Source organism: Prosopis cineraria, unplaced genomic scaffold (genome assembly GCF_029017545.1).
Source record: "Prosopis cineraria cultivar Desert tree isolate PC_DT_omini unplaced genomic scaffold, ASM2901754v1 PC3, whole genome shotgun sequence".
Taxonomy (NCBI): domain Eukaryota; kingdom Viridiplantae; phylum Streptophyta; class Magnoliopsida; order Fabales; family Fabaceae; genus Prosopis; species Prosopis cineraria.
In genome coordinates, this window is record NW_026555334.1 from 43,687,399 (window position 1) to 43,831,577 (window position 144,179).

Sequence of the window (144,179 nt, forward strand, 5' to 3'; positions counted from 1 at the left end):
CCAAATATCGGAGCAGTCTTCTTCCTTCTAATTTTCAAGCTCTTATTTGCACTCGTAATTGGTTAAGTGGTTTTCAATATGATGGTAATATAAATTTAAAATATATGATTATTTTGTTATATAATTATTAAGTAAAATTTGATTTTATTCAATTATAATTGAAAAAATTTTTCATTGTTGTCTTGTTCCAGATAGTGAAGAGAAAGAAAGGATTGAGGGAGAAGAGGTAGTGGAAGAGGAAGAAGGAGAGGGAGAGGGAGGGGGGAGGGAGAGGGAGAGGAAGAGGAGGAATCACTTGAACCAAATCTAAATATGGATTTGTCTGCCATTGAGAGTGCAAATGTAGTTTTGGATGATGATGAGGAACAGGAAGAGCCACAAGATTTGGATTTAGCTTGACTTTTATTTGTATTGTTGATTATTGTTATGTTTTAACTATAATGTCATATTGAATGTGTTGTTATTTTGTTGGATTATTTATTTTGGATGTTAAACTAGTATAATGATTTTGCTCTTGCTTCGTTAGTTTAGATGGTTAAAAAAAATAGTAACAATGAATGCATGTTGAATTATTATTTTGATGCAATTAGGTGAGAAAAAAATTATCAAAATCGTACCAAAAAAATATATAAAACGGGTATTCGGGCTAGCCCGAAGCCCGAAAAAATTCAGGCCGGGCTTGTTAATTCGGGCTTATAAAAATAGGTGGTATATTCAGGTTCGGGCTTATTCGAGCCGGGCTTATGGCCCGCCCGAATTCCCGGCTCTAAATGTGAGATCTATTCATTAGATCCCTAACTCTCTCTCTCTCTCTCTCTCTCTCATTTTTTTCATTGAGCACTTGATATTTTAGATGTGCCTCACGTCAAGTTGAGAAGATTTTAATAAAACTTACTAATTTGAATTGAATCAAGTGAAGACACTACTTTTTATGAAAACTCTACCATTAATATTACTGCTTTTTCAGAACTCAAATTTGGAATAAAGTGATATTTTCTCTCTATGCTTTATCCCAACATTTCTTACATTTATGCAGGATATATATTTTTATTCAAAAGAATCTACATCAGAAAGAGTAAGTAGGACCCGTTTAATGCTACATCCTCTTCCTCTGCTTCTCTCATTAAATTTATCCGTTACGTTTGATCGGACTCGATTGAGTCAGAACTCAGATGGATGCACGTACGGACGCTGCCTCAATCATGAAAAAATGAGGCCTCCGTAATGAACCATCTTATTAGTTCTCTCCCCCTCATATCTTGCTTGCGTTTCAATTTTCACCCATGTCCATCACGTGACCATATGCATCCACTTTCAGAAAATAATCATCGAAATTTTAAATCCAATTTCTATTATGAACGCACAGCACGCATTGTTAATATATTATAAGGTGGTGTTCCTGAAACAGCAAGCACATGTGTAGGAATAGCGGTGACTGTATCAATCATCAACCAACTCCGTCACTCTTCAGCAAAGAAAATTTCCAGACGAATACTGAAATGTTTCGATATGCTAAATCCTCATCCTATTAATACAAGAGTCATCAATATCCGGGCAGCATAAACTAATAGACATTGTACAGAATCTCAAAGGTTTCAGTTGCTGTACTTGTATACATATGGATATTCCTTGATCAATGGAGTTAAGTCTGATTTACAACTATTAATACACGAAAACAAATAAAAAGATGAAAATCAGGACCCCGGCCTCCCCAGATGGTAATAACGACAAAAAAAGCTAATCCCACATAACTCTTCGCATATGAGTTACTAATTCAACGTTATGTGCAATCAATCAACCATTGTGCGCGTATAAAAGGAAGAGCATAATTCTTCTGCCCTCTTGTGACCAAATGTTTTGGTTCGGTATAGCACCACGAGACTGAAATATGAATAAAATGGGGGAGTCGAGCTGCTAATTCCATGTGGATTGTCTTCCACACAGCTCTTCTTCTCTGATCGCTCCACGTGATCCTACTCTCTCCCAAAACCGTTCAAAGCCTTCACTGTTTCTGGTTTTATTACTAACTATGATTGTTGTGAAATAAAAGCACCACCACTTCCTTTTTCACTTTTTATCTCATATCACATGCGTCTCAGATCTGTGAGCTCGCTTTTAAGTTTTAACTATATTTCGCCATAACTGAAATCTCATCCGACTCGATCCCCATCCAAACACGCCCTCCCAAGTTACTGCTGTCACAAACTGTCATTTATTAGATTCATAGGGGCAGCACCAGAAAAGTATAATATATATGTACGATTATGCATGAGAGGTCCCCATCGTCCTCAATTTCCCATGTCAATTGGTTATACGAATTCGGCAAGAGAGCTCAGATCCCAAATGCTGAGGCTCTCAATCTCATCTTGAATTGTCTCTCATCCACCGCGTCTTTCCACTTCACACATTCCTCTAATCTCCGAGCCATCTGCTTTCACCCTTTCGCTCAAAATCCTCTCCATTCCCAACTTTACATTAAAAGATAGCTTTGGCATTAAATGACTTGCAAGAGAATGCCAACTTGTGGCTTAGATACCTCAAATCTCAAGTCAGTAATGTTTTCACAAAGATACTGTTAATCCATTACAGGGAAGAGGAAATAATGCAGATAAGTGCTGGGTTCGCATGATAATTCCAAGGGAAGTGTGCAAATCCAAAAAGATACCCATATGACGGGTGGGCAGAGTCTTTTCTAGGTATATTAATATAATTGCAGAAATGAGGTGATCGGCAGAATTGGATGTGGCAATTCTGAATCAGTCATGAAGGGGAAATAGGATTCTGATTCCTCTATCTGTTCTGTGTTTCAGTAATCACTTGTTGGGCTTGGACCACTTTCTTGAAGACTATGCCATATTCCTATCCCCATTCACATGCACTTTTATTTAGTTTGTTTCTTTTATATATAAATACACCCCGTTCCTAAAAATTGTACTGTTTTATTACATTCCTTGTAATTATTTATCTATGGTATCTTTTTATGCCCCTCCTATCACCATTTCCTTTTTCATTTTTGATTGATATTAAATTGGCTATGTTGCCAAATCATGACTTAGTTCTTTTAAATCAGGAATCAATTATTACAACCATACTAAAATCTCTTGTTACCTAATTAATGTTGCAGAAAACCGCCAATGGGGAATCATTCATGCACCAATACTTCATGTAATTAATCTTGCTCATTCAAGACTCAACTACATATAAGTTTTACTTTTCGGTAGCTGTATCAGAGTCAAAGTCAAAAGAAGAGAATGTGCCACATGACAAGGATATGGCTATATGTAAAAGGGAATTAATCATATGCAAGCCACGTTCTTGTGGATGAAGTAATCATGAATATAGAATTGCTAGAGTTCTTCATGTGAATGTGTGCTTGGCATCTTTTGTCCTATTCTGGGGAAGGTTAGTCCCTTCTTTTAGTCTCTGTAATTTCAATTTGCTATCACATTATTGTCGATCCCTCCCAGATAGTTTTATAAGATGTGTAGTTTAATGAAGCACAACTAAATCCGAAAAGAGAGGCTGATTTGGGATTATCCAGAAAAATAAAGGGTAGGATCCCATCAATCACATGCGTTTGCATCTCTTTTGCCTCTCTCTGTCATGAAAGAGAGAAATAAAAGAACGAGAGATGATGATAACTGATAAGAAAAAAGAAGAAAAGATAAACCTATGCACATGATATGCGGGGTAGGTGACGATAAATCAGTATGTTTTTTGCTCTAGATCTTTTTGTTCCTACATCAGCTGTACAACTAGATTACCATAAATAAGCAACTTGAGGTAATAATCATATTTGACAAACATCACTGCTCACATTTAATGCATGTTCGCAAATTGTAGCTTAATCCATAATTTCAATTTCTCAGGCGCTGTTACCCAAACACACCAGGTAGAGCGACTGATTACAGGAGCAATCTCTTCCAAATTACTCAGGATTACAATAAATAAATAAAAAGGCTATAGAAACAGCTGATGGGCAATTTAAAGATACGAATAGAAGGTCAGTTTTCAGCTGGGTGACGGTGGGGTTGTGATGTGAATGAATTTCTAGGTTCAAATTGACCTAATGAATGACCTATACGTAAATAATCTAATTATAAACAACATGATTTGACTAATTAATAATTATAATATTGCAGCTACGTTTAGCATAATGAATTTAAAATAAGGTGGAAGAATGGGCTTGATTAGTCTAGTAGCATAGAGCAAAGCATAGGCACACAAATCATTCGTGTAGAAACAGAGAAGAAAGACGATGAATGTGGCAGATAAGAGGGTGAATGTGTGCCACAACATCATTATAGGGCAAGGTTAGGGCTAGGTTTAACCCAAAACAGAGATGGAACGACATCAAGTCTAATTAATTATTGCAAACATATCGTGGCAGGTGTTGTTTTCCTTCAACGGAAGGCAATTAATTAGCCAATTGCAATAAACATGTCTATTCCATTAATGCTAGCTGTAGCTGGAGCTTGTTATACTCGTTCGGCTCCTTCTTCAATGCAGATGAAGGATTAAAAAACATCATAGAACCCTAAATTTGGATTATGTTATTATGCGGCAGAGGTGAGAGGAGGACAAAGTTAAGTGAAAGTAAGGGGAAAGTAATAGAAAACGATGCATATGGGTGATTGGAGAGAGGGATGTTCCAATTTAATAATTTACTTGAGACGCGTACCCGTGGTGGCCAAAAGGCAAAAGCGAAAGCCTTTCTCTTCGATAATAACCAGTCTCACATGCTTTCCTTCAAACTGGTCTGTGCCTAGTTATTGGGGGATTTCGTCGGAGGCTGCGAACAACATGGCTTCATCCTTCGTACCCAGACACAGACTAACTGCTATGATCATGTGTTGGTGTTCCCCATGATTTTTTATGGGATTATTTATTCATTGATAAGGCTGATTTTGTAACTTTAATGATGCTGACGGTGACGATGCAACGGTCTTCGTTTTCTTTCGGTCAACTTGTGGTAAAATGAGATATTCTGATTTTTTTTTCCTTTTCGCTTTTTTTTTTCCATTTTCTTATTGTGAATGAAGAGAGGGAACGGCGACCGTTTCCCCTGTTGTCATATTCAAGCTTTGACTGGTGTTCTTTGTCCTGATGGGCATGCCCTACAATTTATTATTGCCGAGCAGGTTGGTCTTCATAGTTCAGTAATTTCATCAATCGTCCATTTTAAGGTTAGAGGCTAATTGCTGAAAAAGACACAAGAAAATCTGCAACCCTTTTATCAGAGCCCACTTCCTTTCCCGTGTCTAAAGGGTTGCTTTAAAATTAGAATTCAAGTTGTAACGAAAACGTTACGGTTTTATTTTCACTTTGAGTCTACACATTTCATAAACATGATCAGGTACTCAATTTGTTAACTGGTTAAAAAGAAGAGTTCAGATGTCGTTATTATTATTTTTTTTTGAATAAGACATGTCAATAAATTTTTACAACCGGATTAAGCGCCCCCGAAATTACATAAGATCAAATGCCGAGAAAGGGATATCTCCCTTCCCAGTTCGCAACAGAGGGCTAGCAATATTTACAACCTGCAAGATTTATCACCCTCTTGGTTTCATTTACCTTTTCTAATAACTTTTTACTCGAGGTCATTCCAGTTTAATGATTACTTGGTCTGAGCAACCAATAACTTTTCCTAATGCCACCTTTTAAAGCTTGAAGGCTGTCAAAATATGCAATCTCCACGCTGAATCTTGCCTGCACATGCGTGCATTCTTAGTTGGCTTCAGGATGAGCACAGAGTGATACTTCTAATCATTTGATTTCAGTTAATGAATGTGATTTACAAAACCAGTATTTGAAGCAGCATCTCCTGTAATAAATAAAGAGTCCATTAAAGATTTTTTTTTTTTTTTCACATGGCATTACATGTCATGGAGCACCAAGCCACAGTGTCTATGTTACGCAGTCAGATGACGCATCCTACTGCCACACGAGTCAAATGATGGGCTGCTTCCTGTCAAAGTATCCAACATCTACATGATTGGGGATCCTGAGGCCCTTCAAACCATCTATCCCACAAAAGGTTCACAGGTCCATGAATTCTGTTTTCGGGGCAAAAAGAAAAAGAAATAAATGATGATTATGCAGGGTAACACAACATATAATACGAAGTGATGATGTAGGATATAGAAGTTACTCTGGGAGTAGTGGATCTGACCTACTTTCCACGTTCTGGAGCAACCTGCAACATGTCAAGAGGAACTATATCAGCCTTGCAATAATATCGCATCCTAAATCATTATCATGCTAAACTCAGATTTATACCATGATTGGGCAAAGCTAACAAGGATTTTTTTCTAGTTAGACAATTAATCTATCTACTAAGAAATATTCAGAGATGTCTTATTCCTACTTTCAGAGAGAACAGTCTTTGGAACTTACTCCTTGCATATGGTTGACACATTTTCGGTTTTTTCAAGCACTTCCAGTTCTTCCTGGAAGGAATACAAGAAAAACACAACAAATCAGGAATGCAGTAAATGATGTACGAGTGGGAAGAAGCCTTTTTGCAGAAGCTAAGTGGAGGCATATAGTAAAAGAAAACAATCAACCTAGTAAAATGCCTTGACATGAAATTAAGCAACCGGAAAAGCGCAGCAATATGGCCCATAGTTATTAATAGATTTTTATAAAGATAACCCATTACTAACATTAATGAGAAGTTATTATTTATGGAACTAAAAAAATCAGAGAATTACATATTTCTGGGAAGTCATATGGCACAGATACTTTACAGATAATTTTTTATCCTCTAATCCATTTTCATTTCAAAAAGGAATTCATCGAAATATCTTAGCATAAAAAAATTATGTAGACATTTTTCAATAAGTTTTTTTGTGTCAATTTCTGCATGCATGCATTATGCACAAAATCTGGGTTCTCCTACACCTCAATAAGTGGTACATGCAATCAGTGCATCGTGTAAATAGCATTAAGTCTTCATATCATCAGGGCATGCCATGCCAAGTAGGAAAAAGACCCTTCTTGAAAAGATCCGAAACTATTAAGCTATGATGCTTGTTTGATATGGTCTTCAGGCACAATATTTCTTATAAAATTTATAGCCATCAACATAGAGGATCAAACTGTGAATCATCATTAACTCTTTCTCTGTACCCTTTCTGACAAAATGCAAGATTATGAGTATCTAATAGTAAAAATATTAAGAACGGCAATTTTACATTTCAATCACCAAAGACAGTTATCAAATAATAAGAGTTCTCCGCGGTACATTATGAAGAACGTGAAACCTGACAGAAGCAACAGGAATGATAATCCCTAGGCATTTCAATATGTATCTTCTGAAATAAATAGGATTCCTAAGAACCCTATAGCTGTCATGCTGATGACACCGGTAATTTAAAATTTCAAAACAAACAAGTGGGGTTTTGTTATAACTAACAAACTAGACGCAATAAAAGTTTCAACTTTCAACTAGTTCGACCATGATATGAACATTAATATGTTTAGCGCAAGAAATGCACATTATCCATAACCAGGTCCGTGTTAGATATGTCTCCTTCCTAATCCTGTGAAGAAAGAGGAGGAAGGACTTGGGGAGTTAAGATATGCTTTACTAAAGCTCAGCCTAATAAGGCAAATCAGAAACCTGATCAGAATGGACAGCCAACAATAGCCTGAAACTTCATAATTACGCGCCAATAACCAATAAATTCCGTTCAACAATTCATCTTCATCCAAATCCCAGAAAATTTCACACCCTTTTGTATACCGTGTACAATGACGGCGTAATCTAAGCAGGGAATTCCTGTAGTTCCACCTTTATTTAAGAAGCAAAATCTAGAAACTCTTGCACACAACTTTATCCCGTTCCCTTCCAAGAACCCTGCTAATCTAAAGACTTATCCACCTAAATGCTCGCACAATGAACTAGAAATACTTTGGCTTCAAGCATAAGAATCGCCAAAAATTGTCAAGCTCTTAGCTTGGCAACAAAAGGAATCTATTCCGTCGAAACTCGTGATATTCTGGAAAAGTGACTTCCAACAGACCCAAGAACAATTCAGTATGTAGTATAACGACGCATCATATGTAGCAAGACAAGTTTCATTACACAAGCAGGTTGATAAATACAAACATGTAAACATATAAACTAAATTAGGGGGAATAAGAAGTAACTGAGGAAGAAAGATCACCTCGAGATATAGGGTATCTTGCTCGAGACGCTTCACTTCCGCAAGAATCCGATGCTTACCTCTTTTATCAGGCCCTGCTACTGCTACGGGAGTGGCTACTGAAGCAACGGCTTCTCCATCGGTGGGCCACAACGCCGTTTCAGACGCCATCACCGGGACTGCAACAAATGACCCCAAGTAGGCTCATCCAGTAACATCTCCCTCTGTTTTCACCAATAGATCCAAATTCAAACACAAACACTCGGCACTCGATACATATTTCCACAATATGAAATCTCCCTCGAATGCTCTTCCGCTCTCACACCTACACAGCTGGAAAAGAGGGGAAAGCAAAAGCAAAATAAAGCGTATTTACTACAAACCTTACTTTCTGTTCTTCCAAAGCCGTTTTTCATTATATGAAAACGCGAGCCTTGGATCTTTTTTTATGATTTTTTTTTTGGCATTATTGGGATTCAGTTATTTTCTTTGGAAAATGCTCTCCGTAATCATTCTGCTAACTAATTCCGCATTTATCATCAATATCATTATAAAATGTTAAATTTATATTAGATCATACTATTTCTGGTCAAAAAAAGATTATACTTACTATTTATAATTAATAATTAATAAATATTAATATGGCTTTTAATACGAGCCATTTTTGGATAATATATATCTTTAGTAACTAAGTACTATTGATAATATTGCATGTAAAATTATAATTTCCTTTACTGAAGGAGTGACTCTAAACGGAAATATGTTTTCGTGGCAAAAAAAAAAATTAAAGTATTTATTTGTTATAACTGAAATTCAAAGGTTTTTCTTTGGCCAAAAAAGAAAGAAAGAAATTCAAGGGTTTTCCCAGTGGCGGCAGCGTAAAGGCGCCGTTTGGCTTGAGATCGAGTGGCTCAGCGTAATTGGGAGGACCGAGGATGCATAATTTTACAAAACCGAAACTCGGATTTTTTCCCCCCCGCTAATTGTAGGTTAATTGCCTTTAATTCATTTAAAAATAAAAAATAATTATTGTAAAGAAGAAAGAAAAATAATACTCTCTTCATTTTAAATTATAAAATATTTTTAAATAAAATTTTATATATGAATAAATTTTATTAAATACATACTAACAATCTTATCTTTTTCAAATCAAAACATAAACTGTCAAAAATATTTATAATTTAATATATTAAAAGGAGAAGAAATAAAAATTAATTATAAAAAAATGATAATATTAAAATTGATGCATTTAATAAAATTTTAATTTTTTTAAAATGTCTTATAATTTAAAATAAAAAGAATACTTTTTTTCTTTGAAGACTCAGGCAAAAATAGCATGTATATATTTTTATTAGGAGAATAACATTAGTGCTTGTAGAGAAAAATATGAAGGAAAGGAAATGAAAGGGAAAAAAACTGAAGAGGAGAAAAAAAAAAGTAAAGAGATGCAATTTTATTTTATTGTACTTGATTAAATAAGAGAAAATAAAGAGAAGAGAAAAATTGTTAATTTTATATGAATAATAATAAATTTATTATTTATAAAAATATTTATATAATAAAATTTAATATTTTTAAATATTATATATATAATAATTTTTATCATATATTATTGACTGAATAAAAACATAATTAAAAATTATTTTATCTAATACTGACAAAAAATATTTTTGTCTAATTTAAAATTTTATTTATTAAACTATTAAATATAAAATAATTTTAAAATTTAAAACTACAACTAAATATAAGGTACTTATCTAAAAATTAACTTGAAAATTTAAAATCAGCATTGTCTAATGAATCTAAAAATTAAATGTGTTGCTTGTTTAATAAAAAATCATAATCAAAATGTAATTACACCAAAATTGTCATGATGAAGTAGAAGAAAGCAAGAGACAATAAAAAAATTAGTGGATAAATTTAAAAATGAAATCTTCTCACTAAAGTCTCCCAATATTTGGAAAAAAAAAGTAAAAAAAAAATATGAGTTTTACATGTTATCTTCCTTCCACTTTTTTCTCCCCTTCACCTTTTTTTTTTTTTTTTGTAGTCAAGCAGGCATTTTTTTCCTACTTTTCTTTCTTACCAAAGATAGCATAAAGTTCCAAAACAATTTATTTTTTACAGTTAAACCCTGAACAAAATTTTTGGTAAAATTAATTATAAATATTAATTTAGACAATTGTCAATTAAAAGTTTTAAGTGTAAACAGAATATTTAAATTTTAAATATAGCCCTCAACTTTTAATCATGGATGGTAATAGTTTGAATTAATATTTACAACTTATTTTTTAAGAAATTTTTGTCAAAAATCTAACTATTATAATTTTTTATTGTAAGCTTTTATTGTCATTCTTTTTTTTTTTTTTCACAGGATTCTTGGAACATGACATGGAATAGTTTGTGTGATGCAGCTTTCATGATGGACCCAGTCCAGCACCGGCACTATTTGAGGTGGCCCATCTATCACTTCATTTTAGCCCGAATTGGAGTCTGGGAAGACTTTTCGCGGGAGTATTATTGTATGACGTTTCAATCATAGCACTTTTAATTTATTTTATGCATCGTAAAATAAGCGTATGCGTGTCTCCATCAAGCACCTAGACTATTGTTGGTAAAGCTGAGGTGGAAAGTTCCTGCTTTTCAACCTTCTTGGCGTGCGCCACAACTGAGACTGGGACTGGGATCTTGTTTATTCTACAACTTACATAAGAGGATGGGGACGCCATGTATGGTGCCTTGTTAGTGAAAATGACGATTGGGCTTCGATTCTCTGGGCTTCTAGGATGGCCCCAAACATGTTGCCAGTGAAACAGGCATGTTGTCACAAAGCGAAGAGATCAAAACCATAACGTGATTCAATTCAAAGCAGAGGCTGGAATTGCAATTTAAATTTACACATGTGAGGAAGCTTCATGGTATGCGTCACTCCAATTTACACTCGAAGATCAATTTGTTCCCCGAGAACAACAATCGGAGAGGTTGATGGAGAACTTGTCCCTTAAAGTCTAAAGTGATTTCATAGCGATTGAGAAACATTTCATCGTATCCCACAAGCATAGTTGATATTTTAGCTGATGGTCTCTAAAATTAGCAGCATACTTTCGAGTTTCGAATACAAATAAGTGTAGCCTGATCAATCACTTCACTCATTATTCTGTCGCGCATCACGTTTCTTAAATTAATGGAATATGCCCGCAAAGAGTTTAGAAAGCAATAGTGTGGTGTCATTTTGGGTCAATCCAACCCAATCATTTGGCTGCGCTGTCCCAAAAATGGCTCGGGTGAGTGCTGCGAGCTGACTATATCAGAGTTATAGAAAAAAGAAATAACTGATTGTTGCAGAATGAAGGTGGCGTTGCTCGTAGGCTTTCATTTGACCAATAATTCGATGACGTCTGTAGTGGCGACAGACAATTTCAAAGTCAATTTCTTTGGTGCTAAACTCAAATAAACTTGATCGACCAAATACATACGCACATGCACATAACATGATATGAAGCTCTATATCTGCAGCCAACATTGGTTAGAAGTTAGAACAGTCAAGACTTTGACACTTCCAAATTCAGAATGTGAAATCGGAGAAACTTCTTGCTTATTTTCAGCGCCCATGGCATCAAAATATATGATGGTTATTATAAAGAAAAGCAATAATGAGTAGCATCGGCATGTGTGAGATTTTTTATATTAAATATACTTTTTTTATATTTTAAAATTTTTTATACTACTTTTTTTTTCTTATTTTATTTTTTTTTGTTTGAGCTTGTATTTTTTTTTTAATTTCAGGTATCAGATATATTCAATTTCTTTTTCCTTTTCTTCTCCTTCTCTCTTTCCTTTTTTTAAATGTCTTGTTGTATTTTTTTTTCTCTTTCAGTTTTTTTCTTTCTCTTTTTTTTCCTCCCAATTGAATGATTTTAATATCATGTTAGATTTTTTATATTAAATATACTTGATGATAGTATACTCTATCAAAATAGCTTAAATCATTGAGTTGGATACTTCCTAAGTTTATATATTCATAATCCATCTTTTAATATTTAAATGTGTAACTTTTTTTATATTTTAATAGTGTGCGCATTGCATGTAAAATCAATGCGTAATATTTTCCAAATATTATTTTCTTGGTTTCTTCTCCACGACTAAAAAATGCAAAATACAAGAATTAAGTGGAACGTTTGGTAGTTTAACGACCCCACACAACATAAATCTAAGTTAGTCTTGTATAATACGGCATCTTTCCAGGAAAGTAAAATCTCTAGTCAAAGCTTGATGCTGTCATCTAAAAACATTCAACACGCTTAGCCTCGTGGCTTTGAGGTTGTAACTACATGTTCATACTATCATTCATGAGTCTATACACTTGTTAATTTAAGAGTACCATGGTAATAAGGTAAGCATATGCAATTTCTTGGAGTTGGAGGCGCAGCCGGTGATCGATTACATTGCACGTGGAGGGTGGTGAAGCTGAAAGTCACAGTTCCATTGATTTTTGACAATAAATGGCGGGGCCAGACCAAAATGTCGGATTGAAGTTTTCCTTGTTCAATAGCTAATCGGTGACGCTTTGTGGTTGTGGAAAAGTTCCTGCTTTTGAATTGGAATAATTTCTGCCTCCTGCTTCTCTTGACTACCTTGAAATACAAGTTTTGCCCCGCTTGTGTGCCTATATAAGAAAGCCAACGAGCCAAGCTCCACAAGACTATACACCAAATTTCTCCTCCTTCCTCTTCTTTCTTTCTGTCCGAGCAAGAAGCCAAGTAGCAAGTTATTAATTTTCTGTTTCCTCCGCGCCAGAATAAATGATGATGACAGATCCACTCACAGAGGATCAGGTTGCTGATTTCCGGGAAGCCTTTAGCCTCATTGACAGGGACTCAGATGGTGTGTTCTTTTCCCCTTTTCTTCTAACGGCTTGAAAGAACACAACTTGTTTTGCTGATTTGAATTTGTTGGTGATGTCTAGGATTTATTACAGTGGATGAGCTGGCCACCATTGTGCAATCACTAGATGGAAATCCCACTAAAGAAGAAATTCGAGAAATGATCAGCGAAGTGGATATTGATGGCAATGGGAGCATAGATTTTGAGGAGTTCTTGACAATTATGAGCAGGAAAATGAAGGTAAGGTCTACAACTAGCTATTTGCTTGCACTTAAGAAGGTTGACTGGCTGAGGCTGATGAGGTTGTTGTGAGTTCCAACAGGAAAATCTGTCTGAGGAACTAAAAGAAGCCTTTAAAGTATTTGACAGAGATGGAGATGGATATATTTCTGTTACCGAGGTAAGCACGGCTTAACAGTTGCTCGTTTAATCATCTCCATGTGTAACACTAAGGACTAAATTAAAGGGAGTTAATTTCTGGATGTTTCACAGCTGAGAAACGTAATGATGAATTTGGGAGAGAGGTTGACGGATGAAGAGGCAGAACAGATGATTAAAGAGGCAGATTTGGATGGGGATGGTCAGGTTAGCTATGAAGAATTTGCAAGCATGATGATGGCCAACTGATCTCAATCATTGTGCATTACCCAAAATAAACTTATGTTGGCTGGGAAAAAAAAGCCCCATCAACATATTATGTAAATACTTCATTTTACTGTTACGTGACTTGATATTATTAATTTGTTAATTTCTAACGTTCCTAAATCGTTAAATATTTTTTTCAATCCAAAAGCCTTGCTCATATGGATTACCCCAACCCTGACTTACGGGCCTAAATACTATATTGTACTCTATTAATGATCAGATATCATCAATCACTTATTTAATTTGAGTTTTTTTTTTAAATTCTAATCAAATTTTCAAGTTGAGAAGTTTATATTTTAAAAATCATGCATTATAAATGTCGTATAATTATCTAACTTAACTTATTATTTTTCATCCCAATTTACATCTCAGCATCACCTCGGGTGTTCTCACGTGCCCAGGAGGTGGTTCCTAGTCCCACGCCTTGATTTAGAAACATTGAGGTGGCTAAGCGGCGGCCATAGCGTAATAGCACTTGGCACGACCAAGCATCAAGAGATCTGAATTATCGCTAAACTTTGAATTTGAAAGTTTCTTTTCGACACAATCTTATTTGAGAACCTACTGTCATTTTATTTTCTTGATTGACATCATATCGTTTTATCCAATCCCTAAAATTCCCAAATGCTCGGAATTGATACACCCGCAAACTGATAATCTAGACGACCACTCTTGTTCATCAACTGTGATAAACTTCGACAGGTCGATCCCCTTGTTACGAGGATCGTTACTGACCAGTTCATCCAATGACCCACCGCCCCGATCCCTTTTTACTAGCATTTGGAGACTCGCAAGCTTGGATTTCTTCATATAGAGCTTGCGAGCATAAAATCATCCTGCAATGTTAAGAGGGTGCCAAGATTAGGTGTGCTATCAGCACTTCCAACAAGTGCAAGCCTCCGCTGTTGAAGGCCGTGACGGGTGCCAAACCTACTGATTTAAAGGAATGAAAGCAATGCAAAGAGCATGAAATGGAAAGCTGATTTGTCATTGCGAAGGAGAAGTGTTTTAGGTTTGCCAGGGACAAGCTTTTATCTCCCTTTAGGGATGCACGGATTGTAGTTAGGGAAAGAAGGTTGAATTCAAAGGGAAACTTTGAAATTGGTTTACTTATTAGTGTCATTGCCTGAAGGTTGTTTGCAGAATATGAGTCAAATGTGCTCTATATTCTTGTCTCATAGTACAAAATTACAGGTGACAAATTACAGTTCAAGTGAACGGTTTGGCTCAGATTATAATATGCATTGCATCTTGGGTGAGCTGCAACATGAGACCAAACAACTGTACCTTATTTGAACATGGGGGCACAACCAGCGTAATTTTGTCATGCTGCTTGTAAGGGTCCGTCTTCGGTAAGGTGCTCCGCAAGTTGCTGAGCACTGAGGTGCTAATCTATATATAAAAAAAAATCTGGGTCATCTAGATTTAATTTGGATGGCCCAGATTTTGTTAATTTTTAATTTAAAATTAAAATTAAATTTATTAAAATAAAAATTTAAATTTTTTTCATAAATAGGTTTATCATCAATCTGAATAATACTGATATAATTTAGATAATCTAATTTAATATTATAATCTTTTAAATTGACTATCTATATGTATTCTAGATAATCCCATATTCGATGTTAAATGTTTATATGTAAGATCCAAATTTTAAGTTTTTATTTTTTATTTTGATGAATACAAAATTAAAAAATAAAATGTATAATATTTTAATTATAACTCTTTAAATTTTTTTAAATTCTGAGTTAAAAATTTAATACAGCTAAATAATTAATATATAAAAATATAAAACTTTTAATATTAAATTAGACCTTTCAAATTGAATATGGATTAGATTAGTCAAAAAATATTTATTAGAACTTTTTATAATTTTTATTTTTAAAAAATATAAAATAAAAATATTCAATTATTTCTTTAAATCTAGACCACCCAGATAAAAATCTAGATGATCCAAATTGCATCACCTTATAATGATTGAGGCATCACTTCCTACGCCTCTACATCAAATCTTATTTATAAATTATTTTTTATGAAAGATAGAAAATAATGATGGAGTATTATTTTTTTAAATTTGTTATACAGAGACATATTTAAAATTTTATATACTTATTTTTTATATTAATATTAATAAAGTTTATAAAAATAATTTGTAGAGAAGATCCAAAGAGTCCTTGCTAACTTGGCTAGAGTTCATTGTTATGCTATGCGTGTGGAATCTAAACATAGAGCTCATTGATTGATGCTCAAAGGAGTCAAGAAATTTTCAATTGTGTTTGAACAGGAACATTGTGCAGGTAGCATTTTCCTTTTGCTATTATTTTGACGTAGGCATTGATTTACAATTTCGTCTCTCCTGACCCTTTTTTTTTGTATGAAACTGTAATTGGTTCAAAGCGTTCAATTTTCTCTGGTCGCTGCTGCATAAACATTATTTCACGTTCACCCTTCCCTGCTTTATTATGCTTTGAAAAGTTAACACTTGCATGCTAACACCTGTTTCGGTTGCTGTAGATGTTCGAAGAGTAACATGCTCTCGAAACTGATAAGGTACACGGGTACTTCTTCACTGCAAGGTCTTCGACTATTTTCTGACAACTAACTAACTCATTTTATTAAAACATGGTCACGAAACTGCATTCTTTTGAGGTGGCTGCGTTAGTTGAATAGTGGCGAGGTATTTCACTTGCTATAACTTATATACTCTTTTTATTTAAAAATATAAAATATTTTTAATTAATTTTTATTTTTTAATAAAATAATTATTTACTTTTTAATTAATTTTATTTTTTATATTTATTTCTATTAAATACCCTACAATAAATATAAAATTATTATTAATAGGAATAATTTTAAAAAAAATAATGATTACTTTTCAAAATATTAAAAATATCTTATATTTTTAAACATTTAAATCCTCACAAAATACTTTATATTTTTGAATAGAGGTAGTAACTTTCAGGTGATTTTTTTATGATTAATAAATAAGTTTTGAAAATAATCTGATACAATTACAATTTTAAATATGTAAACTGTAAAAATTAAATAAGAAATCATAATTTCTTACATAAATTTTTTTATTATTAAAATTTGAATTCTGAAATAATCAATAATAATTTTTGTTTAAACAATCACAACTTTTTTCATGTTAATTGTAAGGACTAAACAAGAAATCACAATTTTTCATATAAAATTTTTCTTATAGTTGGAGTCTAAATTTTAAAAATAATTAGTTGTAATTTTTATTTAAACGATCACAATTTTTATTTTATAAATTTTAAAAAATAAATAAAAAATCACAGTTTATTATGTGAACTTGTTTTTTTTATTGTAGATAAAGGATAATTTAATTATTTAATATAAAATTATTAACGTAAAAGAGGTATTTAAAAACTTTAAAAAAATTATAACATAACAAAGTAGTCGTTTATGTATTTAGATAATATTTTATTTTCATCATCCCTGATCTAAACTTTTTGATTCCACTCCTCAAAATTTAACAATAGCACACGTCATGCTGGATGTAAATGTTGTCCAAATTTAGAAACGAAGGAATAGCCTCAACGTCAAAGGCATGTCGTACTGGTGCGGTGGGGAACTGGACATTGTAAAGGACGCTGCATCTCAGCCCCACACGGCTTTATATTGCTGGGGTTGTGTTCACCTTTTGCAGCCATTAAATCAATATTAATATATGAACGAAATTACTAGATAGATTCCGTTCATCAATTGGGAGCCTCAAAAATTTTTGCAAGGCACGATTTCTGAATGACGAGATCGATGGGTAATTTCATTGATGAACGTCATTAAAAGGGTTTTAGAGTGAAATGAGGTAAATATCATTCCAGTCCGTTATAGTTAGATGTTGCTTGATCGAAGACAACCAAAGAGGGGAAAAAAAAAAAACACGATCATCTCTAGATTATGGTCTATAGATTTACCCTGTTCACACGTTACATTAGTCGTTGTATGTGTTGAAATAAAACGTGGTTGAAACTTTAAAGCCATAGCGCGGCATCAAAAGTCCTTCATTTTTGTTCTTGTCATTTGGGGGTAGAGGGTTTCAAACTGCTGAGCCCAGGATTCACTTCCAGGGCTAATATTCCTTCCAGTTTTAGATACAGGTTAGCTTCCAGAAGAAATTAATGGCTGTAAATATAAGCAATTTTGTTTGAGTTTTTGGATTATTTAATTAATGTTTTTTCCCCATTAAAAAATGCCCTTTATTAAAGAGGATATGAAGGAAAAATTTGAAATTGATGGTGTTAAAAGATGAAGATTTATTTAATTTAAAAATTAATTTAACAAGGACAACTAACTAACTTTCTTTGTTCTGGTAATGTAATTTAGAGTGACTTGTATGTTACAAGACCCAATGAAGTATAAACTACAAAGTTACAGAAAGTGCAAACTTGCAATACGGACTCAAGTTCTCTTTGCAAACGAAAAAAAAATTTGTCACTTTTAATCAGGCCCCATTACTGCCTGCCCGATCGTTCTTCAAGAGAGAAGAGACAGAGAAAGAAAGGCTAGAGAGACAAAGTCGTGTTTTTGACCTTAAACAAACAGTTAGACGTGCCGTAATGGATACTTTTGCGAGTAGTGCTGAACGTTTTACTGGTAATCACAGAGGTTAGAATCACTATTTGGAAGGCAGGGTGGTTCAGGAAGCATGTGGGCGGTGGAACGTACGCGACAGAAGAGAACAAATGAAGATTGAATCTGGTTGGTATTACCTATTTGTTTGTGAGTATATATATGGTGGAGCACACCCAACAAGCCAACGGATAAAGCATTGCCTTCTTGGCGTCTGAGCATTTCATGTGTTTCCGAACAAGAAGGCAAACCATAGCTTCAGCTTCACTGTTGGCTCAGTCTCAGACATCCATTTCCGGTAAACAAAATAGAAGGGCCTCAGAACCAAAGCAAAGAAGAAGCAGCTCTTCAGTCTCGAGTCTTGACTGCCTTAAAAAAACTTTTACATGTAGATTCTCTTCCGGCCATTTAGTTATGTAAATTCATAAATTCAACACCTAATATTATTTTGAAAGAGAGCGGGGGACGGAATTGAATGGGAAAGAAGAGAAGAGGAAAGAGAGGGCATGTGCCAACTGGATAATTAAATGGATTGTCCATATATTACAGGCCTAGGAACCTATACCCCAGGAGCCTGAATCACAGTCGCCAGAAGATAGCTGTCACAGAGATCGCCATCCTCTTCTCTCACAACGCATGCACCCAAAAAGAAGCTCTCCCATCGATAATGACCCTTTTCGATCCCATCTGAATTCTTCAAAAAAGCACGAACCAGAATGTGACTCCTAAATAAACTCGTTAAAATAAAGTAACGGATGGGATGGGACGGGACTAGGGGCGGGCTGGGTTGACCATCAGCAAAGGAAAAGGCCGATTCAAAAATTCGGAGTGCAGCGAGGCAGGAGAAGGACTAGGCACAGTGAAGGAACAATTGAATTTAGAAAAGCAAAAGAGGATGTGGTGGTGTGGGAACTGTGGTGTGTGTGTGGCGTGGTGAGGTCTGGGCTCTTTCTCGATGGCTGGGAAATGACATTAAAGTCACCCCAAACATGAATTGACAAGTGAAGTGAGTGTGTGATGCACTGTTAAGCCAAATGTTGCATGGAAATTCTCACCCGACGCCTTCCCTCCCCTTTCTTTCTTTTGTTGGGACCCCAATTATTGCAGGCTCTCTGCTGTGAGTCCACAGTGTATTTCAATCGTTCCCACGTCCACAGTACTTTTTTCGTCTGTTAATTTTTATGAACTTCACATTTATTTCTGCAAATTCATCCCTCTATCTTGTCCATTGTCACGACCGACATTATGCCTGGTTCACCGTTGGGTTTTTATATGGACGAGATTTTTATGTTGTACTCTCTCGATTTTAAATATAAAACTTAATTAACTAATTCTTAAAAATAAAAGCAATTAAAATTTTTCTTTGGATGCCCATCTTCTAATGACGATATTAAATGTAAGAGACAAAAAATAGGATCAGCAAAATCATAAACAAGTGAGGATAATATAAAAAATAAATAAAACTAGAAAGATTGTAATCCTATGTTTTACCATAAACGAAGGAGCCTCCCATTTAAAAATATAAGTATTTCCTCTCATCAAATTTTAGTTTTAAATATGAACAATTTAGTATATATAAATTTTTTTATTTTTATATTTTATTTATTAACTTAAATATTTGTACAAATATATCTCTCATTCATCATAAAATAAAGTATTTTGATATTGAATTAAAAATAAAAAATTAAGTACTTTATTTCATGAAAAATGAAAACTTTATTAATATATAAATATTTTTTAAAAATTACTTACAATATTTTAAATCGAATAGGGTAAATTAACTTCCACTCATTGATTAATATTAATTATTCACTAATAATAATGAAAGGTAGATGCGTGAGTTGATGAGAGACTGGAATTGGAGCCCCATTTAGTTAGAGAGAAAAGGCGAAGGGATCCTCCCGCACTGTCACTGCCATGCCGCCCTATGACTCTATCTTCTCTGAGCCTAAGACGACTCCATCATGCCCCTCTATCTCTCTCTCTCACTTTTAGCTTTTTTAGCTCTTCTTTTATTTCCCTCTCCCTTCACTTCACTCTCCTGTGCTTCTCTCTTGATTAATTAATTACTTCACTGCTTCACAAGGTGCTTCTGTCTTTTTTTAATAACCTAATCTCCCTTGCATCTCTTTTGTGGTCTCCCGCTCTCCCATTCTCTCTATATATATTATCTACTCCCCATCTTTGTCTGTCCCTCTTTGCTCGACTTTCTCGCAAGTCTTGTTGAAGCGTGTCTGTAGTTGTTGTGAGAATTGCTTGTAGTTTCTTTTCACCCACTGTGGGAAGAAATGCTTGGTGTCGATGTTGTTGCGAAGAAGAGTAGTTCGCAAAGGAAAAAGTGAAGCTGCCAGCATGATCTAGCTTTGGTTAGTGAGAAAGATGAAGCAATGCTAATCCTGACTAGGTCATGCTGTGACAGCCTCACTCCTTCCTCTTTGGGGACCCGGTTCTTTCCTTTCCCCTCCAAACACTCGAAACTTTAAAATAAAAGGCAAGTATAAGAAACCACTGTTCGTATAGTAGTATATTCCTTTTCTGGTTCTCTAGTTCTAATATGGCAGGCGAGCGATGCGCCCCTTTTCACCTTCCCATGTTTTATTCCTTTCTTCGCTGCTTTTATTCTTTTCCCATAGTTTTCATGCTTATCTTAATTTCAACGGTCCTCTGTTGACCTAGATATGTGGATTCAAAGGCTCCTACGCATGGATACCTAGGGTTACATGATCCATTGGCCTCTATAACTGTGAAAGTGCTTCAGTTGTAATGGTATCCCAAGCTGTTCCTTTTCGTGGATTATATGTCAAACTGCTTGAGAATGGATCTTACCATGCTTGTCTCTTGGATCGGTAATATGCAACTTGTTTCCTGGCTGAAAATCTCTGATCTTCTAATGATCTTAAGAAATCAGTAAATAAATGCGGAGTTTTCGGCAAAGAATAGTTACATGAATGGCATATTTTACAGTATATCTGTGATTTTTGTCACTTCATAGGTTTGCTAAACCATGTGACTTGATTTTGCGTATGTTTCAACTCTTGGGAACTGGGCGTTAAGTTCACGGCACAACGTTAAATTGTGCAGTCCTTGTTTTAACAGGTGATAGTAATTTATTCTTGAGGTGTTTCTGACCGATATTAGACCAGTCTGTATCGCAGAACGGTGGACAAATGGATCGTTCCGGCTGGCTTATGTACTCTATGGCAAGAACTTGTATGAAACTACTGGGAGTGATTTTTGCTTGTACTGTAATTTCAATCGTAGGTAAGTTGATCGATGTTCGTCCGTTGGTAACAACGGACGAACTGAGACGTATCAGGAATCTATTTTTTGGCCAAAGATGGGTCAGGTGTTATCCTTGTATTACGAATTCTCTTGTATGGAGGTGAGCAGTAAATTGAGACTGTATTATGTATATTCCGTGGATTGTTATGTCGAAAATTCATGATTGCTGTCTGGATCAATCCTTCTCTGTTCTGAGAGTTCTCCAAAAAATGTTGCCGGGTGGATTCAAACGTTTTTATGTTGCTTAACATCGCAATATTCCGTATGGGGATTGTTATAATGTAACATTGCTCTGATAAAACGTACGTTATCCAAGGTCCCTCGCGACGATGATAAAAACGTACGCTTGTTTGCCATGAAAATGGAATTGGTTGAATTCGGTGTGCTGCCATCGTTTAGGCTTGGGCCGAAGGAACTTCCGTTTCCCTGTAGCGTGTAGTTTCGAATCAAGAACACCTGGATTTTTTTGAAATGGAATTGAAAATTAGAATTTAACTTCGTAAAAGAAAAGATGGAAGTAATTTTTTCTCAAACATCTTGATTTTTTTCAAAGTGATTGAATCCTGTAAAATATTGGTAGTACTCTATTGAAATAATGTTAGGGTCTACCGGCTCAGGCCTTGTTGATTGGCAAATCTTAATCCGGGCGAAGGAATGCGATTTGGTAGGGGATGGGTCTTTCGGCCTGTTTGTTTACAAACCTCTTTCTTGATCTCAAGTCAAATTTTGTTTAAAATTTTAAGAATGCTATTCAAACGGGTATTTGAAAAAAATTGATGCTGCATCTTTATCCCTCCTACAAAATAACTGGCCGACAATGGTTCATAGAAACAAAGTTTAAGTAGGCAGTGGGGAGCAGATAGTTTTACTCCCTGTTTAGTTATGATCACTTAACACTGGAGCTTCTTCAAGTGTTAGTAGGGTTTCAAAGTTGGAGTATGTTAGCATTGAACTATAGGTACCTGTTCAAGTTTTAAAAAATAGGCTTGGACTTTAACTATCCATTTGATATTGTATTTATTTCAATAATAAAGAAATTAGAATATTTTATACCTTTGAATTTATATTTAAACTTAAATGTGTTGGGACCTTGAAATTAAGATTTATATTATGTTTTAAGTAGATATTTTAAGTGTCAGGAAAATTATAGTTGAAAAAAGCATCATTTTAAAAGTAATCGCAGGTATTGGTGAAGGGGAGTAGAAATTGATCATAAATTGGGAAGACATGATTGTGATAAGGAGGGATGATGTGACTTGGATGGGGAATGTAGGACTAATTTGGGCCTTACAAGAAATCAGTTATGGCCAGCTTGTCATTTTTCAGTCCTAAAGCAAAAGTAAACTGCCTAACATGACCTCGTGAAGGTTGAGCTCCACCCTCACTTTAAGTAATAATCAAATTATCTTTGTTAGTATTAAATGTTGCTTTCACGATCGCTTTTGATTTAATCATGTTTTCACCCAAAAGCTGGGTGAAAACCTCCGGCAAACAATTGTTTTACCACCGCATGTGGTTATGAATGATTGATCCGAATTATGGAACATGGAATGGCTTTCGGTTACTTCACGCAATGTCACAAAAGGATTTATCTTTTTGCCTCATTAATTTAATACTTTCTCCTTTTATTCGTTTGCCGGACAATTTTTTTCGGGTGACTGTCTTTTATCCTTTTTAACTCCGCGACCCAAAGATTGCAGCGCGTTTCCGACATTTTTCCTTCTCTTTTTCTTTTTTTCTTTTTAATTTAAATTCATTGATCCGATTCTAGAATACAGTGCTTTTTGCTCTTAAGTCACGACACTCTCGACTAAGGCTAAGGGGAATTGAGTTTTACCGAAGGAGTTAATTTTGCACAATGTGGCGAACAGAAGTTGAAATTTTTGTTGAGAGAGATTCTTACATTTAATAATCAATAGCTTTCAACAAAAGGAAGGGCAAAAAAAATATATAATTTATGTTACTTGGTAACCAAAAAATAAAATTGCAATGCTCGCATAATTTATATTAGCCTCTCAATACAAATACTGGAGGATTTATATTGGCAAATTATTTTTTTTAAAAAAAATACTTCAACAAGTAATATGTTACTCCTTTAATTTTTTGGGTATTATAACATTTTTTTAAAAAAATATAATTTTAAAAAATATAAGGTGTTTTGATTTTTTTAAGTTGTAATTAATTATGTATTTCTTAAAACATCCTTAATTATATCATATTAAATAAAGATAAATATAAAAAATATATAATTTTTAAAAAAATTAATTAACTTATAAAGAATATAATTTAATAAAAAGTACCCTATAATACTACTGAACGGAGAAGGTGTGTATATTAAAATATCCTTCCTCGAAAACTACCCTTATTGTTTTGCAATCAGTAGGTGGGTTTTTTTTTTGGGGGGGGAGGGTTGGAGACAAAAGACATCGGGGTCTTATATTTGAGATCAAAGTAAATCTCTTACCTAGCTCTTACATTTAAGATAGAGATAATGATATTTAGAGCCCCCTCAAGAGATTTTATCTCAACAAAGGCTTATTAATTTTATATTGGATATCATCTTACAGATATATGTATATGTTGTTAAAGGCTGAATATTAACTTGTTAAAATTTTAAGAAAATCCTAACAAAAAATGCAAGCTGAAATTCATCCTTTTTTTTTTCTTCTAGCTTTCCAATGTATCCTTACAGCCAACAATCATGAAAGTTGTCTTTCATAAAATTCGAGTACCGTTAAAGGGATCATTCTCTGTCAAACAATGCTCTTCATACATACTTTCAAAAATCAAAATCTAAAATGATGCTTAAGAGGCTCAGGTTGCTGGCATTTGTGTTACATCCACTCAATTAAAAGGTTTAGCTTGCAAAAGTATGTACATATTTTTACAGGATAAAATTGGATTCAAAACTTATAGGTTGTCGTTGTAGTAAATTTTTTCGAGAGAACTTAAATGTCTTTCCCCCTTTTAAGATAAGAGGGGATGACATAAAAGAGCGAGTGATTTCGCTCTTTTTGTTCATGCGTCGGTAACAATTTTCCACAAAGATGATGTGCCATATCTGATGTAATGACGATGAACTTTTAATCGATATACATCTTTGATTGTATTCAATAGAGAGAGAAACTGAGTTGAGAAGAAGCAACGGTGAGTTAACAGCTAATTAATTGGATGTTATTGGACCCGGCCGAAAGCAGTATTCTAATTGTTTTGCTTTGTATGTAACTGCATGTATAGGAGTACAAGATATAAACGGACCCGAGAACAAGAATCTTATACATTGTGATACTGTTCTTAAGAATGATCTGACCCAGCGCGCGTGTCAATTGGTTCCTTTCTATCTACCCGAGACCTACTAAAGAGAACAAGAGATGCGAACCAGTCGAAGATAAATCAGACGTCAAAATCATAACCACTTTTATCAGAGTATATGTTGCCTCCATGTTCTTCCTTTCCTTTTTTATTTGTATTTTTGGCCCTCTTTTTCCTGTTACCTGGATCCCTCCCATCGATGGTTCAATGTTGTGAGGACACCCAAGAGTGACTTTTAATGCGCCACTGATCATCACTCCAGTTAGCAGGGTTAGATCAAGTCTCTGACAATCAGCATCTTTGGATTAATTAAAGTTGATGAAAATAAAGCCATCCTCTCTCTCTTTCTCTCTAAAAGAACAAAAGATAATGTAGTATAAGGAATGAGGAATGATGGGAGGGCGCGAAAGAGAGTCACATGACACTCTTTTGTTGCTGCATTTAGAGGAAGCCATGCATTCATGGTCCCCCATATGCCTTGTGCTTTGTGACTTTTTCTCCGTTGGTTGATGGATATATGCATATACAGACGTGCCTTTGGTGATTTGGTGGAAGCATATAATTAATTAATTAACGTAATATTCAAATCTCCTGCTGTGGACCACTGCCACCTGTTCTCTTCTGCTATTCTTCTCATTTATTTTATTATATTCTTACTTTCAGTCATGCTTGGAGGCTGCTTACTCCGCTCTATAAATATATATAACCCCTTCTTTCTATCTCTAAAGTATCTCCCTCCCTCCCTCTATCTCTCTCTCTCTCTGAAGTTTGAATGAATTCAGTGGTTATCGTCAACCAGTAACAGTTGAAGCTGCCAGCATGATCTAAACTTTCCTGCGACTGAAGGATGGATCGGATCATATGGCAGCTTCACCTGTTGATGGGATCACGATCAGCAAATATATATATATATATATATATCATTGTTCCCTCATATTCGCACGTACGTTCATCATCACTCGATCAGCTCAGCACACAGATATAGTCATATAGATGTATATAGTACGTAGCAAGCTCGCCCTCAATTCAGTTCATATCTGGGTTTGTGATCTGCCTTCGAGTTTTACCCTGTGGGTAATTTTCAATGCCTGTCTTAGTCATCCACGTATTTTACATGAACAAATGATAATTATGTGTCTTTTTTATTTGAAAATCCTTGCTCGCCCTAGAAAGTAGTATTTGTTCTGGTTGTATTCATTGCATCTGTACTTGGTTAAATTGTTGTCAAAAGTGAAGTTCACTTTAGCTAAGGCATTGTCAGAATAAAATATTTGGTTTTATTAATGCGATGATGATAATGAGGAGTTGAGACTTGGTTCTGGTGATGCCGAGGAATATTCTTGACAGCAGGGAGAGAGATACAATGGTTACAGATTTGAATGACAGAATCCCTCGCGTCCAAATACGGTTGGTGCTTCTGAGAATCCAGATCTTTCCTCGTGTTGCCTCCACTCCCTGCGTGAACTCTCCTGGTTTAATTCACATGGATCTCTGTTTAGATAGTTTTAATGCAAAAATCGCTTATTTTTTAAAGCAAATATTTTTAAGATAAAATTAATTGTGATTGTTTAATTTTTTAAAAAATAATTGAAATCTGAAGAAAAATATTTCTCCTTATTTTGACAAACTCTTCTAAATTGTTTTTAAGTGTGTACAGGTAATTCCTTATTAAACGCAATCATGTTATAAGCATGATAAAATATTAAATGTGGGCATTTGTGTTAACTGAAACTTGAACCTTGATTCCCAATGTCATGAGAAACTAATCCTTTTCGCTAAGTCTAATCCTATATTAATTTTTTAAAAATAATTTAATACAGTAAATGAAATATATAAAATATTATAAAATACAAAAAAAATCATTTAGAATTTTAAAATACCTAAATAATAAATCATTTCTATGAACAAAGATCAATGAGGTTATCATAAAAATCTGAAACACAATTTTAACTATCAAATTAATTTAATGCAAAAAGCATGTTGACAACTTACATCGTATATGTAACTGATGAAAACAAATTAACTCTTGTATTAGTTTAATTTTTATCAACTTGATCCCATATGTTGTTTTGTCCCCCCACCAAAATTTGAGTTTGTTCTTCCTTCTATCTGAGTAATTAGATTTATTTTTATTAATTTATATGGTTATTATTAATATTTTATTGTCTATGTTTAACATATTTTAATAGCTGTTACATTTCTCTTTAAATAATAAAAATTAAATTAATAATTAAGATACACTTAAAAGAAATGGCACTTATAGTTTTATTATCACGAAAACTTTACCTCTGCTTCATAAATTCTACTTATATGAACCTATATTCCTTTCGTTTTCATATATAAAATATTTTAATTAAATAATATAAATTAAAAAAAATTGCTACTTAATTAAAAGAACAGTGACATTTTAATTTTACCTTTAATTGTTATAAATAAAAAATAATTTTTTAAATAAATTAATAAAAGTATTTATTTTTTTAATTTAGTAAGAATATAATAATTTATTTATTAAAATATATATTAATAATATATTATATTCAGAGATAAAAAATTTTGAAGAATCTTTTTATATAGAGCGACGGTGGGGGATCATCGTTTTTATTTTTGTCTGGCTACTATTAAATTGAGGGAGTGCTTTACCCACAATGATCGAAGGCGAACCCTGCTGTAATGATGGGACATGCTTAAACATATGACACGCGAGATGTCATGATGAGTACTTTGACTTTTTTTTTCCTCGTTTTTAACCTCAATTATACTTTTTTTTTTTTTTAATACACAGAACCCCAATTATATTTTCTCAACTCTGCCTAGAAATGACGGTCAAAAAAACTGTGGCTAGAAACTACTTTTTTCATTTCTATATATATATGTATATAAAATTATATCACATAACTTAAAAAAAATTAATTAATTATAATAATTATATTTAAAAATAAAAAATTAAATTAAAATATCCTGTATTAATAAATATAAATATTCATTAATTATTTTTTAATGTGAATTATGAAGGGTGATTAAAAAATATATAATAAATATTTATTAAAATATATAATTTTATTTATATAAAAATAAATAGATAATGATAATTTTTTTATAAATAAAAACGAGGGGAGTAAATCAGAGGAAGGAGGTAAAAACATGGGCTGCTCTATCATTTTTTTTAATAAATAAAAACGAGCGGAGTAAATTAGAGGAAGGAGTTAAAAACATGGGCTGCTCCATCGAAATGAAAAGATATTTGCCGCCATGTGTTGCTTAATTAATTATTGCATGCGATAATGTCCAGGAAGAATTTCAGTTCAGAATCATCGTAGAAATTTAATTTTAAGTGAGTTTAAAAAAAATTAAAAATTTAATTCAATTTAAAAAAAATTAACAAAATATTAACGATTAAAAAAATTAAAATGCCCTTCATTTATTATGTAAAATCATTAATTGTTAACTTTTTTATTGTATTTATTAATTTATAAATATCACTTATAAATTACATTCGTTTGTTAGATAATCAGTAGCATAAGTTGTTAATTTGCTAATTTTTTTATTAATTTATTAACATCAGTTGTAAATTACTGATAGATATTATAATTTACTAATATCAATTATAAATCACTATCAGTAGTTTACAATTAATGTTAGTAAATTATAAAATCTATCAATAATTTACAACTAATGTTAAAAAATTAATAAGTAAAGTTAGGAATTTAATAATTAATATTATTGTTTATGATTGAACAACTAATATAAACAATTATATAATTATTGACATGTCAAATCTTGTAATTTGCAACCTATATTCATAAATTAACAAGTGAAATAAAAAAAATTAATTACTAGTAATTTTGCACAACAAGTTAAGGGTATTTTAGTCTTTTTACTATTAAAATTCTTTTAATTTTTTTTTCGCTAAACTGAATTAAAATTTTAAATTTTTTTTGAACCTATCAAAAATTAAATTTCTTCTGTGATCCTTAATTAAAATTTCCTTATTGTTTATAATCAATTGGACAATTCAGTTGGCCAAAAAAAAAAAAAAGGGACGGTATTGTACATGAATCACTTCTAACTAACTCACAAGAAAAAATGCAAGTTAATTAGGATAATAAATTGTCTTCAAGTTAAATTACTTTTCATTTTAGAATGACGGTACTTTTAAAGTTGTACATAAAAAAAATTCATAAAACAAAAAGGAAAAGAACTTGCGTAAAATTGTTTTGCTATTGAAAACAAACTTGTTCAAATCATGATCAAGTTTCAAATGTAATCATCTCTTTTAATAAAGATTCAAGTCTTAGATTCATTTAACTAACTCTAACCCCATTATCAGTAGCGATGCATCACGTTTAGTAATATGCTACTTTTTTCTTTCATTGAAGTAAGTATTTTGTTCATCTCTCTTTTGTGGACACTAAAATAACTCTATCATGTTAATACATAGACTCCCTTCAGTTTAAAATACAAGTAATTTTCAGAAAAAATTTACATAACAATAAAAATTTTCTCTTACAAAAATATATATTATCTTTCTTGTTTATCTTTAGTTTCAATTACTAACACACTTTATAACGAATGAGATATAAATTTATACAATAATCTAGGTCAATGAACGTAAAGGTAAATGAAATTTTTTTTGGATGTACTTAATTGTTTATATTTTGAATCCAGATTACACGGAAGAAAATACTTATATTTTAGAGAAGAAGTAGTAACTTACAAGCACAAGTGCGTCGGTCAATTAATATTTTCCCACTTAATATAACCAAGCAGTGTTTTTGTTGGACTCGATAATGGTTGACTGTCATGTTGGTGTTGAGGATAATGATCCTCGCACATGTGAAGTATTCGAACCACCGACATTAAGGGAAGAGCATTTGTGTTGGACCCGAATACAAAAGCCCAGGAGAAAATACCAAAAAGACATCAAACAAAAGCGTGAGAGTTGAAGAAAGAAACAGCCTCTGGATTGGATCCTAACTAAATCAGACAATTCCATTTTGAGGCCCTATTTGGTACAATTAAATGATTTTCCATGAAATAGAAATACGAATGGGAATAGAGATGAAAATGAGGTATAAAATCATGTTTAGAATGTCAAACGGATGGCAGGATAATTTTTATTTTTTTACATGTAATTAGAATGGCAAATTACTACAATGCCCTTCTTCTTATCAATTGATTAAAAAAAATAAAATAAACAAAGAAAGAAAACCCTAGCTGCCAACCGCCACCACCATCACGGTGCAGAGCAAACCCAACATCGTCGGCAAGAGCAGTACCAGTGACCTTAGAGACGCAGAGCAAAGCGATCCTTGAGGAGGAGCGAGCATGAATCTCTACAGTAATGCCCAGTTGAATGCTTAAAACTCCTCCCTTCTCCTATTACCGAGCACCACCGCCATCGACGTTCCTCTTCTTTCAGCGCTGTACAATTCTTTCACCGTCGATTCTCTTCCTCAGAAAACTTCCATCAAATATGACAGCGGCCTTTCCTACAATCTCCCCGTCGTATCCAAAAAGCGGTCCAGACGTTTTCTGCCTGAGCTTGTAAACCTTGATCCTCGCCATTGCATTGGGCGTCGTCGAGCGTTGTAGCAGCAATGACGGCTTTTCATTCCAAAATGAAAGTCCTTCATTTCATCTTTCTCTGAACCGTGTTACACCCACGTTTTTATGAATTTTTATTTGTTTTTATTATAAAAAATTTTTAATTAAAAAATTTATAATCTCTCTATTAAAAAATATAAGTATTTTTAATTAAATATTATTTTTTAATAAAATAATTATTTATTTTTAAATTAATTATATTTTATTTATTTATTTCTATTAAATATCCTACAATAAATATAAAATTATTATTAATAAAAATATTTTAAAAAATTAATTATTTAATTTAAAAAAATTAATAATATCTTTATTTTTTAATATTAAATTGTTTTAAAAATATTTTATATTTTTAAATAAAAAAATATTAACTTATTATTTTATCAAAATTTATTTATTAAAATATTTTAATAAATATTTATCAAAACTAATGAAACTAAATTTTTTAACAAATTTTAATTAATAATTTAACAAGTAACTATTATAAAATAATAAATCTCGTTACTAATTTTAAATTTTTAATAATTTTATAAATAAATTTTAATAAAATAATAAGTTGATATAAATTTTAACATGTAAATTTTTAATAATAAAAATAAATTAAGTAAATATTTTTAAAAATTAATATATATTAAATTTTTTAACAATTTTTATTAATAATTTAATAAATAATTATTTATAAAATAATAAATAACTATTAAATTTTGATAAGTATTCGCTTAAAATGTAAATACAAAGTTTATAGTATATATAAAAATTTATGCTATATAATTGAGAGGCATTGTTAGCTCTGTGGCCAGTAATATTTTTGGTTGGCCAAGAGGCTAAAGGTTTAAAACCCAAACCCGTTAGTGCGTGCGTGCGTATAAATTTGGCACCTTTGCCAGACCGGTGACTGGTTCAGCGGCCGGCGATTGGTCCTGTGATGGCAGTCTGATGCCTGGTGCCAGGGCTTTGGAAACCGGTCAAGTGGCAGATGATAATTGGGGAATGTAAAATAAAAAAAATAAAAAATAATTTTATCTTTTTACATTAAATTTTAATTATATTTTAATCTTTTAATTTTACAAAGTGATTACTGAATCTTTTAACCCTTTCATGCGGCGAGTAAAGCGCTCCAAGGTCTTGGTTGTGATTTTTCCTATTTATTACACTAATCAACTTCCTCCTTTCCCACTATATATATTTCAAGTTTTCAACCTTTCTATACAAATCTAGTCATCCTTTTAGTCCAAACGGGAAAATAACACAAGGGTGGCAAAACAGAAAGAGTGAGTTGGAGGGACTAGAGCGACCCAGAATGGAGATGGGAAGCTGCGAGCTTGATGTTGACGGAGAAAGAGAGGGACGACGCCGAGCACGCCAGCCTCAGCATCGAGCACCAACGGCTGACGACACCAACAACGACAATGACGACGACGACGGAGGATAATGGCATTGAAAAAGATAAAAGATTATATCGTAACGAAAGAAAGGGGATTGATTCACAATTACCAAATAAAACCACCAACCTAAAAGAACGGCATTGAAAAAGGAAACATGAACCTGTTTATTCAAAAGGGAAATTAAATCCTTGTTTGCGTGCCTTCAATGTTAGCAATAGAGAAGCAATTAGGGAATAGTCAACGACATGAACTGATGTCACAAGAATTATGAAGTGAAATGAAAAAAATGCTTTTTATTGCATTCTTATTTGGAGTTTAAGGATAAGAAATAATTTTAAAAATCAGAATAGCTTGTGTTAATTTTTAATTTTATCCTCACCAAAAAATTACCAAATTTTTAATTTTGAATGTATCGTATTACATAGGGGTGTTCACGGGATGAGACAGGATCGAGAAAAAGATCGGGACTGAATTTTGATCCCGTGTCCCGTCCCGTCCGAAAGTCGTCCCGTCCCGTTAAGAGTCGGGACGGGATCGGAATAAGATCGGGATGTCCCGCCGTCCCGATAAATGGAATAATATCGAAAAAAGATCTGGATAATAACATTTATTAAAATTTTAAATCATATAATTTATTAAGTTTAAAATCAAAACAACACAAGTACATAAATAACAATAATTTAAAATCAATTATTGAATTATATTAATCATAACTACACATTATACTAATAAATACAAATGATCTTTATACTATAAGATTAGTAACAACAGACAAGTCAAACATAACATCAAATCATTGTTCTTCTACTTTAGTGATGATGTACTAAGCTAATTATTCTTCTAAAAATAAGCAAAAAATACGTTGTAAATAAAAGTTATTAAATAGATATATATAAGAATAAATTATATTAATATAATTAATATACTATAAAGAAAGATATCACCATGTTTACTCCATGCCATTAAAATTATCAATATAAAAAAACTTTAGTTTTAAATAAGAATTGTAAGTATTAAAATTATAATTGATATAATTAATATAAGTATAAATTATATTACTATAATTAATATATTTAAAATAAAAAATAATATATATAATATTCGGGACGGGACGGGACGTCCCGATGGTAATCCCGTATCCCGTCCCGTCCCGAACCTCTTTCCTGTCCCGTCTCGTAAAGTCCCGTCCTGATTATTATCGGGTCGGGACAAGACCCGTCCCGATATGATCGGGACGATACCGGACCAATCGGGACGGGTCCAGACTGAACACCCCTAATATTACTATTACATGTCAATTTTCTTTTTTAAATTAAGTCAGTTCACCTTATCTATGTGGGCGGTTAGTATCCATGTTTTTGCTGAAATAGTCGCAAGACTAGTCCTTCTTTTATATATACATATAACACAAATTATGAAATTAGCATGAAATGGCCCCAAACAGAGTGGCCTTCACTATGCACGCAAAAAGAGATTCCGACAAAGGATTACACACTCGTCGTCCCTTTGACGGTCCCAAAATCTAATACACATCCCAAACCTCTCGTTCAAATCACATTCCATTTCACAGCGCGTCGTTTTCTTTTCTTTTCTCTGGGGCCTGAATTTCATGGCACGCCTTTCACTATACAACTTAATTACACACTAAACAGTAAACAGTCTAACACTATATGTACATCAAAGGAGTCCAGCGGACTTCAATGGCAAAATCAAATATCCTCCGTCTTCCCGAAAACATGACATCCGTCAAAAATTTTCTTTATCCTCTCTCCTCCATCAAATAAAATCCAGCGGGCTTTTCCGGCGAAATCTAGTTCTTGACTCTTGATCAGATGCTTCACCCACCAAGTTAATACATGGTACTTCGGAATGTAGATTCTCAACACTCATGTCCATAGAAGTCTTGTTCTCTAGACAACCTTGCTCGCCTTGTTTCGATGCAACAAGCAACGCCAGCCTTTTTTCTTTTAACCATTTTCATGAACAATCAACACGAACCAGAACTCAAGATTTAAAGGCTGGCCAAGAGCCGCAGTCATCAGAATCAGAGATCATTTACCAGTTTTCACCCGTGATTGGATGAACCTTGAATACTCTCATCAGGTAGTGTCCAGGAAAGCAAATGCCCACCTGAATCCCCGCTCAGTAACTGCTTCAGGTCACTTGTGAGATAAAGGGCAGTAACTGGATACTTATGGAACTTCAAAACCTTGTGCAGGACCAACCTGTATTCTGGTTCTCTTGCACCAACATTTAACCCGCTCATTCTGCAAGAAGCTGATTTACTAAGGGAGCTATTTTGGTCAGAGCTGTGAACCATTTGCCAAATCTTGACAGCTCCACTCTGATGACCCGTCACGTACCAGTTTGTGTCCAGCCAATCAGAAAATGTACTACTTGTCACTGAGAGAATAGAATCAGAAGGCAGTTGTGATGTCTTGATCATTGCAAGGCAATCCCCATTAATGCTCCAAACTGCCAGAAGAATTCCAGCGGCTGTAACAATCTCCCCAGTCAAGTCATTGACAAAAATTGCTGAAACTGGTGCAGGAAATTTTGGGAGCTGCCGGACGAAGACCATGGAGCTGAGATCCCATATTATAACTGTGCAATCATCCGATCCACTCACAATAAGCATGTACGGCTGGCTAACTTGAAGGCATGTAACTTTGGCTGTGTGTCCACAAAGTGGCTTCTCCAACTGTAAATGCCGTAAGGCACGGTTCCCAAACCTACAAACTCTCCACACATTAACCAGCCCATCATCAGCCCCAGTAACCAAAATATGACCATCATGGCTAACACCAGCACACCGAAGTTGGTTACCCCCGTGTAAATTTTCATGTGTTGAAATGAGTCTGTCTTGATCATAACTCATGAATCTTAAGCTATGATCAGGGAAACCCCATGCTACATACGTTGTATATGTTCTTGGTTTAAGCAACTTGTGAGTGCCCGCAACAAGAATTTTATCATTCAAAGTAACAATTTGTGTGATAGGTGAAAAATTCTTGCGAATCTCGTGTGGTATAAGATGAGTGGAATGTTTGAGAGGATGAGGAGGAAGTTTTCTGTCAATTCTCCTTTTCACATGGGGTTTAAGAAAGAGCTGCTTGGGCGTTTGTCCAAAATGATTAATTTGAGCTAAAATGGAAGCTTTCAATGCTGGATCTGTAACTGAGTCTATGTTCACACTCCCTTCATATGTGTAATGATAGAACACATTGACAGATTCTTCAGCAGCCTTTCAGTTGCACAAGAAAAGAAAAGATATTAGGAACAGAAGAAAAGATATATTTCTGGATTAATATATGGATGACAATCAAATACATAGGCTATGGCCAAGGAAAAAGATTAAAAGAAAGGGAAACAAATAAGGGGGAAAAAAAAAACAAAACACATAGGTTGAGAACATAGAAATTAACCTGGTCAAATTCACATAACTTTGCATATTTCTATGTGGGTCCATTTCACTTGTTCCTACCTACCAATAAATTATTAACAACAAAAAGCCTTATCCCACTAGGTGGGGTAGACTACTTGGATTGCATGATTCCATTGTATTCTATCAACAACTTAGCCTTTGAACATAGGGTAAAGGCGCATTTTTGTCCCTAAAGTATTTTTCAAGTAGTACCCAATATGCTAACATTTTTGTTGGAGTAATTTTACCCTTAAAGTTATTAAAATGGAGCATTTTTACCCTTTTCGTGAAATTTTCTAACAGTCAACATTTGAGGTCCATGTTAAAATTTTAACGGAAAGAGCAAAAATATTTTATTTTAATAACTTTAAGGATAGAATTGCTCCAACAAAAATGTTAGGGTGTTGGATACTCATTGAGAAATACTTTAAGGGCAAAAATGCACCATAACCCTTGAACATATTGCAAGCTTCAGGGATTCAGAGTACATGAAGACAACCAACAGAATGGATGCAAATGGATGATTGTTAATTTACAGAAGATTGAGTAGAGCTAAACATGAAGATTATTTCCCCCTATTTGGAAAATAATAGGACGCACAAAAAGGACAACTTTAATCATGGTCCTGTCCCAGGAATAACCAGATAAGAATCTTTCAAGCACACAAGTACACACAAGGGGATAGTGAATGAGACGTTATCCTGTATAAATTAAATAATAATGACAATACAATTTACCACAACACCCACCTTCCCTCTCTGCTTATATCCAAAAATAAGGTCGATCCAGTGATGCAAATTTTCAGAGACATAATCAGATTCAAGAGCTTCTCTATGCTTCCTGATAAACTCTCTAGCGCTACCTTTAGCCCATGTAGGAAGAATAACATCCCCAACCTGAAAGAACAGCGTAATCGTTAAATTTCCTACTGCATAATGGCTTTTGGAAGATCATACATTTTAGCAAGAGATTGGCACTGGGATAACCTTCTCCCCAGACTGTTTCTCTCCCAAATCAAGATTGAACTGATTCTCCAAGAACTCTGGCATGTAGAAAAATTCCGGAATTAGTTCCTTCACATCAGATGTGTTTCCCTTCCCAGCTGCACTCAGCCAAGTATCCTTTACACTATTGAAAAGACGATCAGCATGGTCAAACTGGCCACCCTGAAGCTTTAGATTCTCTGCACTGAAAGGGGGAAGGCGGAGAAGATAGAAGAGGACAATTCCAGCACTAGAATAATGTGATCCATAATGGAACTTTGGAACCTCTGGGTCATCCCAGCTCTCATACCTAATGAATAAAGTTAAAGGAGTATGGTACATCAGACGAGGGGCAAGTACCTCCAAAGATCAAATTTCATAGATACTTGCTTGTCTTTTCATTTTATATTTGTGATATCTTAAGAACATGTCTGAATATTATAATTGCAAATGCAAAGCCCCAATATAATGTTCTTGTGCCTCCTCTGAGACACCTTAATTTCGACCCTATTCTAGTGATGAAACGGTTTGGATTGAACTTGACAGTCCAAAGTAAAACAGTCTATGACGAAAGGGAGAAATATTAAATTAGTGATATGAGAAGAAATTAAGAACTCTCAAGAGCCAACCTTTTTCTAAATTCATCTTCCCCTTCAGGTGTCTGGCAGCCCATTGGTTTATCAAGCCGGCGAAATGTTTTTGGATTGGACAGATCCAGATTTTCACTCTCATAATCTGCAAGGACCCAAGGAAAGACTGGATACTGGGTGAGGTCACTATATCCACGCCCTGCTAAGGTATTTAGGTGCATGAGGTACTGGAAATTGCTTATCTCTCCATTCTGCCACCTTTTTGAAAAGGATTTTGTGATCATTTTAAAGAGACGGCTGCTGCCTTCATTGCTTTCTTGCTTCGATGATCCTGAAATAGTTGTGTCCAACCTGATACAATGAAGACAATTAATTCAGAAATAGAAAAAGATAATTTAGCTTCACTAGCAGCAAGATCAGAAAATCCAGTCTGCAAAAATTGAACCAGAATCATACAAAGCAGTTACCAGATACATTACAAAGAAAATTGACAAGAAAATGTATAAGCATAAAGCAAAACATTAAAAAAGAAAGTCTTACATGCTATTTCGGGGAAGATTCATGGCAACTAGGTTTCTGAAAACCTCTTCCCTCTCCTTTTTGTGGAAAACCAAGAGATCATTACATCCATCCATGCTAAATATTTCAATAGCAACAGGACGGAGCTGATAATCACGCTTCAAAATCTCATGAACACTATTAAGTTTCCACATGCGCCAGAGGTGAGGTAAATTCCCACTGCTATGCACTTTCTCCTTTCCCCATGCACCGCCACTATAGGCCCAAGCCTTTCCCCCAACAGAGGACTTGACTATTGTGCTCCATGATGAATTTGATTTTGGTAGGAAATCTACACTATTGCTAACATTATTCTTCACACCCAAAGCCTGATCAATAACTGAAAGTTCGTGTTCACTTTCCTTCTCACAGAAGCAACCAGAATCATCAATATAGAAATTTTCAATCACATACAAACACAATTCACCAATCAGGAATATACCATCATGCTTGTCGAGACCAACAACCCGTTCACAATTATATTTAAATCGTATTTTCTCATATGGTTCCAAAAAAGGCCTGATCAAGAATTCACCATTATCATGCAGTTCTTTATCATATTTACCATCTGCAATCTTAACATCATCATCTTTGGCAGATGGCCTTGGAGATCCTAGATCAGATCTTTCTTGTGCCGCTGTTGGGACCGACACTGCACTAGACTTGGCACCAATCTCAAGTGCAGAATACAGGCTGGCTTCATTTATACTGCTACCTTTGTCATCATTGCACTCATTTCGATCAGGAACTGCATTTCTTACACTATCCAACTTATTGAAGAGGGCATCATAAAGCCCAACATCAAGATTATTCTGTTTACCATTGTCAGTCAAACCATGAAAACAACTTTCAGAATCTGGTTCAGGTGCATCAGGACCATTGTCATATTTTCGATCACAATATGCAGATTCCTTCAATTCAAACTGATCATCATGAATATTTTTTATGGTATCAATTTTAAGTTTGCTGTGTTCCAGTTTTTTGCGCATTCGGTATGGACCTTCAATTGGACAAAGCTGCCATTCTGGCTCTTCTGAGACATAGGATTTACAAAGTGGAAATATCCCTCTTTCATGCACAAGTTGCTGAAGATGACTTTGCCACTCACTCTCTGCATGAAGAACCCATCCATACTTATCTTGCCGAACAATTCTCAACACAGTAGACATTTCATCACGAACTAATTCCAGGGCATATCTTCGCTCATTTACCTGTTCCCAATGTCTTGCATCCAATTTTGCAGCTTCTCGGGATTTTCTTCCCACTTCCCGCTTACGACGGCCTTCCATGCCTTTGATTCTCACTCCAGGAAACTTTGCTGATCCATCAATATACTGCAGCCACATAATGCTAGCACATTGCTCCAGTAGTTTGTTTACAATCTCTTCAGTGTTCCAGTACCATTCAAAAAACTCAGATGAACTTTTAGTCAATAATTTGTCAAAACCCCTATGAAGCACGTCATGCTGCTGCCCTTGGCTAGGTTTACAAACAAGCAAGTCTTCTATTGCAGCCCTCCGATGTACAAGAAGATACTTAATGACATCAACTGCCATATTCTGTACATTCTGCCTTTCATCACAGAGAAGGGATATAAGATTCATGCATAGACAGTAATTAAGATCAGTATCAGTATTGCTGGGACAAAATATAATTCTTTTATGAGCAACCAGCAATTGCAAGACTGTGGAAATGTCAATCCCTGAATCCTCTTGAGAAGTTGAAGATGACCTCCTTTTAGGTTCACTGACCAGACCCAAGCGTGAAAGGAGATCTTCTTCCCCTATGCTGATTAAAAATGATGGAAGAAAGCAAAATAATATCATTCGATTAGTGTTTTTAAGAATTGAATGTATATAAGCTTCAAGTTGCCTACTTCCTCTTGTGATTGATAAGAACCCCTTTCCACCAAGAGCTGCTCCTTCAATTCGGCCATCTTTATTTGCTAATTGCAACATTGATAATAAGAATTCGAGAGTTTTTAGTACTGCAGAAGGTTGAGGGAAAGCACCCATGTATACTCGATCCACTATCATCCAGCACAACGCTTCCAAGTTTGATGACCAGCGACTTTTATCCAATTTTTTCTCATCTTCTTCATCATCACGCAGCAATCGTCTTTCAAGGAAATTCATAAATCTAGTAAGGCACAGACCCTGGAAAACTAACATAGATTCGGAATCAACATCTAGAGGAACACTTTCCAAGATGTTCTCTATGGCCAGTGATGCTTTCAGCTGCTCTATCATTAAGTCAGAAAGAACTTCTGCAATAAAATCTAAAACAGCAATTGCCCCAGCAGAACATGGACCGCCACCATACCCAGAATCATTTATATCTAAAAGTAGCTTCGAGGTGATGGCAAAGTCAGCATTTGGGGCAGATGGACCTTGAGAACTAGACTTCAACTCTGAAGATGGATCCAACTCCACAGCAAATATGGACAAATCTGAAGGAGTGGCTGCTAGAGGAGATTTTGCTTCATTGCAGATTGAGCTTCCCAACCAGGATGCCACCGGAATAACTGGCATTGAAGATGCAAGAGTAACTCTAGAGTTGGACTTCTCTGACAAAATGGGAGAATCCGGTAAGGTAAAAGATGCAGAACTCTGGGAATCTGTTGGCTGGAGAGTGTCCAAAGGGTCATTAATCCTGCAGTTGAATTCATTCGCACTGGAGGAGCCAGACACCTGATCAGTATTGAAATCATCCAAGCTCTGAACAGTTTCAACATCTTGGCAACCAGGATTATTTGACTCCAGTTGGGGTGTACTAGAATAATTCTCTGATCTCTCACCAGCCACAGCATTTACAGGTGCAGCCATGTCCTCAGAACTTGTACTTACCAATCCCTGAGGAAAGCTTCCAACGCTAATGGAGGTTTTGATTGACTGTTCCTGCTCATTAGGCAAGCTAGAAAATGTATTTTGTGAACTGCACGTCTCATCACAATCATTCAAGGATTTCTCTTCTGTCCCTGCAGAAAGCTCTTTCGCCCTTTTAACAGCATGCGCAGCCCTGTAAGGCACCAAACATTTAGCTCAACAGAAAAGGACAAATTTCGGGCAGAAAGATCATATGTAACAGAAAACTTGCACAAGAAGTCAGCTAAAGTTAATAGGTAGAAAATCAAGCAAAAACAAGCGAAGTAGCCACCATAAAACAGACCTCACACAAGAAAAATATAGGTCAATGCAGCTTTCAAGAAATTCTGAACGTCTACAAACAGCAGTGAAAGGGGGACACATCTTAGCCAAATCAACCATAAATCTGAGAACTGAAGTTGCAGCAGCAGGGGCCAATGCCTCTCCACCCATAAGGCGAGCAGCATATGTCTTATGCATCAGGGCTTCCCCCTGAAGTTCGCCAGCCATGTCTGAATTTCCCTCCACAAGCTCAGCCACAAGGCTTGCACCAACCTGGGAAAGATTACCAGTTTGGTGGATATGCATAGACTGCATGATCAGTCTATCAAAAGTAGATTTCACCATAGCAATCACAGAGTCCAACAATTCAACAAACTTGAGTTCGACATGACTCCCATCATTAGGCATTAGCGCATGAAAGTCCAGCATGCGGACCTCAGGTAACCTAGGATAAACTGGTTTGCCAAATATCAAACAAAACAAAATATAATAAATGTCTGGGGAGTCATAGAAACTTGGAAGCACCTGAGCCAGACCTTGATAACCTCCACTTGTACGAAATTTAAGAGCAAATGTTGGAGAAGAAGTAAGACACACACCAAGGAGAGTCATGACCCATCTCATGCTTGTGGGATGAACTGCTTCATCAAGAAAATATGTTATTAATTTGGAAGAAACAACTTTATGCCATTGCTCAAGCAATTCCTCAGATTTTATCGTCATTTGTAGATCAATAAGCATCTCCAGTAACATATTTCTCACAATTACATGTTTCCCCATTGACTCTCTCATAATTAGGTGTTGTGGAACCAACCCAGGAGGATCAAAAGTCATAATCACAAATCTAACAACAGTTTCAAGCTCAGTAGATAGAAACCCATCTTCCAAGATGACTCCAAGCAATATAACCAGTTTTTCTAGGACAGGAACTTCAACGTCACCCCTCTGCAAAGTCACTAATAAATGTTGAACAAGGTTAATCTGCCGCAGAATAGTAAGATTATGATTTCTGTACCAATGCATGGACACTAAATGTTCAAGAAACCCTAGCAATGAAATTTGAATCGACACAGGGGCTGTCACCCATAATGTCCAATCTAACAAGACATGTTCAACCATGTCAGCATTTGACAAGACAATGCAATTTGATGTTTCAGCCCTAATATCTGGGTTTTCCAGCTCTGAAATGTGACTAAACGAGTCTTTCTGTACGGAAAAATCATCCCTATCCCCATCAGATCCAAGTGAAGAATTTTCATCATGGAACCTTGACAAATAATGATCATCTAGACTGGTTTCTGGCAAAGATGCAGCAGGTGACAAAGTAGTCTGAGTAGTTTCCAACTTTTTTGGTTCAGAAAATGAAGCTTCACAAGCAGCAATCTGAAAGAAGATCTCCAGTGACTGCATGTCAAATAATGACATTCTACGACGCAAGAAGAGAGCAAGCAGATGGTAGCCCCTATATGTCTGCATGTCCTTCACATTTTGATGATTTTGGTGAAGTGAACAAGCAAGTAATGTAAGAGCCATATGGAGCATATCTTTTGTCTCAGCTGCTTCAACAAGGGCGAGAATGACTTCCATCCCACCAATAGGACGAATGGTCTCCCCAATCATGCATGGCTTGCAGATATAAGTATCTCCATAGAGACGTCCAAAACGTGGAATACCTGCAACCACCAGTACAACAATGAAACTGAAATCAAATTGGTAAACAAAGGAAAGCTGAAATCTGTAGATCGTTACACACCTCCAATAGGAGAAGCAGCTGCTGACACAGGATCAACCAGATTGAGCATTGAAAAGCACCCAGTCGATTGAATGAATTCAGTAGAGGTTCCATCAAATGCAAATATAAGTTTCTTTCCTGAAAGCTGTAAAGAGAGGTTTCCTAATCTCTCCAAATCCCAGACAATTACACTACCATCTACCTTCTGATCTCCCTGCTTGCCATTAGCATCAAGCCTCTGACCATTAGTAGACAAACTAGAATCAGCATCTAAAGAATCCAAGATGGCCAAACTGCCACCACCACAGGCCTGGTTTGGTACAAATTGTAGAAGATCCGTGTCCTGGAAGAGCCCTCTATATCCTCTACCAAGTGCGTACATAAAACAAATACTTCCTGGAGTAAGCACTTCCTCAAAAAGATAGCTAGAACGTAGTTTCCATGTCAAGTCACTAACTTTCGCATTAGCAGCTGAAGTCCCAATAATAACCTGCAATGGTTTCCCTGGCGGGGATGGTGAATATCCTAGTTTTCCACTGTGTCTTAGCTTTCCATTAAGATACACATAAGCAACACTAGCCTGGAACAACCCAGCAAGAGCATTTGGCTTGCTGTGAACAACTGCAAGGTGATGCCACCTTCCTTCTTGAAGTTCTAACCCAGAAAATGATAAAAAGGAGTTGTTGCTGGTTGCAAGAGTCAAAAGTCCATCATCCTGCAGATAAAGTTCAGCATAGGTTGTGCTATCATTATCAGCTGCCACAACTGAGAAAAGCCTTAAGAAATACCGCACATGCTGCTTTCCATTTGGGCCAGACCGCTTCTTATAGGCAACAGCTTTGGAAAGATCTGGCTCTTTTGACTGTGAGTTTAAGAAATTTTGAAACTGGAACCAACAAACGAAAGAATAACCAGCTGCTGGGGGCCATGATCTTTCACCCAGGGAAACCTGAATGGCAGCGTGCCCAATCTTGCTCATGTCCATCTCCACAAAGGGTGCCAGAGGAATATTTTCGGAGACTGTATCTTCCTTGAGAATCAATTTCTCCATCATTTCAATAATTAAACGGCCTGAATCTTTTTGCCTCAGTTGCAGAATATATTTCACAAGTTTGCGGAGTTCAGATGTGAATAGCCTAATTAGCAGAAACTCGGTTGTTAAATATAAATAAGGGATTAGATTAAATGGGTAAAACAAACATCAGCCAACAGATAAACACAACAAGTTCTACCTGTAGGAACCAAGAACTTCCACAATTTTCAATGCATATGAAAGTAATGGAGATGTACCCAAAAGAAAAGGGTGGATTGTCTCCAGCAACAGCTCTACACAGCCTAAAGACATCATGAAAACAAAAAAAATTAAAATGAAGACTAGAATATTCAAAGGGAATTGTGTAAAAGCAAACCACGCCATACATACCAACAGAGGTAAGCTTTTCCTGATTAAAGGAGCCAGCATGAGCAAGCTTTTCAATTAAATCTAAAAGTTCTAACTGCATCTTGGGAGTAAAATGCATTAATGAACTGATCAGAACTCTGAAAACTCCAGCATTGTAAACTCGTGCTTTACTAGGATTAACTGGACCCGATGAGGTTAATAAAAGATTGTGAGATGATTTATCAACAGCCTGGCCATCTTGTTTTGAGGAAGGGGGGATCACAATTTCAAGAGCAAGTTCCAACATCAACTGGATTACTTGTTTTTCATGCTCCGTACAAAGCAAGCCAGAATCGAAGAGAAGATCAAGGAAAGTTTGTGAAGATATAATTTCATGCAACTTCACCCTATTAACAGCATTATCAGACACTCCAACAGTTACAACACGCAACAAATATGTAAAAACCTTAATACAGACATTAAGTGAAGGTTGATCTACATCCCCTCCCTCACTTTGGAACCCATGTAGTGTAGTGAGCAAAAGAGAAAAACCAGTGGCTTCACCAAAAACCTTCTGGGCAGAGCGGTTAGTTCCCAGGATCCGCAGCAGAGCTCCCATAATGTCACATTTTGCATCAACAGAAAGTCGGTACTGAGACCCAGAAGCATCTATTATGATTCCACTTTTCAAAATTTCAATGAATGCACCCAATTCCTCAGGATGAGCCTGGTAAATTTCAGATTAGATAATTATCTTGATGAGTCTGAATGAACAATAAAGCAACATAAACAAAAATTAATTCAGATGCAGGATGCACAAAGATATTTTCAAAAAATAAAAATTTATCTTCTGTTCAATAATAAACTTCATCACAAATCAATATATGTAAAGCCAACCAACATCGAGAGCTCAGAAAATTTGGTGAAAATTACTGGTAGCTCAACTAGCTGAGATTGAAATGAAGTAGCCAATGCCAACAAACCTGTGAAACATCTTCAATTATAAGACATGACAGTATCCTGAGAATGCCAGAACGGTGCTCGTCAGACAGCAGAAAAGGCAGTACAGCAGTCACACCATTAGCTGATCGAAATGAAGCTTGATTCACCTCAGATTTCTTAACTAAAGAAACCAAGCAATCCCATGCAATAGGAATCGTAGCTTCCAAATCAAAAATGGGAAATGTCCCGGAACCAGATTGTATAAGCTTGGATGAAGTAATGATAACATCCTTCTTGTCCAAATGTCTCTTGAAGTTGCTTGAGCTGGATTTCCTCTCCAACTGATTTGAGATTACATTCTGTTGGTCTGGGCCCAAAATCCTGTGTTGCTTCTTCAGATCATCTAACAGAACTTCCAACACACCAACTTCACGCAAAACTTTCTTATACTGTTGATCAAAAGATAAGAGTTTTACAAAGAAAGAAAGTATTGTCCTCTTCAACTCTGACGTAATTGGTTGTTGTAATAAGCAGCAAAGTGAAAGCAATTCTTGCTCAGGAACGCAATTTACAACTGTCACAGCATACTCAAGAATTTTCAAGATTATCTCTTGCAAAGATGAAGGAAAGCCGGCCATATTTAGGATGAAAAGTGGAACAGTACGTAATTTCTGACACAAATTGTAGTTATCTATGTGACTCGAAAAAATTTTAAACATCCTATTTAATACTTCAGCCTGCAATTCCCGACTGGTAGCTTTGAGGAAAATATCTTGTAACATCCGGACTGCTTCAAGGTCCTTAATTTTACCGTTGTCCTTCTCCCATGCTTCACCTAGCAGGTCAAAAGATGAAGTACGACTTCGGTTATAACCACTAGGCTTGTTTTGGGAAGATTTAAAACCCTTGATTCCATAAGACTGTAAAGACTCATTTGATCCAGTTTGAGCTAGACAGACAAGAACATCAAGCAACCTAGATAATGTGGGTGAAAGACATTGCAAGGTAGCATTCTCCTGTACACCAGAATTTTGTCCTCCATCATCAAATGTTTGGGACCCATCAGAAGCAACATTCTGGTCAGCAAATGAATTGGATAGAAAAGACTGGAAGCCTTGACTTGTCGCCATGCTGGATAGAGTTAGAGCAAACTGAACAAGGAATTGATATCCATGGGCATTATGTATATCCTCCTTCAGTCTGACACTACCAGCATCTACATTTTAAACTTCTGAGAAATCAGCACTACCCAAGGGGGGGGGTCCAGAAAGAAAAATCTTTAGAATTTAACTAGAGGGACCTTATTTATTGCTCCTCTAGCTTTGTTTATAATATGTAAAGTATCCATTGCTCTTATATAATAACTAAACAAGAAAAAAAAATGACTAGTAAATTACCACTCACCAGGTCTATTTGACAATTCCACGCACTCAAGTAACAAGTCAACAATGCCCATGGTATAGGCAGAATCACCAGAATCAGGGTCAAAATCTTTCACAGCCAATAAAAGAACTTTAATCTGCATGAAAAAAAGGCATGACAATAAGAGAACAGTGAGAATAAATAATGAATATAAAAAAGGGATGCTATGAACTTCATAAATCCTAATCAGTATAGCACCAATATATTACAATGGTACAAGTAAAACTATAAACATAATTTGCATGGGTAATATTGCAGTAGCCGCTGACATGGCTTGTGGACAAGGGATACTTTTAAAGAATAAGAATTGTTTAACACAATATTGATTTTATGGTGGAACGATTTCAGCAGAGGTGCATGAGTGTATGTCGGTTTAAAACAACTTCAAAAATAAAACATCAATTTTCTGAACTCTCTTTAATTAAGCAAAACAAAATGTATATACCCATATTTGTATGACTTTTAAAATGATTAAATTAAGATTCCATGCACAATTTCAGAAAATGGTCTTATCTTTTGCTTGAGAAATGTCCAAATTGATCAAGAAAAGTCAGATCAATCCAAAACAATTTTGGATTGTTCTTAAATGGCAATTCTTTTTTTTTTTTCAAGAAGAGACTCTCCTTTTAATTTTACACAGCTTGCGATTTGTCATTTGTTCATAGCTAGGCTGATCTGTCCTTATAGACAGTTTATATTAAGAGAGGGGAAAACTGCATTTATTACAAAACTACATCTCACAAATGTGTTGTTGCATAAGATGCAAGGAGAATAATGTTACAGGAATCCTTGTTATTTTTTTATATTTTCATTTGATATTAGATGACAAATGGCAGTGAACCAAATGGGGATCCATTTGTCACAATATTCAAAATCCAAGATCTTCACCAACCCAACCCCTGAGGAAAAGCCTGGTAAAACAATCCTGTTGGGGAAAATGAAAACTGCAACATTTTAAAAATAACATCCTGTGCAGTTCATTGCAGTGGTTAAGTTGAACACAAACTAACTGAAGATTACAATAGTGAGAGAAGTTATTTAACACAAATCAGATTGAAAAGCAAATCACAAACCAGATTATGCTTGCGGATGTAGCTGGCTGTCCTTCCATTGTCATTGACCAAAAGAAGTCGAAGTATCTAAAAAAATTTAAGGAGCAGCAATATGAATATTCAACATCAGAATTAAAATGCCAATTCAAACAAGTTGTCATAAGATAGCATATATATGTGATGTTTTCACTGCATCCATATGCACCACAATTTACCTGCATAGCATGCCTATGAAGTTGTATGCAGTGCAATGGAATAAGTCCTTCCTTGCATCGAGAGAAAACTATCAAAGATCCCTTTGAAACCATTTCAAAGAGTAATTGAAGTGATTCATCCTCTATCAAACTCTGTGTTGCTGATGGATGGCTCGCAAGTGCTTTCATGATATGCACAATACTTCCTTCTACCTGAATACAAATGATTTGACTGCAAATAAATAAAGTACAAATAGGGCCTTGAAAGACCCCAGTAATATCCAAATTATGAAATAAAGGAAAGCGCGGATTTCAAGATTTTATGCTTTATGGAAGAGTTTAAAGTTTTCACTAATGCTGTATAAAGAATATACGATGAAAACAATTAGGATTCAGGTCTCCAATAAGATTTTAATACATACAACTTCCTTCCTGACAAACAGTTAAGTAACTTACTAAAATTGCGCGTGCGCATACCCAAACCATTGCATTTACAATGGAATCAGAACTTATGTAGCCAGAATGCAGGTTTTAAACAAATTGATTAAATGATGGAGAGAAAGGGGGGAAAACCTCGAGCTGGCGAACTTTTCCAACATTGCCATCATGATCTGTTTGTGATAACTCTGGTTCTTCATGATTGATAGCAGCACTTGGCCTTTGAAAGTTTACATCAGGATCTAAAATGGCATTGAGAATATGAATGAGACAGCTAAACATCCCAGAGTCAAGCAGAGATTGTTTGTCCATAGGCTGCAAAAAAATATACACACAAGAACTACTGCTTGATGCTCATGAGTAAAAAATAAAAATACAACAAAATGGAATTATAAAAGCATAATAAGTTTCAAAGTAAAGTCGATTAGGCAACCCCAAGTACTACCACAACACAGAATAAACCTAAACCATCAATTTTCGTTTGTCACTAACACATTACTTGCAAGCAGGAATTGTTTGTCGTTTTTTTGAGCGGTGAAGAAAAAGAAAGGAAGGAAGGAAGAACTAATATATGAAGTAAGGCAAATCTCACCAAGGACTTTACTTGGATACACATCCAGAATCAATACTAGGTCCAAAACCATGGTTTTGGAAAATCTTATCCAAACACCCCCGATTTTCCCAAATTCCATTTGTCTTCTGAAACTCCATTAAGCTTTTTTTTTTTTTTCATTCTTAGCATTTGAGCATTTTCCATTTCCCCTATCTTTATAATTAGTTCTAAAAAATTATCCAAACATCTTCAATTATCAAAATCAATTTCAGAAATTATTATACAAACATTATCACATTTTGTTAATCAATTTTTTCTACAATCATTTTTTACTAATTGAAATCCAAACACATTCCAAATCGCCAATATTAAAAAATAAGATTTCCATCAACACAAAACAGAAGTCAATCACATATAACAACTTAGCTCAAAAGGCTTTGAAAGTTTACCCCAGATACAAGGATCTCGACTGCAGTTAACAAATTTGATCCAACAGTGATCCCATCCTGCACAAAGTGTATCACAGTAAATTCCAAAAAAAAGGCAGATAACTAGCAAAGCAATGGCAAGATCCAAGAAGAAAAATCTTAGACAAACCTTTGTGACTTCAGAAAAAAACTCAAAAACTTGACCTACATCCAGAGATTTTGTTTTTCTGCTGGTTTTTAACTTCTCTACATCTGTCACAAACGCTCTTCCAACAACGAAGGAGAATAGATGTGTTTCAACTAACCTGCAAATCATCAACTTTCCTCAGTCAGTCAAAGAAACTTCAACAAGGCATGTCTACGAAGTTGCATAGAAAGCAATCAATTTCATATTTTACAAGCAGAAATGAATAAATGAAATGCAAAATACCAAAGCAAGAGAAGGGATCCGGAACTTGTTTTGATAATGATTATTCTCAAAAGGCAAGAGTAGAAACAGAGCATATAATCAATTACAAATGGCCATAAATGTCGCTTAAGAATCATACAGCATGCTTCATAACAAAGGAGCCGTATCAAAGAATGGACAGTCTAGGATTTGACTGGTCAATTAGCGTCCCATGAATCCTTAATAATCCTCTCCACATAATATTCATTACTCGACAGTGTAGTTAACCCCAAAATATAAAGATAGAGATGGTAATGGCAAAGTAGAAGTGCGAACATGCTTATCATTATTTCAATTCCTTTAGAAATACAAACATTTTAAGTAGGAAAGGTCTAGTCATATAACCTTTATTGAAAACATCAGGACAAGAAGAGCCCATGCACAAGATCTGTAGTTCATTTTACGATGCTGCACCTCAAAACTCATTAAAGACAGAGAGCAGCAATTTCCTCTTTTCTGATAAAAGTAATACTGGTGCCTATATTTTCATAAAACAATTGGGATGCGTATAGCAATGCGTCCATAAAAATGTGATGTTTCAAACAATTGGATGCATATAGCAATGCAAAGATAAGAAAAATCATTTTCTTTACATGGTAAATAACTGAGCTACGTTAATTTGCTGCTTCGCTAATCTGCAAAATGCATCTACAGTCTGGTCCAGGGCCGCTTCTTTTTCCTGCAAGTTAATTAGAAATCATTAACAAGTAGCATTTTGTAGTTTGTAGTATTGACCATTCAATTGATAAACAAAAGTACTAGATCAATCAAGCAAGAATGCAAGCAAGAACCTTCTCAGAGTTGGATGACCTAAACTCTTCCCAAAATCTCTTGAAGTCCAATTCCAGTTCATGTCTGTCCCTGATTTCAAGCTTCAAATAGTCATACTCAAATGTGGCATCATAAGAATAATATGTCATAACATATCTAGGAGGAAAAAGTCCAAAAAAAAAAATGCAACAAGAAAATAGCATCGCTTATTAGCTTACTCTATACAACAACAACAAGCTTTATTCCACTGGGTGGAGTCAGCTACATGGATTGTATAATACCATTATACTCTATTATTTATCAAACTTTTAAAAATGTTATTAACTGAGGGGTCTAAGTCAACAACTTTCATGAGTGTTTTATTGGCCTTTTTCTACCTCTCTTAATAAGGCTTAAAATTATCTATTTCACTCTTTTCACCAATGCCTCTTGCGGTCTTCTTTGTCCATGTCCAAACAATCTCAAACGATTTTCTGCCATTTTTCCCTCGATAGATACTACACCCACTTTTCATTGTATACGCTCATTTTGAGTTTTACCTTTACTTTATAACAAAATGAATTTGTTAGATTATCAATTGGTGTAATTTCATTAACTCGGATTATTCAATCATTTCTATCTATAAATAAATAGTTATGAGCCTAATGAAGTTATAGAAAAGTAGATAAGCCAACTGCCACGTAAAAGACATGTTATGTGTAACCGCTAACTTGCTCTCACACCCTCTAGAAACAGAAATGTAACTAGTATTTGTTAGATTACTGACAAGGAAATGAGGCCATTAATACATTCCCTTCAACGATATTAAGGTAAGAAATCAAAGGCCCAGGTATAAGTCAGTGGACATGACGCACATCTGATATACAATCACATTCAGGACCACAATAACACGGCACATTACTGGATGCAAAAAATTGTAAAAAGTAAATAAACAAATAAAGCACAGTGCACTAAAGACTTCATAAGATTCAACAATAAGTAGCTTTCTCCCCACAACATATCCATTTCATTAGCTGAACTAAACTTTTGTCATCTGAAAGAAATAGGAGTTAAAAAACTTTAACAGGGAGACAATCAGGGGATTTAATGAAGTTTATTTCATGTACTTTCTAACTGCTGGCAGAAAGAAGTGGAGACGGGTGGTTGCAGTATCAAGTATCGACAGAGGAGCAGAGGAAGAAAGGAAATTCCATTCATCCCAGCCAAAAAACCAAGTAAAGACGGGATTGACGGGGAGTAATGCCACGTAGCCTTTCTCTCTTTTCTTTATTTATTATAGCAAATAATATACAATGCCATGCTCAAAAGATCTCACTCGAACAATAGGAAAACCATTTTCAATTGCTGAACTTGATCAGATAACTTAACGTTAGGGGAAAAATAGAAAAATGCTAATCGATTTAAAATAAATGAAACAAAGAAAATATTGAACCTGGCAGACGATGAGCCCAAGTTTTGCGAATCTGAAAAGGCATTGTTATCCCGAGAAGATAAGGCTGAAGAGAGTGAAGAGGCAGAGGCAGTAGGGGCAGACGGAGATGATTGACTGAAACCAACCCTCTCTTTAAAGTCCTTGATCAATGTTACCCATTTCATTGTTTCCCCTCTCGATCCTTCAAACACATGCAGAGCTCTCTCATCCAATCACCGCTCACCGGATCCAGCCCCTCCCACAACAGTCGACAATAACCTCCGGCCTCCGGCGAATCTCTCAGCTCCCGATATCCCCCCGCCTAGAGAGGGGGAAAGGGATTTGAAGTATGAGAAATAGTTTAATATAAGCTGTAATTATAGCTGCAAATGTAAGAAAGTGGGCAGATCGAAACTGGCCTTGAATTTCGAAAGCGGCAAGATCTGCCCAATTCTAATTCATCTTTTTTAAAAATTTCTCCAATTTATTTTGATTGGTTAATGCGTGTCAGAGATGTGAGTTGCGGGTCCTGCGTCTCGTGATTCTCTGTTATCCCCTTCTCCTAAATTTGATCTCTCTCTTCTTCTTTTTTCAAAAAGTTCGGAGTTCTCTGAATTCTCGGAAGATGCTTCGGCGTTGGCAGCCCTAAAAAGCAGGGGAGAGCTAACAAATCGACACGACTAGCTTACTGGAGTTATGGAAGTTATTGAAAGAATGCCAAATAAGATTGAGAAAAAGGGGGAGAAAAAATAAAAAAGATTGAAAGAAGACGAAAATCTCTGTGTTTCTACTCAGGTTCAGACGGCTCTCCGCTGAATATACTTGCGGCTTCCCTGCCCGGTCTTTCCAGCTTCTCTATATGTACTCTCTTTTGCGCACCAGGACCACGTCAGCGAGGAATCCACATGGAGCACCGTCGTTCGAGCACTATCTGTGAATCTGAATTCTGAGAAGAGTCAAGGCCTCGAGGGGTTTTCTTTTTCTTTTCTTTTCTTTTCTTAATTTCTATTTTGGCCCTTCGGGTCCGCAAAATGGTGTTAATTGAGGTCGTTTAGGGGATTCTCTTGTCTTTGCGAGATTACCAGTTCGTTGAGACGTGTAGAGTGTAGACTGATTTTTCCCGGCTTTTTTTTTTTACCTGGTTTTTTTTTCCCTCCCGGTTTTAGCTTTATCAATTATCACCTTCTTTTATTTGAATTTGATTTGATGCCTCTCTGGATTCCTTCATTTAATCGCCGATTTTTTCAGAGGGTGAGGCTATGATATACAGCACGTGATATGATACTGGTAAAATATAACTCACTCTATAATATAACATATTGTTTAAAAAATTAAATATTTAAAAATATAAAATATTTTTAATATTTTGAGATATAATCATTATTTTTTTTAAATATCTTTATTAATAAATAATTTTATATTTATTATAGAGTATTTAATAGAAATAAATATAAAAGAAAAGGATAGTTAAAAATAAATAATTATTTTATTAAAAATTAATAGATAATTATTTTATTAAAAATTGAGGTCCCATTAAAAATATTGTATATTTTTTAACAAATAAAGTACTTGTTTTTTCTGTCTTAACTAACAGAAGGGTTCATGAACGAAATAAAATTTCTTGTTATAAGCTAACCTGAGTAGTTAATTAACGCCTAGTCAGCAAAAAAAAAAAAAGGATAATTAACGCGTTTATCAATTTTCTTGTAAGCAGGGAAACATTTATGGCCTTGGCAAAGTATCTTCATTAATTACATCCGTTGCTTCGTGGGAGCAAATAATATTACTTGCACCAGATTTAAATATAAAGTGTTTTAAATTAAGAGTATCGAAATCAACCTAAACTAATCACATCAAATCAAATCAAATTAAACTAAGCCGTATGAATCGATCAAAAAAAATTATAAATGAGATTTTGTTTTGTTTTTATTTTGACAAAACTAATTAGTTAAATTTGATTCAAGTTTTTGCTTCTGAAAATTCAAACTAACTCAGACGAAATTTTATTATATTTATTATATATATTTTTATAAATTTTTTAAAGCTTTTCTCTATTTTTAAGTTTAGTTATTTGTAAATTGTTAATAAAAATAAGTTACATTTAGCTAAATGTTATTTATAACTGTTTAAAATAGTTTTTAATGTTATAATCAAGTGTTTTAAAGATAATATATTGATTTTTAATAATTGAATGTTCTAATTAATTGTTTTTTACCAACATGCTAATTGATTGTTAAAAAATATTTTTTGTGCTCGAAAGATTTTTATTGCAAAGAATGATTAATGGTTTATAATTATCAATAAACATGAATATATATTAGTGACTATGAATAATGTATCATTATAAAAGTTTAAACTTGATCCAGACCTAAATCAAACTAACTGAAGGAAAAAATAAGTCCTAAATTACAGTAATTGATTGGTTTGATTCGCTCTGGCTTTTTCTCAAACCAAATTGAATTTGTGAACACTTTTATTTCAAACAATCTTGCATGCATGTTTTTTTTTTTTAAATCCAATGAATATTTACAACTCAAACTTGTGAACACTCTTATTTTCAAAATCAAACAAAACCAAATTTGTGAATACCCTTATTATAAACAACCTTGCATGTTTGAAAAAAAAAAAAATCCATGTGCATGTTTATATTGTTAAATTTAAATATTTAAAAAGTTAACGTCCCGTTTGTTATCCTAGCTAGTTAGAGGAATATGAATCGGGAAATTGACGGTTTGACCACAAAATTTAATCAATGACGATTTTCTAACCAATGTACTGAAAAAATTTATCGAAAAAATTATAAATTTTAAAATTTCAATTACAAACCAAGGAGGTTTTTTCTACAGTCATGTTTCTATCTCTATTCATTTACCTTGTTCCATTTTTTTTATTCTAATAATTTATGTTGTGTCATGTTTCTAATTCAATCATTTGATTTGGCCACTTTTTTAAATACATGTTGTCCCAATGTGTTAGTAATACATAAAACTTGACTTTTGTAAAGAAAACAATAATTATATTGTCTTTCACTAAGAGGAATGCCTATTAATTGTACTGTGGTTATATTAACATCGTCAATGAAGGATAAAAATTGGCTAGCAACAAAACACGAACATGATTGAAAACAGTGGCGAAGCCACGTTGTATTGAGGCTGGATAAATATATCCTTGACTTTGTGAATTATGTAAATTTGACAATTTTGCACTCATACATTTGATATTTTGCACTGTCTAGATGAAATAAAAAATATATAGGTTCAAAAACTTGTTAGATATGTAATGTTTTAATAATAAAAAAGATTTGAAAATCATATTTACATGTATAAAAGATTGCGTTGACATATTCAATACAATTTTTCAAAGAAGAAGATTAATGTAGTTATATTATTATAAATTTAATCACATTGTAATTATTTTTTTTAAATAGTGGTTTTTAAATTAAATTAACCCGCACCCCTAAGTTTCGAGTCCTGACTAATCCACTTATTGGAGAGCAAAAGATCGTAACAATTAACAGATGGGAAGATGAGAGCTGCCTATTAGGTTGTGCAAATTTATGATGCACAGAATAGAGCTTTCATTATTTTCATGATAGAAAGCTCGAGCTAATTAAGATGGTCTCGCACTTCTCTCTCGCACGAAATTAATAATCATGCTTATAAGAATATCTTATTTATTTATCCACCCACACCTTCTGCATCTCACGAATGTAATAGGAAAAAAAAAAGAGTCTATAAGCTTAAAAAGAACAAAACAAAACAATCCCCATTTTATTATCTTATCCGGCTTCCCCAATTCAGCAAACGTGCCTTGCACACCCTTTCCGCAAAGATTCCAATGACACGTATTCTGTAATCGATTAATTATACCAAGAGTTGACCAGAAATTATGGGTGTGTTTGAAATTTGGAGTGGGTATAATTGATTATGAAAAAATTTAATTAATATGATTGATTTTGAATATAATTGATTATATTATGAGGTACATAATTAATTTATAAGATTGATTTTAATTAGAATTGAAAATAAAGTAAAACAATGACTTTGTGAAAATATATCCAAACATTTTTATTACATGTCAAAATTAATTATGAATCTAAAATTATATTAGTCAAAAAATATTAAACGCCCATTATACATGCTAGAATAAAATAAATCATGAATTCAAAACTATAATTTTTTTTTAAATATCCAAACACTCCATACATATCAAAATTAATTATGAACCCAAAATTACAATTATCTCATAAGCTAATATTACTTGATTTTCAATTCATATTCTCAATCATGTTTTCTAAAAATTTATCCAAAAATTATATAAATTATTTACAAATCATATTTTTGGGTTTATAATTAATTTTGACATATATAGATGCATTTGGATATTACAAAAAAAAAACATAGTTTTGGGTCTAAAATTAATTTTGACATGTGTAATGGGTGTTTTGATATTTTTAGGAAAGATGGTTTGGATACATTTTTTTTTTAACATGTAATGGAGTGTTTTGATATATTTTTATAAAATCATGATTTGAACTTCTAAAATTGATTAAAAAGAATGTCCAAGCAGTCACTATATCGTGAAACGATGCATCTTCTGGTGATTGCCGTAGCTTTAATTAAATACTATCACATCGTTTTATTTATACGGCTTCACGTATTTATTTCTGTTAACGAAGTTGAGTTTATATATATGTGTGTGTGTGTGTATATATATATGATGAAGATGAAATTGAATTTAAAATCGCAGCCAATGTCACTCAGTACCTTCTTTTTTTCTTTTTTCTTTTGCCAGCCAATTTTGTACTTCAAATGATCAAACTCTGCAATAAAAAATTATTCAATATTCATCAGGGTGTAAGCGTCGTTAATGCAATTGATTTTTCACTAGATTCAAAGTTCAATCAATTTTAATATTTTACTTCATAATGTGAACATGCGGTGTAGAGCAATGAATTTGCGTGATGTGTACGGTCGATCGAATCAACTCGCCTAAGGTCGTTTTGACAGCAAGTTTAATTCTCGATTCGAGCATCTGCGCGGGCATCGGCAGGTTCGCATAAAGTATTACCAACAGCTTAGTCAGAGAGGGGAAAACTAGTGTAGACTAATAGGAAGGAAAACCCAATGCTTTAAGAAGAGGTAGGTAACGGATGAGAAGGTAAGACTAAAAAGTTGGCCAGAGGCTAATTAATGAGAGGCCTAATCAGAGTCGAATAGAGAAAGAAGTGACCATTTTGCGTTGTCAAATTGGGCGTGATGCTACGAGTGAACAGAGACTTTGTCAAACACGATGCAATTGGTATTGCCCTACGGCGAAGCAATCGATCAAATACAAATGTAAGGAGAGGGATTAGGTAAGAATGAGACCCGTGTTTTGGTTGAAGAAGCCAAACATGCATGCTTATAGAAGAAGGCCATAGCTTTGAACTCAATCTGGCTCGCCAAGTCTCAATTGTGGGGTTGTTGTTGGAGTGATGTGATCATGAGAAGGATGCATCTTGAATGTCCTATGTTTTGTTTGATCGTTCGATTCCATGTTGAGAATTTTATATTCGCATGGGAACATCACGGAACAGAATTCTCACTGCTAACTTCTAAGCATTCCACGTAACAGAGACGTGAAACCTGAAGATTGGAGCTAGCATCAGTTTCGGTTTTATGATGTTTCAACTTTCAATATTACGCCCTCTCTTAACTTGGTATTGCTCCAATTTTACGGATATCCTGACTCGATACTGCCAGCTAACGTCCTGCATTGGCAAGCAAAAGCTAAAAAGTTGCTTCATTTTTTTTTTCAATAGTACAAGAAGAGTAGGCTATGTAAAATAAATACATACCATTATCTCTATCCCAAATTATGAGGCAGTTTTGAAAGTTTTTAGTTGTCCCAAAATATCAAATAATTTGACAAAAATAAAATTTTATCAATGATGTTCTTTTAATATTATTTTTAAATGAAAGAGAATTGAAATGTTTGTAGTGTAATTATTAGACATATAAATATAAAGTTATATTAAATGGATGACATTTTTAAAAATTTATATTTTTATTTTTTTAAAAAAGTAAAGTTGTGAAGTGTCCTTACTAAACTTGATTTATATGCATTTAATTATTTATCGCTTATTGATGTGATTGTCATATTATTTTTTATCAATATTTTAAAAAAACGAATCCTTGCACAGGTGAAGGTAGCTCAGTTATCCCTAGTTAAAAAAAAACACAATTGTAGTTAGTTTAATTAAGTGTTTAACGCAAAAGATTCACGAAGTTGTTTTCAATAAGAATTATACCATCCATCGTGATTTTTTTAATAGATATGTATATATATATTGAGATATATCATGCCCTATTGAACTGAGAACATTATAGCCAAAAAGAAAAAAGAACAAGATGCACGCTGTCATGATATCATTTGTTAATTTAATTTTTTTACAATCAGATTTCCCTTTTTCCGCGAGCCAACGGCTTTAAAAAGATTTATGGGTCAAGCTTTTATTTTTCGTTTTTTTTTATAGAGAAATTTTTAGAAAGACCACCTATCCATCTCACAATTCATCTAATAAAAATATAATATTTAAATGATAATAAATATAAATTAATTTTAATATTAATGATAATGAAGAGAAAAACATAAAAAATTAAATAACATTTTATTGTGAAAATAAATTTATTAAAAATAATGACATATCAATTTTTATTTAATTTAATTATTATAATTTTATTGAATAGGTTGTGGATAATATTATGTATCATGTCTATATCAAAATTTGTCTTTTTGATGAATCCGAACACAAGACTCAAGCTATTATTTTTAACAATGGAAATCGATGTCCATGTTGGTCTTCGTTATGGCTTTGTTGAAAATTCATATTTAAATTTATGAACTTAATAAATTTAATTAGTAAAATTTAAATTTAAAAATAAATTAAATGTGTCAATAACGAGGGTTAATAAAAGACCAGAAGTACAAGTGATGCTTAAAAAACTGGAACCATGTGCTCATTAGGGGTGCTTATCCGGGCGATGGATTCAATCTATATAGTCCGGATTTGAAAAACTAATTTAATATTTTTTAAAAATAAGAATTATGAAAACTATAAAAAAATTTAATAAATATTTTTTTGACTATCCAGATATATTCTGTATAGTTCATATTTAAAATTTTTAACTTATAATTTTTTAAAACATTATTATTTTAAATTTATAATTAAAAGATTATATATTTTATTTTTAATAGTGTATTCATCAAAATAAAAAAATATAAAATTTAAATTTGGACCTTGCAAAAAAAATTTTAATATTGAATTTTGATTGTTCAAAGTAAATGTAAATAGTCAATTTAAAAAATTATAATATTAAATTAGACCACTCAAATTAAATCAGTACCATAAAGATTCATGATGAACATATTTATAAACAAACTATAAATTTTTATTTTAATAAATATAAAATTAAAATTAAAATTAAATTAAAAACTAAAATAATTTATGCCATCCAGATTAATTGATGGATGAGCACCTCCGAAGACGGACCCTAAAAAGCTAAGTGCTCTAACCAGATCATAAATAATATTTTAATTGTGCAAAATAAGTATCTGATTTTCGTATTATAATTAAATTCATTCTCGTGCCTGCTGTGGGGATTTAAATTCAGTTTTGTGTTCGTGAAAGGGTAAAAGGGCACTTTGACTCCTCAATTATAGTTTCAGCAGTGTTTAAAACTTTAAATTCATTTTTTTACAGTGTTCCCCCTGATTTTTTAAAATGGTGGCATATAACCCCTGATAAAAATTAATATTGATGGTAAGTTGATAAAAAATGATAGAAAATTATCTTAAAATTACAGAAAAATATTAAAAAATCTTTCTTGGTCTCTATTATAATTTTTTGAATAAATGTTTGTAAATTTTTAGACATTTTCTCCAATTTACTTTGTCCTTTTTTTTACAATTTTTTGTATTTTCTAGTTTGTTAATAGTCAAAATTAACTATTTTTAACTATGCAAGTGACATTATACCGTTTCTGATTTGCTAATAAAATTAGAGCTTCAAGCATTCCATAGCCTAGAGTTGAGGTGTCAAATTGCTATTTTACCCTTTGTGTAGACTCAATTTCTTATACTGAAATGGATAATTAATCATTAATATTAACATCATGATTTATTAAGATGTTATTGTAATTAGAATGAGTAAGATGAATTTGACTCTCGTTCTTCTTGACTTAGAGATTCAAACAAGGTCATATCCAAATACTTGACAAAAGAAAAACTTATTCACAAAACAAGGATCACAATATAATAAATTATTATTAAAATGAGAATATTGAACAGAACTTGTTATTAGTTATTGTTTGTGAATATGATTCTCCCATTTAAATATTACATATGAAAAAATTCATGTCAAAAATAGCTCCTTTTAATTAGATTCATCAATAGATGCAGGGATTTTGGACGTGAAAATAAGTGTATGGAAAACATTACTATGGCAGTGAAGGGATGATAAAAGGATAGTGTGATGCTTTTTAAAAAAATCCCCTCCTCCTTAAGATGATATAAATCTAAAAAAAATTTCTTGTCCCAATTACTATTGTTGAAATTCAAGTCATTAAATGTGAAATTGATCTATGTATAAATCACTTAAGTGGAATGACATAGATTTACTCGAATTCACTAAATGTCATAAATCTCATTTATAGATGAGTTGCTCATGATCATCCTTTTTATGATGAGATTTTAGTAACATAAGGCTTCTTGTAGACTCATTAAGATATTAGACTCTTTTGTATGCCTCGTGAGACAAATTGTTGTGCAGATTGTAACGTCCTCAAATTTACAAACCGATTTTTCGCAAATTATTAATTCAACAAATTATTTTCTTTTCATTGAACCCTTATCATACCCTTATCATGGTAGAAAAATTTCTACCATGATACATCCAAGACAATATACCACAGGTCTTAAAATATCTCGAAAAAGCAATTAGAACCATGAGGGACAATCAGGATCCTCATGGCATGATATTTAAATTAGGTCATGAATCAAAAGGGACAGACATAATCCTCTTGGACATATAAATGCATTTAATAAAAAGGATTAGAGTTTACATGCTCCACAGACAAGATATGTCCTAAGTTGGCACAAGATACATTGTATAATCCAAAATAAGAGGCAACGTAAAAGATGGTGTCTCATACACCATAATTACACCTCTGGTGCTTTCTCGGCCGGATTCGCTCCTATAAAAATATTAACCACGGGGAATGAGACTTAAAAGTCCCAGTAACCAAAAATTAATATGTAATGATGCATGCGGATGTAACTAATCATGCGATTGCTAAGTGGGCACACAAAACATTTAACCAAACAATATTTTCAAACAAACCGAACAAGTATTTAATTGCATGACTGCACCTTATCTCCTCATTTCACCATGCTCGGACGCCAAATCACCCGGCCAAAGGTGAGTTGGACCAAGCGACACGCCACTCATTGGGTCCAATGAGGGCTTACCACGTGGTAATAATTAACCGAACAGAAATTCCCATTAACACCATACATTAAAATACCCTGACAAGTCATGCATCATTCAAATATCCAAACAGGAATATATCCGAACAATAATATCTCATCATGATAAATAAAAAATAAATTTTTAACCCACTTGGCAATAATTTCAAACAAGTATATACAGTATTTATTTTCAATAATTCATAATTTTTCCAAACAACAAAACAACACATAACCATTCACAAACACCTCGTCACAACACATTAATAATGGTTACCTTGTGTCTTGAATAACAAGTTCCCCTTCACAACTCCTTTTTCACCACTATCTTTGTCAATATAATCTACATAATTATTTCACAATACTATATATTAATTTTACATTAAAATAAATAACTCTAATTTAAAGAGTTAGAAAGTCTTAAATCTATAGTCCATATTAACACTAATTTAAGATTTATGCCTCATTTAACTTCCCAAATTCTTTTCTAAAATTCTCGTACCCTAATGAACTATTTTTTTTATCCTCAATTCACTTCTAGTATCACAATTTCATCCTTCTACATTCTAAAAATTCATCCAAAAATAAATTAAAAATTTTAGAATTATCCTGAAGCCTCAAATTACCTTTCTATAACCTCAAAAATACCTATTCATACTTAAATAAATATTTAATAATCATAGGTTTATCCCTACGTCTCAGATTCCACATAAATTCAACCATATAGATCTAGATTTTAACTCAAAAATTCTTAAACATGAGTTTCAACCTAAAGAAAATATTCTATAATATTTATTATATCCCTAAGAATTTTAACCTATATTTTTAATCCATCATATCATCAGATTAACTATCCTATAGAAAAATCCTAATCAAAATATTTACTCTATCCTATAAAATAATCATATCACTCAAAAGCTAATATTATTTAGAAAATAACTATAAAATTAATTTTGTAATTAAATAAATTTTTAAATGCTAATCTAAACAGGAAAGTTAGAACATACCTGAAGAAAAAGAAAATAATCCCCCCTTGCGAGAAAACGCCAAGCAACGTGAGAGGAAGAGAGAAAAATAATATAAAAATGAGATTGTGAGTCCCAAAATTATATTAAAAAAAACTATAGGTTTGAATTTAATTATTCAAACCTTTGGGCCAAAAGTTGCAATTTTCTCTAAATTGCATCTTAGCCTCTCATGCTTCTTAATGCACACACCCCCTCCTTTTTATACATGAAGGCACCTCTTCTCTTCCCTCATCTAACCAATGTGGGACTTAGAAACAACAACCTTCCACTCCTTTTTTTTTGTTCCTTCTACCTTCTCTTTTTTTTTCAACACATACATAAAAAAAATTATTTATGTATTATATCTTAACTAAATATTACTTATGTGGTTTTAAATTTAAATTTTTAAATTCATAATTAAATACCTAACCATAATATCATTTCTAAATAACCTCAAATAATATAAATTCCTATTATTATCTTTTTTTTTTCCTCAAAACCTAAATTCTGCAATTTCTTTATTATATAAAAATCAGGATGTTATAAATCTGGCTAAGATGGCACACTCATGCCTAAGCACTCTCAAATTATTTTACACAGCTCCTAAAGGATGTGAACCTCTTCTTTTATACCACAGTAGTGGGAACAAGCCTCACTTGAACTAATTTCTTATTTGCTTTTTTCTTCCTAACTTACAGCTAGCTGTTTACTATCAGTTCAAACAAAAAAAAAAAAAATTCTCCATAGAGGACAAAGTTAGATCATTTATTTTTATTAACAAATTTATCCCTTATACATTTATCATAGATTAAATTATAAATAGTAATTTATTATTAATTATAAAGAAGAAAAAAATTTGAAAAAAGTGACATAATTTTTCAAGACTTTTAAAAATATAATTATTATTTTTTAATAAATGTAAAATTGACTAAGCTAACTTTCTATTAAGAACACAGTGTGGATGATGAAAAGCCTTGTTTTTTTTTTAGGGTAAAATATTATGATTTCTCCTCTTTTTTGTCTTAACTACAAACAGCTCGTTTTTATTTTTAAAACCTAAACAAACCTTTTCTATTATAAATAATTATAAAATGTAAACATTCTCTTTATTTTTAAAACTTTCATTATTTCTGTCTATCTAATTGTTAGTCTATCATTAAGTTACATAAGTGCTGGACAAAAATACTTCTTTTTTAGATATAAATGTTACCTAAAAATAATTCAAATTGCCAAAAACAATTAATGCATATTTTTTTATGTTTTATTTGTATTTTAAATTCTTTAACAACATAAACCTATTTATTCAGTAACTTTTCTAAAATTTAAATATATAAATAGGCGAAAATAATATTCCAAACAGAACGTTAAAAGGTTAAATTTTTTTTAAATTACTCAATGAAGGGTAACAAGCCAGGAAAAGAGGTGAGAATTGAAATTAAAATGCATTTGAAAATATCTGGGAAGGCGGTGGGGAAGATATGCATCGGGAGGGCTTGATATTTTACGCTTCTAAACTGACGGCTTCGAAGATGAAAGCAGCCCCCTCAACAAGCCTCAGCCTTTTCCATGAATTAAAAAATAAAAAGCCATTAGCGGAAATGAATTGGGTTGGTGGGGAAAGCGGAAGCGCGTTTATGTGGGCCCCCATGGCCCATCGGGTGATGGTGATGGATGTTCAAACTTCAAAGTGGGAAATCGCGGGAGTTGCGGAGGCCCCACCTCTTCGCTTTTTCCGTTTCTCTTCCCTTCTTCCCTCTTGCTTTCGGATCCGCCCAACTGCTATCTGCAACCTTTTCAACTCATCGCCGATTTTTCTCCTAAGCTTATAATTTGCGTCTCCTCTTTTTGAGTTTCTTCTCCTTTTTCGCCATGAAAATTATCAACTCATTAATTAATATGAAATGTGAAAATGTTACGACAATTAGACATTTTTAATGCAAAATATCATAAACTCTGATTCATTTGTGACTTGCATAGATTTTTATATCTTCCTTTTCTTTTTATGAACATGATCCGAGTTAGCCTCCACTGAACAGTGGGCAGTACTAAAGAGCATTCATCCTCTCTTTTTCAATGACATTAGCCAGTTCCATAAAGGTGCCTGGTGCATCTCATGAAAGCCCTCCATGTAGCAGAAAGTCTCATCTTCGATGCAAGATCCGCAGCTTGATTCTTCCAGCGAGGAATGTGTTGGAATTGAATTTCCAGCTTCGACAGCCTCATAATTCTTCCATCTGCCGGCACTTGTATTCAACATGTACGTACCATTTATCTTAATATCGGTATTTACACTTGTCCATTTGAGACATTGTGAATTTATGTCCAAAACCTTTTTTTTAGAAGGTATATTAATATTACTTCTGAGTGAATTGGTAGCCACTGTACCTGCACCTGTATTTGTACTAGTATTAAATTTGCCTCTTCAAATTCATAATATTTTTAGTAATCAGGCATGTATTTCTGTCATTTTTTTTTTCTATCTTTACATGTAAAATCTTTTAAAGTTTACATGCCGGTATTTATTTTATTGCAATGAATTGTATTTTATTAGATTTTATTAATAATACAGCTTATTTCTCACAAGTCGTGCAACACATAAAAAGCACATGTCTAATTAAAAACAATTCATATAATTTGATTTTTTTTTGACGTGGAGTAAGTTGAAGGTTTCAAACTATTATTTTAAACTTGATTATGTTGCATGGCTACCGCGCGCGAGAAGGGAGGTGATAACTGGAGCCAGTTGAGCTGCAAGCTGCTTAAAATATTTGAGTTTACGTAACAGGATCATTGACAAGGGCAACTTATCAAAGTAACGGTATATTAGACTGTTTTTCAAATACAATTTGCTGTTTATTTATTTTTTTAAAAAGACTCCTTCCAATTTTAACACCCATAGAATTACAAACAATTCGACACAAATACTTTTCATCTTTTGCCCCCTTTGACGCTGGAAAGCCAGGCTTTGAATATCATGCAATGGTTTTTTTTTTTTTTTTGGTTGGCGGGAGGTGTATTAATTAAATAAGAACTATCCAGTGTACCTGCACTGTTATTGAAACCTTCAACTACAATGAAGGCTTCGACATGGTCTCTGTTCTTGACCACAATTAGCTATCAACTGATTTCGTCTTGAATGGAACGCTATTAGCATTAACAATTGTCTGATCTCTGATCTCTTTCTGCTAAATCTGATTCACTGATTCGTATTTAATTTTACCCAACTTCCGTTTACCAAATACCGAGAACGACGCCGTGCCCAATTTTTTCCCCAGCCAACAAGAAGTGATACGAACCCCCCCCCCCCCGCCCAAAATTCTGAGATTGTGATATTAATTAATGTTCTTACTAGAATCAGAAGACAATGAGGCATACATGAATTAAACTCTCAAGGTTTGCCTAAGGGGAAAAAAAAAAGAAAGTAAAGATTCCTAATCTACTACAAAAATGATGGGCCCAAAAAAAATAAAAAGTACAACATAAATAACAGTGAATAGGCATAAAATGACTTATATATTGGTTTAATCGATAGTGGGTAAGGATTTAGCCTACAAACAACACGATTATGAGTTTAAATTGGTAGGCTAAGTATTTTTGTAAATATTTTTTAAACTTTGAAACATCTGACTTTAGTGAACTTCTAGAACTTAATTCATCTAAATTCTTTATTATTAAAAAAAAAGTATAAAATGGCCCCCATGTGTGCAGGAGCCATTGACATATTCTCACGAATGAGTGTGTCGTTTCATTTATACGGGATCCTAGAGGCAGAGGATGTGTTGTGATGAACCAGCTTAATATCAATGCGGGCTTTTGACTATATGGAGAGGGCACCAGTGGCCTGGCGACCTTGGGCTCAGGAGAAGGGATGGCTAATGAAGAAGCGAAGATGTCTAGATGGATAAAATGCTCATACCATAGGTGTGGATGAGCTGTGAAAAGTTTCTTTTTTTTGAATACTCAAAAGAAGCTATGAAAAGTTTCTCCATATAGCATTTCATTCTCTCTTTGCCTCGGCCACAGTTCTTGAGACTGCAGTTTCTTTCTCTGTTTCTTCGTGGTTGAACTTTCTCTGAGTGTTTCTCCTGTAATGTACTGAGATTTCCAGCAATAATATAATTCTACATTGACCACAAAATGTGATGTTGGAATTGAAATTACAGGGATAACTGAGCAAGTTTCCAATTACAAGCAATAGCAGAAGAGATGGAGAACAAAAGATACAAGGAGAAGTAGAAATTGCAGAAGGAACAGGGAAGAATATCAGAGAGAAGAGAAGCACAGAGGGAGACGATTTCATCAAAATAATCCTCTCCTCTACAATGCTTGTATTCTTGTTATATACCTCAAACCTCAAACTCCTTCAGCATAGCCCCAAGCCCAATATTACAAGCTCTTCGCTGAATAGTTGTCAACCGGTCCATCATGTACTAAGCCCGTCCATAACATCTCCTTCTTTCCCTCTGTGGCCTCTTCTTTTCTGTTATTCTATATTCCACTCTCTCCTTGAGGACTCTTTTATTACGTGAAGTTCGTGACTGTTTGAGACGTTTTCTCTCTAGGAGCTGCTAAAGTAATAACAGCCCCTAAGATCATTCCGTAACTCCGAGGGGAAAAATTGAATCAGAAGATCACTCCATGATTCTTTCATGCTCATCATTGTAGCGATTTTCCTCATTCGGGAGCATCAAATGCATTAATTCATGTGTAAAATATAAGAATACATGCATATACATCCACATTCCTCTTGAATTAAATATGAAAAATGTAAATTAGAAGGGATGGGAATATGATTGAATTACAATCGGTTCTACTGTAACCATGCTACATTTCCGTGGGTCAAAATACTTGACCCAAAAGTTCAATGCGACATCATATTTAAAAAGTAAAAGAAAGAGCGCGAGAGTGCAAAAAGGCAGAACGCGAAGTATCATTGATAATGAAGAGAAGGCTATACACGGTGGTAAGCATACGACTTGCTGAAAAGGCGACGAATGTATATCACTTGCAGGGTGCTCGTTGAAGCAAATAAAACATACTCCGTAATTGTGTAGAACACAACACGCCTTCTGGTGCTTTCATTTGCTGTATTTTCAAATTAGTCGAATCAGAAAATTTACAGCAAAATGATTCGAAGAGCAGTATTAGTTTGGGAGAACAGAAGCAACTCACTGTGTCGATGCCTAGCCTCACGTGCTTTCAAATACCTTTGCTCTGCTATGATAGACTCCAACGCCTCTCTCAACTCGGCAATCTTCACCTGAACAGGGTCTAAATGCTCTGAATTCACAACCACAAATTGATGAGTCACACGGTCATAATAAAGACAATGCAAATGACGGTATATGATAAAATAAATTTGTAATATATAACTGAGAGAGGAAGAGGAAGTGACCATGTTTGGCGAGATCGGACTCGTTAGGGATGTGGCCAACGTGAATGTAGAAGGATACAGTCTCGGGGGTTGAAGAGGGATTCTTGAAACAGAAGTTGTATATTCCACTTTCTCGGGCTTTAAACTCGAACTTGTCCCCCGACGTGCCCTTCAAAGCATACAGCAAATGACCATTGGGAGATGTGGCCTACGTACAATTCAACCACAAGCATTATAGTGGTCACTTATATCAACAATACCGATCCGCAATCATTTTTGAATGATTCATATGGAGAAAGGGGATTACAGTGAATTCAATTCCAGGATGGTCAGAGCTCCAGAAGATGTCATGGTCCATCACTACGAAATTCCCAGAAACGGTGTCGCCGTCGTGTAAAACATTCTCCGATACGCATTCCATTTCCATCAGACTGATCGAGAGGGCGGATCCATGGCCGGTTATGGTCCCCAGGAACACCAGTGCGAGCGCGTAGGTCGTCGAATACCAGGACGTTTTCCTGCAATCCATTTCAGAGTCACTTGTTCCCTGGATCTGTACGGAAAATGCATAGGCTGAATCATCGAGTGCGAAAATATGACGGCTCAAATTCTGGAATTGAGCGGTTTAAACAGGTCCTTCCTTCGCTCTATGACTATAAACTCGCGTTACTCTTCCTTAAAATAAAACTCAGATCGAGCATGCACGAAAAATAAACCGTACACTACGATCAGAGGGCTTGTTATAAATTTTAGTGGTCGGCTTGATACAAAAATTTTAAAGGTGTTCGAAATTTTGAGCATTAATATGTGTTTTTTTGGCCCAATTATTAACAAAGACGTACAAAAGTTTGAGCCCATGAATTTTGAAGAGTTTGGACTAGAATCGGCCCATTGAACATTGGGCAACAGAAGTGCACTTAGTAGACAAGGTTCCCAACCTTAAAGGGTTAGTCCATTGTAAATTAAAAAAAAAAAGGCGATCTTTTCTTCAAATTAGTTCAATATATATTTTTAGGTATATAGTGTGCATGTTTTTTAAATACAAAGGACAGTGAAGTTACAGTCCGTTCATCAAATAACTGGGCGTCAAAAAGAGGTTGAAATTTATGCGGGTCAGTATTATCTTGAGGCAATAAATTTTTTTTTTTTTTTGCCGAGGGCAATAATTATATTATATTCTATTCAGCTTTGATACGAATCTCATGTTTCTTCTACTATATTTTGACCCCGTGCTTTGAGCATCGCAGTGTCTATTCGCATCACACACGCCATGATATGCATGACAATTTTCACGCGCGCATTATGATCACTGTTACAAACACATTTTACATTCCCAATTTATATCAGTTTTGTTTATTTTTCCTTTATTATGTTTAATTTTTTCAATTATTTCTCTAGGGTTTCCCCATGCTTCAACATACAAAAGATAGCCATAATTCATTAAAGATGGCAACACATGCCTCTAGTCCCTCAATAAATGATAAAGCTCCTAGGTTTGTTTATTTGGATGAACCCAATAATTAGCTATTGTTGCAGCTTAAGTGTACATACTCAGGGAAACAATCCATTTTATGAAGATTTTGAATGACTAGGTTAAGGTAATGATTAACGTTGTTTTTGAGAATGTGACAAATCAATTCTCTATTAATGAGGTTGTAAAATTAAGCTAAGCACCAGATCACTTCATTCTATGACCTAAAAGATTTTTTGACAATTTTGACGGTAAAAAACACCTCATTATTCTTTAATTTTTTTATTTTAATTAACTTATATAACTTGTTTTCATTTGATGTGTCATCAAGATCTTGAGGAAGCAGAAGACTACCCTCATCTGTTATAATTATATGAATTTTTTAAGGCAATGGCAAAGCCAATTGAGCTAACCATACCTAAGGGAATTGTGGGTATAGATAAGTCATATACCTCTGCACTTGATAAGAAAGACATTCTGGAATTCCTATTGATAAGGGAGCTCGATGTAACATCCTAAATTATTAATTAAGGGTAAATTAGTGTATTAATTAATTTAATTATGATTTTGGGTGATGAATTGATATTTGAGGTTGTTGGACAATTGTATGATTAGGATTAAGTGGAAGAGTTTTGATTCGAAGAGGAGTGTGTGGGCTAAAGTGAGAAAACTCTCATCATGCCACGCATCGCAGCATTTGTGCAATGCGTGGTGGCGCATAGATCACAATTTTAATTTTTAAGTGTGTGATTAGCTCGTGAAACACAAGGAGAAGAAGGAAGCTCTATTAGGGCAAGAAATTATGGCCACATAGGAGATCGTTCAGACATGTTATTTTACCAGGTAAGCTTTATATCTTCCTACTCTCCTATTATACCCTAATTTCTTTTAGTTTGAAATATAGTGAAATTGGATTATGAGGTTTTGAAGGGTTGTTTTCTAGCTCGGTAGTTAAGGAAGGATTCTTTGAAGATAAACTAAAAATTTATGACTAATTTGGTGATTAATGGTTAAGTTTGGACGTTAAAGGCTTAATTTAATCTTAATTGTTGGGGTCAAAAGTGTGAAAAGTACTATATGAATAGTAGGAAAGCTAATGAAAGTTGTAAAAAGTTTATGAAAGGTAAATAGGACTTAAGGTTACTAAATGACAGTGATTAGATGTTTAATTAAGTTAGTTTAATTGTACAAATAATTTAAGATTACTAAATAGAAGTGATTAGATGTTTAATTAAATTAGTTTAATTGTACAAACGAGTACACATGTTCGGTGTTAAAATTGACATACAATGCTTAATTATGTAGATTAATGTGGCTCACGAGTTATTTTGAGCAATTGTTATAAAAGAAAGAAAAAGTATCACAAGAAACCTTTTTAGTGCAAAAGGATTGAAGTAACCGAATAATTCATCCTGTCTATTAGCTAGTTTAATTGTTTACAAGTAATATTATGTGAGATAATTACTTTGACATGATTGAACACTTATATGATTTCAAAATTGGAAAGGGTTTTCATTTATAACATGTTTTTAATAAATGAAGATTATTTTGAAAGCTAAATAAGAGACATAATCATGATAGAAGGTGAGAGTTCATCATAAGTGGAGTAATCTAAAAATCCATATGGTGGAGCCAACACCATTGGACATTCAGGTAATTATTACACGATATAAGCTTTTTAATATCTAAAAAGGTGTGGTGTTGGAGTATATGATACTCTAATTACATGTGTCATAGGGAGAATTCATAATTCAAAAGTTGGATATAACATCTTTAGCTAGGAGTTCTCCTATGAAAGGTGAGCTTAGATCAGTTATATAGTATTAATCTAATATGTAGCTTACGAATTTAGTTGGAGGTAAATATGAAGGTTTAGTTAGATAATATGATCATGCATGTGATATGATATTTATGATGTGGTTATATATTTATATATTAACTTTTCAATGAATGATGTTTTATTTACTTATTTATGATCATACTTGCCAATAAATAGTTTTGGATTATTTTGGCTACTAGGACTCTGTCTCACCTCATGGTTACTATTTTATAAGTTTAGATATTGGTAGTAGTTAAGGGAAGCCTTGGAGCAGGAGTAGTGGAATTACTACATTTTCCTTTTAAGTTTGTGTAATGAATTTGTATTGTTATAGATAATAACGTTTATAAGTTGTTATAGAAATGCATACATATTTTTAGATTGCATTTGTGTGATTGTGTGTATATCTTAGTTCTGAGATGTGAAAATGTTTGAAATAGAACAGTGAGGGTTGAGATACCATTACAAGTACAAGATTGTATGTTTGAAATATTGGTAATGTGTGAAATTTGGGCAAGAAAGTGAATATGTATGTGTGTATATATATATATGTGTGTGTGAAATGGACTATTTTTGATGTAAATAATGGTATTTGGACGATCAAAATGTATTATGATTGAATGAATGTTGTTATAATTGCTCAATTAGGTTAATAATATCCCATTGGATGCGATCAAGGCCTTAGTAGTGGCTAATGATATAAGATTGTGATCCAAGACATTTGAAGGTGGAAAAGTGACATTAAGTTGTCATTTTGCATTTGTGTGTCCAATTTTTAAAAGAAATGTTAGATTGAGGTAAAACTTGTGTTATTAGTTAGAATATGAAAAATTTTTGCATGGGTGCTTACCGATCGAAAGTCATATGTGAAAATGACGTGTGTTTAAAGTTCATGCAAAAAACCTATCATAGTAACATTTTTACTATTATAAGCACATGCACTGTAACGCATGATGAGTATGCCATGGTGCATGATACATAGACATAAAATTTCTCTATATGCCACATGCCATGGCATATAGTTCTCTTTAGGTAAAAATGACTATTTTACCTTTGTTTTTAATATATAGTGTTTATGCATTCTTAAATACTTCCATTGTTCATAAATACTTATATTTTGAAGATTTAACATGTTTTTAAAGATTTTTGAGATTCCGACTATTTTTAAAAAATTATTTTCTATATTTTTAATACTTATGAATAGAGGTGGGTTTAAGGACTCCTAATTTCTTTTATACGTTCTAAGTATGGGTACAATTTGATAATGTCAAGGCGAATGTTACGCTGGACATATCCTGGGTCATGTTATCAATCTTGTAAATTTATTTTATATATATATATATATATATATTGTCTCATTTTGCATTCATTTTGATTTATACATGTGCATTAATTTTTATTTCATTCTACTAATAGGTTTTTCAATTATTTTTATATTGGACCCAAAGAAGATCTTGAATTTTTGTGTCTAACTTATATGACATCGTCTCACAATGATGTCTATGATAGGATGAGATACGTGTGCAAAACTATTGTAGAAAAAATTTGTCATGTTATTTGGCCTTAGTACTTAAAGGGCAAGTTGTTTATATTTATGTATTTATATTTAGTTTGATAATATTTTTTATATTTTCATATATTGATTATAATTCTTATATGTTGCAATTACCACTAGTCTTTTTATGTTGTCTGCCCATATTTGCCCAAGATCTACTGGCCTTGTTCCATGGACAAGCAACCAACTGCTAAAATTAAAGATGTATTTAACACAAAGTTAAGGTTATTTTTATAAATTTTAGTTTTTTCAAATATTAACATTATTTTAACATCTTAGTTTTTATTTAAATTTCATTATAGATCACTAAAAATATATCAAATAATAGGGGAAAAGTGCCACGCACAAAAAAATAAAACTAAAAAAAGGCCCACTGACTTAGATATTCCAAAAGGTGAGTAATTTGAATTAAACATTTTTCATCCACAATCATTCTATATAAGTTTTTGTTTATCCATATCATTTTATTTTGATTTTTTTAGTGCCATTGACAAAAAAGGAGTATAGAATGTGAATAATATATTATTCATTATATGTACGAGATTATTCAATCCAGTATGAATGAAAATTTAGATTCGATAGGTTGTTATGTAATCTTAATACTATATTAGCTTTGTGAGGCCTTGGAATTTGACAGATCTAATGATATCTTATGACCATTTATGGCTTTTTGATAATGAGTACCCTTATACTAGTGAAGAGATAAATGTCATTCGAAATAGTTGGGCATGTCAACTTCTTCAAGAACTATTTATTTAGATAGACCAAGATTTTACAGCTTGTTCGTCAAAATTAAGATTTTAACTAGATTTATTGTAATAAACCCAAAATTTTTAATAAAATTAAAATATATAATACTACATTTTAAATGTATTTTTATTAACTTTGGAACAAATTTAATAAGAGGAAGAGTTGGTTTGGTGGGAATTGTACAACCATCTAATTAAGAGGTCTTCAGTTTGAATCTTCAGGAGGACAAGGTTGAGATTTTCATATTTTAGCTTTAGCTTTGTTCGAAGTTATTATTATGCCCTTCTATATTATTATTATTTTTTAAAAAAATTGAGTTCAGAAAACATTTGCATGCTCTAATCTTCTCCATTCTCCATTCTTCAAGAACCATCGAGAGTGAGGGGGGAGAGGGAAGCTTAGACCGAAATCCTTAGCCATCTCTGTTTCTTCCCCTTCCTTCTCCATCATTGCGTTGTCATTGGCGTAGGTCTCAACTTCATTGTGAGTTCACTACCTCAAGGAGTCTGCTCTAGGTTGGCCTACTTCCTCCTTATATCTGCTTCACTGTAGATCTCTTCATCTTTCTTCATTTCAGAGTTGTTGAACCTCCTTCCTCCTCTCTCTTTTCATCTATCTATGGGCTATGAAACATAACATGGCTCAGTTGCCATTTTTTTAGAGTTTTAACTATGAGTTTTCCCTTGTTTCGCATTGCAAATCACTCACCATTACTAATCATGGTTCAGCTTATTTGTTCTCTATTCATCTACCTCGCCAGCTATGTTCTTCCTTATTGCTTTGTGTGCGACAATTCTTCCCTCTTTTAGCTTCACACAGTCAGCCTCTTCTCCTTACTCCTTCTCTTTTCTGTTGTGCTAGGTTGAGGAGAGGAGTTTTGAACCATCTTTTAATTAGCTTTGCATGCATATGAGTGTGTGTGATATAACATTGTCAGAATTGATTTTTCCCTTAAATTCTTGCTATTGTCTGTGGCTGTTGAGGGAAGGGGAAAAAGTTAAATTGAAATTTATGTATTGATAGCATGATTATAATAAGTATGGGTTAGAGTTTTTGGGTTAAAGTAATTTTTTTGGAGTGGTTGATGTTGAAGAATTGGTTAAGATAAAATCGCAAGAGAAGAGCGTAGATATGAAACTTGAAAATTGGAGATTGGACCAAGAAATTATTAATATGCGATTATTTGAATTCTTAGAGATGAATATTTTGTTGATAAAAGATTGAATGCTAAAAAGCTTGTGTGATTGGGTTGGAAATGATGTATAATTGGTATTTTAACAAAATACTAATAAGGACTTTGTTGAAGTGTAAAGCCTTGATTTTTTTGAAGTTTCAAATGCATTATAATTTAATATTGGTGGTTATAAAGTTGAAAAGGAACCATTATAATGGTTGAATATTTAATAAAAATTTATTATAATTCTATAGGGATTTGGAGGAAGAAAAATTCAATTGAAGTGGTAGGAGGAAAACTTTAAATTTTGGGAACACTTTAGGTAAGTGGATAACATCCAAATCAATTTATATATTAGAAAATTATCTTTTATCAAAATATCATTTTCAACAATTTATAGATATTTATATGTATTTCTTTTGTATTATCTATTTTTGTTAATTAAATTATTTTATTTCTTGGAGTCATGACTTAAACTTTTCAGATTGATGAAAATATTTTTATAAATTGTAGTAGTCCTTTATTTGATAGTGCCAACTGATTTTTAAATCAAATTTTTTTTACTAAAATATTATATTTTTCTATAATCATTTTAATGGCAATAATATGATTATTAGACATTTTGTTGATTAAAATTACTTTATTATGTGAAATTAGCTTTATCAGATTTAAAATGTTAGTTAATCAATAAATTCAAGTTTGGACTTTGATTATGAGTTTCATTCTATCAAATATTAGATTGATACAGAAAATAATTCATGCGAGTTTGATACTGAAAAGAAAAATTTATATTTTGAAAAGCAATTATTTTCTTACATGTTTGAAAGTAAATTTAAAAAAGGACTTTATATAGGAACATCAGTTCCATTAGCCCTTGGTGTGCTATGGTTTATGACCATCTGGTTTGATTTTTGTGAGTTCTGTTTTCACGTTTGTTATTCGTGAGTTTCGTACCTATATCTAATTCATGGTTTCAACCACATTTGGTTAGTTATCATTGTGAACTATATGTTCACGTCCATTTTGTGGTTTTGACCACGTCTGGTTAATTATCTTTGTGGACTATATGTCCACTTCTGTTTCATGGCTTCAGCCACATTTGGTTAATTATCCCATGAATTGTATGTCCATATCTGTAATTTGTTATGTAAAGTCCTCGTAAACAAATTAATTTTATTGGATTTGTGAAAAATAAACTTTGTTGTTTTTTTAATTAGTAAATGTTTCTATTCCTATTTAATTATTTAATTTACTTGATTTCTTAAAACCAGGTGATATATTGTTTATTTATTTAAAAATTTAATGATTCAGCATTTGTGGAGTTGTGAAGATATTTAAATCCTCCAATTTAGTGGCTCTTTTTAATTTGTTATAACTATCTGAAAATATTAATCTATTTCCTTATGACTTTATTATTGTGATGTTATGCATTGAAAATAATTTTAGTCTCAGATAGTGTAGCTAACGATGAACTTCCTAGTGAATATTAAAGGGTTATTACTGACCAAAATTGGAGGAACTAAGGAAGAAGTTTTCTTTTAATGTAAAGTTTGAATAATGAAATTTTATATTGTAAATTTATTTTTAAGTGCTCCACATAGTTTATAGCTAGATTCTTTAATCTGTTACATATTTTGTTTGCTGGTTGAAAGAAGCTAAACTCCTAATTGAAATGATCTTTTGTGCAAAACATTGTATTGTAAGTTTTCAGGAGATCATATTTATAAGGAAGGTTTTGCCAAAATTTTTACTAAAAAAAATAAAAATAAAATACTGAGACTTTTATTATAGGTGAACATTATTAAATGCGTTAAATTTTTTTAATATAAATATAATTATTTTTAGAAATAAATATTAAATATTAGATTAAAGTTTCCTTAACCACAACTTAAATAATTTTTGGGAGGTGACATTTATACGAAAGTTAGATGGATATAAATTATACTTTGTGTATTGTGGTAGTTTGTTGGACTTTGATTGTAAATATTGAACAACACTTAAATAAGTGATAATGGTTTGTGTTTCATTGATATACTTGTGCTGCTGCTATTGTTTGTTGGACATTTTAGTTGTATATGTTAGGCTATTACTATTGTGATAATTTGGCAAGTTCAATTTAATCATGAAAAAAAATATTGAATATCTACTTAAAAAACATAAACATACAACATTACTTTTATAAAATAGAATGTATTTTAGGTAAACCATATTACTTTTATATTTAAAAATAACTTAGTTTTTTGCGTGATTTCTCGAAAAACCACATCACATTTACCACATTTTTTTTATGAAAAAGTGATGTGATTTATTTTACCTATATTTTTTTAAAAAATAACGTGGATAATATAACTTTTTAAAATTGTCCAAATCTATGTCTCCCAAACAGTGACATAAAATGCCTTTAAAAGTCACCTGAGAAGCTTTATTTATTTATTTATTTTTTTATAGCAGGGAATCAGCTGACCAAACCATACCCGCTTTTGATTTCTTGGCATCAAGTAATCCGGAGAATTTTTGACTTTAATGTTTAACTTTTTCTTCTCCCACGTCCCCCCTCCGAGATCATAGTCAGGCTACTTACACTGACTTTAATGATGACATCTTTCTCCTTTCAATTTTCTGCATCATTATATTATTGTCATTTGTGCATGAGTTTCTACCCTTACCATTCGTCCTTTGCGTTAATCAAGACCTTTAGTTTGCCTTTCTTATATATAAGATGAGAGACAATATGTGTGTGTGTGTGTGTTTGCGCGCGCGCGAAGGTGGTTCGTGGGATTTTTCTTTTCTTTTCTTTTTTTTCAAGTTTTTAAACAAGTAAATGATGCACTCAGATCACGTTACACCGTGAAATCACCGTAAAATAAAGCCAATAATTATTCAAGATATCGAATTTCTAGGGAGGACACTACAGTTAAATATGGCATCGATAAATTAAATATCAGTGGAAGTAAACTGGATAACTTCTGCTTCTAGGGAAGCTTTTTTATTCTTTTCCAAATGTTCTTTACCTTTATCCGTAAGCCTGGATAACGTTTAATGCAACTGATGCTTTAGCCACACACAAAAAACTGAGATAAGCAAAAAAAGTGAAGTTGAGAACCGGTCATTGGTGATTAATCACAGGTCAAGTTGTGAAGATGACGACACAGGCAAGCATGCTGAAAAGAGGGAAGACAACAGAGGCTTTTGGTTTGTCTATGAGTGCAATGCATCGAGGAATAGAAATATATGAAAAAGCAGCAGTCTTTTTTAAGCAGGCAAATGGGATGTATATATTGTACCTTGGCGCGGGTAACTAGTTATAAATTTTAAATTATAAATTATAAAAGTCCTTTTAAAAGCATGGATCTCCTTTCTTTTGTTAATCCCTAGGTTCTTTCTCTATTTTTCTCCCTTATTCTCCCAAGGGAAATATGCTAAAAGTTTTTACAGTGACTATACACTTTCTCCATTCTTCGACAGGCAAAGATGCTGAGCCTGAGATGAGAGTTCAACTTTACTATATTCTAACAGTGTATACAAACATTCCTTCTGGTTTTTGTTGCCCACACTTTCATCTCTTCATCGCAGTACCAAAATCAAGTGCCAACATATGCATAGCATATAATAAGCAGTTACGTGAGATGAGAGAGTAGTCTGAATTAATAATAACTATATAACTATATAGTGACAAACAAGTTAAATGATAAAAAGAAAAGCGTTTAATTATGGAACCAAAACGATAATAAGGCTACGATGTGGGGTGTGCACAGAATTTAATAAAGAATACATTCACACACATGCACGCTGGATTATTGCTGTGAGGAACGTAATTCATTGATTTCAAGTTTCATTGAGTTTCTTTATATGACCGTACGCGTTGACAATTCTTTCATTTTGGCATATGTTTGTGGGTGATGGACCACCTTCACACTCGGCACAATTACGCATGAACCACAAGACCTTTTCATTCACGCTTATAGCAGGTTTGAATTGCACAGCTTCCTCTCGCTCCTCTTTAGAAAAAGGCTCCATTATATTTACTTTTTGTCTGAGCCCCCTAAAAAAAGTGATAGGGGGGAAAAGAATTTCAGGAAACTTGAATGTATAATGCTTTGCGGAGCATATAAATTATAAAGTATATCCACTATTTCCCAGAGTTTCTAGCTAAACCATGTTCGTTGGGGACTTTGCAGAGAGTCAGTGGTTCAAAGAGGAATTAGTAATAAAAGATATACGCAATAAAAAAATTGATTAACCCTAGTGTAGAAGCTATCATGGCACTGTGTTCCATCCCTTTTCAACCCCTATCTGGTTTAAGGGGACCCACACACACTGATAAGGATCCAAATCAGCTTAGGAGACCACTAATAACTTATCATCGTAGAAAGAAGAGGAAGATAGTTGAAACTGATGCTGTCACGCATGTTTTAAGGGATTTACCTGATTTAAATTAATTATTGCTGTTATTTTATTTGTTATTTGAATTGTTATTTTGTTAGTTGCTAAATAATAGGACCTAAAGGCTGTTAGGGAGGTTCCTGCGAGTAGTTCTTAATTTTTAGGCTAGTATCTTGCATTATTTGAATTATTCAGTTGTACTCTCTTATTTTAAATATCCTAGCTCCCATACACAGCAGGATATGAATGAAGAGATGATTCCATTATTCCTTTGGAGATTCTCCTACTTGGCTGTTAAGTTATTTAGAGTGAGATCTTTGCTCTAGCTAACTTAATAGATTACTTTTCCTAATCCCTACTCTTCTAAGTCCCTATCAATTTGGTATCAGAGCTTGGTTCGATCAGCATGGTGACCACACGTTCAGGCAACGCAACTATAGATCCAAATGCCACTTCCTCCAATAATCCCCCTGTAAACCCATTTTCAGATGACCCGTTAACAGTAATTGCTTCCAAATTAGAGACACTTAAATTGTTGAAAGAAAAGGTTGAAGCACTTGAAGCTTCTACAAATGGGAGAGGTAGGCGAACCATGGATGGTCATTATAGGCGCTCTCATTGGGAGGAAGACAGTGAAGATGACTTTGACAGAAGAGGCCCACGACCACCATATACAAAAATGGATTTTCCAAAATTTAGTAGAGGGGACCCACGAGGTTGGATTTTGAAGGCTAAGAAATTTTTCTAGTATTATCAAACACCAGAAGACTTGAAGGTAGATGTTGCTTCCATAAATTTAGAGGGAGATGCATTGGATTTATTCTCTTGGATTAATTCAGCACGCACCTTACTTTACTGGGATGAACTCGTGAGAGTTTTGCAAAAGCACTATGGACGGCTTGAATTTCAGAATCCTGATGAGCACCTTTGTTCCATCAAGCAAACCAGATCTGTGCAGGAATATAGACAGGAATTTGCTAAGCGTGTAGCCCGAGTTTCTCACTGGCCAGAACACTGCCTCCTTGGAGTTTTTTTAAGTGGCTTAAAGGAAGAATTGAGAGCTGATGTGCGAATTCAAAAGCCACGTTTTATGTTTAAGGCACTAAGTCTTGCCCTAGAATATGAGAAAAAGTCTCAACTCCAACGTGGGCCCAAACCCATAGCTTCTTATGGTCAAAACCGGTCCAATCCTTATTTCAGCAAGCAAAATAATATTACACGTGATTCACAGGGGACAGCTTCAGCATTTTCACCGAACACACCTAGGAGCTCCAACGCGTCATCTTCAAACTTCCGTCCGGTAAGCATGACGCTACTTAAACCAGCTCTCTCGGACTCCGAACAGCAACGCCGCAGGGATAAAGGTCTTTGTTTCTGTTGTGGAGATGTTTTTCAGCCTGGGCATCGCTGCAAAACTTCTTCTTTCTTTCTTATGGAGATCGACGAGGATGGCCAGCCACTATCTGAGCACAACGAAGCTGTTACAGAAGCTGAAGATGAGATTCTAGAGACTGCAGAGATTTCGTTTAATGCGTACTGGGCAATAACACTGCAACAACGATGAAACTCAGTGGGTTAGTGCATAACCATGACGTCTTGCTCCTTGTGGATAATGGATCCACACATAACTTCATTTTTGATTTATTGGTGCAAGAACTGGGCCTGCCGACTTGCCCTATGTCTTTTTTTAGAGTTCAAATTGGAGATGGCAGAATTGTTCACTGCAACAAGGTATGTAAAGAAGTGGAAGTAAAGCTTCCAGGTTTAACTCTTAAGCAAGACTTCTACCCCTTCTCTCTTGCTGGAACGAATTTAGTCCTGGGCATTAAGTGGTTAGCCTCATTGAACACAATCAAGCCAACTGGAATGAAATGTTTTTAATTTTTTGGGTTGATGGTAAGAGGTATAAGCTTCAAGGAGTGCCTCCATCCACCAACCAAAAAGCAAGCTTGCACTCAATGTTTTCTTCTGAGCTTAAATTGGGGTCACCAGATGCTAAGTCAATAGATGTGGACGAGCTCATGGTGGAGTTTGATAGTTTGTTTAATGAACCCACTAACTTGTCCCCTTTTAGAGATCATTATCATGCCATCCATCTGCTATCGGGGGCTCAACCTCCTAACTTATGTCCTTATCGCTATCCTTACTTCCAAAAGACTGAGATTGAAAGATAGGTAGATGAGCTGTTATAGAAAGGTTTCATATAGCCAAGCTCAAGCCCTTTTGCCAGTCCAGTCTTGTTAGTAAACAAAAAGGATGACTCTTGGAGATTTTGCGTAGACTATAAGGCTTTGAACCAGATCACGGTCCCGAATAAATACCTGATTCCCAACATTAATGAGCTTTTAAATGAGTTACATGGCGCCACTTATTTTTCTAAGATCGACCTTCGTTCTGGGTACCACCAGATTCGGGTCCTAACAGTTGATATTCGCAAGACAACATTCAGAACACATAGTGGATACTATGAATTTGTTGTCATGCCTTTCGGACTAACAAATGCCCCTGCTACTTTTCAAGCAACTATGAATGATCTTTTTCGCCCTTATCTTTGAAAGTTGGTACTAGTTTTCTTTGATAACATCCTAGTCTATAGCTCCACTTTAGAACGGCATGAAGAGCACCTCCGATTAGTATTTATTACCTTGCAGCAGCAACATTACTATGCCAACTTTAAGAAGTGTGAATTTGGGCAGACTCGTGTTTCCTTCTTGGGGCATAAAGTTTCAGCACAAGGAGTGGAAACCGACTTTGAAAAGATCAGCACTGTGAGTGAGTGGCCAGAACCTACCAATGTGATCGAGCTTCGTGGCTTCCTGGGACTTACCGGCTATTACCGACAGTTTGTCAAGAACTATGGTATTATTGCTCGTCCCCTTACTGAATTAACTAAAAAGAATGCTTTTTGCTGGTCACCTGAAGCACAGAGAGCTTTTGAGAGGCCTAAATGTCATCTTATTACTGCTCCTGTTTTAAAACTTCCTGATTTTACTGTTGAGTTTGTTGTAGAATGTGATGCCTTCATGGATGGTGTTAGGGCAATTCTTATGCAGAATGACCATCCCATTACTTTTTATAGTAAAGGGCTATCTTTCTCTAATAGGTTTCAGTCTGCTTATGATCGAGAGCTATTGGCATTAGTATTGGCACTACAAAAATGGCGTCATTACTTATTGGGGAGGCATTTCACAGTGAGGACCGATCATAGCAGTTTAAAGAATTTGCTACAGCAAAGAATTTTGACAAATACCCAATAATGCCTTATCCTTAAACTCCTTCCTTTTGATTTTAGTATTGTGTATAAGGCTGGAAAAGAAAACATTGGAGCTGATTCTCTTTCCAAGAGGCCACAACATGCTGATTTTCTTACTATGGTGATACCTGTGCCGTTGGACTGTCTAGAATTACAAGAGGCTTTGCTTGTTGACTCATTTACAGCTGATATCATTGCTGCTTTAAAAGAAAATCCAAGCTCTCGCCCTGGGTACAGCTTGGTTGAGCAAAAATGATATTTTAATAGGCACCTGGTCATTCCCCAATGCTCCTCTCTTCGCCCCAAGCTGCTACAAGAGGCACATGTGACACCTTCTGAGGGTCATGAGGGCTTCTTGAAAACTTTAAAGCGTCTATCAGGTACGGTCTACTGGCCCAAAATGAAACATGATGTGAAAGCAATAGTGCAACAATGCTTTACTTGTCAAAAGAATAAGTATGAAACTTTATCTCCTGCTAGTCTGTTGTAGCCGTTACCTATTCCTACCCATATTTGGGAAGATATTTCCCTTGATTTTATTATGGGATTACCCAAATCTGGTGGCTTTGACACTATATTGGTAGTAGTTGATAGGCTGAGTAAATACTGCCATTTTATTCCCCTATCACATCCTTATACTGCTAAATCTGTGGCCACTCGTTTTTGTGAAGAAATTGTTCGTTTGCATGGCATACCTCGTTCTATTGTTTCAGATAGGGACCCACTTTTCTTAAGTGCCTTTTGGCAGGAATTGTTTAAATTAAGTCAAACTCGCCTTCAGATGAGTACCGCCTACCACCCACAGAGTGATGGGCAAACTGAAGTGGTCAACCGTTGTCTTGAGACTTACCTAAGGTGTTTTACACATGAACAGCCACGCTCCTGGAATAAGTTGTTATGTTAGGCTGAATTTTCATTCAACACTAGTTTTCATGTTTCTGCCAACACTACTCCCTTCAAGATGGTGTATGGAAGGGACCCACCTCCCCTTCATCCTTTCATTAAAAGTGAAACTCATATTGATGACCTTGCTGTACAATTGGAAACTAGAGACCAAATGCTGCAACTGCTTAAGGATAATTTGACCAAAGCTTAACACCGAATGAAGAGGTATGCTGACCATCATCGGTGTGAGCTCTCTTTTGAGGTAGGAGATGCAGTTTTCTTAAGAATTCAGCCTTTCAGGCAACGCTCATTGTCACACAAGAAGTATGACAAGCTCTCACCTAAGTTTTTTGGGCCTTATACCATAGTTCGCAAGGTGGGACCAGTGGCTTATGAACTGAAGCTCCCTTCAACAGCTAAAGTTCACCCAATTTTTCATGTCTCATTATTGCGAGCAGCTTGGGGACTACCTCCTCTGGACCCTCCAGCTGAATTGCCACTCTCAGCAGATTTTAAACTCATTTTGGCACCTGAAACCATACTATCTCATCGTTGGAAGGGGCCTCATTTGGAGCTATTGATCCAGTGGGAATCCCAACCAAAGAAAGATGCAAGTTGGGAAGATTATGATCTCTTTGCACGGCAATTTCCAACTTTTTGCCTTGAGGACAAGTCGTTTTTCTAGGGGGGAAGTAATGATAAGGATCCAAATCAGCTTATGAGACTACTAATAACTTATCATCATAGAAAGAAGAGGAAGATAGTTGAAACTGATGCTGTCATGCATGTTTTAAGGGATTTATCTGATTTAAATTAATTGTTGCTGTTATTTTATTTGTTATTTGAATTGTTATTCTGTTAGTTGCTAAATAATAGGACCTTAAGGCTGTTAGGGAGGTTCCTGCGAGTAGTTCCTAATTTTTAGGCTAGTATCTTGTATTATTTGAATTATTCATTTGTACTCTCTTATTTTAAATATCCTAGCTCCCATACACAGCAGGATATGAATGAAGAGATGATTCCATTATTCCTTTGGAGATTCTTCTACTTGGCTGTTAAGTTATTTAGAGTGAGATCCTTGCTCTAGCTAACTTAATAGATTACTTTTCCTAATCCCTACTCTTCTAAGTCCCTATCACACACACACACAGAGACAGGTTGTACGGTTTAAATGTGTTGGTGGTGGGCGCCATTATAAGTTGTGGCCTCACGGACTAAGATTCGGAATTCGCACAGGAGCTATGTATGGTTCGAATTGCCACCCTGGCATCTAGATTCTAGCTCCAAAGATGATTAAACTTTTCAAATGAAATGGAAAGGAGCAAATAAAAACCAAAACTGTAATGAAGAGAGGGCAGATCAGCGGTGACAACCAAAGGATGAATCCATCATCATAATATTGCATGTGACATTTCATCTGTTAAAAGCAATACTGACAAGAAATGAAAGGCCCCGCAATCTACTAACCCTCTCTCCATGCAACCCCTACACATGCACACAGTGTCTCCTGCTGCCTTTGCCCCTGCTTCCCATTGAAGTGACAGATTCATTCTATACATGCCATGATCTATACAACATATATTGCGCAACGCTGGATTATTAAATCTTTAATATAGTATATCATCTATTCGCAGCTCCCTTTCTCTCTCTTTCCGTCAATACATACATACATACGCTCGCGCGCGCGCGCATATATATATATATATATATATTAAAGAGGAACCTGATCATCACTAATAATGCATTACACTTCCTTAACAAAAAATAATCACTAATATCCAAATGTAAACAGCACATCCAGCAAACGAAGACCGACAAGTTTAGAGAAAACCCAGAATCTCGGCTGGCCATTTTACCCTCCGTGTTTTGGAAGTATTTTCTTGTTGGTCTCAAGAGTTCTCAAGAGTTCCCCATGTCTCTGGGGCAGTGACAGTCCCAAAGAATCCAGAATCTTGTTGGCACTTGAAGAGTGAGGAGTGCTGATGGTGATCGTATGGAAGATACTCACACTCTACTCCCCCCGTGAAGATCAGCATGTCCCTCGCGCTCAGGCCAACGTCAACGGAGTCACCATTGCTTCCGCCGTTTACATCGGCGGTCAGGCCGAGGAAGTCTCTGGTCAGACGTTCGCTCTGATTCCAGGTCATGAGCCCTCCAATGCAGTCGTGACCCCCCGAGTCGATCTGCTGAGTTGCAAGTCCATACTCGCCCATGCTTGGCTGAGTCACGTGACCCATTGTCGACTGAGGCCCACAGCCATCAGCTGCAGCGGCAGCGCCTGGAACTGCGATAGAAGTGGGACCCACATTTGCAGCCTTTTGGAGGAGCGCAGTGGCTGACAGGTGGGCCGAGGTGGCGGCGTTTGAGGGCACATGGAGAGTTCCTGAGAATGGGTTTATCACGTTCTTCTGATTCTCCTGCTGCACTTGAAGAAATTGTGAAGAAAAGGGTGTTGGGACCTGAAAACACTGAGCTTCGGTCTTGATATGGATGGTATCAATGTTACTAGGGTTAGGGTTTTCTCCAGATGCATCCCAGGAATTCACCAAGATCTGATTTTGGAAAGGGAAGAGAGATTGAAATAACACTGGGTTTGTGGAAGTTAGTTGATTGGCTGTGAATCTTGCACTTTCTTCGGCCAATACGTCACAAAACGCCCTATGAGTTATGAAGCTGTCCTTCCTGCAGTTTTTACACACAATCAAAGTTTTAGAACCTGCTTGAGTTACTTCAAAAGTTATAAAATGTACTTCTACCAAATCTAATAAATAGTTGAATCCCTTAAATGCATTTTTAATCAATGTAAACTAAAATCTAAACTTGCACTTAAGCAAACTAATCATTTAGATAACACAATAGTAATGTTATAACGACGTATTATTTCATCTCATTTGTTAGGGGAAACCTTGCACGGGGATTCAGGTGTGTCGCGCGAAATGCTGAAACAATGGCCGTATAATAGATAATTTATGTTGGAGGGTCAAAATCAAAGTAGGAGAGAGAGAAGAAGGGCCATTGATGGATGCTTGCTTTATGCTTGGCTCCATTCCAATATTGATAGATTATTGGGAAAATTGCCATGATGACGAAAATGTCCTTCGAAATAAGAGCTCATGCATGTCACGAAGATATGTAATTGAAAAATTGAACAAACCCATACGTATCCCTATTCTCTATTGATGAAGCAACAAAGAAAGCAACCGGCATGTCAGAAATTTTTGCAGATTTATCAGAAATCACAATGATGATCAGCTCGGAGGCAATTTTCAAACAAAAAATGCCGTTCTTTTGATAGTAAAATATAAAAAGAGAAACACAACTCTCCAGAATCTTTCAAGTATTACACAAACGTCTACTTTTTGGTTAACAACATAGCTAAAGAAACTTGACGAGCAAGAGATGCTATAATTTTGTGTTTTTTATTTTGCCCAAGTGAAATTACATAATTGAACACAATCTGAACCTCGAAAAATTTCAGTGCGGTTTACAACATTAAATTGGTTATGTTTTACATGGATATGGGCATGCAAACATTGCCCAGACCCAGAATTGTATGGTCAGGTTAAAAGAAAAAAACAAGAAAATTACCAATGAGCGACGACTCACGGGCGAAACAGTAAAGCAAATAAATGTAGGCATGTCGATTGTACTTTTTGTGGTTGCCGAACATTCATTTGGCAGTTTCAGGATTCAGGGACAGATGAATGTTCAGTTTTTTCTTTAGTATAATTATATATAGCGCACTAATTAACCCTACCAGCAGCAACAGACACTCGTATATTAGCTGTCTCCACTTTCATGCAACCTGCTGTATATTGCATCAGAGCAGCAGAGATATATTCCAGAAGTAGATCTTACCATTCTTGTGTGAAACCACTTGAAAACAAATATTAAAGAGGCCCTCTTTTGATATATGAATATGACTGTGCGGTGAAATCAAAAGTAAGCCCTTGATTAGCTCACACTCAGAACCACCAGTAAATCCATCAAAGGTCAAACTAGTTAAGAAGAGAGTAGAAAGCTGAGATAACTTTTAATCAGTTAAGTTAGTGAGAAATTACCTGGAGAAAAGGGTTCCGCAATCACATCTGTATTCTCTAGTTCCACAAGTTTTGGAGTGAGCTTTCCAATCTGACTGAACAGCGTAGATTTTGGAGCATCTGTGGCATTTCCACTTCTTCTCCCCATGTTTTCTGCAATAGTGTTTCTTGATACCCGTGAGATCACCCAGAGCTCTCGAGGGATTGTTATGAACACACGAAGGCTCGGGGCAAACATAGACTTTCTTTTTCACTTCTTTGCTGTTCCGTTGTTTGAGCTTCCATGGAAGGTTATGCCCTCTCCTGTGTAGCTGGAGATTCTGATCTCGCTGAAAACCCTTGTTGCAGATTTCACACACGTATCTATTGGTAGCCAGAAGGGTCTTTGGGGATAACGCAATCACCTCAGCATCTGGGTCTGAAATAACAAAATTAAAAAAAAAAAACTAAGATACACAGCTGATAATAGATATTTGACAAAAAAAGCTGAAGAACAAATTAATTACCAGGATTTCCAGGGAGGCTTCTTTTTCTCTTTATCTTTTGGGGCTGCTGAGGCTGAATGGTTGAAACGACATGATCCGATGCAGTGAAGTTCTGGACTCTAGTACCAGAAGAAACAGTGGCTTCTTCAGACAAAGAAGCAGAATTGGACATGGCTGTAGAAAACTCCAAAGCACAAAAAGAGAAAAGAGAAGGGTAAAAAAAAGTAAGAGATGAGATATATTCTTAATATATATTTGCCGGACTAGAATCGTGTGGGCTACTTTTGCACCTCGGAACAAAACTAAGAAGACGACCCCTAGAAACGAAGAAAAGTCCTAGCCTTGCCCACAAATTAAACTAATTACAGGTAGTGAACAGGTGGCAGCAGAGAGAAAGGAATCATTCACTGAGGATGCCAGAAAGTAAAACTAGTCTCGTGAAGGGATGATGATGGATTATTCTCCGAGTCGCTTTCTTTCTAGGACATGGATTGCTTATCTGAGCTACTCTGCAATATCATTCCAGAAGAATATATATCCTTTTTCACTACAATTCATCAAGACTCTACGGAATCCACCATGCAATCAAACACGGGGGGAAACAGGTATTGACGAGATTTTTCTTCAACGCAATTATGGTACCCGTTAACCTCCCCCCAACTTTTTTTGCCCTTTCTCTCTTCTTATAGTAATCAAGATTAATGGTTTTGGAGAGAAATGGCAGGGAAGAGGATAGAAGTGCATATATAAAAAATCAAGGGCCTGGTATTTTAAATATAGCGTAGGTGAGAGGGGGGGATGACGATGACGATGATGTGTAGCAGAATATGGAGGAAGAGGCGGCAAATTGTAAAACGCATTGGAAGAGACAAAGAAAGTTATAGAGAGAGAAAGATTAAGCTGATCGATGAGGAGCAAGGTCCAGGAAGCATCCTATATCTCACTTGGTTTTATGATTTAGCTGACTTCCTTTTTTTTCTTTTTCCTTTTCGCCCTTATTATTTCTTTGCATTGGCACTTTGCTTTTTTTTTTTTTGGTTGCCGTAAATAAAACACCAAAATCCCAAACGCCTTTATGAATATAATTATTTTTTAAAAAAAGATCTATAGTTCGTGATATGGCTTAAAAGAGAATGACAAGGTTCTCTGATAGAGTAAAATTTTCAAAGAGACGAGAAGCTGGAAAAAATAGTGTGGCCAAATAAGGGCAGATTGGTGGAGAAAGACAGCCCTATGACGTGATCGACTTTCAGCTCATAGATTCGTGATCCGGTCCACGCATGGTTCCCTTTAATCTGGTACTTAAGATTAGTGAAGGGCTTGTTAATTACCCGTAAATAAGTTTGCTGATCATAGTGAACTAGCTAGATCTCAATTTAATGTCAAGCTGTAATTTTATTCATTCAATGATTCAATCGTTTCAATTGTGACACCTTATATCATCGATTCGCTAAAATTCAAGTCACCAAATGTTAAAGTCAAAAGTACTTCACCACCATATCAATGGCTATCATTTAATTTACATCACGGCGTTAAATCTTTTTTTAACAAAATAAATAATTGTTTTTCACGCGATGTTGATTTTCAACTAAATCAACTATATACGAGGAGGACAATTTTTCAAAGGGAAAATTGCACTAAGAGTCCTTAAAAAAACATTATTGCACTTTTGGCCTAAAAAAATATGATATTGCACTGCAGGCCTTGATTCTTGTTGCAATTTTTTTTTGAATCAAAAATACAATTTTGCCCTTATTGATTTAGTCTCAACTTCGCATTTTCTTCCCTCTCTTCTTTTTCCTCAGACTTTCTTCTTTCCCTTCTTTTTCCATACTAATTTCCTATTGTTTTCTAAATGATTTTCCAGTAAAGATGGTGCTTAGGGCAATGGATGGGAGGGCAAATATGATGTCCTGCATTCTTTCACTAATACAACCATGAATCATGGGTAGCTGCTACTGTGGGTAGCTAATGGCAAATTTGCCGCTGCCACAAGTCATTGTATAAGAATGGATCGTGTCTTAGTCTACACTATTAGAATTCCCACCAATATAATGCATTTGATTGTCATCATACTTCTGAGTACCATCACACTAAATTCTTTGAAGAACAATATATTGTCATCTCCTTACACTTCTTAGACCATGCTTCTTTCCCTTCATTTTATTTTGTTGTAAAATATTTCATTGACCAAAGATTATGTATCTAAGTGGACATTCTGTTGTTAATGAATGAATTTCAATTATTATTTATGAACCTTTTGTTGTAAATTTCAAACGGGTTACTTGTAAATTTCATCTGGAAAATTTCAAGTAGGACATTGTTGTTGATTTAATGAAAACAAGTTATTATTTATGAACTTTTTGTTGTTTTTAATATAGATTTTTCTATAGCAGATATACATGTTCTGATGTAAATATTATTTATGAAATTTATGTTGTTATTTATAAAGTTTACATTGTGCAAACTTTGTAATTAACTTGTGCATATATTTATGTATATCATATAAATAGACCTTGTGTGATAAATATATGGGTATTTTGATGTTATTTATGGATGTTCTGCTGTAAATTAGTTAATTATAGCTCTCGATGAATTAGATTATAGGAAGGATAGCTTTTACATCTCACTATGCAGTAGCAATTTCCAGCTGGACCTTCAACTTTTGATAGTAAAAAAATTGAATTATGTGTTGTAAAAACATGAACATTATCTTGTTAATATTGGATATTCAATTGTAGATTATCTAAACATGATGTATTTGTTCTTAAAAACTCAATGAAAACATATTGTTGATATATAAGGACCTTGTACATATGTTCATGTGTGCCATATAAAAGGAACTTGTGTTGTTGATATGTAGAACCTATCATGTTATTTGAAAACCTTCAATTTAACCAAACGGACCATGTGAAATATATAGATATTATATTGTTAATAAATAGACCTTGTCATATTATATATAGACTTTTAATTGTTTATAAACCTAAAAAACTTTTGCAAATGCTCAACTTAACAACATGGATCGTATAAAATAGATGGACATTATGTTGTTAACAAATGGATATTTTCATGTTATATATGAACTTTTTATTATTCATAAACTTGATAAACCTTTTCAAATGTTCAACTTAGTCACACAAAACATATGAAATATATGGACATTGTGTTGTTAACAAATAAATACTTTCATGTTATATACGAACTTTTTATTGTTCATAAACTTGAGAAACTTTTTCAAATGTTCAACTTAATCACACAAATTATGTGAAATAGATGGATATTATATTGTTAATAAATGAATCTTATTATGTTATATATAGACTTTCTGTTGTTCATAAACTTGAAAAACTTTTTGTTGAGCCTAGCCAACTGATAAACTGAACATGCATAAAATTTCAATTAAGAATATATGAATAGTGTATTGTGCATAGTGGATATTGTATTATATATTGTCTGCCTGACAAGTACATTTTGTTAGGCCTAGCCTACTAATCAACTGGACGTGCATGAACTTTTAATTGAAAATATATAAACACTGTATTGTGTACAATAGATATTGTGTTGTACATTGTCTATCTAACATATATTTTGTTAAGCCTAGCCAACTGATCAACTAAACATGCATAGATTTTCATATATAAATATTATATTGCGCATAGTAAATACTGTGTTGTGCATTATTTGCATAACTTATACATTGTATTAAGCTTATTGAGAAATTGGATATGCATGAACTTTCAATTAAAAATATGTGAATATTGTATTGTGTACAATGAATATTGTGTTGTATATTATTGCATAGGTTATATTTTGAAATCATAAAAGGAAAATTGTACTTTTTATCTAAAAAAAATTGCAACAATGACCATTGGGCTTATAGTGCAAAATGCAATAATATACCTTTTCAAGGCTGATCTCCCTTTTTCAAAAACTACAAGTGGACCGTACTGTTTGTGCATTATTTGGTTCACAGTACATTATTATTCAATCTCGTCTAATGAACCATACTTCACATAGCGTGACTCATTATAATTTTTCTTCCCGGTAAGTTACTAAGGATTTTATATGATTAATCGATTATTGATTGCGGATGTTTTGAATATCTCCAAATACGTACTCTGACGAGTGACGACTCTTTTCTACGCCAAACCTATATCATTTATCAACTCGGGCCCATTTAGTCCAGGGGTCTACACACCAAACCTTTTGGAGGCTTTCGTTAATTATTTTTCTTTTTACGGGTCAACAGACCTCATGTGGTTTCCATATTTTCCAGAATGAAATGAAATAAAAAAAAATTGCAGAATGTTATATACTTCTCTGTATAAAAATTAATAATAAAAGAAAACTTTCACGTATTGTTTCTGTGCGATGTTAATTTTTTCGGGTTACATACTTACGTCAATGAAGTTTAAATTCCTCACCTCTAGCTGGTCCCCAAAAAAAAAAAAAAAAATGCTGATTCACTGTCACTCGTTAATTTTGGGTCGTGCAACGTTAGTTTATTAAACCAATTGGAGTCTTTCCTGGTCCTGATAAATTTTCACACTCAGTTTACTTAAATTTTGTTCACCAGATTTTTTTTTTTTTTAAGCAGCCTTTATATATGCATGCGTGATTGAGACTTTTTGCTCTGGTTTTCGTCTAGGGCGTGAACACCGAAGAATGCCTCTCAGCCACTGGTTTTATAAACACTCAGTCATGTAATCTAATCTGACACGTTAATTTTTTTTTTTTAAATCTTTCAGAAAACCTGGCAGGAAATTGATAATTAATTAATTAACGAGGTACAAAAAGTGTAGTCAGTCTTGATGCGCTAGTTCTAAAATATAGATCTCTTGACTAATCAACAAATTAATGTTATATGATTAGTTAAACAAGGGCGCCTAACTTTCATGACCAAGAAATTTCAGGACATCACTGTAATATATAGTGTAATCAAGGAATGTTACTGAGACATATAATAAAGGATCCAAATTCAGCAAGTGCCTCTAATCATCTCATTCAGTTAGAGTATCACATCTGTGGCACTATAGAGACTGTTAATTCTCAATCAAATGGTTAGCAAATATGTTAATTACACGAGACACGGAGAGAATACCAAATAACAATCCTATCTTTTTAAGCCCTATATGTTAATTCAATGGTTTATGTGATTGTCTTTTTAAAATACATTCTTATGAAACTATCATTTAACTCACCCGTTTCATTTATTTTTGGTCAAACATGAATTTTTAAGCATTAATAAAATTGTGTGATTACAATAAGAGGACAGTCATTAAGTAAGGGAATTAATTGAGACATTTATAGAATCTAGGGTCAAGAGTCATTTTTGTCCTGGAACTATACATAAAAGTTCATGAATGACCCAAGACTTAACCATTGGTCAATTTATGTCATATATATGTGTTGTGTTGTATGAATGTGATCAAGTTGCCGACACCATCTCCAAGTTCATCATCTCTGGTCGTGATATAGTGAAGAGGAAGAGGCATTTCGCAATTGTGGGGAACCTAATAAGCCAGTTGATAGTGATTGAGAACCTGGTGTGAGCGCAGGCAGTGGCACGTGTGGGGTGGAGGAAGAGTGTGGTGCAATTCATGATGTTGTACGAACATCCATGTTGCGAGGAATAAGGCTTAAAGAGAAGAGAGAAGGAGATAAATGGGAAGGAGAGCATGGAGAAGATACATGAAGAGGAAGGGAAGCAAAGGGATATTGGACATACGAGAAGGAGAGCAAGAAGAAGAAGAATGTGTGTGTGAGAGAGAGAGAGAGAGAGGAGAGGTGGACGAGGGAAGGGTAAGGTGTGAAAAAATAATAAAAAATGGAGTGGGCCTTGCTAATAAATAATTCACGCCATTTAAGGTTAAAGGATAAAATTAACCCTTAGTTGAATTTAAGATCATTTATAAACTTTCACATACAATTCATGCATAAAACACTACTACAAAAAAAACACTACTACAAAATACATGTTCTAAAGTAAGTTTTTAGAAGCGCTTTTAAATAATGGTTTGAAAAATTGAGGCAAAACGTACCTTTAGAGTGCTCCACAATACTTTTTGGAGTGCTCTACAGAAGAGCATTCTAGAAGGGTTGCAAGTCAATAGCCTTTCAACGTACTCGAGACAGAGTGCTCTTGAATGAGCCTTCCAAAGCGCCCCAAAAGGCCTATTTTATCATAACCACACACCTGCTAAATTAGTTTTTCTCTTTGATAAGTTACTTTTCCAACTCTCTCTCGCTGCATCTTAGGTTTCATATCCAAATCAGTTTGTCATGTCGTTGGAAGCTTCAAAATCTGAATTAGTCTGTCTAATTTGTCGGTCGCACTGCCATCGTACTATTTGAAGCTTTGATCCATCATTATCTGTCATGTCGTTCGTGCCACCGTCATTTGTTCGTGCCCCTTAGTCTTGTTCAAAATCAGTGTCACTATAATGGGTCTAAATCTACATTTTCAATTATGATTTTGCATCACCATCATCCATAGCTGTGAAGCTCGCCGTTTGTTGCTGTGATCCCACTGTCTGTCCCTGTGAAGTAGTTCGTTCTTGATAATGTAAGCCAAGTATTTTAAAAATTAAATTGTATATTGATTACTTATATAGTGTTAATTACTTATATATGTTGCTTTTTTTTCTCATGCAGTATTTTGTGGGAGCAAAATCCTTGCATTTTACCTTAGAGCAAATAAAAGATGTAATTGAGGAGTAGTCAGAATATATAATTAATTGTTTGTGATAGGTAACTAGCTTTTAATGTTAACAAAATATCAATAATTTCATTTTTTAGACTAGCTAGAGATTAGACTACTTAATAAATTGAAGCAGTTGTTTTATTTTTAAGTTCTTTCATTGTATATAAATTTTTATGTTCAATAATATTATTTTTAGATTGAAATTGATTTTTGATATTGAAATTTCCATTTGTAAAGATATTGGGTAACATTTTAAAAAATTTAAATAAAAAACGAAAACAATACATGAGAGTGGTCTAACATAAAGCACTCTTATAAGCACACATACAAGAGCGCTCCTATAAGTATTATACGGGAGTGTTCATATGTAAGGACATGTAGGAGTGCTCTCATATGCTCACATGTTCACATCTATTGGAGCAAAGCGCTCCCATAGTCTACTCTCATAGGAGTGCTTTATATAGGAGTGTTTTTAAAACACTTTCATGATAAGCCAAAAATAAATGTTTCGTAAGGTTATTTTATGGTTGTAAAAATGACCCTTAATTTTAAAATCTAGTTAAGATAATAAAACACAAGAAATGTTATATAATTTTAATATTTCCTTTGCAGATGTGCCTGGAAGATTAAGACATGCATGGAACTAAAAAGAGATAAAAATGCTTAAAATTTGGATCACGCTTAAAAAAAAAAAAAAGCGAGAAACTGGTAATTACTTTATGAAGACGTCCCTGATTCAAGCCATTGCTAGCTAGCTAGCTAAGCTAGCTCGCAATAACAAGGCTTTCTCTGACGATAAATAAGAGCACCTATATACTCAAGATAAAAAATAAATTAATTATTGTCCAACGGTGAATACAATTACTTCTAACAAAAGAATACTACATGAGAAAAAAGTTGATTAGGAGACATATTATATATATATTGGGTTGTGCCTACCTTGGAGCTACATGATTGAAGCACAAATATAATGGGATTAGGTTACGATGGATGACATATTGACATGACAATCTCAAATTAATTAAAATAACATTTATTTATAATCGTGTAACTAATAAATATTTCAGGTAGCTTCGTCACAGAGCGACTCATTTGCAGGTCAGTAGATACTAGATGCATTCTTTTTTCTCTTCTTACACACACCCGAGCGCGTTTTAGTTTTGATTATTTGTGCTTTGTGGACGGTGCATGAGCAAAATATACAGAGAAGGCGAAAATTGGAATATATTACAATGGCCATCAGGAGTGAACAGAAGAGGGAGGTATATATAAAGGAATAAGAATATATATATATATATATATATATAGTGGTGTGGGTCTGGATGCATGGGGGCCATATATAAATATAACGGGGCATATTGTTGCTCAGTGATCACGGGGCTATGATCTGTTTCCAGATTCTCGCTCATCAGCTATGTATCTCGTGCTAATATTATATGTTAATTTTCCCTCTTACCTGCCTTCCTGTGCTTTTCATTCTTAACGCCTATATTCGTTCTTCTTTCAGCCACGCACACACTTGCGTAGCAATTAGTTTAATACCGGTTCCATGATAGACACACATGTATGTATTTGTATATGTGGTATGTATGTGAAACTAATTGGAGTTTAACTTCTTGTTACATTGTCATTTGATAGTTTTGATTAGGACTGCATAAAGAATTGACCTGATAGGATTTTGGCTTAACTCAAAGTCTGGTTCTTTTCATGAAAAATAATTGAGTTAAATGATCTGTGATCTGACCTATTCCTAGCATAACTTAAAATTGAACAGGATCAAATTAGTCTAGTAAAACTAGGAACTGGTCTTGGTCTTGCCCAGCGTCTCACTTTATTTTTTTCCTTTTTTATTTATGAGAGGTTGCAATTTATTTTAACATAATAAACTCAATTAACATAATAAAATTACTTATAGTCATAAAATTTATCACAACAACAATAATTATAAATTCACAACAATCTCCAACAAAAAAAACATATTTCAATTACAACATAAATGATTCAAATTAAACAACCTTCAACATGTCTAAAGTTTATTATACTAAGTTAACTATAAATTTCACCAATAAAAGGAGAAGGCTGAGATTGGTCAATGCTAAAATTTTGCTCAATATTAATGACTTCACAAGTATAAAACACAAAAAATTACTAATTATTATTATAAATTAACTTATTGTAATAATAATTAATAAATTAATTATAATTATATTAGATAAATTTATAAGACCGGATTAAGTAGTTTAAATGCTCAGTCTTTTCTCCAATCCAACTTTTATCCAGATCAAATAGGACCGGATTTGTTTCAAGTTAGATTGAACCGAATTAAACTGGAGAACTTTTGCACAGCCCTAATTTTGATCTATCAAGCACTGTTTTTATTAGTGGCATTCTAAACCCAGGGATTACCTCGCCTGGCGCGATAGAGTTAACTTTACAACAGTTGTTAATTGGAATATTGACGGTCTCTACAGGATGGGCTGCCTCGCTTATATTTCAACGGAATTGGGGAAGATGACTACGTTAAGGAACAGACCAGCGAGTACGTTTTATTCTCTGCGTCTGAACAAACGGCGAAACACCACGCCAAGAAAATTCACCCTTCACATCTTTTTTCACACAAACAAACAAATGAAAAATACAGAGGCACAATAAGCCTAGAAATTATGCATAGAGAAGTCACGGGCCATCAAAGCTCTACACTGGCTTGGATGTGTGCGCGATGCTGGAACCGATTATATGCAGTGAAAATGGTGCCGTGGTGCAAGTGGGAATTCTCACCAACACCATGCATTCTATCCAGTGAGTGGAAAGAGAAAGATACATAAAAAGGCTTATCATATGCAAAACACTCAACTATTATTTATAAAAATATTTTTTTAATGAATTTATCTTATCACTAATTTGGACAATCTAAATTTTAATATTAATTTTTTTATAATTTTTAAATTTATTATCTATACTTACTCTAAACAATTCATATTAAATTTTTTTTGCAATTTTTTTAAAATATTTTTGTGACGTCATTTTTTAAAATATTGTATGTATCAAAACAAAAATTATGAAAAATTTTAATATTAAATCTGGATTGTCCATAATTCATCTGGATAATTAATTTATCAAAAATAAAAAATATTTAATATTTAATTAGATCATTCAAATTAAATATGTATTTTTTATATTGATAATTAGCTGATTTATTAAAAATTTACTTTTATAATTTACATAATTTTTTTATAAATTATAATAAAATTAAAAAACCTGATTGTATACTTTGCATATGATAAATCATTTTATGCACCGCTCCTTTCCAGTTTTCCTGAGTACTAGATAGAATGCACTGAAGATTGACCCCTCCCTTGCACCACTCTTATATTGTTCCGTCATAATGCACGTCTCGGCATTCATATCACGGGCTTGACGAGACGTGACAGATCACAGAACTGTTAACACTGACCGTTACCGTCAAACCGTAAACGTTTTTTCAGGTGTATCTTTCCACCCAACAATCCTCATGAATTCAAGTTTGAAGGATTCTTCTGCTTTTACGAGTCTCCAAATTCATAAATCACTGCATTATTCATCAATTTGCTTGGGTTACGTTGGATCATTTCAGAAATAAAATTCAATCCACGAGCATCTCACCCCCTCGGAGCAAAATTCTCTCGTGACCAATGCAAGCGGTATAAATTAAACGAGCAAATTCTTTATACAGTTATAAAATTAAATGTCTATTCACTATATTTGTTCAAATTAAAGTGATCGTTATGAAGTATTTATGACTAATTCATGATTCTAAAAGACATTAGGTAGAGTTTTAATCTCTTAATTTTTTTTACATATTTCTAATTATGTTCTTATTAAATACTTCCTTTAATCCTATTTAAAAGTCACTTGCAACATGTTTTACCATAACCAATGAAAACCTAAATTTCATTAATTTTGTCTGAAATTTTAATAAGTTTTCATCCTTACCCCAATAAATATTCTTAAATCTCATTACTGATATTTATTTAAAATATTTGATAAGGGTAAAAAATATAAAAAGAAGCATTGAAAATTAATAAGTGTCTTATAAATAAAAATAATCTTTTTCTCTTTCTGCCATATAAATAGAACCAGAGGAGTATCTCATATGATTTTTTAATAATAACAATTAAAATTTTAATGTATCATTTTTAAAAAATAATAAATAAAATAGATATATAGTTAAAAAATAAATGAAAATTAATTAATATCTTATGATTTGGACTAAGTAAAGTTTTTTTAAAAAAAATTGATAATAAGCAGCTAGCTACAAGCTAGGGAATAAAAACACACAGAAAACAATCAATTCAAGTGGGTATGCCCCCACTTCTATCATACCCAAAAAAAAAAAAAAAAGGTTTGCAGCCTTCAGGTGGTGTATGAAGTATCCTGAGATAATTTGGGCATGAATGCGCCGTGTTGGCCAAGTAGTCTGCACAACGGTTTGCCTCCCGGGGAGCAAAGATGAGTTTGAGATCCTGATGAGTCTGCAAAGAGTGTTTGTGTTTCCAAAATCTCGTGCTTCGGATAACAAATGTGTGAATATAAAGAGATCTTTTTTCTTTCACGGAGTTGGTGATGTCTTCTGTTGGGAATGAGCCAGATCCCATCAATTTGGAATCGTGCTATGCTTGTAGACCACCTAGTGAATTACGTACAAGTTTCATTGATATAAGCAGTGCACCGTTAAATCTAATTGACCGATGGAGGAAATCGTAACTAAGAAACACTTATTATTAGCTGTAGCAATTATAAACTGCCTCTTTGATTCTAGACATGAGGACAGGCTAAGTTCTCATCAGACAACCTAAAACCTAACCGAATTGGGGGTTGGTTTGGCCAAGCCTCTTTATAAATAAGTTAGGCATAAGGTTTTTAGAGGCATATATATATTTAAATAAGTGAAGTCTGAATTTTTAAAGTTTGACATGTGAATCTGACCTATTTAGTTATATTTATATATTTCAAATACTTATATATTATATTATATTATATTTAAATTGATGCATTTTATGTATTTATATATTATACTGTATTTAAATTTTATCTTGTAATTACTTTTTTAGCTTAAGGTAATTAGTTTCATTTTCTTCTCCTACCCTAAAATTTAATTTTTGTAATTTATGACATACATGCCGTAACTCTTTTAAAATATGTTTTATGTAAATTTATTATAGTTCTTATTTATTTTAGTTATATGCAAGCTTTGGTAAAAAATTTGTGTCATAAATTTAGAAGTCTTTTTAAATACCTACACGTAAAAAAGCTTTTGATGGGCCATACCTACCCCAGGCTTAAGCTTAAGCTGATAATAAGGTCTAAACTTAGGTTTGACATCTATGTGACATTATCGAATCTGTTTGGATCATTCCTACTCTTATTTCATTCCAAGGAAAAAAAAGGACGGGAAAAAAAACCAATGATACTGTAAACAAACACGTGGTCAGTGGAATTTATGGGAACCAGAAATTAAATATAGGTCTAGTATACCTATAGGGCCTATAATAACGGACAAAAACAGAAGTCATGGTATACGTGGCGGAATATTCTTTGTGTGGGTAGACATGGTTGCCAAATTGGCATTGTCACCAAACTCGCCATTTATTTTTTCTTTTGAAAGAAACCCCACGTCTCCACCATTTAATTGATGTTAAGAGCCACAATCACTCCCTCAAATCTTCTCGTCCCTGTACCCGCGCGCGTGTTGTGATTTAAGTAAAATTTAATTCGTTTAACAGTAATTAAAAAAATATATTATCCTGGTTTCATTAATTGCCGTTCAGAGGTTAATGAGCTAGAATATTTTTCGCGGTCCACAAAAGAAAAACCAGTGGTAGTGGTATGGGTCGAGGACGAGGTCTTTAGCTCATCATAGAGGAGTTCGTGTTTGATTTGTACCGACGGTGCATTGTGTTGACCAGAATGGCGCCTCCCACAAAAAATGACCAACCTTGCCGAACGAGCCATCCTGGGACAGCATCACATTCTTGACTTTGACTTTTATTTACAAGTTTCGTGATAACGTCATGGAATCGTATTTGATTGGGATTAAATGAAGTTTCTAAGGGGATTGAAACCGAGGGGGTCTCGTATCCTGCCGAGCATCAATGTCATGCGCTCCTTTTTCTCATCAACGAGTCCAAGGGCTGCCCTGCCCTGCAGGTTCGAGTCAACTTCACCATGCTACTTTGACTTTAGTGCTTCTCAGTGTCTTCCAATTACCAAATTCAGATATTTTCATCCATCTGTCGGTCTGTGATGACTTCATTTTCATTTATCTCTCACGGGATGGGAGGAGGGGGAGAGAGATTCTAAACAGTCGATTCCCTTCTTTTTTTAAAAAAAAAAAAGTGGGAAAATAGGGTTGAAATATTTTCATTAATTTCTCTTATTCTTTTAATTTTCCTTCTCTATTTATTAAAATCTTATAACTCCACTTATTCATTTTTTATAAAATTAAGTTCATTACAATATTCTCCTGCAACTAAACAAGGTCAGTTTACGAGAGGGACTGTGCTAGTAAATTTAACATCATGCCTTGATCCAAGACTTCAAATCTATGTCATATAATTTCATTTTACTATTCTATGCGTCTCGCATTTTCTGATTTGAAGAGACTGCAGCTTTTTGTGGCATTCTCTTCCTAAATTTTTGTACGTGTGTCATATATTTATATAAATTGTTTTTTGAAAAACGAAAGAGGGGACGAGTTTTTCCCCCCGGACAATGGGATAAATCCTGGCCGCCCCTCCTCTTCAGCTTCTTGAAAATTAACCTGATAAAAGTTGCTCCTTGAATATAATTCTCCTAGTTTTTAAAAGAAAATATTATATATATATATTATGGAATAAATTTATCTATAAATAAGTCTTGTAAAATTTAAAATTACAACCAAATTTCTTAAAATTTAAATATAATTTAAAATTAAAATATAAAAATATAAAAACAATAATATCCCTATTAAAAATACATTACATCAATTAAATAATTTGAACAATTACTTCATCAATAGTTTATAATTATTACTTTAACTTTTTATAATTGTAACTTCAATTTTTTACATTAAATATTCAAACTTTTTAATTATTGGACATATAAAGTTATAGTTGTAAAAAAATAAAATGATAGTTGTCAATTAGTGAGAAAGTAGTTGTAAATAATTAGTGTTAAATTTTATTAATAATAGAAAGTCAATTTTAACTATTAAATATGTAAAATTATATTTATAAAAAGTTAAAGTGATAGTTATAAATTATTAATAAATTAATTATAAATAATTAATGTTAAAATTTTTAATAATATAAAACTATTTAATAATTAAATATGTGAAGTTGTTGCAGGAAAAGTTGACTAATAATTGTAAATTATTGATAAAATAGTTGTAAATTATTTGATTGATATTATGTATTCCCTCCTCCCAAATTACCAAACATCTTTAAACAAAATCTCATAAACCAATAACCACATTAAATGTACTTAACAAATTTATCTTTTCAAAATAAAAATATAAATTTTTAAAAATACTCATAATTTAATATATTAAAAAGAGAAAAGATAGAAATTAATTATAGAGAGAAAAAGGATAACATTAAAATTGATGCATTTAATGAAACCTTAATATATCCAAAGTGTCTTATATTTTGAAACGAATTTTTTTTTTCAAAAATACCCTATAGTTTAAGAAGGAAGGAATATTTTTGATAGAGGCATTATTGTCTTTTCAATTCAATTTTAAATTACACTTAAATTTTAAGAAATTTAATTATAAGTTTTGAATTTTATAAAATTTATTTATAAATAAGTCTGTTCTACAAGGCTAATACATAATTTTTCTTTTTCTAAAACGTGAATCAACATAAAGTTCATCCCCCCCTCCCCCCTCTTCCTTCCCCATCTCAGCTTTAGTGTTGTCATCACGGGGTATCCGGTTTTCCACTCGATTGAGATAAAATTATATATGAATGAAATGTTTTTATCTCAGCTTAAAAACGTTCCAGACTGTCATCTTGCCCATGTTGCTGCGACAGCCACCGCTCCTTCACCAACTCAGCTGTTGGTTTCTGGTTTGCGTGGATTGGCATGCAACATTAGCCCGGAAAATTACTAATTATTGTTTTAATAATTTCGCACACATCTTTTTATTCAACTATAATATTCTCCTATGTACAGTGGGGGGTTTAATTTTTATTTGTCAAAATTTACAGGAGTACATGAACAGTAAAATCTAAGTCTGGTATATGTAAAAATGATAACGATTATTCAACAATATCAAGTGTCTGAAGCTGGAATAGTAAGATGAGATATATGGGACTTTCATGCACAGGAAGCACTCAACCCTTTTCCTCCGTCCGAACTCCCAACTTTCTCTGCAAGAATGCCATAGCTGAGAAGACAACCAACTTAAGCAGCGAAGTAGCATCAACTTGGAATTTGACAATAGAAGCTTACAGTTGGAAGATGTGAATTCAGTGGCCACGAACTCACAGTGTATTTTGGCATAAGTTGTGTACGTTGTCAATATCAGGATTCATAATTGAGAGGAAGCCCCGCTGAAATCATGTATGTAGTACTCCACTGAAGGGAAAAACTCTTCAGTGTCCCACATAGAATAAGGTCAACATCAAAATCCACAATAATTAACTGCAGGGTTCTCAGGGTTGCCGTCTTACAGTATTCTCGGCTGCTTCCATCAACTACAAAACAATACAACCCTGTTCGTTGTTGTGTCAGTGATTAATTAATTAGCCAAAATATAACCTTTAATTCTGGAAGTGAAAGTGAGAAAAAACACAAAAGATGAGAACGTAAAATTACCAAGTAATTAACCTTCCTCAACAAACGCCATCAATACACACATTTCCATATCCCTCATCCGGTAGCTTTACTTTCAAACGGATATTTAAAATTCCACAAGCAAATGCAGTCTTGTAGTTTACCCCATAATGGAATTAAAATTAGACAGAATTAGCCATTTCCAGAAGGCTTGAAGTATTATTTTGATATGTTGACAAGCCCCTCTCACAATCTTCACTATTCAAATTACTAACTATAACATCTACACAACTTGACCACGACTTCCCTTTTGGGCTTCGGCATTCAGAAATCCCAGGTTCATTCAGCCACTTCACTTGACTTCGCACCTTTTTCCTTTTCTTCGTTGTTGCACTTGTCCAAACACCACGTACTCCATGAAAAAGTAGAATGAAAGAAACTGTACTTAAAGCTTGTCCTTCTACTTTATGCAATCTTATTATTAGTAATTAAGGTTGGCAATATGGAATTCTTCAGATACATCATTTCCATTTGATATTTCTTGAACGTCCTTCTTAGTCCAAGCCTAAGGAAACCACCGCCAGAAAACGAAGATCACTTTCGTCATTTGATCATGCTCTGCAGGGTGACACGTCTTTTATTGAGAGCCCACTACTGATATTTGATAAAAAGCCAAGCATGCAGAGACAGGAAGATATTTCTATGCACAGACGTAACATCATGAAATTTGTCAAACTGTGGCCTCGCTTTTCATTTCTAGCCACAATGACACAATGCACAAAACATTAAAACGTAGAAGGGGGAAAATCAAACCGACAACCATGATCAACTGGCTCTGGATTCATAAGCAACATTCAGTTATGACTGGTTCTTGGAGTTCAGCTACTTCTTGTCCACTTTACAGCCTCTGATCATAATCTACATTCCCTAGATGGTCCAACAAAGTAAAATTACAAGAGGCAATGCATATACGATATGTGGCTTGATGCCATTACATGAGATGTGATCGGTTAAAAATAAACTGAACCTTGAGATCAATATTATGACAGCTATCACTACCACAGATTTCTTGCGCCAGCCCCAGCTGCAACCTACCTAATCAACATTGAGAAAAGTGAGAAACTTGAGGTTTTACAAAATTATACTGGAGGACACAGATAGATAGGGTTAGAACTTAGAAGCACGCCAAAAAACAAATTATTTCTCCGTCTGCGTTGCGTCTTGCCTAACAAGATCCCTCGTGATTCAAACCAAGTCTTCATTCAGTAGTTTTACTTAGGACTAGAACCCAAGTAGCCTAAGCGATTGGCCAAGACATTGACATCTTCATCTTCACCTTCAGTGCTTGGAATGTCTATTTCACCCTCAAAATTTTCACTGAACAGTTCTTCCCAGAAACCCTCGTCAAGTTCTTTTCCCAGCCTCTCCCGTGGTTCTTCTGGCGCCTCCTGTTCTCTTCTTCCTCTACCATAACCCTGCATTTCCAAAGCTAACACTTCCAGTTCCGACACTTCAAACCCGTAGTTGCTAAATTCTAAAGGCTCGGCTTTTATAGGGTTTATTGCTTCAACTCCACTGCTTGATTCACCAACACAATTTGGTCCTTGCTCAATTGGTCTTCTTCTCTTCTTAGTTATGGCTTCTTCAAGCTCCTTTCTCTTTTCTTTCTGTTGGAGTAGTTGCTGGAGAAAGGCTGGATTTTTCATAGCTCTGGCTAAGAAAGCCATCATTTGTTGCTGTTTTTTTTCCGTGCCTTGTAACCTTTGTTCCATTGCCTGAAGGTATGATCTAGTGTTCTGTTGCTGTTGCCTAAGTCTCACCAGCTCCATCATTAGCACCTGCTTGTCTCGCTTCAAACGGTCAATTTCTTCGTCCAGTCCAAACCTTCCTACTTCAACACAATGACCTTGCTGTTGTGCTTGTTGAGAAAGACTCACATTAGCAGGTGCCTTCCTTCTCCTTATGTTTCTCAGAAGATGCCTGTGGCCTCTCAGAAATCCTTCATTTGCGAACTCCCATCTATCTGGATCAATTTTCCTAAATCCCTGTGAAATTGAATCCCACACACAATCTATATATCAAAGACCAAAGTACGGATAACTTCAAAGCAAAAGCATTCAGCGAATCAGAACTTCAGATGCATTAGTCGAAAGAAAGAAAAGCAATTACGTACTTAAATGATAGTCCCTCTGTCCTTGGGGTACCAGCTACTAACAGAAGACTCCAGTTGTAGAACTAGAAGATAGAAGACAGGTTCGAGGCAATCACAACAAAAAGAAATTGAAATTGCGGGAGCAGCAGAACTACGACTTAAAAAGACCGAGGACAAATTGAAAGACTTAAACTCGATGTAATCAATGATTCACTTTCGTCACTGGAAATGAAAAGGTGGGGAGGTAGTGAACGCCCAGGGAGCATCCTTCGTATTTCCCCACGATAAGACCGTAGAATTTAACATATTTCATTGAAAAAAGAAGAAGAAGAAAAGGCTATACTACTAATAACCATACGATTGTAATTAACTGACATATACGGGTAGGAAACTGGGAATGACTTCCAACTGACAGATGAACAAATAATTATAGTTTTTTTTTTTTTTTTTTACGAAGAGATAAAGAGAGTTGTACAACTGTGATGAGGAGAAAGAGAAAACTTCACGAGGGGATACCCTGTGAAAAAGCATTCAGAAAAATGATGATTTTATTTTTTATTTTTAACCTCATTCGAAGAAAGCATTGGAACACACTATCCATTTATCGATTTGTGCGAATAAAATTCTCGAGGACAATCAAACTCAAATGAAGGCTCTGTTTGAAACCGTTGTCAATGAGGATACTTACATAAGTGTTCAGTTGCCTGACAAAGCTTGAGAAATTGTTGTGCTTGAAGTATCTGGGAAGGAGACTCACAGAGAAGGCATGTGGATCCCATACAACAAAACTAGTGCCCACTCTGCTCCAAGAAACCATATGATTGGTAGCTGGGTCATCCACCACGTCGAACGTCTTGGTGAGAAATGGCGGCGGGCCAAGCTCGTGAAGCCCCTCTATTGGCTGTGGTGGGGAAATTGTTGGCACTTCACCTCTTGAATGAGATGAGGACGCTTCCAGGTACTCTTCTTTCACTGTATACGGGTAATCCATTCTCGAATTGCCCTGTAAGATGACTCAGACGTTTCTGCTTTGCTCTGTTTTCCACCTAGATAGAGAGTATTCCAAGGGAGATGAGTCGAGTCAAAATCACAAAATGTTCCTTCAATGGGAAACTTGCAGATACGCAGCTAAGAAAGAATTCGACGCTGGATCAGCTCACAGTATATAGAACATGAAGGGAAATAAACTAAAAATTGGAAGAAAATTGACGCTTGGCCTGGTAATGTGAGATCAAGTCTAGAAACAGGGGAAGGAAAAAATTCTACAAAACTGACGGTAAAAGTGGAAACTCTGCGGCGGAGTTGAAAGGCGAGTAGGTAGTAAAATGAAAAATGATGATTAGTGAAGCTTCGGATTCTTCTTCTCTAGCAAAGATGAAGAATCCGGGTTTCCTTTTCCGGAAAGTCATTGAGGCAGTTAAAACGACCAGCCGAAGTTTCGACGAACAGAGACAGAGAGGGAACAGCTCAGCGTTTGGAGAATTAAATAGGACAAAATTAAGAAAGTTCTAGACATCTAGGGAGCACTATTGGATTATTTTATTTAAAACTTTCCTCATCCAGCAATTCAGTTTAGAATATTCTGGAAGTTACAGAGGCAGGCACGCTGGTGGAGCGATGAGCAGAAGACGATTCCAAAAAGGCATTTTGTTTTTTTCCGCGGAATACTGATTAATTATTAATCATATTTAATTAATTTCCTGCAAGCTAAACCCTTCTCGGTTTGAATTAATTAGAGAGAAAACCATTGGATAGAGACGAAGCATTATGAGTCATCCTGAGACGGGTTTTGATTGGGTGGGACTTGTGCCAAGCTCTGCTGCGGATGGACCAGACCATGCAACAGCAAAACTTGCTAACGTCTTGTGAATGCGAGCTGCCACTTGATCAAAGCAGTTAACTTGCATTGCATGCCAAGTTTTAAGGTTGTTTTCACTTTCAGGCATGCCTCCAGCATCTATCCTCCATATCTAAATTTAATCAGAACAATTTTGCTGGCGGAAAGAAGAGCAACAGGAAGGCGACACGTCAGCATTTCCAACGGTCTCGGTAAGAGGGCCGGCTATAGTGGATGGTGGACGCGGAAGCCCAGAAGCATCTTGGGTTCTCACCCCCACTTCCCCACTTGGAGCAACTTGCATGTGTCTATTCTTAAACTGGTGGGAGCGATCTCATTGTTTTAGTACTCGCATTCAATTTAATATTATTAGCTTTTATCCTCAAACTCAAACAATAATTTAAATGTTAGATTTGTTTAAACTTTTTACATCATATGTTATCATATATTCTATTGTTTCGTGTTTGAAGACAGTCGAGACACGCTTTCACGAGCTCTACTGTGACGACACGTATCAAATTCAAATCTCTTAGATATAGTTAGTGTATTATGCAGGTGAACCAGTGAACTGTGAAGGTTAGAAGCTACTAGATTTTGTATTCTCATGCCTATCATCCGCCACGCGAATTATTGGTCCCTTGGCTTTATTTTTCCCTCTCAACCCTTATTGATGGCTGGCCTTTCACGGTCGGCCTCCATCCCATCCTACGACAAGAAGTGATACCTGCTGATGTCTCTAATTCTTTTGTTTTCTTAAATTTATGCTCACAAGATAATATATATTATTGGAAACATTACCATGAAGCTCCACGTTCATTTAAAATACTCAAAGGTCTGTCACGATCACTAAATTCTAATAGACAAAGATTATAGGAAACACTAGAGGAAATATGATATTCAAGTGAAGATATTCATTAATCAAACACTTAGAGGAACAGACATGTTCGGCCAGAGCCTCTTACAATCAAAATAAGAAAGAACAACAGAAATTAACTGGGGAATACAGACTGAGGAACAAAAAGGATAGAATCGCAGAGGCAGCTAAGAGGAGATTAATCATAGAGAGAAAGTTCATCAATATTCTTCTATGCCTTCCCATCTACATCCTTCCTCTAAATATCATACAATACCTTGGATCATTAACCCTTGTGCTGGCCCATTCGAATTTCTCCAAAGCTTACAAGCCAATTTCTGCCTCTATTCTTATTAGCCACTGAAAGGCAATTTTGACCCATACTAATATAAGGTCATACAAAATTCACAAATAACTGTCAAGCCTCTAGAGACTTTAGGATAAATGAGATTGAAATGGTAATGATCGAAATGCTCACGTTATCAAATGTCTTGCTAACAACTTGCTTATGACTATTTACCACAAAGCAAAAGCCATTGACAAGTGAGGCATTTAATAAATTTGTACTTGTAATTAGTAGATGCTTTGCTTGTCAATAGCATTTGCTTTTAACAAAATGTTACTGTTGATTATTAACCGAGCATATTATAATATGAGCATTTTGATTATTGTCATTTTATTTTTATTCACCCTTAAATTTTTAGGGATCTAACAAATATTTTTAAATGGTAAGACATTTGGATTTTAAAAGGTTGTGGAAGATTTTGTGATGAATTCTCCTTATATATTATCTGCTTTTATCTACCATTGTCAAGGGAGAGAAAACCTCGCTTACTCATAGAATCGAGGTTCTTTTGGATGTATTATTTCACTAACTTATATATGTGTAATTTGTTCCTCAAGTTTTGCCATGATCTGGTGGCAAGCATGAATTAAATAACTGTATTCATTGATATATGTGCATGTAATTTGCTTTTCAGGCAAGCTTCGGGTGTTTTCACTAAAATAGTTATATTTTTCTATGTCAATTGGATTTATACATGATCTTATACCTAGTTCCATTTTCTTTCCTTTTAAAAGTTATGGAAATCAAATATCTTTCAAAGATTTAAGGCCATACAAGTTGGCCAAACATTAAAACAAATAGGAGTTAAGGGTCATTCTTATTTCTAAACTATATACAAAAAGGTCATAAATGACCTTAAAATTAACTATAGATCAATTCTGTTTTTTAACTTTAAAGACTCCCTTTGTCATCGTTTTGACATTAAAAACACTCAATGTCCGTTAGCCATTAGTGAGGCCTACTATTTTTTTTAATTTTTTTATCAAATTAAAGGTTATTTTTGCCCTTCACCTTCCATTCAAAAGGTCAATGGGAATTCTTAACTCAAATATTTTATAATAAAAAATATAATGTGAGATGCAATAATGGTCAATTAATAGTAAGATAACAGTATGATGATAAGGAAAGAAATTTTTCAAGTTGAGGGATATAATGGACCCTTACTGAATTTAGGATCCTTTATGACATTTCATGTACAGTTCAAGAACAAAAATGACCCTTAATCAAAAAAATGGCCACGCAAAAAAGGAATCCTCATCTCAAATAAATATGTTAGTTTTAAATGTTAAAGACGTGATTAATTTATGATTCCTTATTTTTGTTGTGCAAGCTTAAGGCTAATATCACGTCAAATAAAAAGGACTAGTACATTTTTAAAAGGAAAAATTAGTGAAAAGAACCTAGGTAGAAGCAAAATTGGCCATAAGGACCAAATGTGCTTGAAGGACTAAGGCTAATATTTTATGCATTAAATAATTTGAAAAAATGACCAAAACGCCCCTCAGTGTTAATTAATTTTTTTCAAAAATGCATGAAATCTGGTCGTCAAAGCTATGGCCCCTCCTTCAACGAGCAACAATGCTCTTACGATAGGTAAAGGGTCACCGAATAATATCATAAAAAAATCAACACTCCTTGATTATGCGTAATCATCAATGATTACATGTGAACTCAATAACTAGAGGGTGCAAGGATCTTGACTCACGGTACAAGAGTTTTAGCTTGGATGCAAGGCTTTTACCTTAAGTACAAGGTTATAGGTTATGGTGCAAAAGGGCTTGGCTTGGGTACAAGAGGTTTGGCTTGAGGTGCAAGAATTATAACTTAGGTGCATGAAGTCTGACTTGGGTGTAAAGCTTCTGGCTTAAGGTACAAAGGTTATGGCTTAGGTGCAAAGCTTCTAACTTTGGTGTAATGATTTTAATTTAGGATGTAAGAATTTTGGTTTGGGGTGCAAGGATTTTGGCTTGGGGTGCAAGAACGATGCTTAGGGTTAAGGCCTTTAGCTTAAGATACATATGTTATGGTTTAAGGTGTAAGGCTTCTGCCTTAAGTTGCAAGGGTTATGGCTTATGTTATAGCAATGAGATTTAAATGTAATCCATAATTATTTCCATATAATTTTGGAGTGTTGACAAGGGCATGCTCTCTATATGTTTGATTTACATGCAATCCTTTAAAGATTACATGTAAATTATTCCTCATGCATGCTCACAAATTTTTTTCCATGTCGATTTACATATAATCAATGGTAGTTCACAAGTGAATTTGAGGAATTGACAAGGGTGTTCTCTATGTGTGATTGTTTTATATGCAATTCGCTAGAGATTACATATAAACTATTGCTTAAGCATGCTCGCAAATTTTTTCCCATATTGATTTATAAATAATTAATTGTCATTTTTATGTAATTACAAGGGCACTGACAGTGAGAGCTCTCTCTATATTTGATTTACATAAAATCTATAAGATATTACATGTAATTGTCACATTTACAAGTGAAGATTCAACAATTTTACATGAAGGATAACAAAATTTTCAATAGAAAAAAGTAAATGTCTTGGGGGATCATGAATAAAAAAATATGAAAAAAATAACTATATTTCCAATAGTTTTAGTCTGTTATTGTGCCAAGTGCAAACCAAATGATAAACAAAAATCATAAAATATATCATGGGGGTAAGAACAACACGATGCCTATATTAAATTACATCCCACCCTATACAAGAAGCAAAAGGGAAATGCTCACAATAAGTTCTCCCTTTTTAAATATTATACATTGTATTGTAAGCCATAACTAGTAAAAGATGTGGATTCAATAATGTAACATGGAAGACAATTGAATTGTCCTAAAAAATAAGCAAATTTGAAGAGTGATAATGTACAATAATAATTTCAATGAAAAACATTAATTTCATTAGATTTGTTTTATCTTTTTGTCAAATACAATCAAAACTTAAGTCAAAACTCGTGCGTTGCATGGATAATAAACAAATTAGATTGCCATATCCATTCTAATTACCATAGTGTCAAATAATTTTGTTAGAGTATAAATATATCAATAAACCAATGTTTAAATAAATTCTAGCTATAAACATACTTGAGCTATTAAGTTTCAATATTTGATTTTTCGTTACATTATTTTTTAATATACATGATTTAAATTATTTGAATGATATCAATAAATAAATAAATATATATATATATATGAATTTTTAATATTTAATGATGATCAACATAAATTTACCACAGGGCACCCCATATTGCAAAGACCATAGGACATCTTATATTAAAAAAATATATCATGCGGGGTTAAAAATAACATCATACTCATGTTAAATTACATCTTACCCTATACAAAGAAGGGGGATAGTTATAAATATACTTTAAAATACAATCACAATTTCATTCAATCTTTCAAGGAAATCTCTTGATAGCATTTTCTTGTAGCTCGTTTGTGTTATGATATGCGTGAGTTGAATTTACAAGAGCTTCCTAACTAGAGATTATTTTTTCTCATCTTCATACAAAACCTTTTGATTTAGTCTGTCTAAATCATGATGCTTGAAATAAAAATTAGTAGCCATCACAAGTGGGTCATTTATGCCATGCTACATTCATCCAAAATGGAATGATTAACTAGAAGCCAAGAGTGCTATTTAAGTCAATACATAAGCCAAAAAATAATAACAAATAGAAATGAGAGATCATTTTAAAATGTTATTAATGAAGCGAAAAACAATGTCATAAAACATTTTTCTTAAATTTTAAATTGAGTCACAAATGCCATGCTTTTTGAAAATGACTATGCTTGATAGCTTTCAACTAAGTCTAAGGTAATGAAAAGAATTAACATAGTGAGGCAAATTGGTTTTGACATCCACTGAGCAACCTAGTATATACACTTTACTAAATAAAACAATGCCATATTTTTACTTTAAAGAACAAGAAAAATAAACCAAGATGAGCCGTGGGAATTAGCAAAAATTTCACATAACCACGAATATCAACTTACAAGTGTGGCCCAAAGAAGTAACATTATGAAGAGTTATCTAAAAATTTTTAAGTTGAGAAATGCATACTTTTCAAAATGTTAGCAAATATGCCATTTAATTATTCATTAAACTAAGAATGCAAAGCATCAATACAACCTAAAGAACAGCACAAATGGCTTATGCACCAATTTAACCTAATTTCCATGAAAGAAAAAAAAAATACCAGAAGAACCAAGAGTTTCCCTCACTTTAATCAAACATCAGGCTGATAACAAAAAGAAAAGAAAGTAGAGGTTATTTTTATATCATAATGTAACAATCTTACTTAAAGAACTATCATTCCTGACATTCATAAATTTTGGTTCAAGAATTTAAGTTTCCATTATAATAGTTTCATGAAAGTGTTTAAAATTTCTAGTAACTTCTTCATAGGCACCACACTTAAATATGTCCTTAAAGACTTATGGGTACACAAGGCTTAACAATATATCATCTCAAAAGACATTTTTAGGTAATGTGTGCTTTAGACTTCAAAGACTCTTGAACTTTATTATCCTCAATTGTTGATTCTTGTTTACTCTTCTTATTTATATATCCAAAAATATTGACTTGCAAAATATGTCCTTGATTCATCATCTAATGGTAAGTCTTCAGTTTTATTTTGCCAATTCATTGGTTTGTTTTTCCCATTCCGTTGGATAGATGCAATCACTTTTGAGATTTGATCTTTGTAGTATAGTTTCTTTTTTGTAATAAACTCTTATATCTATTTCTTAATACCTATTTTAATTTTTATCACGTAGGGAAAAAGCTGAAAAGAAGGTAACAGGCTCTCCGTGAATGTAGTTGCCTCTTTTACTTTTTGATGCTTAAACTTTCATCAATTGCTATAAAACAGACATAATGACTTGTACATGTTTTTAAGAGTTTATAATAGTTTTTCATTGCCACTTATTCTCATTTAGGTGGGCTTTGCCCATAAAGTAAAAAAATTAAACAAAGTTTAACAATATATTATCAATTCTAACCAAAGTTGGCAAAAAAATAAAAAATAAACCTAGCAAATTCATGAAAGAGATGTGGATTTCAATTCTCAAAGTGCCCTTAAGAAAGGACGATGATGCATGAAAGTGAATGAGACTATGGCTAAAAGTAAACCAAGGGTGAACAGAGCTGATAAGTGAAGGCTTGAACTAGGAGGCTTAAGGGGTGGTCGATAGTAAGGCAAATGATGGCAGAGACTTAGGTGTGATGGATTTGAAGGTTGCTGGCGGTGAAAGTGAATGATGAGACATGAGTACACGTGTAGGTATAGGAAGGGCTTGAAGGTTCGAGAGACTTAGGGCTTAGGAATTTCAAAGGAGCATGGTTAAAAGTGTTGTTTTACAGAGAGTTTAAAGAAAATTAAGTGCAATGGCATGAGTGGTGATGAAGGCAAGTTTAAGAGTGATCAACAACAATGGAAGTGAGATGGCAAAGGAGGAAGGTGATGGCTTGGAGAGGCAGGGGCACCAGAAATCATCTCTGATTTACTGTATTGTTTTCTCCTAATAACAAAGGGCATTTTGATCCATTTTTCTCATCCTTTTTTAAGTAAAATGATAAGTTTGATCCTTCAAGAACATTTGGTCTTTGGGACTGATTTGCTTTTTAACCTATTCTTTTTGACCAATTTTTCCTTTTTAAAATCAAGGCCCTTTTTTAAATTCAATTTGCAATCATTTTAATGTCTTATAGCTCAACATCTACCAACTTGTCACTTTCCCAATCCATCAAGTGAACTCATATGATTCAAAAGTTTCAACAAGAAATTGAAATTGAAATATTCACAACCTATCTGCTTATATATAAATAAATTAATTTTTAAGTATAATTTATTACAAATTTTATTTATTTTTGATGATCATAAAGTAATAATGATGATATTGGATTATATTTAGGGACATTCTTAACTTGTAATACTATTTTAGATACATAAAAAAAATTAATGATCTCACAACTTATTGTTTGATTCAAAAATGTTTCAATATTTTTTCTTATAAAAATGAATTTTTATTTATATAGAAAGAATGACAAATAAATCCCTCTAAAATAGAAAAATGACAATATAATCTCACAAAATTGATAATGCCTTCTAAGTCTCGAGGGACCTATTTGTCATTAACGTTCTTAGTGAAATGACAAAAATACATCTTAATTTTTAAAAAGTGCAATAATTTTTTTTTCCATTCACAACTTTAGTTATGAGGTTCACACCTTTGATTTAGCAAATGACTAAAGTGATTTGGGTATTTATATTTTTCTCACTATTTTTTTAATAAGCACAATGCAACAAAATAAAAAAATGGCATAAGAAAATTGTAAATGCTTACACTACTCTGTTGTTCATTTGTTAAATTAGAGTTATGAATTTTAAAATTAAAGTTGTGAATAAAAAAACTTTGGGCTCATTTTTTTTGGTTTATTTCATAAAAAAATCACTTATTTTTTAAAAAATTTATTTTATGAGTTCGCATGATATTTGTTTAAACTTTTAAAAAGAATCAAAATTTAAAAAAAAATTAATTATTTTAAAAAGCTACTTTGAGCAGCTTCTAAAAATAATTTAATGCAGTAGATGAAATAGAATTTTAAAGAGACAGAATATATAAAGATATTATAAAATTTTAAAATAATATCATAATAAATTATTTTTATAAAATAAAAATAACTAATCAATGATCATTAACTAATAATCACTTTTTTACTATTGCAACCAAACATAAAATAATGCATTCTTTTTATGAAATATCTAAAAAATAAATATCTTTTCATAAAATTTTTAAACTACCTAAAATTAACTTATTTTTAATCTTAAATAAATGGGCTTTTTATTGAATTTTGCTAATTGAAGAAAAATAATGAGAGAAAGTAATGAATGGCTAAACTATTTTAATTATTTACTGAATTTGAGTTGTGAATTTTAAAACTAAAGTTGTGAATGAAAAAATTTTTGTTGCACTTTTTTTAATTAAGAGGTATTTTTGTTATTTCATTAAGAATATTAATAACAATTAAGCCTATTAGAACTTAAAAGACATTATTACATTCCGCAATATCAAATTGCCATTTTTCTATTTTAAAGAGATTTATTTGTCATTCTTCTTATAATTATATGGTGTTTAATTGGTTAAAATATACATTTAGTTTTTTAACTTTACACAACGTTTCATTATATTCTCTTAATTTTATAAAGTATTTTTTTAATTATTTAACTTTAATACTGTTAACTTTATCCTTTTACATTAAACTTTTAAATGTTAATAAAATATTTTTAAATGTTAACATATTAAGTTTATTTTTTTAAAATAATAATGTTTGATAAAAAAATAATAATAAATTTTTAATTTTATTCATCATTCTCACTCCACATTACAATATAATTTATTATTAATTAATTTATATTTATCAAAAAGTTAGTTAAGATATTAATTTTTTAAAAAGATACTTTATAAAATTAAAGAATCAAATTAAAACCTTACATAAAATTAAAGGATTAAAAATATGTTTTAACTTTTTTAATTTTACTCATCATTCTTCCCCCACATTACAATATAAGTTATTATTAACTTATTTACATTTATAAAAAAGTCAGTTAAAATATTAATTTTCTAAAAATTTACACAAGTTTTCAATTATGCCTTGAGAATAATAATACACAGATTAATTTATTTAAAATATCCTCATTAATTACTTGATAAAGTAATGATGTGGTTAAGAAAATATTAAAGGAAAAATAATAAAAAAATCTATTTAAATTATGTAAATGATGGATTGATCCCATGAAATAACATAATTTTTTTGGAGTCTCGTGAGATTTTTCTATTATTAGAGAATTAAAGAAAATGATCAAATTGACCTCGAATAGAACAAAAATCTTAAGCCTCAATGCATAGTCATTTTTGTGCATTTTTGCCTCTGCTTCGTCTTTTTGTTCTTCTCCTCTTCTCTTCTTTGTACTCTGCTTTTAGTCCGTTTCTTTGTCCTTCTCTTTCTCCTTCTCGTATATTTTATTTCTTTTTGAGTTTTTGTACGTGAGTTCCTCTGTTAGTTGTGCTGTATGTAAGTTTCTTTTTCTCCTTAAAAATTTCTCTTCTTATATGTGATATTTGAAGTTGATGTGGGCTCATGTGCACAAATGATCGACGTATTCATTTTTTTCATGATTAAAGTCTTTAATTTTCTTTGCTATACGTGAGTATGGATGCTTGCTCATAGATAAATGATAGATGATATGTCATTTTTAATTGTGTTGTAAATGCATAAACGAAAGTTGTGAATGACCAATACAAAATTGTGAACATAAAAATTAAGAAATAATTATTGTTGGATAAAACATAACATATATATGATTATTATATTTGAAAAATAGACATGTTGATGAATGATTTTTTTATTGTTTCAAGTTGGCATGAGAGATGGTTGACATGTTGAGATGACACCAAAAGATTTAACCCTTTATATATTTTTGTCAAAAGGGTTAATAGAGTATTTTGATGCAAATTGTAAATCATGTCCTTAATAACAACAAAATCTTAGGTGGTTGTCACTTTTTAAAGTTTTTTATCATTTAAATTAATAAAAGTAATTTTTTTTAATTAGAGTGGTAATTTATTTTTGTTGATTTAGTCAATTTACAAAGGATACTGATAAATTATAATTTCCTGTTACATTGTTGTGAAGCTAGGGACAAAAATTGTTAATGTAGGGACAAAAGTTGTAAATAAAAAGTTATAAATTTTAAGCACTTAATGCACATTAGAACCTGCATATGTGGAGTTGCGAATTACTATTGAATAGGAACAAAACTTGTGAGTAGAAAGTTGTGAATTTTCAACACCTAATGTATATTAGAACTTGCAGATGCGAAATTGCAAATAACTATTAAATTGTGACGAATTTAGAAATAAAAGTTATTAATATAGGAACAAAAATTGTGAGTAAAAAATTGTGAATTTTTAACACCTAATATATATTAGAACCTGCAAATGCGGAGTTGTGAATAACTATTAAATTATTGCGAATTTAAAAATAAAAGTTATTAATATAGGAATAAAAATTATAAATTTTTAACATCTGTTGCATATCAAGATTTGTAGATTAGCACTTGTGAATAATTATTAAATTATTTTAAATTTAAAAATAAAAATTATTAATATATAAATAAAAGTTGTAAATAGATAGTTACAAATTTTTTTAATTTAAATAAAAAAAGTATCATTTCTTATAACTTTTTAATGACAGAAATATTCCTCAAGGCTCAAGGAAATTATGCCAATTTTTGAGATTAATATTTTATTTAGATAATTTAAAAGGACATCTTCATAATATTAAATACCTATACAATATTTTATATTTTAAATTAAGTAAAGGTTTGTAGAAAATGAGTTATAATCATTTTTCTTAAGTCGGTTTCCAAAATATCAAAATACCTTCCGTTGCAGCCGCCCCGGGCATTTTTGATGGGGAGAAGACAAAAAGCTATAAAAAGTCTCCGATTCTCATCGCGCGGTTTGGTAGTTCCGTTGAGCTTGGAGTTTCGATGTTGTTGAAAATGCGCCAATTCTCCTTGGCTGCCACATTGCTCAACCCTAAATTACCTGCGACCGCAATGTAGATATCGGCAATATTCGCAGGGTTTGCGGATATGGTTCACGATCCCGGATTTTCGCACCTACTCGCTTTAGGGTTTCTGATTTCCTTCATATTTCCCTTCGCTTACGGGGAATCGTCTACCTGCTTGACTGTCTACAAGAAAGGCGGCGCTCCGGCGGTTTTCCAATCCCCGAAATGCCCCCGCTGGAATCTCTTCGATTACGGTTCCCGTTCCCAAACCCCGGCGCGTTGTCAGTCCGCGATGCTTCAGGGCCGAAGGAAATCTCAGGAGGACCGCACTCTCTGCGTTCTTGATGTTCGCATTCCCTTCCCTGGTATCTAATTTGTTGCTTTTCCTCACCTTTGCTTTGTATTCGGACATGCTAATCCTCATGTACGTGAGACAGAAACAGAAACTTCCCCGGACGTTTATATCACAGTCTATTTCTGCACTACACATACACACATATTGACATCATTAGTTCTTATGTTTAAAAGCTTCTCATTTCCTGATGCTTCTGCTTTAAGACTTTTCCTATTTGTAATCAGTATTTGACCCCTTTCAGTATGAAAAGATGGAAACTGCTCTCTGTTTGACGTTGAATAATAATTTTATTGCTATTTTTTGTGCGGGGCAAATAATAATTTTAGTTGTTTAGAAGATTGCGTTATTTTTCTAGTATTTAAATATTTTGAAATGTGTAGAAAAAAGATGGAAGGAATTGAAAACATGGTTGCATGAAGTCCAATGAAATGCGTGAAGAAAGATTGAAAGAATAAAAATAAAAAAAATCGCATGATCCCGAGAGGATCCATGCGAGATTCATGACTTGTAAAAAGTGCAACTCATTTTAGATTTTGTTTTTTATGTTGATTGAATTGCGGGTTTAACCAGTGAGTTTATAGTTGTAGAATTATGGTTTTATTGGAAGATGGGTAGAAATAAAATTAATTTATAATATGCATTTTATTATATTATTATTGTTGTTACTATTTTTTAAACAAATGGAGATACTTGTGCATCTGGACAGGCTACTTTTAGCATTCCTTCAGTGTTCAATTTTTTCATGTTGAAACAGGTAAAGTGGGAGTTAAGGAGGTTATGGTTGGAATTGTAGCAGTTTTTGATGGTCATAATGGTGCAGAAGCCAGTGAGATGGCTTCCAAACTTTTGGTGGAGTATTTTGTGTTGCATACCTATTTTCTGCTGGATGCAACATATTCGTTTCTATTGAAGACATCGTCAGGAAAACTGCCTCATAAGAGAGATTATGATGAAGCAAGACATCTACACAAATGGGAAGAGATTCTTGGTTTGCATGAGTTACATTTTGGAAGGTGTTTTTACATCTCAAGTAAATGTATTCTCATCAGTAATTTTTTGTTTTCAAGATTGACATTGCCTGGGGCAAAATCAAATCTCAGTTGTTAGCATGCAAACATTTTTAGAAGCATACAATTTTAGACTATTAGGGGGAAATATCTAATCCATATTTTCCCTTCTGCTATGTGATTTTGATAACAACTATTTAATTCTTTACCCTGCAAACATTTTACCCCAATAAAGGAAACACTGGAAAGCATTTTCACAGTCGCACTGATGGATAATGCTTTCCGATTCTATAATTAGTAACAGTGATTCATCATTAACTATAGTTTATCATGCATATATCTCTGTTATGCAAGGTTTGGATTTAAAGGGACACGGAATCTGTTGCTCTTTTGTTTTATGAACTTGCAACAAATATATATTAATTAGAGACAGGTACTTCAGGCCTGAAATTAATAACTGATGTTTGAACGAACACTCATTGCTACATTTGGTCTGGCTTTAAAAGTGACTTCATGCTTCTGAGAGCTATCTTAATTTTAAATATATTGCTGTTGTTCACTGGACTGCATGTTCTAGAAAGCATGTAATGTTTTACATGTCGTTTATTTCTGTCATCTCTATGTCTATGTCAACTAAAAATCTCTTTTCAGGTTTGAGAATGGATTTTCAACAAATTTTGACGATTCTTTTCACTTGGAAATTTTGAAGGAAGCATTGTTGAGAGCAATCCATGATATCGATGCAAAATTTTCTGAGGCAAGTTAAATTTTCTATTTTTGGAACTTTACATAAATCTCTCGTCTCCTTTTCTTTTGTGCTTTTGGATTGACATCTTTCAATTGAACTTTGAAGGAAGCATCTAGAAGTAATCTTGAGTCAGGTTCTACAGCAACCGCCATATTAATTGCGGATGATAAAATTTTGGTTGCCAATATTGGAGACTCTAAGGCCTTCTTGTGCTCTGAGAAGTTTCAGTCTCCCAGAGAGGCTAAAGGTGAGAAAGGCATTGGCATATAGTGAACATGTCTGATATTTAAAATTTAAGTTCATCAGGACGTAGAATGTTTCTCTGTTGTAATTTTTTATCCTTTCTTTTTAGTATTTTTCTAAATATGATGATTGGCTTGTTTATCATGATGATCTTTTTTTTTATTTAGAGATTGATTAATTAATTGATTAATTAATCCTGATTTCTTCTGATTTGCAGCATTGTTATTAAAGTTATACAGGCAGGAGGGTGATAGTTCTGTTTCCCATGTCTGGGATCGTGAAAAGTATAAATTAGCTTCCTCCTTTGGATTCACTCACTTTTCAGCTAAGGAATTAACCAGTGACCATCATCCAGACAGAGAAGATGAAAGAATTCGGGTGGAAGCAGCTGGTGGTCAAGTTGTAGATTGGGGAGGTGTGTCTCGCATAAATGGTCAGCTAGCTATTACACGGGCTATTGGTGATCTGTCCTTCAAAACGTAAGTATAATGGAATATCCTTTGCATAAACTCTAAGCATATATCTATAGCACATTATTTATCCGAATGCCTCTATGTGGTTTATTCATGTGGTTCATTTAAGAGACAAATAAAAAATTGGTCCTCTCTGTTGTCTTGAAGTTGAATTTCAGAAGCTGGCAGTTGGGAGGCATCCTTTGTTTACCCTTCAAGCCCAAAGGCCTTTCATGAGAACTTTGATGAAAGAAATCCAAAATTATTGATTAAAACAATTTATGAGGCTCTTTACAACTCAAGCTTTTACGATGGCTAATTAACTGTTTTCTTGACAATTCAGTTTTATGTGGAAATTCTAAGGCAGCTGTTCTTTTTGAATTATCAACAGTTATGGTGTTATTTCTGTACCAGAGGTGACAGATTGGCAGGCTCTGACAGCCAATGATAGCTATTTGGTTGCTGCATCTGATGGTGTTTTTGAGAAGATGAGCTTGCAGGATGTATGTGATATGTTGTGGGAAGTACATAGTTATAGTAACCCAATATCTGAGTTTTCCCCTTCCTGCTCCTATTCGCTGGCAGATTGTGTTGTCAACACTGCCTTGAAAAAGGGAAGTATGGATAATGTGGCAGCAGTTGTGGTTCCTCTGGAGTCTTCTATATTTTCTGATAACTCGTTTGGAAGAAGCTGTTTTGAAAAGAGGGAAGTCGATAGCCCACTACTTGGACTGCAGGAATCTGCTTCCATAAGCTCTGGTATACTGTGTGGGTTTGGATGATGATATTTTATTTAGAATTAATTCCGTATTTAATCCGAAACTTTGAGATAAGCGCCTTAACCTTGCGTTTGTGAATAAAAAGTTGTACATAATTGTGAACTCTGGAAGGTCAGCTAGGTTAATTTGGTTGTTTTGGGAGAACATACACAAAAAAGGTCCTTGATTCGACTGCAGATACCACACTAGTTATTGTTTTATACCTGATTTTTTCTTCCACTCAAAAATATTGTTAACTGTGGAAAAATTGGAAATCATTTTTCGTTGTTTAAACCAACCTTGTATCCCTGTATCTGCTATTTTATCCTTTCATAATCTTTTAGTTTTTATGTCTAAATTATATGTATTTATATTTTTGAGGGCATCATGTCAAAATATTTACAATTGGATTCTTTTCATCATTTAAACCAACCTTCTATACCTGTATCTGCTATTTATCCTTACATTCATCATCTTTTAGTTTTTATGTATAAATTATACGTACGTATTTTTTTGAGGGCATCTTGTGAAAATATTTACAATTGCATTGGAGTGTATTTTCTGAAAATAAATAGAAAGTTTGTGTAATTTCTGCAAAACGCTGTAGCCTTTGTAATTTACTCTTCGTTTTGTAATATGCATGCCTTATGTCCATGTTCATGTGTTTGTTCCACTCATTGATAAAGCTGTGGAGAATAACTCTTTCTGATTAATACTCTTGATGTGCATATATAACTTTTAATTGCTTTGACCATAGTCTACTTTAATGATGAAAATCGTATGTACCATGGGAAGGTTAAATACTTTTATGTTAAGAAAGACTTTTCATGGTCAAATAATAGGTTGAATTTCTTTGATATGGTCATTTATTTAGCAAGGGCTTTTATTTTAGCTTTTAAATAAAAAAGACTCTTACTTCTCAGCTTATTTATTGTTCCTTTTCTTTCTCAGCTAATGGCATTACATCTGATCTTATGCAACTGGAGCATCTGCGTCCAGTGGATACTGGGTTTGAGCGTATATTGGTATGATTGAAGGTCTTGGAGATCTATCACTGTCAATTGTATTTTATGTTCTGCTTGAGTTGCTCATTATTGAATGTCTCGAGGGCATTTGGAAGGCTTGAATTGATTTTTTCTGAACGGACTGATAGCATAATGTCATGGAGTTGAGTTTATTGCTGCACCTGCATGGCAAAGTCTGGGAGCTTCTCTTTCTGAGGCTTTGTCAAATGTGATTCAGTTAGGATTTTATTTTTTCCTTTCCTTTTTCTTGTTGCTACAGTCATAGGAGGGGAAAACTTGGTCTTGCAAAAGATTTAGGTGTCTTGAGAGGAATTTATCTCAATTGAATTCATAAGTTTTAGGAGGACCAACGTAGCTGGAGGCGTTAGATAGTCTAAATGTGAGCTTAATTGTAATTCTTGGATTTTTCTCTCTTTACCCTTTTTTTCCATGATATAGTGAAATCATGTAATTTTGTTTTGGATTTGATTATTATCCTCTCTCTCTTGGTGACATGTACTTTTTAATATTCTATACAAGGTTGATTATTAGCACTATTGCAGAAACTTGAGATATATCGTGAAAATGATTTTTTTTTTTTTTACTTTTCTATTTTAATCATTAGCATTATGATACATGTGCGATTCCACCCCTCTTAATAGAATTATATCTTGCCTTATATTCTGTGATTTTCACATTCTCTTTTATTGTGAGTGCTTAGCAATAAAGTTGTAACTCTTGGATGTTTACTCGGTACCTTTAGAAGTTTCTCCTTCACTTTGGAGCATAGACACCTCTGGTTACCATCAATCTGAATGGCTACCTTTTTATTTTTAATGATAGGCTGAAGTGAAATATGGTGATATTGGATGCTTTTATTTATCTGAAAATCTTGATGAAGCTATGAACTACAAGCAACCTGCTACAAAGACTGACTGGTTAAACTATTTATACAAAGTACCAGAGCCTTTGCCAGACGCTCTTCGTCAACATTCTGGTAAGAAAAGGAACTGTATAAATATATAATCACATGAGATTGGTGCTTTTCTTGCTGCTGCTGCTGTCAGTGGTCAGGTCCACCACATGCATAAATACCAGAGAAAGAAATTAGTGAGCTGGTTGAGAGGGGAGCGGGGGAGAAAGCAGTTGTAACTAACTCTTAACAAGGAGAATGTAAGGGAGATTGAGGTGTGAGTGAGTTCAGGCAGTGGATGATGGAGAGTATGACCCCCTAAAATGCTCGTGTGTGAGGATAGGTGTGATTTCTATGTTTTCCTCTGAGCTTTCATTGAGTTGAATGGGTGTCTGATGTGATTTTTCTGGGTTTAGGTCTTCATTCGTGTACTGTTGGAGGCTAATTCATTCATTTGCTCATATATATCCCACTTCCCATCAGTCATGCATTTTTTTCATCAATTTTTAATTAATCTGTTGGCAATCCAATATTTTTGGTGATTGCTTTATTTTGGATGTAGGCAGCCCTGTAAATTTGTACAACCATCAAAATTTTTGCTTTCACTTTGGCATGACTGTCAATGGAGCTAACGAGCAATGCATAAATCCTGAATCCCTTGCTAGTTTTATTGGTCTGCTTGAATCTATTCCTCTACACGAATCTGGTTCAACTAATGGGTCTTTTGATTCTTCAATTCCTAATATGAGGTAAACTTCCGAGCTTAAGTTTTTCTTTGATCCCGTTTTAAACATTTACAAGCTAATGTAGTTCGTTGTAACAGTTAAGGTAGGTATATGTACCCTGGGGAAAAAATTACTCATTAATTATATCCTTGCCAGGTTGAAATTTTCTGATTTTTGAATTTTATATTGAAGTTCAATGCTATTGTGATGCCAGGATGTTTCATTGTATGAGGGAAAAGTTGAGATAATATTTGCATTTTTTGCTGTGTCATTAACCAATTACAAAGTGGATGCTCCAATGTTTTATTCGCTAAATCTGACTTCTAAGTCAGTGTACATTTTGGTGTTTAGGTATGTTTTGAAAAAGAAGTTTGGCCGTGGATCATATGGTGAAGTGTGGTTGGCCTTTCTTTGGAACTGTCAAGTTGGAAATGATACAAAGTTGAGCAAGGATAACAATAATTTCTCTCTTAGCTTTATCAATTTTGATTCATACAATAGAAATAGCAGCTCAAGTACTCATGAATGCCAGAACGGTCCGTCTAACCACAACATGTACATTCTGAAACGGATAATGGTAATACATGTGGTGAAGTAAAAGGCTTTTTACTGTTCAAGTGCATTAGGTTTTTATCTCTCTCATTTGTCAAGAATTATACAACTAGAACTAGTGGGGAGGATAAGGTATCCTTTGAAAGAAGACAAGGAGAAAACTGAGAACTGAAAAAGCTCAAGATTGTGACAGAGCTGAAGAATCTCTCTACTTATTGTAATTTGAATGCTAAAAATCAGCTACAAAAGAAAAAGATCAAAGAAAAAAGGCTTTGGGACTTGAAACTTATAAATCACTTTCCCTTTCCAAAGCAAAGAGAAAGTCACTTGTTTTCATGCTCTTCGAGCATGATTTCTCTTGAAATCTTCATTTAGGTAGAAATCCGTCCAATAGGATCGTTTTCCTATTTTGGAGCCTATTCATCTTTCTTCCTTTATGATCGGAGAGTTTGGAATCTAAATTCAACTGTTGTTTTTTTTTTTTTTTGCAAGTACCATTTTGATTTCATAATTTCCTCTTCCAATGAGGCACCATTTTTATGAGATTTTTATATGGAAATCTAAGCCATCTTTAGAAATGAATCTTTTGCTTGGAAGTGGTACTCAACAGAATAGGTGCTGATGACGTGCTGCAAATTCTAAGACCAGACTGCGCACTTCTCCCTAACCCATTCTTTTAAAAAAACTAACATGTTCCAAAACAACAACGCAATTCTTACATTGTAGCATGGCTACTTTGTTTTGTAATAAATTGTTTGGAATCTTTGGTCAGACTTGGGTTTGTCCAGAATGTTTGGATCTTTTTTTTTTATTTGGTAAAATTGTTTGGGAAGAAATAAAGATGGTATTTTTATGTGCAGTTTTCTTTATGTGGTTTGGTGTGTCCTTTTGGAAAGGAGTCATAGAAGTTTAAATGGTGCCAGGGAAAGTGTTGGATCTTTCATTTCCTTTTACTGTTCCATTCCTTTTACTGTTCTATTCATGGTTGTCTTAAGGGAGTCTCTTTGAGTCATGAATAAGAATGGGGGCATTTTTACTTTCTAGAGTTCATGTCCCTACCACTCCTCTTAGAGCTTCTTTTTCTTTTGGGAGGCTTGTTTATGCTCATCTCTTGTAATATTATCTAATAGAGCTTCCTTTTTATTAAGAGAAAAGAGGATTCTGCCTTTTCCTTTTATTTTGGAGGTGTTGGGATCTGCACCTTGTGTTTATATTACTTATATTAAGGGGATACTATGTTTTAAGAGAAATTGAATGTTCAATTCTGCATATTAAGAACATATATCACAAATAAAATCTTTTGAATGAATGTGGTGAACAGGTAGAGAGAGGGGCTGCTGTTTACTTAAGTGGTCTGAGGGAGAAGTATTTTGGAGAAGTTTTCTTAAATGCCTCCATGTGCTTTGAAGATCTACTGTCAGCTGGAAACTCAAATCGTGTCTCACAAAAGGCACAATTCAGGTCTTATGGCCAATTAAAAACCAATGATTCCATGCTACATTATATAAGAAACTCTTGGGGTTCTGAGAATTCATTTGCAAACAAAGTCCATTTGCAAAAGGCCATCCATGAAGATGGTCTGAACCATATTGCAAGATATGTGGAATCTTTTGAATCTCAATCTAATGAATTCTGGCTTGTATTCCATTACGAAGGCATATCTTTGTCCAAACTTATGTATACTGTGGAAGAAGCTTATGATACTGCTGACAGTGAAAGATCTGAGCAAGTGAAACATGTTCAGATATTGCGTCCATCAAAGTGGTGGCATTGGTTGAAGACAACGGAAGAAGGGCAACAGGAAATGCGCAACATTATTTGGCAGCTGGTATATTTTCAATATAGGTCCCATGCGTGCATTGTCCCATTATCCTTATAATAAGTCAGTTTTTGAAATATTAAAGGAGAAAAATGCCAAATAATGCAGATATGCAGATATGCTGCCCCATTTTTCTTAAAAGAGAAAAATCAAGGCCTTATATTTACACATCAAAATAAGGTGTTTACGCTTGTATATTTGATCAGAAGTCAGTTGCACCATATCTTATCACCATTCTTGTGTTCTGAGACATCCATGTTTCTTTATCTCCTCTTCTGCGGTGTTTTATGAAACCCTGCATCATATGTTGTTATGTGAATGGGTTTTGGCAATATTAAGAACAACGTTAAGACCTAATCAGGGTTTAGGACTGGTTATTTTAAAAAGTAAAGAAGAGGAGAAAATGAATGGCTCGTCTTTTCTTTTAAAATAGCCAGTCCTAATCCCTGATTACATTACAACCATTCTTTTTTCTAGCATGTTATCTTGGAATTTCTTATTTGAATTTCTACCAATTATAACTTTTTGATTGTGTGTGCATTGTTTGAGGGGAAAAAATATTACAAGGACTTCAAAAATGTTGAAAATTTTATATGCTCCTGGATATGGATTATGGCATCTTTCAAATTTTACTCTTTTTTACCTTGTACTGTTCTTTACATTCTTGACAAGTTGTCTTTTTTATTTGCTTAGTTAATGGCACTGAAGTCCTGTCATGATCGGAATATCACACACAGAGATATCAAACCTGGTAAGGACCTTGGGCAATTTGTTCACTGAATGTGATGTATATGTTTGTCAATTTTGAGATGAATAGAGACTTGTACCTGGAGATACTTATCTTGGTTTGTTACTTTCGAGTCTTTCATTTTCCAAACGATCAATGTAAATCAAAGCCAGTATTTCCATTTGCCTAGTTTTCACCCTTTTAGATAGATATTGACATTTTACTGTAGAATAAGTCCATTGTTTGAAGCCATTGTGTCTCCTTTTTGGGCTCTTATATTTATTCCAATAAAATGTAGCTCAAATCTAAATTCGATTATATTTGTTTGGTTTTACTGTCTTTTTTCTGGAGAAGGATGTCTGGTTGTTAGAGGCTATACTTATGTTGGCGGCCCTTTATCCATACTCCATGGTCCTTTAAAAGCCTGAAAGTCATGATCCTCTTGCATGGTTGCTTATATCTTAAATTTTGTTTTTCTAAACGATGTGGTGTTCAAATGGAAGAATTTGTTTTGGAAATATTGACTGACTCCTGGTATATATTTTGGAAGAGAATATGGTGATATGCTTTGAAGATCAGGAGACCGGAAGATGCTTAAAGGAGGTTCCAATGATTAGTAGGACGATTTCTGCCAAAATGTACAGTGTATTATCTTTCTTTCATTATAGGCCCTTGCTTTTTATTTTTGGTTGTTCTCTTATGATGTTGAACATTTTAAACTTCTGCATTATGCATAAGATTTGGAATGTAGGTATTTTGGCAACCACTCCTGAACTCTGTTATTATATTCCTTTTCTCTGGATTGCAAGATTTGAATAGTATATCTTAGCATTGGTTAGATCTCTTTTCACTTTTTGAGTAAATATTTTGCTTATGTAAATTCTCTGCCGCTTTGATATAATTTGTTGTTCTTCTGTTCTATAAGTTATGCTATTTGGTGACTGACATTTCAGCAATAATGAAAGTGGTTGAAGCTATTTGAATAGATTTGATGTTTTCAGATAACAGTATTACATGTGACAATGAGTCACTATTCTTGCCGGCCTGCCAATTTTTTTGTTGGGATGGATCTACTATTATTTGGTAGGGATAAGTGCTTGTTATTCAAAATGATTCTCTGCCCAATATTTTATATGGAAATACAAAATTTGCTTAGTTCTTAAGGTGTTCAGATTTTCTTAGCAGAAGAACTTTACATGCAGCCTAGTGATATGACTCATAAATCCTTTGAGATTTGCTTCTTTAGCATTTGTTATTATGATCTATAATAGGTTCAGGTACCAAGGCATGATGTCTGGCTGTCTACATCCTGAAACCAATATTTTTACATCTCTCTCTCTCTCTCTGAACTTTTAGTCCCAGGTCTGGTTATGGATGGTTGGAGTTTTTGTTCTTTGCAGTAATAGGACAGGGTTATCATGCATTTTTAAATTTTGATTTGGCTATCCAAGTATATTTATCTATGCTGTTTTACAGATCTTATGTGTTTTTGCTGTGAGCCTTTTAGGTTGCGTGTTATTTTTCTCCAATGCCTAATAAAATTCTGATGCTTTCTTCTAATTCTTTCAGGCGTATTATTGACTTTGGCAGTGGACTTGATGAATTTACATTGAAACACTTATATGGATCTACTGGGCCATCTCGGTAATCTTATCTTGCTATAATATTAAATTTTGACTGATCGTATGATAAAAATAAATTTATTGTTTCTTCAGAGCTGAGCAAACTTATGAGTATATCCCTCCTGAAGCTTTGCTAAATGCTACTTGGTATCAAGGACCAACAAGCTCAACTTTGAAGTATGTAATATTTTGTGAGACTGAATTCAACATCTTGCGTTTGAATTTTTGTTTTTTTGTTTTTTGTTTTTGTAAGAATGAAATCAAAAGTGCATCTTTGTTCTTTAGTTACTTCTGGCTTAAAATGGATAGTGTGCTGCATTATTTGTTATATTACTCGCAAGTTTGCAGCTTAATCTTTTTACATCAACAGATATGACATGTGGAGTGTCGGTGTTGTGATGTTGGAGTTGGTTTTGGGAACGCCAAATGTTTTCCAGATAAGTTCTTTAACACGTACTCTTTTGGACCGACATCTTGAGGGCTGGAATGAAGGCGTGAAGGAGCTGGCATACAAGTAAGTGCACTCTGCTTAGTTTTCTATCTTTCATTTATCAGGTTAGGATGGGATTTTTTTTTTTTGGGAGAAAATCGGTAAGAACATCTGGGATTGCAACTTGCAATCGCCATTCACTGTCTAAAATTGCATTTCAGTTCGTCTGATATAAATAATATATGCAACTTCAGATTTTAGCAATTAAAAAGCTTGTTTAGTCTCCTTGAATATATAGACAGGCAACTGTTTGTTCGAAACTTGCTTTTGGGGAGAGCATGTGTCGATAGATGCAATTATAGATGGTGGTTTAGTCTTATGCCCTGTTTGGTACGGGGAGAAGTTTTTGGTGGCAGTGAAAAATAATAGAAGTAAAAGTGGAAGGAGAAGTGAGATTTAAAACTATGTTTAGTTTGCAGATGAAAGTGGGATAAAAATTTTATTTAATAAATATATTTATATTTTGAAAAGACCAAAATACCTACGAAATAAAAAAAAAAATGAACTGCCAACAAGTATTGCCACCTCCGTCCACCAGTTCTCAGAATTACCGTCCACCAGCCTTGAAGTGACCACCACTGTTGCCGGAAATTTTCCAGAAATTAAATCCAAACAAGATATCAAAGAAAGACCAAGCAAATCAAAGAAGCAAAGAAGCAGATTGAATAAAGCGAAGAAGCACATTGTCCAGAAATTGAAGACCAAGCACAGTGAAGAAGCAAATTGTCCAGAAATTGTTGCTGGCTCTCCGTCATCATCATGGTCATAGGAGATCAGAGAAGGATGGAGATCCAAGAAGCAGATTTAAGAGGCAGATCGAAGATGCTCTACTTCGTCTTGGAAAAAACTGATTTAAGCACCTTTGTCACTGGGCACCTAGAAGATCATGATTGTGATTTGTGAGGCGTTGTTGTTAGTCAAGGACCATCGCAACCTCCTCCATGTTGCTGTCGATGAACATTGCCATCAAGATGATAAAGATGGCAAAATGAGGAAGTCAATTCAATTCATCTATTTAAGGAACCAATTCCATCAGATTCGATGGAGCTCACTACTGCAGAGAACCTTTTTCATGTAAACCAGAACAAGATGATGGGTTCTACTTCTTCCATTTCTCTCCCTCCAATTCCCTGCTACCAGACAGGGCATTAGTATGATTGCCTGTGGATTTGTGAGATTGATTTTGTCCATTAAGGAATTAAACTTCCTTTGATTCTCTAATTCCGTTGAATCCCTGGACTAATAATTTTAGCTGTTTTATATTTGTCCTGACAGACTTAGATCGTTCATGGAACTGTGCATATTAATCCCTGGGATTTCTGGCAGTTCCTTTAAACAGTATCGCACAGGGAACCAAGTAAGTCTACCACCTGACATTTTTCTTTATATTGTATATGGCACCTAATGAAACTTTCATATTTTTGAATTAGGTTGGAGTCCCACCCGCATCATGGAAATGCTCTGAGGATTTCTTTTCGCATCAAATTAAAAGTCGGGATCCTCTTAAGCTAGGGTTTGTCTGCAGACTTCTGATGCTTTCATGCTTTTCATTTATGGTCTGTTAACTAATCTCGCAGTCTTTCTGTTGTGTGATAATATTTTTCCTATTCTTGCAGGTTTCCAAATATCTGGGCTTTACGGTTAGTGCGTCATCTATTGCGCTGGGACCCTGTAAGTTTCCTGATGAAAGTCTATTGTCTCGTCAGTTTTGTGATCTGGGTTACTTCCTAATTTTTGAACACTGTTTAATTGAAAGACTCCATAAACTTTTACAACGTTAAGAATCTAGGAGCTATTGTTAAATAATTGTAGGAAGATCGACCGAGTGTTGATGAGGCATTGCAGCACCCCTATTTTCAACCTCCCCCAAGTGGATGAGGGAGGCTATGAGAAGCCACGATCGAATTACTCGCTTCCGGGTGCGTGTTTTCCATCCACTATCTTGCTGATCTTTGAAATCCTAACGGTAAGGCACGACAGGAAGTCTTTTTTTAATTAGAGCATGTGATTAAATACTCTGGAGCTTTTAGGGCAGGCATCGCTATATCCAGGCCCCGATCCAAGCAGATGATGGAGCGGGTGATTTTTTTTTTTTTTTTTTTGGGGTGGGGATGGGTTCGGTACGTTCTTGTTGTACCAGCATCTAAACTCACCTGACAGGTGCCAAAAATCATTTCTTTCTGGCACCTAATAGTCTTGTACATTAGATGTTTATCCAAAAAAAAAAAAGAAGTCTTGAACATATAGAAGAAAATTCATGATCGTGCCATTATATATTGTATTATTATGGTGGATAGGCATTGACATTTTTGTATTCTTGCCCAGTACTGCACATATTTTTTTGCCTGTACGACCTGAAGATGAGGCCTGGTCTGGTTCACTCTAAAATGAGTTCATAGGATGTGTATCAATCTTGACTTATTTTTAGTTCAAAAAAACGCATAATATGAAATAATCATTTTTAACTGCAAATTCAAAATTAAAATTTTGAAAACAAAAATAAATTGTTTAAATACTGTGCTCTCCACTGTTCCATCTCTTACAATTTTTCTTTCGCCTTGCAAAGCAACCGTTTAAAAGGAAACGAATAGTCCCATATGCCGCTGCTCATTTAAGATGTGATCCAGCAAACTATTGGACAGGCAGTAACATGTGACATCCCCTTCACAATATGCCCTCAAAAAAAATCTTGGAAAGAAAACTACAAAAATTTTAGAGCGCCCGACCACCTTGAAGGGGGTGGGGGAAGAAAGGCAAGAATACACACCTTCATAACTAATGTTTGCATATGGCTGATGGCTGCTAAGTTGCGTCGATCACTCCACCGTCCGCTTTTCAAGGCATATGTGCTTAACCCACTCAGAAAATTCATGTTGGTTTAGTCATGGTTCATGGCTATTAACTCGACTGTGAAGTTCCAACATCTCTTGATGGTTCGGGTCCACTGAGAGCGCAGCCCGACAGTCTCGGAGGGCACCTAAAACATCCCCTTTGTGTTCATGGAATGCTGCACGCAGATGTAAGAGGTGCAAATCTGCTTTAAATGCAATTGCTCTGGACAGTTCCGCAATGGCTTCCTCTTCCTTGTGATTGTCCATCAATACTGCAAACACCAACAGCCGTGGATATAATTAAATTTTCCTTCTTAATTTAAATTCTCTAAAACCACTGCACTGACAGCAGTATAGCTTAGTAATGTTAAAATAAGGTAAAGATATTTACGGTATGTTTTGTTAATAAAACAAAATGATTTTAATTTGAAAAGAATAAGCCAGAGTAGTTTGATCTATTGCATAATATGCTTTAGGCTATGCAGATCATGAAGGGAAGGAGGTTTAGAAATAAGTAAATAACCTGCAGCTCGATATTTGTAAGGATATACTCTAAGTGGATCTAGTCGAGTCACCATCTCCAGGTCAGCCTTTGCGAGTTCCCGCGCACAGTACTCAGATCTCTTCTCATAGGCAGACGCATTGTTTTTTGCCTTCTCAATAAGGTCGGTCATTTCATTGTAGGCGGCAGCCTTGTCGTTTTTGAAAAAATAAACACGAGCAAGACCCTGGTGCGCTCGGGTGTGCCCGATTTTAAGGGCATTGTTGTAACAATCAGCTGCCGACTCTAAATTCCCGCAGTCAACAAATACACTACCAAGATTGTTCAGTGCCTGATAAATCAATACATGCATAAGTAGTACACCTAGAAACTAATTGTGCACAAAGTTGCATGATATACAGCTAGAAACCAATATCATGCCACGTTTTCCAGCATATATTTAATGCCAAAAAAAGTCATCGTGTTAAACTTCTCATTCCTGGATTCCGTCACTGTATATTGAGAATTACCTACAGCTCAAACATTAGACTTCTTAGTTCGCATGATCAAAACTTCTGAAGTTATCAAATGATCGCAACTGCCACAATACAAGGCAGAGAAACATTCCAATGGGATGCTCATGGTAAGTTGTTTTAAGGCAAGATGCTATCAAGGCTGACTGACTACAGCATCTACAGAAGCAGAATGAGTGGTGAATGGTGGAAAACGAGATTATAGGGATGGCAATACTATCATGGAAAGGTAAATAGCTATTGATAGAACACATCTGCCATCGCAGAGAGGGTTTTGAGGACATAAGAGAGGCAGTGGATTAGAGCATCAGTGCCGGAAGGGCTCTGATACCATCTTAGGGAAAATGGCAAGAATAAAGTAAAACTTCTTCATTGATTTACGTGCATGGATTTCTGTACACTGTTCGTGTGTGCGTGTAGAATATCTGAATACAAAGAAAATAAAGTTATGAATAAAACGACGGATCTAGAATGTGTTGTCACTGATGTGTCCTGCCAGCAATAACCCCCAACCCACCCCACCCCCTTCCCCCCCCCCCTATTGGTTCGTGTTGACATTCACCAAAAAAAAAAAAAAAAAAAAAACTAGAAGGAAAAGAGTTCAAAGTCAAATAGTGATACATTCAACTTATTAGAAGTTGGTGAACAACGACAACAATAACAGCAATGAATCATTAAAAATATCCAGCAACCAAGATGATCGGGACTTGAATGTGCTAAATCCCAGACAACCATGAGGATCAGCATTCCAATTTTATACGGCTACTGACAAATTTCAAAGAAGGATTAAAACAACACCACAAGATATTCTATTTACATTGTAAAAATATGTGTGCGCACATACGTGCGTGCGGGTGTGTGCACCTAAGTGTGCGGGTCTATTGGGGTCATTAGTTCCCTGTGAAAGCCAACAAGTTATTAAATATTGTATCATCATCTAACGATTCTAGATTAGCATTGTAGCAAGCCTAAACCCCACGGGGCTACCACACTTTTACTGTAAAGGCAGTGCGAGTTTGAATTTAGTCATCTTTTCGTGTGTTACCAATGCTTCAGAATTGGCGATCTGAACAACAGGAGAACCCCAACAAAGAATATATGAACCAGTTCATGCTTGTTCAAATAAAGCTCACTGACATCACACATGCACTTCTACGATTTTGTAGTGGAAATTTGCAAGAGAATATTCTGACTAGTTAAGGGCATATTTTATATTTTAAAAATGGTAAAAATAACAACATCAGATCCAGAGGCGGAGGTTAAAAGGAGTAGTTAAGTCCCTCCATGAAATATCACAAGAAAATATCGGACAGGTTTAATTCCCTTCATAAAATAGTTTAGAAGCGCTAACAAGTTGGTTAAAGTAATTAAGCACCCGAGACAACTTCATTTGGATATACAGTCTCACAACTGTGGTATACACCTCACATAGCTAACACGTGGGTAGGGAGTTTAAAGTATTTGCAAATAATCATATCAACCAAAATTTCAAAGTTCCAAAATTGAGAATACACTTGAGATGTCAGCAACTTTGTCATCATTCCCCTGTATGTATTTAGGAGCGAAAAAATTCCAAAATCAGCACAACAGGAGAACCATACCTGACCTTTGCGAAGATTATCTGATGGACACTTCAATGCATCTTCCAGAAGTGAAATAACAGTCGAAGAACATGATGAAGCAAGACTGGAGTCAGCCAATGCATAGGCCTTCAGGAAGAAAGCCTCAAAGGACCGTTTGATACCAATAGATTCTTCAGCTTTCTGGAGCCCTTCCTCATAGTGACCTGTATCATACAAGATCCACCCCTCATATACAAGTCGTTCATGCTCACTTGTTGCATGTTGGCGAGCTAATTGTAAACTCCGCATAGCTGCCCCAGGACAGTTTAGCCTAATGGGACAAAAAGGTCAGCTTTTGTTGTCCACAGCAAATAAATTTTCCAGTTAGTATTTTAAATAACCAGGATGAGACTGCCTATTCTAATACAATTCCGCAATGAACATTAAAAAAGAAATCAATGCATGTTGAGGGTTCCTTTCCTCATTTGCAGTTGAGTTGATTGACACTTGAGAGCCAACTAGCTAAGACAGGCACAGATACCATGACTCTTGAATAAACAAGAATTGTATACATAACCACTACATTGAAAGCAGAGAAAATTGATGTGCTTTTGGCCATTGCAATGAAGAGTTCAACAGTAAATCATGCATGCATAAAAACATAATTTGTTCCATCAAATCTCCTAACACGCTTGATAGTTCACTAGTAAATCAAGGTGGAATTTAAACCCTTTTAATGATTGATGAATGCAACAATGAATTACCAGACATTCATAAAATACCTAAGAAGAAGCAATGACTGTCTGAAATATAGGACGCCCTTTGCTGCATCAGATTCAAGCATCTGATAGATAACAGAGAGAGACCCAATATCATCAACTGCAGACCAACAATCATACAATCGTGCCCAACAATCTGCTGTAGTCCAATGTTCAACATGCTCACGTACAAGAGTGCGGAATTGGGATGCTGCTACTCGCCCCTCAAACATTCTATAATCAGGATGCAGAGTAAGAATTGCTTGAACGTCACAGAGGGCTGCTTTGTAGTCCTCAAGAGCTAGATTGAGAAAAAAACGCAGTTCCAAGCATTCCAATGAAAGTTTGAAACCAAGTATCCTATTGATTTCTTCTAGGGCAGCTTGAACATTTTGAGTCCTCATTAAATTAGCAGCCCTATACATGTAGGGATATATAAGCGTAGGGTCTAGATCAGTTGCTTTCTCAAGGTCCTCCCACCTATTGTTACCTTCACAATATAGTGATCTTTCCTGGTACATCCACCCAGCTGGGGTTACAGAGGAAATTACTGAGCTGAGCTTCTCATAAGATAGAAGCTTCTCACCCTTTGCAAAATCCAACCTAGCTAAACCTGTTACAGAGTAAATATGGCCTGCATTTACAGCAACCTCAAATAGGCAACGGGCTTCCTCATATTCTTTCCTTAAGAGTTTCACGCATCCCAATTGATGAAATGCCAGGAGTCTCTGCTTGTCTGTTTCAGCAAAATCCACCAAACGTTCCAGGAACTGAACTGCTATATCTGAACTAGGATCAAGGTTCATAGAAACTTCACTTAATAAGCAGTAAAGTGAAAATAAACTGTGCCCAACCATGACTGCCAGCTGCTGCTTATTAGCATCAGTAAATATCCCTACCACCCGATTGTCTTTCAAACAGTTCGGAAGATCACATAAAAGGACTTGCAAACAAGAAGCAGCAAGGACAGGAGAATTCTCATCAAGAGCATAATCCATGAGTTCCACGGCATCTTCTTTGGAGGAAATTAGAGATGCCAGTCTCCTATCACAAGCATCTTTGAGTCTTTCACAACAATACTTGTTAGCAAAAACTAGCATCTCCAGCAATAGGTTGGGAGGAACATCGTACAAACTGCCTGTCAGACTGAAGTAACTTATTGCCCTCATACCTGAAGGGGAGATATTGTTCTCAGACAAATCAATGGTCTCAGAAAGTGACTCGCTGAAAGATCCCTTTAGCATCGCGTGAAATGGTGCTGAAAGTTCAGACATTTTATGTCTGTCACAAATTATCTTATCATTTCCAATGGTAAAAATAATATATTGTGAAATGTGGTTCCCATTCACCGAAAATCTCTCCTGCAAACTTTCATCAACATCAAAAGGAATATGAGATGCCACATCTATTAGCCCAAACTCCTTTGCACATTTACCACAAGTTTTCAGCAAATCAGCAATCAACTCTTCCCCTTGTTTCTCATACTTTAACCAAGCCCCAAATATTATCTTCTCATGAACAGTGTTAGCTCTCTGCCAAGCTGCCCGGAGGCTTCTACACATCAATTTAACTTCCCCAAGGCCCCTAAAGACCTGATATTGCAATAAATATAGGTTTGACCGCTCTTGTGGGGTACATGACTCAAGTTCTTCATGAATTTGAGCAAGAACTTCCACATAATCAATAGGTTTAAAGAATGGCAATATAGATGGCTCTGGGACCTTGATTAGAGACTCGCTACAATAGTTGACATCAAACCCCACCACCCAAAACAAAAAAATAATAATTTAGTTTGGACCAAAAAAATAAATAAATAAAGGATAACACTGCGGAGAAGATAAACTTACATTGACGCAGAAGAGGACTGTGAAGACAGTTTGGGAAGTTTCCCTCTTTCTACTTGGAGCCATGACTGTGGATTTAGAACATTTGATTGCACTTCTCTACAGGAGTCAGTAGCGAAGAAAGTCCTCATGGGGCATAGGACACGAAACAAGTCCCAGATCTCCACAATAGCGCTAATCAACCTCTACAACTTGGAGTGAAAATAGAAGTAGAAGAACAACCAAAAAGACCAACCACCGCCTATTTGTCACACTCCACTATCAGCTAAATTATTTCCATCCCCAGAAAGCAGCTCCTTTTCCTTCTTTCCCCCTTCCGAACAAACAGAATAATCAAAGAAAAAGAACTCGAACTATGACAACGGTCTTTCGAACGAATGGATACATCTAAAAACAACTGTTGTTTTCGATGAACAGCAGCTAAATCAAGCTTCTATTTTCTATATTGTATCCTGAAAAAAATAAAAAATAAAAAAACACTCGCCCATTCAACCTAGTATGAGGAAAATTGATTAATAAAACACGCAACAAGCTACTGAAGAGCAAATAGATGGAAATAGCCAGGAAAGATCTTCACCAGAAAAATGACCACATTTTTGTGGCTAACTCGAACAAACACAGAAAACGCCAAAATGACAGAGACCACAGAGAGAGGGGGAATCCAGTTGACAAGAGGCTTGAATCTGCAGACGCAGTTAACAAATTAGGAGCGTAAGTTCATAGGCCATGGATCAAAGTGAGGCAATCAAATTGAAAATTTCCAACTTTAACTAGTCTTTTTCTCCTTTTGCTTGGTAAAAGGGAAAGTAATTTTCTTTTTCTCTGTTCTCGCTTTCCCAGCGTTGAAGACCATAAAAATTGCGGCTACTGTTTATTGGGAGTGCAAAAAAAATCAAAATGGACAAAAAAGAGAGCAAGCTACTAATAAAAAATAATAAAAGGACGAAACAGTTGAGTAGGGAAAAATGGTGAAGGCTGGCATCGCCGTCGTTTCAAAACGGGAGCGACAACTGCAGAAACCAGCGTGATCTGATTCATCTGAAAGCGGCTGATGGCGGTGCCAGTATCTATCTGTCAATTATTATCTTCCCGAATAGCCAGTGAGCCACTTTGAAATTATTGTCTTATTAACTTTATTGGTTAATGAAGGTTAACTGAATTAGACCCAATCAGGTCCCGATAAATTTTTTTTTTTTTTTTGGGGGGAGGGGGGGAGCCGTCAGAGCTCGTCAGAATGGACGGATTTTATTATTTATACAGCCATTATACATATCCACTTAAATTAATATATACCAACAAGTTCCTTAAATCACATCTTATTATCTTATAGGCCCACCAGCTCGTTAACCCTGCCCTGCTTCTCGCAAACGCGCATTTACTTCACCTTGTGAGCGTTCATCGTTGCTGAGAACAAAAGAAGTTCACATCAGCGTGGAAATTTATACGAGAAGACAAAAAGAATCATTGCAGGAAAGGGAAACAAGATTGCTTGAGGTAAAGGAGGTTAGCGTAACAGTCTTGCAAGGTTTGCTTAAGGTACTTGGCCACTTGGTTTCTTTAAAATCACTCTACCATGTATTATGGCCAATCTTATGACACTTGCGTCCAACCACTACTCTATCATTTTGACGCCTTCCAATTTTTCTCTTTCAACACTACACTTAAAAAAAAAACGTTTATTTATCTAATGTCTAGACAGATTTTTGAATGATCATTCCAGGATCCGGTATGTTTCAATTTTCAATATGTCCGCTTGGTGACCTTCGTCATGGCACCAGCAACAACTATTGTTTTTATTTTATTTATCCAGTGTATTCCTTTCGGTCTCCATTATAACAAGGCATCTTCTAATCGTTGATCATTAATATAAATAACAGAGAAAGTTATTAATTAACATTCTCTAATTTTACCCCTAACAGATTATTAAAAAATTTAATTATATTTTAATGTTTCTATGTGATTTCTCTAATGCCCCATTTGGTTCACTCGAACCATTTTGATGGAGGAGAAAAAAGAAGAGGAAAAAGAATTGGAAATATGTGTTAAATGCAAGATCGGTATGACGAAAATATGGATAAAAATATTTTTTAGTATATTAATTAAATTAGTTCTTTAAAAATAAAAATATAATATTACCCTCGCCATCATCCAAACCCTTCTTTTTGCTTCATCTCGCCCCTTCACAAAAGGACCCAACAATATGCAATAATTGGAACGGCATAATCTAACCAATCAAACCCAAAGCACCATAATTTTGACAAAGGAACCCAGTCGAAGCAACAGAACCGTGTATAAAAAAAACAAAAAAAAAAATAGAAGCAACGGAACCTTTGTGAAAATAAAATTGTTCCATTTTGTATCTAAATGAAGCAATAACTCGTGAACTAGGATTGTGCAAAAAGCCCAAAACATCTCACCCTACCTAATGGCTTTTAGCCCTGCCCATGCTCAAAAATGAATGAGTATGGTCGAGCTAAGCCCAAACCTCAAGTTGGACAAAGTTTAGGACTAAGGTATTCAACCAATCAACTCTAGTTAGTAAGTGAGACTTTGAAATGAAATTTGATACCCTAGCTTCAAGTCTTCAACTCTTCTCAATTATTAGTCCTCTCTCTCTCCTCTTTTCACCCTTCCTAACAGCATCCACTCGAACTCTCATCTTGCATAGTCACATCACAATATTACTCACTCGTCTACCTCAATATACCACCCATAACTCAACAACATTGTTCTTCTATCTATCTTGGCTTAATGACTTCATCTATCATGTGTGAGATTGGAGCTTCACCTGTTTCAACGACTGTGTATTGAAGTCTCAACTCCTCACCTCCTTCTCATTGTTCGTTGCTGTCATCGTTCGAGAAGGCATTGCATTGAATATGTCTACCTTTAATCTATTGCTCGCCTTCCATCACTGTTAAGGCTACTTCATCTCTTCTTGCGTTGAGATCATGTTGCTTTGATCTCTGGTCCATGGTTCTATGCTCTGATCTCTAATTCCCAAGCTTTGGATTCGATTGCTTTTACTACTCCTGATCTCTTACTCTTTGATGTTCAAGCAATTCGAAGATGCACAAAGACTAGGCATTGGCCTTGTGGTATAGATCATTTTGATGGTAACTGCATCTGGAAATCTTGTTGTGATATATATTTGGGTATGCCATTTTCATGTTTATTGATTTTTTTTTCCATTTTTAGTTATGTTGTTGCTAGAAAAGATTTTTAAGCCCATGATTTTGTTACTAGAAATTGTTTTTTAATGGCTAATTTGAGCCCAATTTTGATATATCTTGATCCAACAAGAAGTCTCCAACTACTTAAAAAAGGATAATAAATTGGACATCTAGTTTGACATGCCCAATCTCTACACAACTTTATCCATGCACAGCCCTATGGTGAGCAATACAATGGTGGAGGATGATTTGCAATGCTCAATGAAGGTGAATGACAATGAATTTAATCAAAGTTTTTGTCCACAAATCATATAAGTTTCAATAGGTTTACAGGATCATTCAAATCTAAAAATACAAATTATGAAGAAGATAACAATGGGGGTGCATAATGGAGAAGTATATGATTAAAGTTGCGGAAGCAATCCAAAGAAAATTTTCCAAATTTTTTATCCACATTATTATTTCTTCTTAATCATGATTTGCAAGCAAAAAGAGATGAAGCCTTCAACATGCCTCACCTTGGAGGCCATTGCCACAACTCACATATCCATGGCCATGTCTCTATCTCATAAACCCTTCTCCTCCAAACACTAGATAGGAGAGAAGTATTTTTCCTGATCCTATTTATAATTTACTTTTAACATGTTTTATTAGATTCAAGAAAAGCCTTAAACTTCATTGACTTTATCTTAAAATTTATTAAGTTGTCACCTTTATCCCTAACAAATGTTTTTAAATTTCATTATTGATATTTATATTTAAAGCATTCAATAAAAACAGAAATACAAAGAGGAGCATTGGAAATGAGTAAGTGTCCTATAAAAAAAATTAAAATTTTTCTTCTCTCTTTACCCCATAAATAAGACCAAAGGAGTATGGAGAATATAATAGAGTCAGATGAAAAACGAAAGGTGACAATGGAAATATGAACAGTTGGTGGCAGTGGGCGACAAATGGTAGAGGGAGGGAGCAATGGCAAAGTTCAAATCAGGAAGAAGAAGGCCAACGATGAGATAGAGGAGAGGAGCAAAGGTAAATCTGATTAATGGAAAGGTAGAAGAAGGTCAATCGACGTTGGCAGAGGCATGGGTAATTTTTGATCTACAATTTATTCGTAAGGATAAAATGGACAGAAAAAACTTGATTCTAAGGAAAATATAATTTTTCAAAGGGTTTGCCCCCCGAAATCTAATTTATGGTTTGTACCTTAAAAATGTCCTCCCAAGAATCAAAAAAGCCCTAATGTGTTTCCCTCCCATAATTCCTAGTAGGGGTAAAAGTTGGCATATTTTTTTAATTTAAGACGTATATAATAAATTAACTAGCATTTTTTAAATTTAGTAAGATAGTAACTTCACCAAAATTATGTAGCTTGACAAACAAATATATATTGTTTACCATCCCCCAACTCGCACATTTTATTTCGTCCCTGTTTTGTCTCCATTTTGTCGGCAATTAACTACATAAATGTTACAAAATTATGAAATGCGAATTGTCATTGTATAATTATCAATTTTTAGGCTGGCCAGTAGCCCTATCTATCGATTGTTTAATTAGGCATTTCTTGTCCTAAAATATACTTGCCCCAACAAAATGTGTAGACTGAATTTAGGCGTAAGATTTATTACCGTACCGAGATATATTAGCCTGTAATTTTCCTGTACTTCACCGCGCGCAATCTTCTCATTGCCTTTAGATTTGGAAGTGGAATAATTCCAATAAAGAACCCTTAATCATATTTAATTACATTCAAGGGCTCTAAATTTTTAAAATTTTACTATAATTTAAAGATACTGATTTGATATTAAATTTTTAAAGAAATAACAAAGTTGCCCCTTTTTTAAATTAATATTAGAACTTTGTTACTTTACTTGTTCATTTACTTGTATAATATTGTTAATTATCTTATTTAACTTATTTATTTTTTTTAAATTAAATCAAGTTAAAGTCTAGTAATGAAAAAGTAAAGTATAACAATTAACAGCAATATGTAAGTAAATGAATAATATACAATATATAAATTAATAAGTTATCTTAAGATAATTTAAATATCTAAAATAAAAATAAGTATAGCGGGGTAATTGATAATATTTGATAAGTAAATGAACATATAAAGTGAAGCAATTAATAAATAAAATAAGGAAGTTTTGATATTGATTTAAATGAAGGGTAATTTTATCATTTTTTAAAAATTTAATATCAAATTATGAATTGTAGTGAAATTTTAAAAATTTAAAAACTTTAAATGTAATTAATTATGATGAAGGGTCTTTTGTTAAAATTATCCCGATGGAGGTTGAGCAATGTCAACATATATTGTGCACGCCTCAATACTGGCAGATTGGAAAAAGATTAAAGATGAACGCTCACGTCTCGTTTAGGCAAAGCCACCAACACACAGCATGTGAGTAGCGGAGGGAATATTTGGCAACTTCATTTTCAATTCCAAGTGAACGTCATTTCACTCCTTTTGTCAATATCCTCTTCGAAAATGCCTCGAGTTCAAATTTATCTGAACGGATCAGCTTGTAGACGAATCATCTCAATCATCAGAAGCAGATAGAATGCAAAACACAATTATTAATGTAACTAAAGTGAAGACAAGTTTTTAATTATACAAGCAACAAAACTACCAACGATGGTTAGAAAAAATAAGAAGAATAAATAATTTTTGGATCTTGATTATTCTAGAAAGTATGATGAAGAAACAGCGTGCAATGAGTGAGGGCATAGACAATGCAGACTGGCCACCGGACGTACATTTCTCAGATGTCTCGTAAAGGAAGCATTGGTCATGTATACCCAAACACAGATTCAAACCATGGTAAATTCTCAGTACCCCAAGTACAAATTAATTAAGTTTCGGAGTGCTCTCAAGCCACTCCTCATCTTCTTCGTTTAAGCATGCCCCAAATACAAATTAAACTGGTTTTATCCCTAATTCATTTTGATTTTCTTTCTTCCGACTTAGAACGAGTTTTCCCCCCTTTCGCCATGCGGCCTGGAAAGTGGAAACATTGGGCGACGTACCTGGCCGATTCTGTTGACCTAATCTTCATTTTTCACGTTAATTACGAGGATTGAGGAGATGAAATCATGAATATTCTCTCCCCTTGGGTGCGATGGACCTGGACATAGATCAGAACCATATTCCATGTAACTCAAACGTCCAAAATTTGATCGTCTTCATCCAGACGCACGTTTTCCCTTTTTATTTTCACATCGATCGTTAAAGTACAGGAGAATGACAGTTAGGTTTTAAAATCTTAAATTAATAATAGTCATGCTTCTAACAATTTTTTTTAAAAAAAAGTTAAAAATACCAATCAAAATATAAATTCAAAAATTTAAATCCCATATAAATATTTAAATATTAAATATAATTCTTAAATTATAACATTGGTTTCTGTTTATAATTATTTAAACTGATATTTATAATTCATTTTTAAAATTTTTTTATCAAAAATCTAACTGTCATTAATTCAACATTTTAGAACTTAATCTTTTAACCCTTTATGCAGCGTATAGAACTTATTTGTTTTAGCTTATCTCATAAAAACTTACTTATTTTTTGAAAAAAAAATATTTTATGAGTTTTTATAATATTTGTTTAAACTTTTAAAAGTAATCAGAATATAAGAAAAATAAATTTTTGATTATTTAAAGAAGCTACTTTGAGTAACTTCTCAAATATAATTTAATACAATAAATAAAAAATGTTTTAAAAATACGGACATGCAAAGATGTCATAAAATTTTAAAATAATATATAATAAATTATTTTTATAAAAAAATTAAGGAAGATATCATAAAATTTAAACAACTAACTAATATTTATTTTATTATTATTATAACCAAACATAAAAAAATTATGTTTTTTATAAAATCTCTATAAAATTTTTTTTATAAAATCTTTAAATTATTTAAAAATTATTTATTTTTTAATCTTACCAATCCACCCAGTGAAGATCAACACAGGTCGCACAAAAAGATGGGGTCCCTGCAAAGTTACCATTTAGACCAAAACGTTGGTAACTGCATCATTGTTGTCGTTATTAATTTGTCATGATATAATGGACCATGTAGGGCCATCAGCATGGCAGAAAGTGCCGGACAAACTCCTTGAAAGTCCGAAAACATATTGCAACACTTGAAAAACTTAAAGCATAAGCATTAGCTTATTTGAAGGAAAAAATATGGACAACAAACTTACTCCAAAGAATTTTTTTTTTTTTAAAAAGGGACCTAAAAATGTGATCT

General features: G+C 34.1%; 8 protein-coding genes and 2 long non-coding RNA genes across 22 annotated transcripts; 2 read left to right on the plus strand and 8 right to left on the minus strand.

Annotated features, from left to right (window-relative positions):
- Window positions 1–1,540: 1,540 nt before the first annotated feature.
- On the minus strand, window positions 1,541–5,049 carry LOC129305293 (uncharacterized). The gene is made up of 2 exons (XR_008591973.1): window positions 4,682–5,049; window positions 1,541–2,192 (listed from the first exon to the last, which is right to left on the minus strand). It is a non-coding gene; the product is annotated as an uncharacterized LOC129305293 (long non-coding RNA).
- A 699-nt stretch (window positions 5,050–5,748) lies between these two features.
- On the minus strand, window positions 5,749–8,551 carry LOC129306588 (guanine nucleotide-binding protein subunit gamma 2-like). Its single transcript, XM_054947265.1, has 4 exons — window positions 8,175–8,551; window positions 6,400–6,452; window positions 6,155–6,199; window positions 5,749–6,059 (listed from the first exon to the last, which is right to left on the minus strand). The coding sequence occupies exons 1-4, from the start codon at window positions 8,322–8,324 to the stop codon at window positions 5,975–5,977; spliced, it is 333 nt and encodes a 110-aa protein (XP_054803240.1). The 5' UTR covers window positions 8,325–8,551; the 3' UTR covers window positions 5,749–5,974.
- Window positions 8,552–12,628: 4,077 nt separating this feature from the next.
- Window positions 12,629–13,810, plus strand: LOC129306976 (uncharacterized). The gene is made up of 4 exons (XM_054947813.1): window positions 12,629–13,037; window positions 13,120–13,277; window positions 13,360–13,437; window positions 13,530–13,810. The coding sequence occupies exons 1-4, from the start codon at window positions 12,956–12,958 to the stop codon at window positions 13,662–13,664; spliced, it is 453 nt and encodes a 150-aa protein (XP_054803788.1). The 5' UTR covers window positions 12,629–12,955; the 3' UTR covers window positions 13,665–13,810.
- A 19,468-nt stretch (window positions 13,811–33,278) lies between these two features.
- Window positions 33,279–52,295, minus strand: LOC129306160 (protein SPIRRIG-like). The gene is made up of 19 exons (XM_054946564.1): window positions 51,353–52,295; window positions 49,941–50,010; window positions 49,743–49,828; window positions 48,871–49,006; window positions 48,723–48,779; window positions 47,856–48,035; window positions 47,304–47,495; window positions 47,110–47,175; window positions 46,019–46,133; window positions 44,656–45,830; window positions 43,715–44,399; window positions 43,524–43,626; window positions 42,313–43,427; window positions 40,582–42,232; window positions 37,396–40,431; window positions 36,895–37,206; window positions 36,269–36,575; window positions 36,032–36,178; window positions 33,279–35,102 (listed from the first exon to the last, which is right to left on the minus strand). The coding sequence occupies exons 1-19, from the start codon at window positions 51,514–51,516 to the stop codon at window positions 33,924–33,926; spliced, it is 10,776 nt and encodes a 3,591-aa protein (XP_054802539.1). The 5' UTR covers window positions 51,517–52,295; the 3' UTR covers window positions 33,279–33,923.
- Window positions 52,296–60,377: 8,082 nt separating this feature from the next.
- On the minus strand, window positions 60,378–62,127 carry LOC129304774 (uncharacterized). The gene is made up of 3 exons (XR_008591771.1): window positions 61,846–62,127; window positions 61,116–61,181; window positions 60,378–60,567 (listed from the first exon to the last, which is right to left on the minus strand). It is a non-coding gene; the product is annotated as an uncharacterized LOC129304774 (long non-coding RNA).
- A 4,401-nt stretch (window positions 62,128–66,528) lies between these two features.
- On the minus strand, window positions 66,529–67,910 carry LOC129307258 (transmembrane emp24 domain-containing protein p24beta3-like). The gene is made up of 4 exons (XM_054948163.1): window positions 67,527–67,910; window positions 67,241–67,427; window positions 67,018–67,125; window positions 66,529–66,930 (listed from the first exon to the last, which is right to left on the minus strand). The coding sequence occupies exons 1-4, from the start codon at window positions 67,746–67,748 to the stop codon at window positions 66,797–66,799; spliced, it is 651 nt and encodes a 216-aa protein (XP_054804138.1). The 5' UTR covers window positions 67,749–67,910; the 3' UTR covers window positions 66,529–66,796.
- Window positions 67,911–83,865: 15,955 nt separating this feature from the next.
- Window positions 83,866–88,079, minus strand: LOC129304661 (protein indeterminate-domain 12-like). Its single transcript, XM_054944392.1, has 3 exons — window positions 87,056–88,079; window positions 86,571–86,967; window positions 83,866–85,191 (listed from the first exon to the last, which is right to left on the minus strand). Exons 1-3 carry the CDS (start codon window positions 87,204–87,206, stop codon window positions 84,399–84,401), a joined length of 1,341 nt encoding a protein of 446 aa, XP_054800367.1. The 5' UTR covers window positions 87,207–88,079; the 3' UTR covers window positions 83,866–84,398.
- A 13,849-nt stretch (window positions 88,080–101,928) lies between these two features.
- LOC129306188 (heat stress transcription factor A-6b-like) lies at window positions 101,929–106,165 on the minus strand. 3 transcript variants are annotated; one of them, XM_054946637.1, is made up of 6 exons: window positions 105,377–106,165; window positions 103,564–104,581; window positions 103,357–103,454; window positions 102,579–103,154; window positions 102,213–102,475; window positions 101,929–102,130 (listed from the first exon to the last, which is right to left on the minus strand). In XM_054946637.1, exons 1-2 carry the CDS (start codon window positions 105,677–105,679, stop codon window positions 103,808–103,810), a joined length of 1,077 nt encoding a protein of 358 aa, XP_054802612.1. In that variant the 5' UTR covers window positions 105,680–106,165; the 3' UTR covers window positions 101,929–102,130; window positions 102,213–102,475; window positions 102,579–103,154; window positions 103,357–103,454; window positions 103,564–103,807. The 3 variants fall into 3 exon arrangements, with proteins under 3 accessions (XP_054802612.1, XP_054802611.1, XP_054802610.1); XM_054946636.1 differs by having other exon boundaries at window positions 102,249–102,475; window positions 103,357–103,463; XM_054946635.1 differs by having other exon boundaries at window positions 103,357–103,463.
- An 11,036-nt stretch (window positions 106,166–117,201) lies between these two features.
- Window positions 117,202–131,139, plus strand: LOC129305686 (uncharacterized). Of its 4 annotated transcripts, XM_054945659.1 has the most exons (20): window positions 117,204–117,688; window positions 118,433–118,691; window positions 119,337–119,446; window positions 119,543–119,680; window positions 119,894–120,155; window positions 120,520–120,887; window positions 121,838–121,911; window positions 122,734–122,887; window positions 123,366–123,552; window positions 123,880–124,105; window positions 125,402–125,908; window positions 126,593–126,650; window positions 127,177–127,264; window positions 128,196–128,270; window positions 128,342–128,425; window positions 128,619–128,762; window positions 130,014–130,095; window positions 130,169–130,251; window positions 130,355–130,409; window positions 130,551–131,139. In XM_054945659.1, the coding sequence occupies exons 1-20, from the start codon at window positions 117,406–117,408 to the stop codon at window positions 130,614–130,616; spliced, it is 3,303 nt and encodes a 1,100-aa protein (XP_054801634.1). In that variant the 5' UTR covers window positions 117,204–117,405; the 3' UTR covers window positions 130,617–131,139. The 4 variants fall into 4 exon arrangements, 3 of the variants coding, with proteins under 3 accessions (XP_054801635.1, XP_054801634.1, XP_054801636.1); XM_054945661.1 differs by lacking the exon at window positions 117,204–117,688 and having other exon boundaries at window positions 118,473–118,708; window positions 119,395–119,446; XM_054945660.1 differs by lacking the exons at window positions 130,014–130,095; window positions 130,169–130,251; window positions 130,355–130,409; window positions 130,551–131,139 and adding an exon at window positions 129,338–129,479 and having other exon boundaries at window positions 117,203–117,688.
- Window positions 122,748–137,858, minus strand: LOC129305687 (ETO1-like protein 1). 8 transcript variants are annotated; one of them, XR_008592002.1, is made up of 7 exons: window positions 137,325–137,853; window positions 136,751–137,199; window positions 134,928–136,640; window positions 134,185–134,476; window positions 132,093–132,402; window positions 131,506–131,841; window positions 122,748–122,947 (listed from the first exon to the last, which is right to left on the minus strand). XR_008592002.1 is itself a non-coding variant. In XM_054945664.1 (7 exons), exons 3-7 carry the CDS (start codon window positions 136,876–136,878, stop codon window positions 131,621–131,623), a joined length of 2,664 nt encoding a protein of 887 aa, XP_054801639.1. In that variant the 5' UTR covers window positions 136,879–137,199; window positions 137,325–137,430; window positions 137,513–137,853; the 3' UTR covers window positions 131,218–131,620. The 8 variants fall into 8 exon arrangements, 4 of the variants coding, with proteins under 4 accessions (XP_054801639.1, XP_054801640.1, XP_054801638.1 ...); XR_008592001.1 differs by having other exon boundaries at window positions 122,748–122,950; XR_008591999.1 differs by lacking the exon at window positions 122,748–122,947 and adding an exon at window positions 125,886–126,194.
- Window positions 137,859–144,179: the final 6,321 nt, after the last annotated feature.

Excerpts from the sequence above, each read along its gene's own strand:
- LOC129306588 (XM_054947265.1), bottom strand. The coding sequence starts at position 8,324 with ATGGCGTCTGAAACGGCGTTGTGGCCCACCGATGGAGAAGCCGTTGCT. Across the intron at positions 6,453-8,174 it reads AAGATACCCTATATCTCGAG|GAAGAACTGGAAGTGCTTGA; the intron begins GTGATCTTTCTT and ends TATTCCTTCCAG. Across the intron at positions 6,200-6,399 it reads GTGTCAACCATATGCAAGGA|GTTGCTCCAGAACGTGGAAA; the intron begins GTAAGTTCCAAA and ends GACATGTTGCAG.
- LOC129306976 (XM_054947813.1), top strand. The coding sequence starts at position 12,956 with ATGATGATGACAGATCCACTCACAGAGGATCAGGTTGCTGATTTCCGG. Across the intron at positions 13,038-13,119 it reads CATTGACAGGGACTCAGATG|GATTTATTACAGTGGATGAG; the intron begins GTGTGTTCTTTT and ends GGTGATGTCTAG. Across the intron at positions 13,278-13,359 it reads TTATGAGCAGGAAAATGAAG|GAAAATCTGTCTGAGGAACT; the intron begins GTAAGGTCTACA and ends GAGTTCCAACAG.
- LOC129306160 (XM_054946564.1), bottom strand. The coding sequence starts at position 51,516 with ATGAAATGGGTAACATTGATCAAGGACTTTAAAGAGAGGGTTGGTTTC. Across the intron at positions 48,780-48,870 it reads TTTTTTCTGAAGTCACAAAG|GATGGGATCACTGTTGGATC; the intron begins GTTTGTCTAAGA and ends CACTTTGTGCAG. Across the intron at positions 36,576-36,894 it reads GAAGATGAATTTAGAAAAAG|GTATGAGAGCTGGGATGACC; the intron begins GTTGGCTCTTGA and ends TTTATTCATTAG.
- LOC129307258 (XM_054948163.1), bottom strand. The coding sequence starts at position 67,748 with ATGGATTGCAGGAAAACGTCCTGGTATTCGACGACCTACGCGCTCGCA. Across the intron at positions 67,428-67,526 it reads ATCCTGGAATTGAATTCACT|GCCACATCTCCCAATGGTCA; the intron begins GTAATCCCCTTT and ends AATTGTACGTAG. Across the intron at positions 67,126-67,240 it reads GTCCGATCTCGCCAAACATG|AGCATTTAGACCCTGTTCAG; the intron begins GTCACTTCCTCT and ends TTGTGAATTCAG.
- LOC129304661 (XM_054944392.1), bottom strand. The coding sequence starts at position 87,206 with ATGTCCAATTCTGCTTCTTTGTCTGAAGAAGCCACTGTTTCTTCTGGT. Across the intron at positions 86,968-87,055 it reads AAGCCTCCCTGGAAATCCTG|ACCCAGATGCTGAGGTGATT; the intron begins GTAATTAATTTG and ends TTGTTATTTCAG. Across the intron at positions 85,192-86,570 it reads TGCGGAACCCTTTTCTCCAG|GAAGGACAGCTTCATAACTC; the intron begins GTAATTTCTCAC and ends TAAAAACTGCAG.
- LOC129306188 (XM_054946637.1), bottom strand. The coding sequence starts at position 105,679 with ATGGATTACCCGTATACAGTGAAAGAAGAGTACCTGGAAGCGTCCTCA. Across the intron at positions 104,582-105,376 it reads TCAGGCAACTGAACACTTAT|GGATTTAGGAAAATTGATCC; the intron begins GTAAGTATCCTC and ends TCAATTTCACAG.
- LOC129305686 (XM_054945659.1), top strand. The coding sequence starts at position 117,406 with ATGGTTCACGATCCCGGATTTTCGCACCTACTCGCTTTAGGGTTTCTG. Across the intron at positions 117,689-118,432 it reads TGTTCGCATTCCCTTCCCTG|GTAAAGTGGGAGTTAAGGAG; the intron begins GTATCTAATTTG and ends ATGTTGAAACAG. Across the intron at positions 130,410-130,550 it reads ATCTATTGCGCTGGGACCCT|GAAGATCGACCGAGTGTTGA; the intron begins GTAAGTTTCCTG and ends AAATAATTGTAG.
- LOC129305687 (XM_054945664.1), bottom strand. The coding sequence starts at position 136,878 with ATGAGGACTTTCTTCGCTACTGACTCCTGTAGAGAAGTGCAATCAAAT. Across the intron at positions 136,641-136,750 it reads CAGTCCTCTTCTGCGTCAAT|CGAGTCTCTAATCAAGGTCC; the intron begins GTAAGTTTATCT and ends CAACTATTGTAG. Across the intron at positions 131,842-132,092 it reads TTACAAATATCGAGCTGCAG|TATTGATGGACAATCACAAG; the intron begins GTTATTTACTTA and ends TGGTGTTTGCAG.